Below are 131,158 nucleotides of genomic sequence, written 5' to 3' on the forward strand. Positions count from 1 at the left end.
ATTCCAAGTAAGTTGTTCATTCCTGCATTATTATAAAGGACCGAATATCAAGTTCAAGTACTTGGCTTGTATTACCAACAAAAGCAAACAAAATTTTAAAAACACATATAAGACTACCTATAATTTGAATCTTCGATTCAAATATTCTAAAAATAGTGTATATATATAAAATAATTGCTTTTGTTAGCAAACATTTATTTCCAAGGTAATCTAAATTTCATATCTTTGTAGAACTAAAAGCAAAGAAAAGCATTAATGAAAATCATGTAGATCATGAAAACGAATCAAATGATTTTCATGAGAATGAAATGTTGAGATTGGATCATCTTCCATCTAGCGACAGTGATTGCGAAGATGAGGCTTCAAAAGAGATGAAAGAGAAGAAAAATGACAACAATATTGATTCATATACAATGTCTGATTTTGACGAACAATTAGGATTTGTCGGAGACATTAATGGAAAGCGATAAAATATATTAAACTAATGTTTCAATACTTATTTAAAAATTAACACTGTTTTAAAAAAATCATAAGGATTCCTTAAATAATACTTATTCTCAAACAAAACTTTCTAAAATATTAAAATTATATATCAATAAGTTTATATTAAATATAAAATTTTAAATAAATATTACCGATATTATTTTCTCGTGTATTGGATGCATAATAAGATATTTCAAATATAATAAAATAATTCCAAACTTGTATTTATAGGCTAATTTTTATTTTTCAAACTTGCAAAATAATTATAATTGTAGTGGAAGGACTTTCAACTTTTCTAAAACGTTCATTTATTTTGATTATCCAATTGTACATTTCTAAAATGTATTATTATAAAACATAGCAATATTCTGTTATCCGATTAAGAACAATTGGGAACGATTGACGACGAAAAACTTATCAATCGATTTCAATCGTGTCACCACAATTAAGAAACACGATTCAAAACGATAAAAAAAATTTCTATTGTTTTCAATTGGTTTCAACCGATTATTTGTAGAAGGGTGGTACAACAAGAATATTAAGGAGCCAATATTGCAGAAAGTGGAGGAGTTTGCAGAGAAGGAATCACAATGGACATTACAGTCCATAATGAAATTAGAAATTAATATAAATAAGTACAATGCGATCCCAGTAAAAAAAATTCGATACACGGACCGCGGAGTTCGTATACGAGCTCGGTAGCTCGTATGAGAAATATGAGAAATCTCTCATACGAGCCTTTTCCGTAATGAGAAGTGTATAGATGCTTGTATACGAGGTGACTTTTAAAGCATTTTTATTAATGTAACACTATTTTAAAGTAAATGTAGATAATAGAAATGAATTATCTCATCTAAAACAAAACTAAATTCATAAGGGAAATGAAGTTTTAAGAAAAAAAGAATAATTTTGTTCAAAAAATTTATTCACATGAAAAAAGGTTAGAATTTGATAATTCCTTGTTACTCTTACTTACCGACATTAGATATTTCTCGGATGCAGTAAGCACGATTTTGTATTAGCGGTAGAATAAATAAGTTATTCTTCATTACTAATTAATAATATATTATTATTTATTTATTATATAAATGTTTTTATATAAAATAATTAAATTTAATACAAAATCGTGCTTACCGCATCCGAGAAATATCTAATGTCGGTAAGTAAGAGTAACAAGGAATTATCAAATTCTAACCTTTTTTCAGTGTGAATACATTCTTTTAACAAAATTATTCTTTTTTTCTTAAAACTTCATTTCCCTTATGAATTTAGCTTTGTTTTAGATGAGATAATTCATTTCTATTATCTACATTTACTTTAAAATAGTGTTACATTAATAAAAATGCTTTAAAAGTCACCTCGTATACAAGCATCTATACACTTCTCATTACGGAAAAGGCTCGTATGAGAGATTTCTCATATTTCTCACACAAGCTACCGAGCTCGTATACGAACTCCGCGGTCCGTGTATCGAATTTTTTTTACTGGGATACGTGTAGGTTCATACATTGATTTACCACGTCAAATAAAATCAAAAAAGGCTTGCATCAACGTTAAAAATTATGATCAAAAGTGTTTTAAATGGGCTGTGTTATCAACTCTTCACCAACAAGACAATCATCCAACAGATCTCTACAATTATTATCAATTTGAAAATGAATTAAACTTTGATGGAATAGATTTTCCTGTAAAACTAAAGGATATTTCGAAATTTGAAAAACAAAATAATGAAATCTCAATCAATTTATATGGACTACGATTAAAAGGCAAGAATTTTATTACTGTTCCATTGCACTTGACTGCTGAGAAAAAGGAGAAGCATGTCAATTTGTTAAGAGTTGAAAGTCATTATGAAGATGAGGGTTCTAGTGATAATGATGATGATAATAATCAAGTCATCTCACTAGATTATCACAACGTGTGGATCAGGAATTTGTCTCGTCTCGTACGTTCTCAAGTCTCTAAAAACAGAAGTAAAAAATACATTTGCGACCGATGTCTTCATTACTTTACTACAGAGGAAAAACTAACTAAACACGTAGACGAGTGTCAAAAATTAAATGAATGTAGAATTAACCTACCCAAACCCGGAAAGAATTTTATTCATTTTAAAAATCATGGAAATAAAGAAAAAGTTCCATTTGTAATCTACGCAGATTGTGAGTGCCTTTTAAAACCTGTTAGAGATGAAGAAACAACTACTAATACGGAAATTATTCAACGACATGAAATGTTGAGCATTGGATATTATATTAAATGCAGCTATGATGACTCACTTTCCAGTTATAATTCAAGTCCAGAAGGAGTGAATCCTGCCAAGTGGTTTGCCCAAGTGTTGCAGAAAATTGCTCAAAACGTTGACGCAATTATGAAAAATCCAATTCCAATGGATAGATTGAGAGCAGAGGAAATTGAGGAATTTTCAGTATCAACAACATGTCACATTTGTAATGGGCAAATTTCTTCACTTGACAAGAAAGTTCGAGATCATTCACATTTAACAGGTAAATATCGAGGCCCTGCACATGAAGCATGTAATTTAAATTATCAAGATTCACGAGTAATACCGGTTGTATTTCATAATTTAAGTGGGTATGATGCTCATTTTATAATTGAAGATATTTGCTTAGAATTTGAAGGCAGAATTGAACTATTACCGTTAAATAAAGAAAAATATATTTCATTTAGCAAGCATGTAAAAGGAACTGAAATTAAATTTCGATTTATTGACTCTTTCAAATTTATGGCATCATCTTTAGAAAAATTAGCATCATACCTTACAGAATATAAAACTGTCAAACAAGCTTTTTCTAACTTCACTCCCACATAGCACAATAGTATGAGGTAAGGTTATGTTGAGTACTAATCGTAAGGCTCATAAGGTTACACGATATTGCTGTGGTAGACCTGAGGTGAACTAAAAAACTTCCGCCATGTAGGTAAGGTTACATGTTAGGGTGTGGTGACTATATATGATAAGGCCATGGTATCCTTACACGTTAAGGTTGAGGTAACGTTACATGTTAATGTTGAGGTAACGTTACTTGTTAAGGTTGAGGTAACGTTACATGTTAAGGTTGAGGTAAGGTTACATGTCAAGGTTGAGGTAAGGTAATTATTAAGTTGTAAGATTGAGGTAAGGTTAAGGTAAGGTTGTGATAAGTTTACCAGTTATAGAAAATATTGAAAAAATAATTAATAAATAAATATTCAATTAAAATGTTAAGTTTGTTGCTCTTCTCTATTTTGGAAACCTGACATGAAGCAGAAAATTTTGAAAACAAATTTGGGGGACTGGGATTCGAACCCGGGATCGACGCGCATAAACCTATCATTCTAACTAACTGAGCTAAATAGAGAACTGGCAGAAGGAAAATTAATGTTGCCTTTAAGGTGAACCAAGAAGATGATTAACTCCTTAAAGGCAACATTAATTTTCCTTCTGCCAGTTCTCTACTTAGCTCAGTTAGTTAGAATGATAGGTTTATGCGCGTCGATCCCGGGTTCGAATCCTAGTCCTCCCAAATTTGTTTTCAAAATTTTCTTCTTCATGTCAGGTTTCCAAAATAGAGAAGAGCAACAAACTTAACATTTTAATTGAATATTTATTTATTAATTATTTTTTCAATATTTTTCATAACTGGTAAACTTATCACAACCTTACCTTAACCTTAACTCAACCTTACAACTTAATAATTACCTTACCTCAACCTTGACATGTAACCTTACATCAACTTTAACATGTAACGTTACCTCAACCATAACGTGTAACGTTACCTCAACCTTAACATGTAACCTTACCTCAACCTTAACATGTAACGTTACCTCAACCTTAACGTGTAAGGTTATCTCAACCTTAACGTGTAAGGTTACCATAGCCTTATCATATATACTTACCACACCCTAACATGTAACCTTACCTCCATGGCGGAAGTTTTTAGTTCACCTTAGGTCTACCACAGCAATATCGTGTAACCTTTTGTGCCTTACGATTAGTATTCAACATAACCTTACCTCATACTATTGTGCTATGTGGGCTTTAGAGGAAATAAATTTATTAACGCGTAAAGGAGTTTTACCTTACGAATATTTAGATAATCGAGTAAAGTTGAAAGAAACTAGATTACCAGATAAAGAAAAATTTTATAGTACATTAAATGATAGTGGGATTTCTGATGATGATTATTTACATGCTCAACGTGTATGGTCTACATTTAATTGTTCTAATCTCGGAGAATATGTAGATTTATACATGAAAACTGATGTCTTGTTATTAACGGATATCTTTGAAAATTTCAGAGATCAATGCCTACTCGCTTATAGACTTGATCCTGCTCACTACTATACAACACCAGGATTGACGTGGGACGCGATGTTAAAATTTACTAATGTGAGGTTAGAACTGCTTACAGACATTGATAAGCTAATGTTTTTTGAACGTGGTGTGCGAGGAGGTATTAGTCAATGTAGCAATCGTTATGCTTGTGCTAATAACCCTTTTATGGAAAATTTTAATGAGAATGAGGAAATCAAGTATATTATGTATTTTGATGCAAACAATTTGTATGGGTGGGGTATGGTTCAACCACTTCCTTATGGTGGATTTGAGTGGATTCCGGTTTCAGATGATTTCGATTTTAATATTCAAGATGATGAAGCTTTTAGCTACATTTTAGAAGTTGATTTAGATTATCCGCAAGATTTGCATGACAGTCACAGTGATTTACCATTTTGTTCTGAACACACAAATCCACCATCAGAATTAAAGCAAGCGAAACTTTTGACAACTTTGAATCATAAGCGGAAATATATTATTCATTGCAGGGTATTGAAACAGGTTATAGCTAATGGGTTAAAGTTAGTAAAAATTCATAGAATCATGAAATTCAATCAATCAACATGGCTTAAGTCATATATAGATTTCAATACTTTGATGAGAGCTAAGGCAAAAAACGAATTTGAAAAGAACCTTTTTAAACTCATGAATAATGCTGTATATGGAAAAACAATGGAAAATGTTCGGAAACATGTCGACGTTAAACTTGTAACTAAATGGAATGGACGCTATGGTGCTGAGGCTCTTATTTCCAAACCCAACTTTCACAGTCGGTCAATATTTAATGAAAATTTAGTAGCGATTGAACTTAGAAAAACAGAAATTTTAATGAACAAACCAATTTACATTGGCTTTTCGGTACTTGATTTGTCAAAGACGCTTATTTATGACTTTCATTATGATTATATGTTAAAAAAGTATGGTAAATCTTGCAAATTGATGTACACAGATACGGATAGCTTAATTTACGAATTAAAATGCGATAACATTTTTGCTGATATGAGGGAAGATATTCACAAATTTGATACGTCAGACTATCCAAAGGATAATATTTATAATATTCCGCAAGCCAACAATAAAATTCTTGGACTCATGAAAGATGAGTGTAGTGGAAAAATTATTACTGAATTTGTTGGCTTGCGGAGTAAAATGTATAGTATTCGTGTAAATGGTTAAGATTTTACGAAAAAAGCAAAAGGTGTAAAAGCATCAGTTGTGAAGAAAGATATAGAATTTGATGATTATATTGATTGTTTACATAACTATTCAATTCAAATGAGAACTCAACATGTTATCAGATCACGATTGCGCAAAGTTGAAACTGTTAAACAAATTAAGGTAGCTTTAAGTCCGATGGATAACAAGCGTTATTTGTTACCAGAAAGTAGCGACACTCTCGCTTGGGGACATTATAAAATAAAGAGAAATGATGAAGTATCCCACACAGCACATGATATTTCCTAAATATTTCCTGAATATTTCACTGAAAGATTGAAATATTTCAGTGCAAAGTTCTAGAAATATTTCTGCAAACAGGAAAATGTCCGCTTATGTGGGAATATTGACGCAAAAGTTGAGAAAATATTTCATTGAAATATTTTGGAAATATTCAACTGAAATGATGCGCACTGGTCAAACTCAGTTTCTATGGCCTGTAGAGCTGCGCAGTAGTTTTTGGCTTACTATATCCTATGGGTTTTAAAATATTTCAGAAAATTCCTATTGGTTTGAGGTGTTTAACAAATTTTTCCATTTTGTGAAATATTTTCACAATATTGCAGAATCTTTATGTGTAATATTGCAGGAATATTTCAATGAAATATTTTCTCAACTTTCGCGTCAATATTCCCACATAAGCGGACATTTTCCTGTTTGCAGAAATATTTTTAGAAGTTTACACTGAAATATTTCAATCTTTCAGTGTAATATTCAGGAAATATCATGTGCTGTGTGGGATGAATGTCAACGACTTGTCAATGTGTGTGTGTGTGTGTGTGTGTGTGTGTGTGTGTTCAAATGTAAATAATAATATTAAATAAACATATACTTGTAATATGTATCATTGGTTTTATTTATTTATTACCTTAAAAGTTTTACATTTATTTCATTAATTTAACATTGATGTATAATTAATTCATTGTTGATTAATTAATGATTCATTATTGATTCATTGTTGATTCATTAATGATTCATTATTGATTCATTGTTGATTCATTATTGATTCATTAATGATTCATTGTTGATTCATTATTGATTCATTAATGATTCATTAATGATTCATTATTGATTCATTATTGATTCATTATTGATTCATTAATGATTCATTAATGATTCATTGTTGATTCATTATTGATTCATTAATGATTCATTATTGATTCATTGTTGATTCATTAATGATTCATTATTGATTCATTATTGATTCATTAATGATTCATTGTTGATTCATTAATGATTCATTGTTGATTTGCTTTATCTATTTAACTATTATGAGAATTATCAAAGCCTAACCATTTTACAAATATTTTATTTCCACGAGTCTTTAAAACTTTTTCTACAAGATATATATCTGCATATTTTACTTTAGGGAGTTCCTCTTCATAGAATCCGCCACTGATTTGTTGGTCTTGGTAATCCTTGAGTTTGTAAGTGACAGGTGTAGTTGATGCAATTTTGTCAATGGTAAATATTTCAGTTGTCCAATTTGGAGTATAACCTTTTTCAAAGACGTTTTTGAATTTGCTGACTCGTACGTTATCACCAATTTTGAACTTTGGTCTTCGCTGCGGTATTTTCCTTAATTTTAAAAATCTTCCTTTTAAAGTAACAACATCTTCTGAAGTTACATCTTTCGGTTTCATTCCAATTGTTCGATGTTTGGAATCATTATAATTAGCAATCAGATTTGATAATATATCATACCACTTGTAATTGCCTCGTAAACTAAACTGCATCCACATTTTTCTCTTGAGTGTTCGATTAAATCGTTCAACAATGGACGCTTTCAGATTACTGTATGTTGAATAAAAATTAATTTTATATATTTTCATTAATGCTTTAAAAAAATCTTTTACTTACAATTTCTTTGATGTAGGCAAATGCTTTCGCTCCTGAGTTTATGTTCTCTGGCAATATTCTCAGGTCTGGTATGCGCGGTGCTTTCGAAATATACCTGCCAATTTCCTCCTATCGCAGTTCCTGAGGAATCTATAATATTTATGTTTTTATTAATTTTTAAAAATATTTACATCTAATTATTATTATAAAAAAAATTGTTAAAAAATAATAATACATTTTTTTTCATTTGTTTATTAAAATTTGTTAGACTATAAAAATAATTTTTAAAAAATATTACTTATTACTTTAAATTTAAAACATAATTTTTATTATTATTTTAATTTTAATAATTTATACTTTTTTCTTGTTTTAATATTTTCATTAAATATAACTAAATATTTTAAAAATAATTATTAAATACTTACTTCTCGAGCTCTCCTTTGAAATTCTTGTTGTAAAGTTGTTATTAACAACACATTAGCACCAAATGTAAATTTTGGTAATGGTAAATCCATTACCTCTCTGTATCCATTTCCCGATTATCTTGGATATTTTAAAACAGTGTGTGTCACAGTCGCAGCCCTACTAAAAATAAAATCAGAAATCGTCATGAATGGTCAGAATTTCTCAACATTCCTGAACAGTCTCACCACTTCTGACGTTTTCGAACGTTTCTCACCATTCCTAACCAAATACTTTCCAAGCTCCTCCCACTTTACTCCCACCATTTTCGAAGCTGTGACCATTTCTGAAATTCCTGACCATTTCTGAAATTCTTGACTATTTCTGAAATGTGTGAACACATAACCTATAAAAATTTTGGTACATCTTTCTAATTTTGGTAAAGTCTCATGAAAATTTATATATACATATAAAATCTTTCAAATTTATTTTTTACATTTCAGAATACATTATTCTATTATAAAAATTGTTCTTCTAACTTAACAAAAGTTCTCATTTTTCAAATTCATATAATTATTGAATTAATTATACAGCAAAAGTAGGTAAATAAATCAAAACATTCGGTCCATTCTTTTAACATTATTTAATATATTTATTTAATGTATATTTATAATATATTAATTTAATATATGTATATTTACTTGTAATTATTTAATATAGTTAATTAATAATAAATTTTGTTTCATAATATTAGGGGCCGTCCATAAACCACGTGGACACATTTGGGGGGGTGAATCAAAAGTCCACGTTTGTCCATGAAGGGGAGGGGGGGTGTTAAAGCAAATGTCAACGTGGACATATAATCAAAGATATTTCCAAAAAAGATATCTTAAGCTTAATCAGAATGATCATAAGTTTCAGTTAATCAATTTCCCTGACAATTTACTGATATTAAAATTAATTTCCCTGACAAAATTCTTTTTACAGGAAAATATGAATTTTTACGGAAAATGAGTAACATTTATGATTTTAATTATTTTTTAAAATGACAATTATAACCCTTCCTGAATTCAATTATTTTCTACAATTTCCACCCAGTAAAAAAAAGTATTGGAAGAGAGCGAATAGTATTGTCGGTGAGTTTCTGCCAATACGGTTTTCACGCGAAAACATATTGGCAGAAACTCACCGCCAATACTATTCGCTCTCTTCCAATACTTTTTTTTACTGGGCAATTAAACCTTCGTCTTTGAATCAATTAATTTAAATAATTTTCCGAAAGTTCTTCTAAAATTCTGTTATATTTTTAAATTATTTTTGAATTTGATTGATAAATTTTAATTAAAAATTTTTAACATGATTGTTTCCTCTAAAATGTTAAAAATAATTTTAAAATGTTATTTTTTTGTATATATTTGAATTTTTGAAAATATGTAATTGAGAATATTGAATTTTAAAAAATTAGAAGCTAATTTTCATTAATTTTCATTTTTAAATTTACCTTTAAAGATTTTTTATTCTACAAAAATTGTAACGAAAGACTTAAAATAAATTAATTATTTTCAATTAAATTTTACAAAATTTCAACTATTCAAAAAGATTTGTTTATACAGGGTGGCCATTTTTTTGTAAAAAAAAATTCACGGTCATTTCCCGGTCATAAATTATTTTTCCCGGTCATAAATAATAACTCTGAAAATAAATTATTCCATGAAAGATTGAAAGAATTTCCTGATTTTTAGACAAAACTTTGACTTTTTCCTAAAACCTAAAAATATTTTAGTTTACTCTAAAAACAATTTTGAACTTAAATAGATTTTTTGAAATAAATATTTAATTATTATCCATTATTTTTCCATATAGTAGGTATTCAAATTTAAAAAAAATTCAAATTTTAAATCCTTTAAATTTGAATAATTTTTAAGAATTGCTACTGTAACTTATTAACAATTATTTTCAAAATTTCAATTCAATTATATTCTAGAAATAACTAAAATATTTCTAAAATCCACTTGTTTACAAGACAATTTCATGAAATTTTGAATAATTTAAAAATTTTTCAATTAAATATTAGGTACATATTTAAAAACATAACTAATTTGAAAAAAATGTGAATAAAAATATTTTTAAAAACTGACTTATTCAGAATTTTTAATTAAAATCTTTTAAAATTCAACTTTTCTAAAACTTAAATTTGAAATTTTTTAAAATTCAATCTATAATAATTATTAATTTAACATTCTAAAATACAGAAAAGTTTGCTTATCAATAATTGCAAAAAAAACTAATTGATATTAATGCAAAATACGATTTTTTAAAAATTTATTTTCTAAAAAAAGAAATTTTATTTATTTTTATATACATTATTTATTATTCTAAAATTAATTTTTATAAATTTCGTATCACGTTTGTTCTAATTAGTTCAAATTTTTAATAATTCTTATTTGTTTTGTTATAATATTATTGCAAAAAAATTTTTAAATTGATTTATTTTTCACTATTCTATACGATGTGAAATTTTTTCTCATTGAAATTTTTTTGACAAGTTTAATTAAAATTATATTTTGTTTAATTATTGTTAGAAATAGAAAGAATTTAAAATTAAATTTAATATTTTCTTTTTCTAAATCTGTTACGTTGGACAGCAAAATTCATAATTTTCTTATAAATTCTAGAAATTGAATATTTTTATAGTACTTTTTATAAAATTCTCTGACAAAATATAAATAGATTTTATAGAAGATCGTTCAATCTTTTTTAATGAAATATAGTTAATACCTAAGTCTTGAAATAAATATTTTTATTTTTTCTCACAAAATAATGTGTGTCTTTAAAAAAAATCCAAAATCCCGGTCAAGTTCAAAATTCATTGTCATTTCCCGGTTTCCCGGTCCAGCGGCCACCCTGATTATAGTTATTTTTCACATTATAAAAATCAAAATAACTTGTACTTTTTTTTAACTAAAAATTGTGGTATTTTGTCGCAATTATTTTAAATGAGTCGAAAAAAGTCACAATTTTCTTAATTTCCCCGACAAAATTTTTTCCTGACATTTCCCTTACTTTACTGACATTCTTGCTTTGAAATATGTTCAAAAATAATCTTTTTTATTTTTTAACATACAGGAGTAAAAAAAACTTATTTTTTTAATTTGCAATATCCACGTGGACAATTGTATAGAGGGGAGGGGGTTTGACAAATGTCCACGACTGTCCACAACGGGGGGCGGGGGGGTCAAAAATTGGTGAAAAATTGTCCACGTGGTTTATGGACGGCCCCTTAGTAATTTACTATACCAGTCAGTACTTATTATGAGAAGTATTTGCATTATAATTGAAATACAGTTATATTTAAGTTATTATTAATCATTAATAGAATAATTTCTTACTATAATGATTATTAATAATTTAAATTTAAAATTTATAAAAATTTCAATATTGCATTAATAATTCATTATTATTATAAATTATAATGTTAAATTAAATTAATATTAAATACTAAATTCATTTTAAATGCAGATATAATAATAATGAATTGATAATCTGTATTCGTATTATAGTTTATGAAACATTCCAAATTGTAAAGTTAAGACTTAATTTATTACTGATTCAATTAATAATGTTAATTTTTATTAATTCACATAACCTATTATGACTAAATTGAAATATAATTAATTAATAAAAATTATTTAACAGTTTATTCTGATTTATTGATAATATTGGTAATTGAATTTTACTATTTTACAGTTGCTCTTTATATAGACAGTTGAATCCAGAAATATGTAAGTCGGTTCGGTAGTCGCAGTCGTTAGGGCAGTTAGTTTAGGCACTAGGTTAGGTCATGCGTCGGGGTTCGATCCCCGTAGGGTCCAAATTTTAATTTAATTCCGGGAATTAGTTTCAAGTTGTTCCGTATGTAAACAAACTGATATTAATTAATAAAATATATTTTTTAAAATTAATTTGTTGCAACTTTTTGCATATTGTTTAAGTAAATAAAACAGAAGTGGCTTAAAAATATGGTCAAAAATGAGATACAAATGGTCTCAAATAGTCACCAATTATGGGCGGGGTCAACAAAGAGGAGGGGATAGTAGCAAACTTGTGACCACTTTAAACTTCCTCCTGATCAGTTGTGATAGATTTCTGACGAGATCCATCCAGAATCGTAAGAAAACTGGATTAAAGTGGTCAGGCGGCCTGACCATTTGTCTGATCATTCCTGAGTTTATTTTTAGTAGGGACCCAGCAAACACGTTACGTAAGTGTTACATAACAAATAAAGCACCTTGTTATGTCTCACTGTGACAATATTGTTATGTAACAACTACATAATGAGATAGTAACAATATTATATAACACTGTTACTGAATGGTGATATAATAGTTACATAATTTTTTTAAATAACTATTATATAACTGTGTGATATATTCATTACATCACAGAGTGATAATTTTTGTCTTGTTAGATTGTTCTCTAATTGTTACATAACTGTTACGAAACTGTGTGACATAACAGATACATAATTTTGTTATAATTAATAAAGTAGGTTACATTATTATATCACACTGTGACAATATTATTATGTAACCATTATATAATGAGATAGTAACACTGTTATATAACACTGTTACTGGATGGTGATATAACAGTTACATAATTTTTTCAAATAACTATTATATAACTGTGTGATATATTCATTACATCACAGAGTAATAATTTTTGTCTTATTGCATCGTTCTCTAATTGTTACATAACTGATACGAAACTGTGTGACATAATAAATACATAATTTTGTTATAATTAATAAAGTAGGTCACATTATTATATCACACTGTGACAATATTATTATGTAACTATTATATAATGAAATATTAACACTGTTACTGGGACGTGATATAACAGTAACATAGTTTCATAACATACGTATTATACAACAATGTGATACATTCTTTTAAACTGCACTTAAATAAATAATAGGCAGAATGTGTTTTTTACATAGGCAATTTTTTCCTAAAAACAAAAGCAATACACGCAAAGCAATTGCTTATTCTTTTTAAAAAGAAATTTTTGCTTTCGTTCCTGAGGTTAAGGGGGGGTATAGTTAATTCGGTGAAAAAAACGCATGTTTTTTAGAATTTTTTTTAGCGATACGCAGAAAGTTAATTTATTTTATCACTTTGCATATAACATTGCAACATTTGAACAATATTTTTTTAAATTTTGATTTAAAAATATTAAAAATTGAGCGAGATAATGAGATTTTTCTTAGCCGCGTCAAAAAAAAATGATTTGCGGTGTACACTCTAACTCGCAACAGAATCATCCAAAACAAAAAAATCAAAATGCATTTGTTAAAGGAGATGTTTTTTGAGGTATTATCGGAAGGGATTTTTTTGTTTTTTTACTTTTCGATTTTCCGTAGCACTTGAAAGCCAAAAAGTCGATTTTCACTGTAAAAAATCGATTAATTTGTTATTGTAAAATTGGTAATTTTTTAATAAAAAAATAATGGCTTCCGATGTTACCTCAAAAAACATCTCCTTTAACAAATGCACTTTGATTTTTTTGTTTTGGATGATTCTGTTGCGAGTTAGAGTGAACACCGCAAATTTTTGGAGGCGCCTGAGGAAAATGTTAGAATCTTGCTCAGTTCTTAATATTTTTAAATTAAAATTTAGAAAAATATTGTTCAAATGTTGCAGTATTATATGCAAAGCGATAAAATAAATTAACTTTCTGCGTATCGCCAAAAAAAATTCTTAAAAACATGCGTTTTTTTCACCGAATTAACTATACCCCCCCCCCTTAACATAACAAGGCAAATTTTAATTTCAATATTTAGAGAATACTATATGAAATAATAAATTTATTTATTCCAATATTCACAACTTATCCAATGAAGAGATTAAACCTTATAAACAGAATTAATATTATATATATATATTCATTTTTACTATCGTGAATATAATGATAATGTATTTTTATAGTTTATTATTTAAAAATTAAAAAATTATATTTTACATTTTTATTAATTATATGTGACGCGATTTGAAGAAAGGGAACTTAGAAGCAAAAAATTGTAGGCTATGTTTGAAATTTTTTAAATGAAAATACAAAAAAGTAACAACCGTCAATATAAATAATTGACATTTTAAGTCTTTATTACAACTAAAATATTTAAAAACAAATTATTTAAATAGCAAACATGTTCTGTAACTGTTACGTAACATTTCTGTAGTAATAAGAGCTAAATTACGTAACTGTATGTAATTGTTATGTAACATAAAAGTAACAATGTTCTGTAACTGTCGTTACAAAATTGTTACGTAAAATTGTAGTCTCTCTGTTACGCAATAAAATTATGTAATTGTTACATAACTGTTATGTAACATGAAACACTATTTTATAATTATTGTTTCGAATAAATATTTTTTATTATACAGTGAGTTCTCGCGAGTCGTTCAATTCTCGAAAATTTTCAAGATCATAAAACTCACGAGTCGTTCAACGCATAAGCCACGCCTCCAAGGCGATTTCAGGGATGTGTGAAACATATTTATCGCCCCGAAAGACACAATATTCAATGACTTTGGTCCGTTTAAATTACACAGCACTGAGCACCGGCGCGCGCATGCTAGAAATTGAACGACTCGTGAATCGGACACTGATCAGCTGTTAAACGACTGGCGAGTTTGAACGACTCGTGAGTTGAACGACTCGCGAGAACTCACTGTAAATCTAGTTTAACTGTTTAAGTTTATTAATTTACAATAAATTATTATTAATAATTATTATCAGTATTATTTATTATAATTATTAATGTCCAAAACTTTTAAAGAAGTACGTAAAAGTAAAGTGGGGTGAAGAAGCCGACTTTTGGAACATTTTACGATATTTAATATATCACTCACTTTTAATTTTATTTAAAATTTTTTAACGTACTCTGAAAAGTTTGTCTATTAATAATTTAAAAAATATCTTAATTTTTTTTGTAAAAAGTTGTCAGAAATTAATAAAGAAAAATTTTTATTTGAACAAATTTATTTAAAATTAATTTAAAGTTTATAACTCTCAAATTTTATGTGAAGAAAAATAGAATTTTCAGAATAAAATAAAAATTTGTAATCCCGATTAGTATAATTGTAATCGTTTCTTTTGTTACTCACATGTGTGTGACATTGTTATGTAAATGCTACAAAATTGTTACTTATATGTGTGTAACATTGTTACGTAAATGTTACAGAATTGTTACTGAACACTGTGACTAATGTGTGGTAGATATTTTTATTAACACGTTAATCGTATATTACAAATAAAAAAATCACAAGTTTGTCTTTGTTACGTAATAGTTACATAACAGTAAGTAACAGAATATACGGCACTGCAGTTGATATAGTAGATTAGGAGAATTCTCATCCAGCCTTCAGTGGCCGTGCGGTTTAAATGCGTTGCGTCGGGTCGTCAAGGGCGGGGGGACGTGAGTTCGATCCCACATGCGAGTGGATATTTTTCATTCTAAGCGTTATGTAAAATAATAAAATTACTATTTAATCTGTATATAAGTGTTGTGAAATGTGAATAAAATAAACTTGTGAACATGTTTATAAATAATATTAAAGATCTGTAAAAAAATCAAGTTTAAAAAATGTACTAATTAATAAATCAGTTTTTTACTAAAATTATTTTTGGATATTACCATGTCAAATGGCATTTGTTATTATCTATTGAATAAAAATAATAACAATAATTTTCACGTAGGTCATAATAGTGATGTTACAATTATATAACAAGCTCATCAAATTATGTAACAGAATCTCATAATTGTGATATAATAATAAGTCACAACGTGATATAAGTGTGATATAACAATTATGTAACATATTTACATAACTGTGATATAATAATAAGTCACAACGTGATATAAGTGTGATATAACAATTATGTATCAAATTCTTCCAATTATGTAACATATTTACATAACTGTGATATAATAATTAAATATCACGCTGCAACATAATTCTTATATCACCCTTCTTGTAACAATTATGTAACTGTGACCCTCATGTTACGACATTTCGTGTCACATGTTCATATCATGTTATATCACGTGTGATATTCTGTGACATAACTGTTACATAACTGTTATGTAACAATGTTTGCTGGGGAGTCACTTTTGCTCTTTCCATTTTTTAATTTTAATACCCAGTAAGAAACGAAAAATTGAAAAGGATTGAAATAATTCAAACTCTGTATGGTGTAGTAGAAATTATCCAATACTTTTGAATGCCATTTCTGTCCAATACTTTCCTATACCATGATAGGACCACGTTTCGTCTAAAAATGAATGCTATTCAATTCTTTTTGTAATTTTTAACAAAGACAAAATTTTTTTCTGAATGCTTTCCAATCCCATCCGAAATTATTACAGCCTGTCATTATATCACTTTTCAATTTTTCATTGGAACCGCGTTTCTGCATGCATTCAAGCAATCTTCTGGATTTTTGTAATTTATAAGATACATACAGTGGCAGATTTTGTAAAAAGTGTTTGTGTTCAAAGAAAAACTTGCTGAAAAATTGATTGTTTACCAATTTAACGTCATTTAAACGAGTCAGGGCCGTTATTCTGTTAGACAATAAATCATAACCTAAAAATTTCAGAGACCTTTCAACACTTTTAACCCTCTTAACTGATAATTTAATAATTATTCCTTTTTAAAATATCAAATAAATTCATGAGTGCAGTTATTTGAAAGTAATTGAACATTCTATATGTCAACAATATTAGTATTATATTATTATACTACTGTTGCGGAATTCAGAAGCATAGGGCAGAAATGGTATTCAAAAGGATAGAATTTTGTTAGCTTTCTTACTGGGTATTCAAGAGGATTGATATCGTTACTATTTATATTGCTCTCACTGGATAGAAAAGTATTGGACAGAAATGGCATTCAAAAGAATAGAATCTTTTTAATACTTTTCAATTTTTCGTTTCTTACTGGGTAGTAACTCTAATTTTTTATAATAATTTTTAATTTTAACAATAAAAAAATAATTTTTTTAATAACAATTATAAATTTTTAATGCTAAATACAATAATATTTACGAGAATTTAAAGTTAAATAATTCTCCTATCAAAAAAGAAAAATACTATTCCAGTTGAAAATCGCTTTAATACTGATTTCATTCATTACATCTCTATCATGTTGACAGATTTGTTTATGTGTTCCTCGAATTTGAAATTTGATCAGGCGCCACATACTTGAAAATTTTAGAGGGTTTTGTCTATATATTTTTTAAAGGTACACGGAGAGAAATCTGCTGCTAATATTACTCGAAAGAGCACATTACTTAAATTGCTTAACGTTTCTCTTATATTTTTAGCATCGATTCATATACTTATTGTAAAAATACTTTCAATGCAATAAGCCTAAGAGACAGTAGCTAATTTTGCACGAAATCTTTATTATAAATACAAAGAGAACGTGCTATAAAAGTATTAGATTCTTCTTATAAGAATCGCTCGAACTCCGACTGATTTTCAGGCGGACTTTATACAACACAATCTTACCTGTGTATACGCACATATAACTCACACACACATATATTTCTCTCTCTCTCTATATTTGATATTTCTTTGTCCTGTAAAACATTATTATATATTATATGTAGTATTTAATACTTGTTGCTGTTATAAAATGATAATATTTATTTAATAGTAAGTATATTATTTAAAAATTATTGCATTTTTATTCGTGTTTGAATATATAAGCAACATGTGAAAATTGTTAGGTTATCCCTGCTTAAAAAATTTGATAGAATTTGATAGAAAAAAATGTCTATACTTTGCAATCCGTTTTCTGAATCCGCAGATTTGGTCATATTGAATAATATTCTATCAATTGTATTGGATAGAAAGCCTATCAAAATGAATACTTGTATTTGATTGGATTTGATAGAAAGAATTTTCTATACTTTACTATCCGTTTTTTGAATCCGCAAATGTGGGCATATTGAATACGATTCAATCAATTGTTTTGGAAAGAAAGTCTATCAAATTGAATACTTGTATTTGATTGGATTTGGAAGAGAGAAGTTTCTATACTTCCCAATCCGTGTTTGAATCCGCAAATGTGGGATTATTTAATAAGATTCAATCAATTATTTTGGAATAAAATTCTATCAAATTGAATACTTGTATTTGATTGGATTTGGAAGAGAGAAGTTTCTATACTTCCCAATCCGTGTTTGAATCCGCAAATTTGGGCATATTGAATACGATTCTATCAATTTCCGTGTAGAAATTTAACCATGGCCCAAATCGGGGCCAGATCTTTTGATCATTGTGTAGGCCATAACATGGCAATTTCTACACGGGTTGTATTGAATACAAAGTCTATTAAAATAAATACTTATTATTCATTTAATTCAATAGAAAGAAATTATTATGCCATTTAATCTTTTCAAAATTAGTAATTTGAAGTAATATCTAGAAAGTTTTATCCAATATTTTTATAACAAGTTTATCAAATTGAATATATTTATATACAAATATAAATTTGCTAGTCAAAAATTAATATATATATTTTTTAAAGTCCAGTTTGAATCTCTAATAGAATTTTTATTACAGAATATCAGAAATTTTATCACACTCAATAATTATGTTTGACTAAAAAATTTTTTTATACATACATATATTATAATGATTTTACAATTATGTTTAGGTACAATCAATAAGTTTATTTAAAATATTTATTATTTTTGTATTTATTTAAAAGCATCAACAATGTTATTTATTAACTTTCTTTAGTCCATTATAAAAAATTCAGTTTTTCCAATTTTAGTTGATTTCCTAGTAAAATTATAATATTAGCCTTAAAAATTAGTACAAAATATATTTGTAAATGTTTAATCGTGTCTCGTGTAAATTATAATGATTAATAAATAGATAATAATACTTGTGATTTACTCTAGATTGGCGAAGGGTAACCATTTTTATAATAAATGTTTTATAAAACTAACTGCATATTACAAAATATTGCTGTCCATATTTACAGGATCAATAAAAAGGGGATCGACGTTATTTTTAATTAATGTTAAATTCGTTTCTGCTGATCAAATCATTATCGTCAGCGACACTGAAGATCCCAGTAAGAAACGAAAAATTGAAAAGGATTGAAATAATTCAAACTCTGTATGGTGTAGTAGAAATTATCCAATACTTTTGAATGCCATTTCTGTCCAATACTTTTCTATACCATGATAGGACCACGTTTCGTCTAAAAATAAATGCTATTCAATTCTTTTTGTAATTTTTAACAAAGACAAACTTTTTTTCAGAATGCTTTCCAATCCCATCCGAAATTATTACAGCCTGTCATTATATCACTTTTCAATTTTTCATTGGAACCGCGTTTCTGCATTCTATATGTCAACAATATTAGTATTATATTATTATACTACTGTCGCGGAATTCAGAAGCATAGGGCAGAAATGGTATTCAAAAGGATAGAATTTTTTTAATGCTTCTTAATCTTTGCTTTCTTACTGGGTATTCAAGAGGATTGATATCGTTACTATTTATATTGCTCTCACTGTATAGAAAAGTATTGGACAGAAATGGCATTCAAAAGAATAGAATCTTTTTAATACTTTTCAATTTTTCGTTTCTTACTGGGATATCGCTGTTGTTATCTTCATTATCTTTATCACTGCCATTTTCAATGTTTCTGTCAGCTTCACTACTACTTTGATATTCATCGTCGCTGTCAATATAACTGTAATTATCATCTGTCTCAGTTATCTCGTTGGTTATCTCATCAGTTATCTCGCTGGTTATCTCATCAGTTATCACATCAGTTCCTATATCGGTATTAGTAACATTGTTTCCGTTTACTTCTTTTTCAGCTGTATCATTATCTGAAACACAATTTTCACATTTTTATATTTGAAACACATTTGATGTAAATATTAAATAAAATGTAAATGCATATACACATTACTCGATTTAATTTAATAATGAAAATAAGCAAAATATACACACCTGCAATATCAACAGATCCTTGGGTTTTGTTAATAGTTCGTTTTAATTCACTTATTTTATGTGAAATATATTTACTAACTTTCAATCTTTCCATTTCTGCTGCAGATGCATCTTTCTTTAATTCTATTGTCATCCAGTGAAACGTTATATCTAAAAATATTTTAATTTTAATACCTTGAAAATCAATCATTGGCAAATTTTTATAATGCTACATTTACTTTAATTCCCTTGTTATCAAGATGATTAAGTAAGCATCTTGGAATTTATTAGTACGAACCTCTAATAGCCATCAATTTAACTGGATCTAATTTCAAAATTTCCTGTTCTGCATTAGTGATCTTTTTACTTTTTGATCGGTTTGAAGTATTGCCAGTTATTGTGCTAACTAAAAGTGTGTTTGCTCCAAAGACAGCCAATGCCATTTCCTTAACAAATAGAGCTGGTGTTATCCGGGACTTCCCCTTGATTGCGTCATAGACCATTTTTTTTATCCACACGTTTCGACCAAGATGTATCTGTATAAATATATACACATAATTAAATTATTGTAAGTAAATAAAACAATTCAGATAAATTTGATTATTTTTACCTCATTCTCTTTAATGGAACCAATTCTGTCCGCGCATTCCTTTCCAGTCATATTTGCTGCTTCTACAACCTCAGACGTCAGTTCTTTTAGATTTGCTGTAAAATTTTTTTAATTAATAAAATTTGAAAAATTGAGTATAATTTTTAATAATAAAGTAATTATAATAGTTATATGTGGAGATATTCACAATTTAAATTTGAAAATTGTCCTATGACCGTTCTTTGCAGTTCCATATTTAATATAAGTAAATCATTTTTCTGATTAATCTCATCCAAGAAGGCTAGAGACAGGAGGTGAAACTTGGGTAGTGGGGATGAGTCAAGAGCCTTTCATTAACCAGGCGTTTTTCGTTTCGAAAAGTCGCCGGCGCGGTGCTTCTGCACATCACTCACACATTCAAATTCTTGTATACCATATATGTTTTACATATGTGTATGATATGATTTTAATTTGAGGTTAACTTTAAAGTGCAATCGAGACACAATGTGTGTCATAACGGATATATAGAAATAATGTAAGTGATTATTAAATTAAGTGTTATGCAAATAGTTAAAAATTCCGAAAACGTGCTGTGTGAAAAGTTGTAACAAGAAGAAATATAAACACATCACTATATGACTATTACTTTTTGTTAACTTTTAATGCACTTCATGCTACCCTATTGAAAATCCCCATATGGGAAACCACATGGGATCCTATGTCAAAAACCATGTAAAACCCTACTTCCATGAAGGAAACCACGTGGTTTACCATGTGGTTTCCCATGTCAAACCATATGGGAAATTGAGACAGGATTTTAGTTAGGAATAGACATGGGGAATTTGAACAGTTCATCTATGCATAAAACCATATCAAATCCCACATGTTTTTCCCAGTCAAATCCTAAACCGAATCCCATGTGAAAAACAGTATCATTTATTTATAATTATTTTCCCAAGTCAATCCCCAAGTGAAAAACAGTATCATTTATTTATAATGATTTTCCCATGTCAAATCCTAAACCAAATCCCATGTGAAAAACATTATCCGCCTTATTGAATATCCCTACATGGGAATCCACTTGGGATTTTACAAGGGATTTCACATAGGATTTTCAATAGGGATACAGTTTACACATTTTTTTGTTTTTAAAACTTTTTTTTTAATAACTAAAAGATGTTTGTAAAAATAAAGACTTATATTTCATATTGTATTTGTGTAGAATATATTTTCCCGTGTTTACGTGTTTAGATGCGCAGAAGTCCATGTGGTCTATTGCGGCGAAAACTTTTTTAAAAGTAAACGCCTGACCATACATCAGCTGAGCGACTCAGCATTGCCATACCCCCACTACCGAAGTTTTACCTCCTGTCTCTAGTCTTCTTGATCTCATCCTTTAGTTGTTGCTTTATTTTTTTTATTTCATTTTTACATTTTTTCAATTCTATCTCTTTTTCCTTCAATATACGTTTCAGTTTGTTTATATCATTATTTTGACATTCCTGCAAAAAATAGAGTCATATATTATAGTGTCATACATTACAGTGTTATATATATATATATATATATATATATATATATATATATATATATATATATATATATATAAGATGGTCGAATGAGTGTGAGCGAGATAGAGAACTCAAATTGAAATTTTTCTTGCTCACATCCATGCACCCTTCTAGCCCGCAGACAGGCATAGCTAAGCTGTGAAAATGAACCAAAAAAGATAATTTAATAGAACAATTTACTACTGAAATAAATGTATATTACCTTATTAGTTTTTTGAAAATTGTTGGCAGCTTCATGTGTTGAAGGAGTATCACGTCGAATATTATTTGAAAAATTCAAAGCGTTTTCTTTATCTGATTTGGGGCCGTCCATAAACCACGTGGACAATTTTTCACCAATTTTTTACCCCCCCGCCCCCCGTTGTGGACAGTCGTGGACATTTGTCAAACCCCCTCCCCTCTATACAATTGTCCACGTGGATATTGCAAATTAAAAAAATAAGTTTTTTTTACTCCTGTATGTTAAAAAATAAAAAAGATTATTTTTGAACATATTTCAAAGCAAGAATGTCAGTAAAGTAAGGGAAATGTCAGGAAAAAATTTTGTCGGGGAAATTAAGAAAATTGTGACTTTTTTCGACTCATTTAAAATAATTGCGACAAAATACTACAATTTTTAGTTAAAAAAAAGTACAAGTTATTTTGATTTTTATAATGTGAAAAATAACTATAATCAGGGTGGCCGCTGGACCGGGAAACCGGGAAATGACAATGAATTTTGAACTTGACCGGGATTTTGGATTTTTTTTAAAGACACACATTATTTTGTGAGAAAAAATAAAAATATTTATTTCAAGACTTAGGTATTAACTATATTTCATTAAAAAAGATTGAACGATCTTCTATAAAATCTATTTATATTTTGTCAGAGAATTTTATAAAAAGTACTATAAAAATATTCAATTTCTAGAATTTATAAGAAAATTATGAATTTTGCTGTCCAACGTAACAGATTTAGAAAAAGAAAATATTAAATTTAATTTTAAATTCTTTCTATTTCTAACAATAATTAAACAAAATATAATTTTAATTAAACTTGTCAAAAAAATTTCAATGAGAAAAAATTTCACATCGTATAGAATAGTGAAAAATAAATCAATTTAAAAATTTTTTTGCAATAATATTATAACAAAACAAATAAGAATTATTAAAAATTTGAACTAATTAGAACAAACGTGATACGAAATTTATAAAAATTAATTTTAGAATAATAAATAATGTATATAAAAATAAATAAAATTTCTTTTTTTAGAAAATAAATTTTTAAAAAATCGTATTTTGCATTAATATCAATTAGTTTTTTTTGCAATTATTGATAAGCAAACTTTTCTGTATTTTAGAATGTTAAATTAATAATTATTATAGATTGAATTTTAAAAAATTTCAAATTTAAGTTTTAGAAAAGTTGAATTTTAAAAGATTTTAATTAAAAATTCTGAATAAGTCAGTTTTTAAAAATATTTTTATTCACATTTTTTTCAAATTAGTTATGTTTTTAAATATGTACCTAATATTTAATTGAAAAATTTTTAAATTATTCAAAATTTCATGAAATTGTCTTGTAAACAAGTGGATTTTAGAAATATTTTAGTTATTTCTAGAATATAATTGAATTGAAATTTTGAAAATAATTGTTAATAAGTTACAGTAGCAATTCTTAAAAATTATTCAAATTTAAAGGATTTAAAATTTGAATTTTTTTAAATTTGAATACCTACTATATGACCGGGAAAAATAATTTATGACCGGGAAATGACCGTGAATTTTTTTTTACAAAAAAATGGCCACCCTGTATAAACAAATCTTTTTGAATAGTTGAAATTTTGTAAAATTTAATTGAAAATAATTAATTTATTTTAAGTCTTTCGTTACAATTTTTGTAGAATAAAAAATCTTTAAAGGTAAATTTAAAAATGAAAATTAATGAAAATTAGCTTCTAATTTTTTAAAATTCAATATTCTCAATTACATATTTTCAAAAATTCAAATATATACAAAAAAATAACATTTTAAAATTATTTTTAACATTTTAGAGGAAACAATCATTTTAAAAATTTTTAATTAAAATTTATCAATCAAATTCAAAAATAATTTAAAAATATAACAGAATTTTAGAAGAACTTTCGGAAAATTATTTAAATTAATTGATTCAAAGACGAAGGTTTAATTGCCCAGTAAAAAAAAGTATTGGAAGAGAGCGAATAGTATTGGCGGTGAGTTTCTGCCAATATGTTTTCGCGTGAAAACCGTATTGGCAGAAACTCACCGACAATACTATTCGCTCTCTTCCAATACTTTTTTTTACTGGGTGGAAATTGTAGAAAATAATTGAATTCAGGAAGGGTTATAATTGTCATTTTAAAAAATAATTAAAATCATAAATGTTACTCATTTTCCGTAAACATTCATATTTTCCTGTAAAAAGAATTTTGTCAGGGAAATTAATTTTAATATCAGTAAATTGTCAGGGAAATTGATTAACTGAAACTTATGATCATTCTGATTAAGCTTAAGATATCTTTTTTGGAAATATCTTTGATTATATGTCCACGTTGACATTTGCTTTAACACCCCCCCCTCCCCTTCATGGACAAACGTGGACTTTTGATTCACCCCCCCAAATGTGTCCACGTGGTTTATGGACGGCCCCTTAGTGTATGAAAAGCAAGTTTTCAAAAGCTGATAAATCCATTTTTCGAATAGAGATAAACATATCGACCTGTTACTGTTACTAGGATTTAAAAAAAATATTTATTAACCCCTTCAGTGTGTAGCTAAAATATAACAAAATGGTCCCAAAATGTGTAAGACCTTCTTGTGAATAAATTTTCATGACACACGGTATTCGGGGGTTTTCGTGGTCGCTGATTACGAATCTGACATTAGTTTTTTAAAATTCAAAATATCGGATCCAAAATAGCGTTCACGATTTAGAAAAAATCCTTGGATACGCTAAAAATTCGTTATTCGGGGGTTTTTGGGGCTGCTGATTACGAATCTGTTATTAGTTTTTTAAAGTTTAAATGGTAAAAATTTTTAAAAGAATTTGTTCACTTTTGAAATTTTTTAAAATTTTTGGCGACCATTTTGTATGAAAAATTATTTATTTTGAAAATATGACTTCAGAATCGTGATCAGCGACCCCAAAAACCCTCCAAGTAAGAATTTTTGCGAATATACGTTAAGATGTTTTCTTTTTTGGGCCATGACGTGTATACACGTCATCCACTGTTTGGGCCAGTTTTTTTCATGACGTGTATACACGTCATTCACAGTTAAGGGGTTAACAAAGAAACACTTTAACACTTAAACACTTTTCTACATAATAGAATAGACTAAATCTTTAATATAATTATAATAAACTTTAATTAGAAACAAAATGTTTTAAATATAAACAAAATATTTACAGAAATAAATTATTACAAATTTCCTATTTTAAAATTATAATTATTGTATAGTAGTAGAAAAGTGATTTGTTTAAATTTCTCAAAGTAAGAAAATATATTAATGCCATTAATGTACACCATTATAATTAAAATTTAAGTATATTTTAATGCTAGGTACTAATTAGTTTTTAATTATCTGTCTCTCTACCTTCTTCTTCAGGTCTAGTGCAAGAATAATGCGAAAAGTAATTCATTCGATGTTTGACTTTCGTGTCGACATAGCAGTAGTGTTTTTCATAATTTTGTAAAATATTTGTGCATTTCAAATATTGTGAAGTGATTAAAATTTGTGTGCAGAATATTTATATGTTTACACTGCCCAGTAAAAAAAGAAGTATTGAGTGGAGCGTTTAGGAATTGAGTGAAGCTCTGAGCCAATACGGATTCGAGTAAAAACCGTATTGGGACGTTTGACTCAATCTTTTTTTCATCCGCCGAATACTGTCTTATTTTAGCATTATAATTAAAATCACATGACCAGAGTACACATTATAAATTGAAAGCACAATTGTCCTGGAATGTAAAAATGCCGTCGGTAATGTAAATTTCTGTCGGTAACAGTAGATTTCTTTCAGTCCATTTCGTCCATTTAAACTTACCACTTCATTTATTCACATGGTAAATTCAGTCGCGCTTATCAAACTTTGCTTTTACCAATTTTTAACAAATATTCACTGCTTCTTATCGAAATCGGCATTTTTACATTCCAGGACAATTGTGCTTTCAATTTATAATGTGAACTCTGGTCTTATGATTATAATTTTAATACTAAAATAAGACCGTATTCGGCGGATGAAAAAAAGATTGAGTCAGACGTCCCAATACGGTTTTTACTCGAATCCGTATTGGCTCAGAGCTTCACTCAATTCCTAAACGCTCCACTCAATACTTCTTTTTTTACTGGGTGTAAAAAGAAGTGTGTTTTAATGCATTTAGCCTTCAAATTTTTATGCACTTTAAAGTGCATAAAACAGTAAAATACATTACATTTGTGACCAAAACGCATGAGGGTAATGCACTTCAAAGTGTGTTCAGATCTGGGACATCATTTATGCACTTGAAGTGCATTCCAGTAACACACTTCTTTTTACAGTGTAGTAAATATATAAAAGAAGATTAAATTTACACAAGAAAAGTGAAGTAAGTAAGTTCCGTTTTAGCGATATCTATATACATTTCAAAACTTTAAAAAAAAAAATTTACAATATCAAGTTTCTAATAAAACTGTGTTTAATGCAGTGTAGTAAGTGTAAGTAAATTTATGGATATACTTATCAACTATAAATGCAATAAATAAATACTTTTTTTTTTAATGACCTTATGTAAGAAATAATATTTCTACGCGCGGTTGCAAAGGAGTAAGAATTTCTGAAAGGAACTACTCAAAACCTTTTCTTTTAATTTTCTTTTTCGTCGTAATATGGTTAATTTAATAGTACTTTATATACCTAAGAAAATTTCGATTTGATGGATTCAGATTTTGGATGATATTTGAGATACGGACGCAAAAAGGATTTTGAAGAAGAACTAACTGAGCGCGCGGTTGCAAGGGATAATATCAGTCAGGTAGCAGTGAGCGCCTCTGGGCTACACACTGCTACCTGACTGGAACTATCCCTTTCGGTCACGCGCTCAGCGAGTTCTTTTTCCCATCCGCTCAATTGACATTATTTTCAGATAAAAATATTTAATTCAGTGCAAAAAGAAATTTCTTATTAATAAAAAATTAATAATTAATAGTGTTCTGGGCTATAATTCAAGTCGAAAAAATTACTATAATGTTCCCAAGTAGTACGTAACGTTACTGTAATATCACAGTAATGTTACTAACATTACATGTGACATTGTAATGTTACTAATATTACATGTATCATATCAATAACGTTACGTGCTACTTGGGATTCTTTAAATATTAGTGAAAAATATTCCGTTAAGAAGAAGAATGTCACGAAATCTTAAATTGTTTAAACTTAAGTATTTATAATGCGGTGAAGGGCGCTTCTCTGTCCCTTATTGATTACTGATTGGACTTAAACATTTTTAATATTGCATAATTCCAAATGAAAATTATTCTTCAGGAAAAGTTATTGGTACTGGTATAAATAATTTTGATAGATGAAGCAAATGCTTAAGTTTAAACAATTTAAGGGGAGGCAGTGGCGTAGGAACCGGGGGGCAAGGAGGGCAGTTGCCCCCCAGTTATATACATATTACATTGTTAAATATATCTCTATATATGTAGTTTGCCCCCCCCGGAAAATAATTCGTTCCTACGCGGCTGAGGGGAGGTTATTGTTCTCAATGGTGAAAAAAGCATGAAGTTGGGGAATTTTTTTTCATATACAGAACTATTTTTCGAATTGCGTTTTTTTTACTTAAATATAATTATATAAACTTTTTACATATTTATATTAAAAAAATTTTAAAATGGCGGCTGAAGTTTAACTTATAGAAGACTATGCGCGCCGTATTTTTTTTGCGCCGTACGTTCCACAGCCTCGCCAGGTTATAGGAATAATTTTTTATTCGGATAACCTGGCGAGGCAGTGGAACGTACGGCGCATAAAATATACGGCGCCGTATGTAGTTAAGCTACAGCCGCCATTTTTAATTTTTTTTTAATATAAATATGTAAAAAGTTTATATATATTTATGTACTATTCAAATAAAAAAACCGCAATTCCAAAAATATTTCCGTATATGAAAAAAAGAATTTTTTTAACTTCGTGCACTTTTCACCAATGAGAACGGTAATCTACCCGTAAGGCTTCGTGGCGTTTTTTTCTCAATGAATTATTTTGCACACTATATATTAATAATTTGTTTATTAATAAACAATTACTTTTTGTACTAAAATTAAACATTTTTATCTGAAATTAATATCAATTATTCTTCATTTCTAGACAAATAAAATGTGACTTAAAACATTAAAATCAATTAATAAGTTTTTGAGAATTTAAATTTTTAATGAAACACAAATACGTTCAAAATTTCCAATAGTTAATAACATTAACAAAATTTTGTTTCAAAATCCTTTGGTATTATTATTTCTGTACATAAAATACTGTTGAAATAGCCACATTACAATGTAAAAGAAAATTAAAAGGTTTTGGGTGGCTCCTTTCAGGAATACTGACTCAAGGGATATACTTGTCAGGTATAGCAGTGGAGGCCTCAGGGCCGGATTTATGTATAAGCAAAATAAGCAGTTGCTTAGGGCCCCGGCTTGCCGAGGGCCCCCAAATTTTTCCAAGATTATATTTTTTTTAAATTAAAAAAAATGTAATTTTTAAATTTTGCAGTGGTGCTAAAGAAAATGTAAAAAAATGTTCTTTAAATTTATTATATAAAAATTAAATTTCTCTCATAAAAGTAAAAGAATGTTTATAAATATATTATTTTATAACGAAATTGAAATACATATACAGTGCCGCTCAATAACTTTTGCCCACCCTACAGCGTAGCGTTTAACACTTTACAGAAAGTTTTATATATTGTTTATTATTAAAGATAAAAAGCTCAAAAAAGGTCTCTTTTTAAAGCTCTTTTCCTGAGCTTTAATACTGTATAAAACAAAAATTAAAAAAAATAATTTGTTAATATTTAAAAAAAGGTTATTGCAACATAAAATTTTTTATTTTTTTGGTTTTTTTAAAGCGATACAGTTATTTAGAAAATCATCGCATGTAAATCACACTTATATCATTTTAAAGCTAGTTTTCTCACCTTTAAAACGCATTTTTTAAAATTTATTTTTGATAATTTTTAAGAATAATATGATCATTTGTTTAAATAATTAGCCATTTTTTTCAATTGTTGATAACTCAAAAACGGTTCGTTTAAAAAAAATTTTTTAAGAACATAAATTGTTCATTTTTTTATGTAGAATCAGAAAAAAATATACAAAATTTTTTTAACATATTTTTTTAAAAAAAAAATTTTGAATTTCTTATATTTTTAAGTTTTAATCATAGAAATTTGCAACTTTTACTTACCACAACAAACAAATAAATTTATTGTCGTATTCATGTAATTATTTTCAATAATTTTAACTCAGTAATCACTCTTGTGGAAAAAGCCCCCATGAAGTCCACACGACGTGAGGGCCCCCGGCGGGGGCCGACGAGGGCTGATCCATGTGGGCAAATCCATGAGGGCCACGCCGAGGGCCCGCATGGATTGCCCACATCATTGACTTGCAAAAATTTCTAAGTCCAAACCTCAAATAATTTTTTATTACTTCAAAATTAATGTTTAGAATGATTATAAACAATGAAAAACACATATTTCACATAAAATTATTTACATTTTTTCGAAAATATTGAACTCACATGGGGGCAAATCCTTGAGGGCCCACACGAGGGGCCCTCATGGATCGCCCACATCATTGACTAGCAAAAATTTCTAAGTCCAAACAGCGAATATTTTTTTACAACAAAAAATTAATGTTTACACGGAAAAAATTAATTTAGTACATTTTACGAAACTAATTTTGGAATAGCGGATACGGAGAGGAGTTTAGTATAAGATAAAACAGAATCAATAGTAATATATGATGACTGCGTTTCTCGAAAACTCAAAAAAAATTCTATGGAATTCACAAATGATCGGTTGGACGTTCTAATTCAAGAGTTTTGTAAAATGTTTAGCCTGAAGCGCATGCGCCACGGAAAAAAATATTCACGGAGAAAAAAACGAATAAAGCAGAAAAAAGAATTTCTTAATGTACCAATGAGCTCTCAAGACCATTTTTTCTCGACTTCTATAGGAGATAGATGATTGGTTCGACACATGTGACTGCACTCTACAACGCAATGGTTCGCTTGGATTGGCTTATTTTATTCTGACACTAACTTAACGGAAATACGCATACATATAAACGAATTCTGACGCAACGCACATACAATATAACTCGCACTTGTAGATGAAAGAATTGAGTTTCTTTATATACTAACTGAGGAGATTAAAACTGCGCTTGTGAGAAATGTCAATATACTGAATATTAATTTTTTAAAAAATCATTTTTTTAAAAGTTATACAAAATATTTTTTGTTTTTAAAATAACATTTTTTAATTATAATTGGTTATAAAATCTCTATAAAATTTTTCAATTTTTAAAAAATAATTTTATTCTTAATTTTAAATTATAAATAAATTGCAAAAAATTTTCAAAATTAAATTCAAACTCAAAAAATTTAAATATTAAATTGTCTAAAATTTGAAGTAATAACAGTTAAAACTAATAAAAATTAGAATTAATTAAAATTTTGAGAAATTAATATATATGTGTATATATATATATATATATATATATATATATATATATATATATATATATATATATATATATATATATATATATATATATATATATATTTATTGTCATCGGTAAATATTATGATAAACTATGAAATTTATTGGAATGTAAATTAAAAAAAATTAATAATAATTAAAAGTTTGGATTACAAAATCACATAAAAAATGTTACGAATTTGGAACAATGAAACGTGAAATACGTAAAAGAAAACAATTATCCAAATGTTACCGGCAGGTAAAGCAGTTCTCTTTTTCCTTCCATATTATCTCTATATACAGCAGACAAGTTAATACCGACGCGACGAGACAAGCTTCAACATATCTATTTATAACGCGACTTTTGGTACACCCCGTATAGAATTTTACGAAACTCTGTGTTCGAGGATTCACGATAGACAGCGAAGTGAAAACTCAAACCACGCGTTTTTAGATTGCACGAAACATTTTTACCATTTTCTGATAAAATGTTCACCAGAAAATACGAAACATTTCTACATTCAAGCTTGTTTTATAAATTACAACACTGGTTGCAGTTTCTCGAAAATTGTTCTGCTTAAAGTAGTGAAAGTTTCTGGGTTTTTGAAAAACTTCGTCAAGGAATCTTAAATATCCGCTAGTGCGAAATTAGTTTCGTAAAATCTGCTGAACTTATTTTTTCCGTGTACAATCATTTTAAACAATGAAAAACGCATTTTTAACAAAAATTTGTTTACACTTTTTTGAAAATATCGAACTCACATGAGGGCAAATCCTTGAGGGCCCACGCGAGGGGCCCGCATGGATCACCCACATCATTGAATAGCAAAAATTTCTAAGTCCTAACAAAAAATATTTTTTTACATAACAAAAATTAGTTTATAATAATTATAAACAATCAAAAACACGTTTTTAACAGAAATGTTTTGACATTTTTTTGAAAATATTGAACTTACATAAGGGAAAATCCTTGAGGGCCCACACGAGGGGCCCGCATGGATCGCCCACATCATTTACCAGCAAAAATTTCTAAGTCCAAACAAAAAATTTTTTTTTACAACAAAAAATTAATGTTTATAATGATTTTAAACAATGAAAAACACGTTTGTAACAAATATTTAATGTTACTTTTTAAAAAATATAAAACTCACATGAGGGCAAATCCTTGAGGGACCACGCGAGGGGCCCGCATGGATCGTCCACATCATTTACCAGCAAAAATTTCTAAGTCCAAACAAAAAATATTTTTCTACATAACAAAAATTAATGTTTATAATGATTTTAAACAATAAAAAACACGTTTTTTTGTTATGGTGTATTAGTGTCAATAATGTTTTATTGAATCATCAAAAGCAAGTGTCAGCTAGTCACCTACTATAGAGAAATAAATTTCAAGTAGGTCCCTTAGCACAGTGGTAAAGTGTTTGTCTGATAGTCCGTAGGTCGTAGGTTCTGTACCCGCGTGCGTCAGAATTTTTTTTTTTTTTTGTCACGATTTAATTAAAAAAAGTAAAAATCGTTTAGTAACAATGTTATTTATTAATAATTGAACTTGTTTATTATTAATAAATAATTAATTTATTAACTTAATTTTGAAAAATAAAGTCGAGGGCAAACGCGAGGGCCACGCCGGGGGCCGACGAGGGCGCCCGCGTGGATCGCCCATGCGGGCGCCCTCATCGATCAGCATGTCGTTTCCATGAGGGGCCTCCCCTGGATCACCCACATGGGCCCCTCATGGATGTGGGCGATCCATGCGGGCCCCCGGCGTGGGCCAACACCACTTTTCCACACGGGCATTTAAATCACTTTTGATAATATAATTAAGTTTTTTGTTTGTAAACTGATCAAAAGTTTTTTAACTAATTGCTTAGTTGCAATTAATTACATAAATACGACAATAAATTTACTTGTTTGTTATGGTGAGTAAAAGTTGCGAACTTCAATGATTAATACTTAAAAATATAAAAAAGCAAAAAAATTATTTTTCAAAAAATATGTTAAAAATTTTTTTTTTTTAATGTTGTATATTTTTTTTTCTGATTCTACATGAAAAAATGAACAATTTATGCTTTGAAAAAATTTTTTTTAAACGAACAGTTTTTGAGTTATGAACAATTGAAAAACAAGTTGTTCATTTCATGACCATTTAGCTTCCTCAATATATAAAAATTGCGTTTTTGCAAACTTTTGAAAAACTATGTACAAAAGGGTTCGTCCAGAAGATTTGTTAAAAATAAAATTATATAAATCATTTATAAGTTGTTATATAAATATTTGGTGAAATTTACACTTTCATTTGCCAATTGCTTCTTTTTTATGATAGAATAATCATTTCAAAATATTAATATGTGACTGTCCACGAGAAAACACATACCCATCTTTAAAACGATATATTGTCGAAAGTAATTGATATTTTTAACTTTTGACTTTTGCATTTGAAAAAGCAACATAAAATCTGACGATTACCTTAAAAAACTCAAATTGATTTTTTGGACCTAAGCCGTGTTTTGTCGTGGACAGTCACATATTAATATGAAAAAAAAAATGAAAAAAATACAAAATTTGAATTTTTTGTGAAAAAGAAAAATATTTATTAATTTTATAAATTTTGATAAAATATTTACTTTGTATACATCAATCGATTCGTTTTCTTGTCAGAAATGTAATTTTGAGAATAATTCATGAAAATATTAACAAATAAAAAAATTATTTTAAAAAATACAAAAAAAATTTTTTCTGAATTTTAGAAAAATTGTATAAAAAAATTTTTTGTAGATATTTTTGAAATTTTTTGTGTCAGATTTTAGGTATTAATGACTGCGATAAACCTGCAAAATGTCAGGACAATCCATCAAAATTTGACTGAGATAATTTGTACACAATTTTTGTGCCATACACACACACACATACATCTGGACATTTGTTCATAATTGAATATACATATGTTCTAGATTTATATGCAATGATTTTCTAAACAACTGTATCGCTTTAAAACAACCAAAAAAAATTGAAAAATTTTATGTTGCAATAATATTTTTTAAACATTAACAAATTAATTTTTTAAATTTTGTTTTATACAGTGTTAAAGCTTAGGAAAAGAGCTTTAAAAAGAGACCTTTTTGAGCTTTTTATCTATAATAATAAACAAAATACAAAACTTTTTGTAAAGTGTTTAATCGCTGTAGGGTGGGCAAAAGTTATTGAGCACTGTATATATTAAACACTTATTTAAGTTGTCACATTTTTTATCTCAAATTTTATAAGGGCTTAGTGCTGAGGGCCCCTTTTTTGGTAATTCCTGCCTAATGCTTAGGGCCCCCGAAGGTGTAAATCCGGCCCTGGGAGGCCTCTGGTCCGTGCACTTTTACCTGCGACTGATAGGGTCGTTCCAGAATGAGCCAAAACGCAACGAAGACGCGACGCGTCTCCATTTGATTAGCATTGGGACGCGTCGCGTCTTCGTTGCGTTTTAGCTCATTCTGGAACGACCCATATTCTCCCCTTGCGACCACATATAAAGCGACAAGATTCATTTTTTGTCATCCGATTTTAAACTTAAAACAAGCTTTTTATAAGAAAAAGTAAATCGAATTTATAGCATCTATCTAAATCTGAATTTGTTAAAAATATCTAATTATAAGTAAAATCGTGGTTGACTTTTTGCTTCATCAATTAGTGAAAAAAATAACTTATTAATAGATAATTACTAATTTTTAGTTAATAAATAACTACAAAAATAATAAAATTTCACTAATTGAATTAGTTATAAAAAAACCTCAGTTATTTTAACATAACCTACAAAAGAATTTAATTAATAAATAATTAATATTATTTATTTTATAAGTAAAATACTACTATTTGAACTGATTTTTTACTATCAAATTAGTTATTTTCACTAATTTTTTTGGTGGTGACTATAAGAAAACGATTTGTTTGATTCAAATAAATCTTATTTAAATCAAACTTAAAATATCTTTGCTATTCAGTCAAGCATATTTAAATTTAATTGAAACCTAATTTTGTGTTAATTTAAATAAATAATATATATTTAATTCAAACATAATTTATGGTTGATTTTAAATTATTTATAATCCAGCGATTTGAAAGCTATTTCCAAGCTCTATAACTTTCAATAATAACTTTCTCTACAACTTTTCAATCTTTTATATTGTTATTACGTCACACTTTCATTAATATTCTATTTTTTATTTTAGTAATGACTGACGAAAACGGAAAATTAAATAAACGTAAAAGATACAAGCAGTATTTGGAACCAAATTACAATCCACATGAAGTCAGTGCACAAACACATGTTAGATGGAGTCAGAGATCATTAAGTACACCCCTGCTGTTACATGGTAATTATCTTAATTTAATAATTTATTGTTTAAATAAGGTGATATTGCAAAAATACTGTCGAACTATTTTGTTATCATGTTTGAGATGATTTGAGAAGAATGAATTTGAGAAGATGGTGGATCTCAAATATAAAGTAAAGTATTTCATATTGTTTTTCAAATAGGGCCCTCTACTTCAAATGAACCTGATGAAATGGATATTACCAGTTTAGAAGAAGAAGAAATTATTTTATCAGATAACGAAACAGTTGAATTTCTTACATCTCAAGACTGTACTTTCAAAAATCTACAACAAGAAGACATGGACACCTGCAATATAGAAAAAATTGACGAGGAAGAAACCAACAGACAATTTAATCGATCAATGTCTATTGATTCCAATGACTTTTTTTTCTCCGATAATGAGTCAATCAATTTGGAAAGTTCTGATATTGACAACGACGATGTATCTGATAATGAACAATCTACTGAATGTAATGAAGAAACAGATATTGGCTTCTCCAAACTTTTTAATTATGGAAAAGAAATTATGTTTCCAAATGCTGCGCTTTGTGTTTCTGATGTGCTTTTTATGATATTAGGATTCTGTTTGCGTTTTTCTCTTTCTGACACAGCTCGAATAACTTTAATTGAATTTGTAAAAGTCTTAGCTGTGCCCGAGTTCAAAGACTGGCGATTCTCAAAATACATGTTTTCTCAATTATGTGATGCTCCTGATGATGTTACTAAGTACAATTTTTATTGTACAACTTGTGCTGTTTGTTTATTACCATCCACTTCGAAGAAAAAATTTAAAAATACATCATCTACGTGTAAGAAGTGCGGTCAAAACTTTAAGTTAAGCATGTCATCAACAAATTATTTTATCTCAGTTGATTTAGAATATCAGTTAAAGTTATTGTTGAAGAATAAAGATGTCAAAAGATCATTAATAAAATATAGTAAAAAAATTCGAGAAAATGTTAATGATAGCTTAAACTTAATACGCGATGTATACGATGGTCAATTGTATAAGAAAGTTATAAATTTTTTCAATAAGAACAGTAATTCTTCGTTTACAATAACGTTATCTTTTAATACTGATGGTGCTCCGATTTTTCACAGCTCTAAGAAATCCTTTTGGCCCATACAATGCTTCATTAATGAACTTCCTCCTAAACTTCGATACAAATATCCCCTTCTTTGTGCCCTGAGCATAGATAATCGAGAACCTTTACCAACCCAAATGCAATATTTCATGCACAAATTTGTAGATCAATCACTGCATTTAATGAATGAAGGCTTTCATTGCACAGATTTGAATGACCAAGATATGATAATAAAAGTTGTTCCTTTACTATGCTGTGTGGACTCTGTTGCTCGAGCAGTGATTCAAAATCGAGTTCAATTCAATGGATATTGTAGTTGCAGTTGGTGTTATGCACAAGGTATACATAAAGAAAATTGTGTACGGTATCCAATTTTGAAAGAAGATGATGATGATGATATTAGAACTGTTGAGAGTCATAATACAGACGTACGAAAAGCTATGAAGTCAGGAAATTGGATTAATGGAGTAAAAGGGGAAAGCAGTTTAATGACGTTAATACTATTTAATATGGTGTGGGGATTTCCCTGTGAATATATGCACGGAGTTTTAATTGGTGTAGTTAAACAGCTGTTTCAAATATGGACTGACTGTAATTCTTCGTGGCACTTTACTAAAGACCAAAGAAAAAAAATTAACGATATAATTTCTAAAATTACACCATCTCATGAAATTCATCGATTACCTAGATCTTTTTTAGATAAAGCTAAATGGAAGGCTTCTGAATGGCAGTCGTGGTTGTTATTCTATAGTCTTCCATGTTTGGAATGCATTTTGCCTGATATTAATTCACAAATTGATAAGAAAACCAGTATAAATATTATTTAACACACTTCATTGTTGGTGAGATCCATTTTCATTCTTCTTAAAAAGTCAATATCTTCTATAGAGTTGCAGCAATGTGAATATGATATTTTAAAATTTGTTGGTGAATTTGAATTATTATATGGGGTTGGTAATATGACATTTAATGTACACATTTTAATTCATCCAGTACAATCAGTTAGAATGTCAGGACCCCTATGGGCAACATCGGCATTTCCATACGAAAATGGTATCTTTTATTTAAAAAGGCAGGTTACTGGCCCAAAGGGAATTTACGATCAAATTGCTCGCCGAATGCTGCAGAGGAATTCATTTAAAATTTTATGGAAGCAGACAATACAAACTGAATCTGCAGCTAACTTTTGTGACTCGCTTTTCTCTATTAAACAATATGTACAAACAACGAAAAGAGGAACCGCTGACAAAGATGTATTACTCTTAGGACCTAGTTCAAATGGACGTTTTTACGCAAAATGTATTTACAAAGGTACAATATATTGTGGAAGTGAATATACTAGAACCAAAAAAACAAATGATACAGTTATTCAGTTAAAAAATAATTCAATTGTAAAAATAGTCAAATTTATTTACGATTCAGAAACATCTATTCTCGTCGAAGCTAAAAAAATGTGTATTGATGCGGAGCGAAGAGTTTTATTCGATGTTCCACACTTAATGTGTGCAAAATTAACTGAAGAACTTATTATTATACCAATTCATGAAATCAAAGAAAAGTTAATATTAATAGAAATAGAAGATAAAATTTACGTTAGTTGTATTCCATTTCTTGTTAATATTTCATAAAATTTTTTAAATAATTATGTAATTTTACAATTTGACGTATAACATACTTCAAATAATATTAATAGTTTCAGTAAAAAATATATGATTGTTTTTTTTATAAACCTTTTACACCATTTTCAAACAATGCAGCTACGTAGCTTATGAACGAAACTAAACGCTGGATGTATTGGAAGGTGTTGTATACAATTCTTTTCATAAGAAACTCATAAAATTTTATAATTGATAAATTAAAAAAAAAATTTTAAATTAAAAAAAAATTAAATAATTAAATTATTATTATTATTATTATTATTATTATTATCTTATAGATAACCAAGAAACCAGCATGATATACATGGATAAGGTTTATTATTTTTATATTATATTTTATACCATACTTCTCAAACCATCACAATCATATACACAAATATTTCTACCTAATAATCTGTTTAAAAACTTGCTAAATATACTCAACGATGAATCATTGTTGTTTTCTTCCTCCTTACTCACTTTGTGTCTTTCTCCTTGTGACCTCTGGATCACAGGGTTTTTATTCTGTCATGTCTCCTCTCTTGTTTTATGTCATTAACATTGTTATCGCATTTAGTTCGTTTCCCATCCTTAACACCTATACAGAGCCCCTTCCGTGAGCATTTTACAAGTCAATAGGCGGAGCCTGTTTCAAGAGTTACCTACGATAGATGGTTTAGTTTTGCCTCTGAGCTTGGACTGATACGGACGTCTACGATTTCGCTCCTGAGTTGAGAGAGTGCCTGCTACTTCCACAAGGGAGTCACCTCATGGCTGCCAAGGATTCCGGACGTCTACGATTTCGATCCTGAGTTGAGAGAGTGCCTGCTACTTCCAAAAGGGAGTCACCTCATGGCTGCCAAGGATTCCGGACGTCTACGATTTCGATCCTGAGTTGAGAGAGTGCCTGCTACTTCCAAAAGGGAGTCACCTCATGGCTGCCAAGGATTCTGGAAATGGGAACGTCACAAATTACTGAGAATTATCAGCCAACATTCTTTTCCAACTACTTGGTGAGCTCGTTCCAATTTTGATAACTGTTCCTTTGTTTTAATTAGTTAGACCTTTTCTGTTCACTTGTTTATGATCATGCAGCTCCATTATGAGATCAGTTCGACTGCATGATCATTGTTATTTCTTTTCTTGAACACTTGTTTCCATCGCACCCGACCTCTGAGATCCCCCTCTGGTTTCATTTCGATCTCAGATCCGTCGGTCTTGCCTAAAATTATCGACTATTGATGTTCGTTATTGTATCACTATTCAACATGTTTACTATTTCAAATAAAAGAGATTTTATTATAACTCGTTCTCAATTAATTATTTGGCTCTAACCCTTTCCTTCCTTTTAACATAATCCCAATATTCTTTTTGAATCAGTTAAAGACATCATCTTTCCAACTAACAAAAAACATCTATATAAATATAAATGGTATATTAGAATTTAGAAGGTTATTAATAAATTTGTTTAAAGAAATAAAAACACAGTGCACAAATGAATGCTCAAATGATCACATTACAGAACAAAAAAAAAGTAAAGAATTTAAATTACAAAAAAACTTTAATAGAAATTGAAAACCTTTTTGATAACATCAATAATACCGATGAAAATTAACAAAATTTTCAAGAAATTATTTTTAAAAAAAACTATTTGAATCCAATGTCATTTTGGATACAAAAAGATATAAACATTTTTTCCGATAGAATTCTCTAATGAAATTATTAGCATAATTCGCATTAATGGAACAATAAAAAATTATACAAATTAATTTTATGATTTTCCAAGTCAATTTAAAAAGAATTATGAATCATTCGTAAAATTATAGATAAAAGAATTAAGAAAACCTATATATCAATATATTTACTATACACAAACTCTAATAAACATCATAACACATTCTAACAATTACCAATGGCATCCTACATTACTAAAATCTATACAACAAGAAAATCTTAAAAATTGCATTCAAACCTACTAAAAATCCCTGTATAAGATCTTGTACAAGAAAATGCACACGTTCAGCAGCTGAACTTGTACAAGTTCTGGTTAGAAAATGTACAATTTCTTGTACCAGGATTTGGAACAAGTTCTTGTATTAGAACTTGTACAAGAAAATGTACGACTACTTGTACAAGAAAATAAACTTGCACATGAACCCGTACAAGATTTTGTACAAGATCTTGTACAAGATCTTGTACAAGTTCTTGTGCCAGTACTTGTACATTTTCTCTAAACATTATTTTTAAGTTGTAAAAATTAAAAACATTAAAGGCTGCGCAGTAGTTTTTATAAGCTTTTAGAGCTGCGCAATAGTTTTTGGCTTGCCTAAAGTGGAGAGTCTTAATGCTTATAAGTTATTAAAATGCCAATTTAAAAAAAAAATTATTTATTAATTTACTTGATCCAATTTTCTAAAAAAAAATTATTTATAAATATACTTGTGCAAGAACATGAACGTGTTCATGTACAAATACTTGTACTTGAACTTGTACAAAATCTTGTACATTTTCTTGTACAAGTTTATTTTCTTGTACAAGTTCTAATACAAGAACTTGTTCCAAATCCTGGTACAAGAAATTGTACATGTTCTTACCAGAACTTGTACAAGTTCAGCTGCTGAACGTGTGCATTTTCTTGTACAAGATCTTATACAGGGATTTTTAGTAGGGAAAACAACTTTACATTATCAAATTTACTTAAAAATTCAATAATTACAGAATTTATTTTTAAAAAACAAATTATATTTTTCATTTACAATACCTATTATCTCAAAACATCAATATAATATATACAAATTATATTCAATTCTTTCATTTTCTAAATTCAATAAAAACTAGTATATCTACATATATAAAATATAGAACTCAATACCTTGTTATCAATACAAACAATTAAACATATTTTTATATAAGCAACTTAGTCAAGTCAAATAAAATTGTCTTTTAGTTGCATATGCAAATTTTAAATATTATAAAGAGTCAAATATTGTATAAGTACAAGTAAAAAAGAAAAAAAATTTTTTTAGTAAATAACAGAAAAAGCATGAACTAAAATAAAAAAATCTAAATCTAATCTAAATCTTTAAACAATTGCCACTTGTTCTGTTGAACAAGACAAAAATTACATTAAAATTAACATTGAGAAATTACAAAACAAAAAAAAATTAGCGAAAATAAATTGTCATTTTCGCCAATTGTTATTTTTGCAAAGAATTATTATTGCAAATTTACATTTTTACAAATATTTATTTTAGTTTACTGTTATTTTGCAAATTTGTTATTTTTGCAAACTTGCATTCTTCGCAATTGAAAGTTTTACAAATTGTTAGATATACTTTTGCTAATTGTTATTTTTTGCGAAACTGCTTTGTTGTGTATCATTATTTCTGCTAATTGTTGTTTTGCTAATTTTATTTTTGCGAATTTGCATTTCTCGAATTGATATTTTTATGAATTTGTTACTGTTGCTATTTGTAATTTTGTGAATTTTGAAATTTTATGAAAATTAGTAGTTCACAACAAAACAATAAAACACTTTTAACCGTTTTTTTGAAATTTTAAATTTTTGTTATATTTTTTGCATTAACAAAATATTACAAAATTTAAAAAAAATTAATAACTCAAAAGCCGTTTACAATAAATTAATGAAACTTACACTATTTACACAACATTTTTTACACTCTTTTAATAGAAAATATTTGCATGATTGTAAATTTAAAAATTCATTATTTTTAATAACAATTTTATAAACAATTTTAATTATTTATGTGTTCGACCGCTCCTGTTGCAATGAAACTCATAGGAAGTATACTCAGTAGTCTCTTCTTGAAACCCCCCAAAAAAATTTTGGTATTCATAAAAGTTTTAACATTTTAGAAAATCAATGAAATTTTTTTAACACAGTTGAGCTGGTCTGGCATAGTCATTTTGGGAATTTTAATTTTTACGAATTTTCAGTTTTTTATTTCGCTTAATGTTATTATTTTTTGCAAAAAATTACAAAGCGGTCAAATGACATTTGAGAAAAAATGTATTAAATATTTAATTAAAATTTTTTACATAATAGCATATATTTGCAAATCTCTATAAATATTTTAATTTCTGCTTGTATTTTTATAGGTACTTACAAAAATTATAATATTTTACATAAACTTACGTTTTTCAAAGTTGCAGTTTATATAGACAGGTCGAAAAATATTTCTCACGTCGATTCGGTAGCCGCGGTCGTTAAGCGTTTAGATAGATAGGTCATACGTACGGGGTTCGATTCCCATAGGGTTCAAGTTTTAATTTAATTCTTCCAGTTTAATTAAAATGTTTGTATGTTTGGAGCGTGCTAAGAATATAAAGTTATTAATGGTCATAAGAATTTTTTATTATTTTTTCCACAAATATTTTTTTTCAAAACTATCTGTTCAATTTTAACCACCTTGGATTTCCAATTGTGAATCGATATCCAAGTTGAAACAAGTTCATGTTGTACAATGTAACCTATTTGGAATTTCCGGTTGACTGTAATGTTCAAACTGAGACCAGTTCATTTTGAACTTGACATTCTAAATTCAAACCAGCTGAAAATACTTATCTACTGGTTTGAAATTGGAACTTACGTGACAATAACCAACTTAAAGCAAGTAGGCTCCTGATTCTACCTGGTTCTACTGGTTCTTTAATATAGGGAAAGCCTATGTCCATCTCTTATTTTCATCAATTTTATCTTATTTCATAAAATACACATATATTTGTTCAACTAAAGTAATTTCTTGTTATTTACTACCCCGTCCCTATTTTAATTAATTTTAAAATAAAATCGGGAAACATTAGGGAAATTATAATAATTAGGATCGTAACAACCCTATTAATTTACCTAATCTTTTAAAATTAGTTTTAAGAAAATTTCATGAATCTTTTGTTATCAATCAAAAATAGATTTTCTTAATTCAAACTTGAAAAATTATTATCTTTACACAATATTTAGTTTATTTATTACCGTGCGCACTTAATTAAATAATATTAAATGTAAATATTTATAAATCATTTAGTACTATATTTTTAGTAAATTCTTTATATTATTATTTAAAATAAAAATAATTAACATTAAGTTATCAATTATAATAAATAAATATTAATATTTTTATTTATTTATTTAATTATTAATTGTTACACTCATACATATAAAGAGAGATAAATTTAGAAAACAAATTTTTTTATAAATATTTAAAAAATTATTATAGATAATTAAATTGTGCAATAAATATTCCTGAAACTGCATCATATTGAATAAATATTCATTATCAATAATATTTAAATAATATATTATTAATAAAAATAAATATCATTTAAAATCAGAAAATATACGGCACTGGCACTGATATAGTAGATTAGGAGAGTTCTCATCCAGCCATCAGTGGCCGTGCGGTTTAAATGCGTTGCGTTATAGACTTCCGGTATGCGTCAGGGCGGGGGACCTGAGTTCGATCCCACATGCGAGCGGATATTTTTCATTTTAAGCGTTATATAAAATAATAAAATTATTATTTAATCTGTATAAATTATAAGTGTTGTGAATAAAAACTTGTGAACATGTTTGTAAATAATATTAAAAATCTGTTAAAAAAAAGGAACCAAATTAACAAAAATTATCTTTTTCTACAAAAATTTTTTTTTTAAATTACTATTTTAAATAACATTTATATTGTGAGTAATTCATTATTGATATGAAAATAATATAGTTATTAAAATAATAACTTATTGTTATTAAATATATAAATACACATATATGCATAGAAATAATATCAATAATATTTATTATTATAATTATTAATAATTCATATATTTATATTATATTGAATGAACGCGAGAGACACGCGTAAATTTGGGAACAGTGAAAGCAGTCTTGTTCTCATATGAGGACGTATCTGTGTGGTCCAGTGATAGCACGAGGTGCGAATTATTTCGCACGCATGCTAGCACTGTGTCTGGCACCGTGCGCGCACTTTGCTATCTGGGGATATTCGTGCTAAAAATAATCTTTTGAATAGAAGAAAAAGTTCTTCTGACTACAATACGTTGCAAATTAAACTTTTGTCAAAATCTATTCACACAAATATTAGAAAACACTATCGACAATTTAAATCTAAGGTTGAAAAAAATGTATTTTTACCCATTAGACGGGTGGTCCAGGCAAAATTCGAGTACTCCCAATTTTCAAGTCGCTCTGTAGGCGCAAAATTTAGTATTAAGTATAGAAATAGAAAATATTGTATGAGAGAAAAATTGTAAAGAGACACTTGTATAACCAAGTTATGTAGGCTAAAGACAGGTATATAAACAAATAAATAACTATAAATATTCTGATAAATAAATAAATTTCCTCACTTCGTCACGTCACAAAGTTTACATGCTTGGCGCCATTTTTTCTACAGAACGTCACAAAAAATTATTTCTACCCCCTATCCCTCTCTAAGGCGTGACGTAGTTTATGAACGGCTCCTTAGTACTATTGTTAAATATTCATTTAAATATGTTTTAATTTTTAGGATCGTTGAAATCAAATTGTTGAACTATTGAACTTTAAATAGTGTCTACTTTAATAGGTTAGTAGTGACACGGTAATGACTGGTTTTTTTGTACAATTCGTTTTTCTATAAAAAATATTTTTTAAATATTAAAATCATATAATTTTATAACTTCTTCAACTGTTATTTATTGCTAATAGATCAGATTTTATGTTAAAAATTTTAAATAGCATTATAATTGGGTTAAAATTCTTTTACTGCAAGTAAATAAATCTTGTAAAATTGGACAAATTTGTCGACAAAAGAATTTTACTGTTTATTAATATGAAAGACGTATTGTAAATTGTATTATACACAAAAAATAATCACATACATGTATGTGTAATTCATGTTAAAGAAAATGCTGAGTTCCAATTTGAAGATTTTTAATTAAAAATTATTGATTAAAACTTGATATTTTAATGAAGAGACATACCACGGTACTGACGTTTTAGAGGTTATAATGAAATATAATATGTAATATAATACCTATGTACATTCATATACTTTTGGATTTAAATTGCTGTCATATAATTGGCTGGATGCTATAATGTGTTACGCGCCATTCACTTAACATGGCGCGTAAAACATTATAGCATCCAGCTTCTCAATTATACTTTTAAAACTTACTTATATCCGGTTCAATATTTTTTTATTTTAAATGCAATTTCGTCAGGGCACGGTGACTAAATGGGACCATTTATCTGCGAAGTCTGAAGCTGTAAGGTAGTTCCGTAGGTGGATGAAAGGTTCAAAACCCAGGGGATCAAGAAGTTTTTTTAGTCGGTATTCGTGACTGCCTAAAGCAGGCATCTAAGGTTTATTTTTATCCTTGCATTTTGTGCGTTAAGTCCGACATACGCCAGCGCAAGTGGGAACTTCCTGGGCATGCGGTAAAAGCATTTTTTGCTCTTATCTCCCGTGAATTAAAAAAAATGTTTTAATTTTAACAGAAATTCATACAATAGATAGATAATTTAATCTTAAAACATGATTATGGCGTGTATAAATTTGTTAAAATTATGTCAAATAATAAAATTTTAATTAAAAGAGACATGTTCAATGTAAAAGCGGAAATAACCAAGACGACCGCGAAATTGGACGATGTGCTAATTTTAAAGAAATAAACAAAATCAATAATTTAATGTGATTGATTTTTCCAATCTGTTTTAAGATTTTTTACTTAAAAAATATGTTACAAAATTCGTATTTTTTGTCTTTTAGAAAAACTTTGTCAAAATTTTGAATGATTTTCTAGACACTAAAAGTAATTAAAATTTCTTAAAACAATCATTCAAACTTTTTACAAACGTTAAAGTGTAGAAATGTTACGCAACATCTGCAGCTAGTTATATTTTACAAATCGGCAAAAAAATCAGACGCATTAGTTGCTTTGCTACTCGGAAGATTGTGTTTTATTTGTCGTTGTTTTCCTCCTTTTAATTTCAAAGAAATATCTAAGTCTTCAAAATATTCAACATTCCAAAATTTTACATCACTGTCATAAGATGAAGAAGCAATTAACGTTCCGTCATTGTTAATGTCAAGTCTTTCAACAGGAAAATTGTGTTGCCCGACAACTCCTAGGTGCCGATTTGGAAAAAGACTTGTTGCTCTGAAAATATCAAATTATACTGAAATTAAAAAAGAACCAGTAATAATTTTTTATTTGTATTATTGTTATAGAAATTTACCTTAGACGTCCATCTTCGCCTCCTGTAATGGCCACATTTTCTGTTATGGGAATCATACAATTGATGGCATTTTTTGTTAAGCTTGGAACTTCGTCCGAATGAAGGCCAAATTCGTTCCAGTTAAAAAGATACAACTTTCCTTTACTTGTAGCGCTCAAAATTTTTGTTTCGCATTTAAAAAGGCCAAGGCACGTCAATTCTTCGTCATATTCTTCTGTCTGTAAAATTTATATTTATATATATTTGGAACCAATACCTACTCACAAATATAACTCAATTAAGATGTCCAGATGTGTATGTGAGTATGTCACCAAATATTGTGTACAACTTATCTCAGACATGTTTTGACGGATTGTCCTGAAATTTTGTAGGCTTATTGCAGCCATAAATACCTCAAATCTGACACAAGAATTTCCAAATATATCCACAAAATTTTTTTTACAATATTTTTTAAATTTAAAAAAAAATTTTTTTGTATTTTTTGAAATAACTTTATTCTATATAGAAATTTAAGGCGTACTTGCGTTTGCAAAGGCAAAAAATAGGCCCCACTTTAATGTTTTTTTCACAGTCATTTTATTTAAAATATTAAAGACGATTATTGCACCTAAAAGTACATTATAAAAACTAAAAAAAGAAAATTTTTTTTCTATTTTTAACCGTTATTTACGATTTGTAGAGGGCCCCAAACATTGCGATCTCAAATTTGTAAGAGTTTGCGGTGCCCCGCATAGAGCCTCTCCTGACTGTCTAAAATCAAAAAAACAAAATTTGTTCTTTAGTATACATTAATACCTAGTGGACGTATATGATGAAATCAAGAAAAAGTAAAAAAAAACGAAAATGCGGTACTTTTAAAGTCAATTTTTAAGAAATCAAGATTTTGATCTTTTGAATTTTTGACTTTAAAAGTACCGCATTTTCGTTTTTTTACTTTTTTTTAATTTCATCATATACGTCCACAATTAATGTATACTGGGTGATTCTCCCGAAATACTCCTTTTTGTGAGTTACAAACAGAAAAGAAAAAAAATTATTATTTATGGATTAATGCAGTCAATTATATTGAGCTTTCAAAAATCTACCACCTCTATAGCATGATCATGCTAACTTTTAGCTTTTAAAGTATATATTTTAAATTAAAATTTACAAAAAAATTAAGAGGTTAAAATTTGGCGCCGGCGTTTTTTATTATATATATTTTTCTATTTACAAAAAATTATTTAAAAATTATAATTTATTAATATTATCTATAAATTTTATAGATTTTGAAATACTTACAGTTATCAAAAATCTCTTTAAACAATTGTCAAAAATTATTTTTCATACATTTTAGGTTCACTTTTCACTGGCAGTTTGTAAACAACCGACAATCATATCAATTTTTAATTTTTATTCAAAAAAGTGAGAGGAATGACGGGTGAGAGGAATGACGATTTCAACATTTTTTAATTTTATTTAATTGACAAATAATTTTCCTCCAGCTTAGAATGCCCTATCATGTTTATAAAGGATAACTTTATGTGAAAAAAATTTGCGATCAATTTATATATATTAATATTGTTTTTATTAGGGGTGAGAGGAATGACGCTTTAGGTTGTGAATCTCTGCTTATTTCTCAATTTTAATTTTTTTAACGCAAAATAATGACATTTTTTAAAAAGTAACTTAAGAAATTAATATTAGAGATGTTAATTTAAATATTGATCACAATAATTAATCAATATCTCTACCCACAGCAAAAATATTGGATAATATTCAACGAGTGAGAGGAATGACGCGGTACTACATGACAAATTTCATTTTCTATATTTAAAAAAACTACACGACATATTTTATTTATATTTTTGAAAATTATTCTTAAATATCATAACTTTTAGAAAAAATTAATAAAGTACCAATTTTCATGTTTTAAATAATTGTTTTACCTATTGAAAAAATGAAAAGCACTTAGATGACAGGTTAGAAAATCGATTTTGAGGTGGTAAAATATTTTAAAAATGTATTAAACAATAAAATTTTACAACTTTTTCTTGCAGAACATTTAGAAAAAGTGATAAAATAGGGAAATATGACTTGGTATTTTCCCAAATGATTATAATTATTTAGAAAATCTTGATTACATGCAAAATGAGGTTTTTTGGAGAATCACCCATACTAAAGAATAAATTTTGTTTTTTTGATTTTAGACAGTCAGGAGAGTCTTTATGCGGGGCACCGCAAACTCTTACAAATTTGAGATCGACAATTTTTGGGGCACTTTACGAACCGTAAATAACGGTTAAAAAACGAAACAATTTTTTCTTTTTTTAGTTTTTATAATGTACTTTAAGGTGCAATAATCGTTTTTAATATTTTAAATAAAATGACTGTGAAAAAAACATTAAAGTGGGGCCTATTTTTTGCCTTCGCAAACGCAAGTACGCCTTAAATTAACTCTTGTCAAAATTATATTCCTGACACGAAAACAAATCGATTGATAATATATATAAACTATAAAATACACATTTTACCAATATTTATATTTTTAATAACTATTTGTATATTGAACTAAAAATTAAAATATTGAATTTTTAGAAACTTATCTCAACTCTTCAAAATAATCTTTTTACCATAAAAAATGAAGCAATTGGAACATAAAAAGATTATATGTGACGCGTCGCGAAAAAAAGCACCTAAGAAGCAAAAAATCGATTTTCGGATTATGATTGTTTGAGATAAATTAAAGATTACTTTTTAATTATCTGAACTCAAAATTAATTTTTATCAAATACTTATCTGAAATACTTTCGTAATAATGATTTACAAAACAGAAATTCGTGCTAAGAGTTGATTTTCTCTTTCCTTTTTTCCTCCTCCTGTAAAATTTTCGATATGCTTCTTAGGTGCTTTTCTTCGCGACGCGTCACATATTTTAGCAAATATTCGTAAAACCATTTAAATGAGGAAGCTAAATTATCATGAAAAGAACAACCCAGCAAATGCGTTCTATAAGTTAGTATATTCCATAACAGTGAGGTCACAGCGTTATAGAACATCTGTTCCTAACTTGTTACATATCTGTTACATAACCTGATTGCAGATTGTAACAGAGTTCTAGAATACAGTCGTTACAAGTTAGTTCTACTATTAGAATATGATTTAAAAAAAAATTTCGGCCTACCCTATTGAACACTCAAAAAATAATAGGCAAAATGTGCTTTTTACATATTAGGCAATTTTTGCCAAAGTACAAAAGCAATACACGCAAAGCAATTGTTTCCTTTTAAAAAAAGCAATTTTTGCATTAGTTAATAAAGTAATAAATTCTTGTCAATTACCAAGTAAATTGTTTGCATATATCAAATCGAAATTTATAACACAGGTTTACAAATTAATAACTTTTTTTTGTCAATCGAATAAAACATTTTTTTTCGAATAGTAGGTGTTTTTTGAGTAAGAAAATCATAGTTTTAATTTTTTCCCCTCGTGCAGTTTTTCTGTAGCTTCAAGTTTTGCATTTTCGAGGTTAAACGTCACTTAAACTTACCTGTAGGAAAATTAGCTTATCAAAATATAATAAATGAGGTATCATTGGAAAGGTTATTAAATTACCTTTCGATCCATAGGTCACAGAATAAAATTCAATGAAAATTGAGAAAGTTGCAGTCGATTAAAGATCAAATTGCATGCCAATTTTGATGATTTTTTGACACTTAAGTAACTTCTACTATTTTTTCTACACCCAGAGAAAAAAGTTATTTATTTTAACTAAAAGTGTATATTTAAGAAAAATTTATTTGTTGCAAATAAATATTTTATTTAAAATAAATAAACTAATATTTATTTCAAATAAATGCACTAATTAATCTAAAATAAAGAAATATATTTGCAATTTATGAAATAGTATATTTGTAGCTTTTAACAGTTTAACGCGTACAATTATAAGAGGTTTATTCATCATGAATAGTTAACAAATTTAATTGATTTAAGTACAGAATTTTTCTTTTTAAGTGAAAATTTTAATTAGTACAAAGTAACAGATTTGTATGTGATTTCATTTACATTTTAGTGTCTTATTTGAGATTTTGTGAGAAAAATGTGACAGTAGACTTTTACATATGAAGTGAAAAAGTAAAGTAAAATGACTAACAATAAAAAAACCTGACTTTATTTAACAAATATTCTTATAAAAATAAACATTTATTTTAATGAATATTAAAAGTTCCATTAGTGATTGTGATTGTTAAATTTATTTGAAGGTTATAAATGAATTTTAATATTTTAGAATGCTTACAGGATTTATTAAAATGAAAAGTGTTTTTTATTTGCTCTAAATATAAAATATATTTAAAGAAAATATAAAATTTTTTTCATTTAAATAAAAATGGATATTTAAACGAAATATATTAATTCAAATAAAAAATATTATTTGAGCTAAATAAAAGTTTAGTTGGTTCTGTGACAAATATCCTTTTTTATTTGTTTGAAATGAATTTTATTTAATTCAAATAAATCATTTCTCTAGGTGTACATTAAACAGGAAAAAATGTTTTGATTTTAATTTTTTTATTGATAGACTAATGATTACAAAAATTTTAAGCCCTTGTGGACCTTGATTGGATTAAAAATGACAATTATAATTGGTTGCCCGGATTTCCAATTATAATTAAGGGAAAAAGGTGGGAAAGGAGAAGAGAAACAAAGAAATAATATAAAATACTATTTATTTGACTTACTTAAGTTTCCGTAGAGTTTGGTCACAATTTAACACTCGACAGAAAAGGAGGCGAACAGAACAGATTGACACAGAAATACCGACACTGATATGCGCAACGAGTCTAGGCAACAAGTGTCGCGTCTGTCCGCGAATTTGGCGATTGACACCCTCGAGGCCCTTCGGCCTTTTCCGGGTTCAATCGCCCGATTCGCAGCAGACGCGGGAGAATTCGTAACGCCACGTTACACAATTCTACACTAAATTTAGTGAACGAAACTTCTTTCTTCATTTTTAGTATCCCATAAACATTTGCAGCAAAAATTTAAGTAATAAAATTTATTTAAGCCCTAAAGTGACTAACATCACTAATCCAGGGTTTCTGATGTCGTAGATTTTAAATCCAATGTTAGTTTTCTAAATTTCAAAATGGCGGATCTAATATGGCGGACAAGTTTTTAAAAATCGATGAAATTCGTCTTAAATTCGTTACTCGGGGGTTTTCGGAGTCGTTGATTACGAATCGGATGTCAGGTTTCAAAAATTCAAAATTGTGGATCCAATAGGTGCGAATTCGATGGATTTTTATAAAACTCGTTCACCATTATGAATCTACCATTTTGAATTTTCGAAATCCGACATCGGATTCAAAATCAGCGACTCCGAAAACCCCCGAGTAACGAATTTAAGACGAATTTCATCGATTTTTAAAAATTTGTCCGCCATATTGAATCCGCCATTTTGAAATTTGAAAAACTATCATTCGATTTAAAATCTACGACATCATAAACCCTTGATTAGTGATGTTAGTCACTTTAGGGCTTAAATAAATTTTATTACTTGAATTTTTGCTGCAAATGTTTATAGGATACTAAAAATGAGGAAAGTAGTTTCGTTCACTAAATTTAGTGTAGAATTGTCATTTTAAACCCAATCGAGCTCCACAAGGGCTTAAAATTTTTGTAATCATATAGTCTATCAATAAAAAAATTAAAATCAAAACATTTTTTCTTGTTTAATGTAGAAAAAAATAGTAGAAGTTACTTAAGTGTCAAAAAATCATCAAAATTGGCATGAAATTTAATCTTTAATCGACTGTAACTTTCTCAATTTTCATTGAATTTTATTCTGTGACCTATGGATCGAAAGGTAATTTAATAACCTTTCCAATGATACCTCATTTATTATATTTTGATAAGCTTATTTTTCTACAGGTAAGTTTAAGTGACGTTTAACCTCTTAAATGCAAAATTTGAAGCTACAGAAAAACTGCACGAGGGGAAAAAATTAAAACTATAATTTTCGTACTCAAAAAGCACCTACTATTAAAAAAAAAAATGTTTTCTTCGATTGACATTTTCACTGTAAACCAGTGTAATTAATTAAAATAATGGATACCAAAGTAAGAAATTTACTACTGAAATGGAATTGAGGAAATTTTGTTGAAATATATAAAGGTACTAATTTCATTTTTTAATAAAATTGTTTACGCATAAAACTAGACCATTTTGGTTATAAAGTTCACACGTGTGTTCCACATGCACAACTGTTATTGAAATTGATAAAGTAGTTCAATTGAGGGGCTGGATGCTATAATGTGTTACGCGCCATTCACTTAACATGGCGCGTAATACATTATAGCTTCCAGCCCCTCAATTATTTTCTTTATTTAATTAAAGTAAAATATTATTAATGTAATAACAAAAAAAAGTAAAAATGTTTCAGTGTTAAGACCACATAATAAGAAATATAATTTACCTGTACATGAAGTTTTTTTGCAGGAATGTTTAAAGTTGTAAGGCATCCGTCTCCACTTGCACAAACCAAATATTTTTCATCTCTATTTGTTACCATTGAACTTACATACTCTTTCATTTCTTTTAAGGAAAAAATTGGTTTCGTTGTATGTTGTCTAAGATCCCAAACTGAAAAAAATAAGAAAATTTATTCATGTTCCTATCCTCAGTAAAGAAAGATCGATTAGATGGCATATATTTACGTCCACATGAAAACAATGCCGGCTTTAGGGTAGTGCGCGCCTGTGCGGTCGCACAGGGCGCTGCGCTGTAGGGGGCGCTTTTGAGAAAATATTTTTTAAAATATTTTTTATTTACTGCACTGAGAAAACTGGAGTGTCAAATTCGGAGGATCAAAAAGTGTATGTTTCCTTTGCTTATGAAGAGAGTTAAGGATTGTCACAGCTGTGGTGAGGGGCAAGGGGATTGTTCCCATTACTCCCATGTAAAATCTTGCATGTTTGCAACCTCAAAAAATAATTTCAGTTTCATAATTTTAATCAAAAATCCTATATATTTATTTTATTTAAAAAAAAAAACATTCAAAAAAGATGTAAAAATTAATGATAAAATTTTTTCAAGACTAAAATATTAAAAAATGTATTTAATTAATTTTTTGAAAAAGTGCTAAAAACCATTACACAACATAGTCGACATATGGTTGGTACGACTGGAATATAGTATATTGTCAGAGGTTAACCTCAAATTTTTTAGTGTTGAGAACACGAAAATTACAATAAACAAATGTAAAATATAATTATGATGCAAAAGAAACATGAAAGTTATTAACTTATGTTTAAGGAATATTATTAATTTCAAATGTACAGATCAAATTTGTATTTTTTTGAGGTTGTGTGTTGTTGCGATGTTGCCACATTTTCATGTGTTTTTGTGTTTGATACTTAGGGTAGAACCCAGTAAACGAAAACTAATTGAAATGAATTAAAAAGAATTCACAAAGAGCTTTCGTGAATCCCGCTTTGTGACAAATACGAATTGGAGCCATGATGCAATTTTCCTGAATTCGTGAAACTGTATTGAACTTCCGAACCTTCTATCCGTACCAATTCACTGGACAAGTTTTGAGCCTTTAATTTTTTTCAATTCGTTAGCACAAATTCAATGCATTCCTTGGCCATTTCTTTCGAATGCGAATTCGTTTGGACAAATTGGTACATATTGAATTAAATTCAATTGAATATACAAAGAGCTTGAGTGAATCCCGCTTTGTGACAAATACGAATTGGAGCCTACCAAAAATGTTAATTCGTTTCAATTCATTTGAATTAGTTTTTTTTTACTGGGAAGTACCGTTTGTGGCCACTGTACCGTTTGTGGCCATTTTTATAAAATTTTTATTTAATTATTTACTACAATTAATATTTCTTATTATAATAATATAGTACTACAGGATTTTAAGTATTTCTTTAAGTAAAATACTTAAATAAACTATAATATAAATAATTACGAGAAGTATTAACTAGTGACCAAAACTGGTGTTAAAGTGGCCAAAACTGGTGCTTCTACCCTATACAATTATTACTGTTCTGAAAACTAAAACTTTAATAATTATTTATTCATTAAATCTGTGGTAAACTTTTTCTAAAATCTTCCAGTTTAAACTTTTTGACATTGTCTATCCATATACAAAACCACAGATTTTTCTCTCATTTCCTTCACACTTTTTTTCTAATATTTATCTGAGCTCCCATAAGAGCCTATGTTAAATTGCAAATTTATTTTATTTTTTTAAGAAAAAACTACGTGGTAAAAAATTATGAAAAAAATCATATGTTTCTAAAATAATATAAAGATTAAACTGTCAAATTTTTATAATTTTCTCTCATTTCCTTATATTGCCGGTGACAATCCTTAAATAGTCCTTCTAAAATAAATTTTGAATTGGTAATGGAAATCTACTTGTATATTCTCTCCCATTATATCTGAGGGTTAAAAGTTGCGCGGAAAATGTGTACGATCTAATGCGCGCGAAATTATTTTTCTGACATTTTATGTATTTAATTTAGGGGTTAGGTTGCCATATTTATTCATTTCGCGCCGGATAAGGAAGGGATTTCTCAAGATGGTTAATTTGTCCCTCTGTTATAAACTCATTTTACCTCCAAGAGAAATGGCACGAATATCTGTCAATGGTGTATTTGAACATTTAGATTGTTATCCAATAGCTAACTCTCAAATATGAACGATTTGTCCCTCCAAATGTTTAGTCCAATACTCCAGTTTTCTCAGTGTGAGGACTAATTATAATGTGGCAAGGGGAAGCACTTTGCGTAAAGCGTTAAATAGATTTTCATGAGAGTGGAAAGCATAGCCATGTAGATATGGGCGAATCTCTGGAACTTTTAACCTTTATGTCCCTCACATTATTTTCACTTAAACAGCCTAAATATAAAAACTAATTATTTTTTAATACTTACATGTTTTTAAAAATAAAATAAGGATTGCGATTTAACCATTGATATAAATTATTTTGTTTATTTTTTCTATGTTTTTCTTTATTAAAGTTCACAATAACATGATTTTGCAAGTGTCACTTTCACTTTTTCTAAAAGTATTTTAACTGTTTAAATAAGATTTTTTTGGAAAACACGTTTTTTACTGTTATAAACTATTTAAAAATATCTTAAGAATTCCATAAACAAACTTAAAAAAAATAAAAAGTAAAAATTATAAAAGATATAATCTTGTAAATAGTGTCCCTCAGTTTTTGTGTCCCTGGTCAAATAATTAATTTCTCCAAAGTTTCTTATTTAACCCTTTGAGGGGCACATTATTATTCATATGGACGGATTTTCTTTACATCTCATGTCTTAATATTTTTGGGGTCGCTGATTCCGAATTTGAAGTAAGTTTTTAAAAATTCAAAATGGCGGATCCAATATGGCGGACATTTTTTAAAAATTGTTTAGTTTTACCTGAAACTTGTCACTCTTGAGTTTTAGGGATCGCTGATGATGAATCTGATATTAGTTCTTAAAAATTAAAAATGGCGGATCTAATATGACGGATGACTTTTTACGAAATTGATCCAATTGACCTAAAAGTTGGTTCTCGGGTGAACCGCGGCCACTGATTACAAATTCGGTGATAGTTTTTTAAAATTCAAAATGGCGTTTGCAATATGGTTGATGAGATTTTCAAAATTTATTCAGATTTGCTTGCTACTTACTCCAAGAGTTAATGCCTTTTAGAATTCTAAGATCAATTGGATAATTGTAAAAACTGAGTTGCTGACTAATTAGAAATTTTGGTCTAAAATTAGCAGGAGTTTTATAATAAACATATTCCAGTTTATTAATTTTAAAAATTTCTCCGCTAATTATTAATCCACATTCTAAAATTAAAAATAGACTAAAGATTGGTAATCAGGGACTGCAACAACACCGAGTAACAAGTTTTGTGACAATCAAATAAATTTTTCCATTTGTCATCGGTCATATTGGATCTGCAATTTCGAATATTTAAAAACTAACATTAGATTCGTCATCAACGATCCCAAAAACCCCCGAGTGACAAGTTTCAGGTAAAACTAGACAATTTAAAAAAATCTTCCGCCATATTAGATCCGCCATTTTGAATTTTTAAAAGCTAACATCAGATTCGTCATCAGCGATCCCTGAAACCCAGAGTGACAAGTTTCAGGTAAAACTAAACAATTTTTAAAAAATCGTCTGCCATATTGGATCCGCCATTTTGATATTTAAAAGCTGATGTTATATTCGTAATCAGCGACCCCAAGAACCCCCAAGTAACAATTTTTAGTCGATTTTAAAATGTTTAAAAAGTTCGTGATTTTTAACAATAATTTATGAATTTTTTTAAACAATAGGAATTTTTTAACATGATCTAGGTTACATATTTTTAAAGACCTATTCTTCCTGAAGAGAACGCACTAAATTTGACTAAAAAATATTCATCTTCGTCAAAGATATTGTGGTTTTTGTAGGTAGGACGTATACGTCCCACCGCCCCTCAAAGGGTTAATTTGCTCCAAAATTGGGGCACATATAACTTTAGATGTATTTAAAACTGTCCATATGTTTTTACTTATTCTAATTCTTATTTAATTATTTTTTTACGTCGATATTTAAATTGTCGCTTGTCAAATCAATCGTTTTCTAATCAATCTGAAGTTTCGCATTTATTTGTTCCATGTTATTTATCGCGAAGATGTGGGAAGAATAAAACTTGTGAATTAATGAATATGAATATATAAAGAGTGCATTTAACATATTTTTCTTTTTTTTAATGATTGGTTATTGTTTTTTTATATAAAATTGACGAAGTGAATAAAAAGAAACACTCGTTTCGCGTCGCGTCGGCCATTTATTTTGACAGGTTCCACGCCTGCGTTCCCTCATTGTGAAAATTTCGAAGTAGGGGACTGAGTCCTGTTTTTTCAATATTGACTCCCAGTTTTTCAAACTCCATTTTTCTCAGTGTAAATAGTCGAATTGTTTTTCAATATAATTTTTAATATGTCGAAAATTTTTTTGACATACATTTTGTTTTTCCGAATGATTATTTGTCATAATTATTAATCCTCCGAATTGCCATTTGACATAATTTTAAAACCTTCGAAATATTATGTTACATAAATTTTATTTGTCGAAATTTTATTTTGTCATAATATTTATTTACTCGAATTATCAAGTGACATAAAGCGCATTTACTCAAATTCTCATGTGACATAACCTTCAAATCTTCGAAATGTCATATTTAAGAAATTTCATTTCTCGAAATTTTATTGATCATAATGTTCATTTACTCAAATTATCAAGTGACATAAACCCATTTACTCGAATTCCCATGAGACTTAACCTTTAAATCTACGAAATGTCATATTTCAGAAATTTTAATTTATAGAAATTTTATTTGTCATAATTTTCATTTATTCGAATAACCATTTAACATAAAATTTATTTGTCAGAAATTCCATTTGACATAATTTTCAAGCATCCGAATTACTTCTTAACCTATAATGCAAGTCACAGAAATTTCATTTGTCCTAAAATAACAATAGAAATAAGAAAAATATTTGAAAATTTCATTGTTATTTTAGGACAAATGAAATTTCTGTGACTTGCATTATAGGTTAAGAAGTAATTCGGATGCTTGAAAATTATGTCAAATGGAATTTCTGACAAATAAATTTTATGTTATTCGAATAAATGAAAATTATGACAAATAAAATTTCTATAAATTAAAATTTCTGAAATATGACATTTCGTAGATTTAAAGGTTATGTCTTATGAGAATTCGAGTAAATGCGTTTTATGTCACTTGATAATTCGAGTAAATGAACATTATGACAAATAACATATCGAGAAATGAAATTTCTTAAATACAGTAGAGACTCCATTATCCGGACCCCTATTATCCGGATATTCGATTATCCGGACAAATTTAAAATCAAAAAAATTTCTTTTTAATATAAAGTTTATAAGGTCTCAAGCCGTTAACTTCTATTTTAAATTTCTCCCCGCCAACAAACACGAAATGTTGCATTTTAAAGTGTTTTAATTATTTTAAGAAAATGTTTATGTAAATATTTCTAACTACCCTACTAAAAATAAAATCAGGAATAGTCAGACAAATGGTCAGGCCGCCTGACCACTTTAATCCAGTTTTCTTACGATTCTGGATGGATCTCGTCAGAAATTTATCACAACTGATCAGGAGGAAGTTTAAAGTGGTCACAAGTTTGCTACTATCCCCTTCTCTTTGTTGACCCCGCCCATAATTGGTGACTATTTGAGACCATTTGTATCTCATTTTTGACCATATTTTTAAGCCACTTCTGTTTTATTTATTTAAACAATATGCAAAAAGTTGCAACAAATTAATTTAAAAAAATATATTTTATTAATTAATATCAGTTTGTTTACATACGGAACAACTTGAAACTAATTCCCGGAATTAAATTAAAATTTGGACCCTACGGGGATCGAACCCCGACGCATGACCTAACCTAGTGCCTAAACTAACTGCCCTAACGACTGCGACTACCGAACCGACTTACATATTTCTGGATTCAACTGTCTATATAAAGAGCAACTGTAAAATAGTAAAATTCAATTACCAATATTATCAATAAATCAGAATAAACTGTTAAATAATTTTTATTAATTAATTATATTTCAATTTAGTCATAATAGGTTATGTGAATTAATAAAAATTAACATTATTAATTGAATCAATAATAAATTAAGTCTTAACTTTACAATTTGGAATGTTTCATAAACTATAATACGAATACAGATTATCAATTCATTATTATTATATCTGCATTTAAAATGAATTTACCCACATAGCACAATAGTATGAGGTAAGGTTATGTTGAGTACTAATCGTAAGGCACATAAGGTTACACAATATTGCTGCGGTAGACCTGAGGTGAACTAAAAACTTCCGCCATGGAGGTAAGGTTACATGTTAGGGTGTGGTGAGTATATATGATAAGGCCATGGTAACCTTACACGTTAAGGTTAAGGTAACCTTACACGTTAAGGTTGATGTAACCTTACACGTTAAGGTTGAGGTAACGTTACATGTTAAGGTTGAGGTAAGGTTACATGTCAAGGTTGAGGTAAGGTAATTATTAAGTTGTAAGGTTGAGGTAAGGTTAAGGTAAGGTTGTGATAAATTTACCAGTTATGGAAAATATTGAAAAAATAATTAATAAATAAATATTCAATTAAAAAGTTAGTTTGTTGCTCCTCTCTATTTTGGAAACCTGACATGAAGCAGAAAATTTTGAAAACAAATTTGGGGGGACTGGGATTTGAACCCGGGATCGACGCGCATAAACCTATCATTCTAACTAACTGAGCTAAGTAGAGAACTGGTAGAAGGAAAATTAATATTGCCTTTAAGGAGTTAATCATCTTCTTGGTTCACCTTAAAGGCAACATTAATTTTCCTTCTGCCAGTTCTCTACTTAGCTCAGTTAGTTAGAATGATAGGTTTATGCGCGTCGATCCCGGGTTCGAATCCCAGTCCCCCCAAATTTGTTTTCAAAATTTTCTGCTTCATGTCAGGTTTCCAAAATAGAGAAGAGCAACAAACTAACTTTTTAATTGAATATTTATTTATTAATTATTTTTTTAATATTTTCCATAACTGGTAAATTTATCACAACCTTACCTTAACCTTACCTCAACCTTACAACTTAATAATTACCTTACCTCAACCTTGACATGTAACCTTACCTCAACCTTAACATGTAACGTTACCTCAACCTTAACGTGTAAGGTTACATCAACCTTAACGTGTAAGGTTACCTTAACCTTAACGTGTAAGGTTACCATGGCCTTATCATATATACTCACCACACCCTAACATGTAACCTTACCTCCATGGCGGAAGTTTTTAGTTCACCTCAGGTCTACCGCAGCAATATTGTGTAACCTTATGTGCCTTACGATTAGTACTCAACATAACCTTACCTCATACTATGGTGCTATGTGGGTAGTATTTAATATTAATTTAATTTAACATTATAATTTATAATAATAATGAATTATTAATGCAATATTGAAATTTTTATAAATTTTAAATTTAAATTATTAATAATCATTATAGTAATAAATTATTCTATTAATCATTAATAATAATTTAAATATAACTGTATTTCAATTATAATGCAAATACTTCTCATAATAAGTACTGACTGGTATAGTAAATTACTAATATTATGAAACAAAATTTATTATTAATTAACTATATTAAATAATTACAAGTAAATATACATATATTAAATTAATATATTATAAATATACATTAAATAAATATATTAAATAATGTTAAAAGAATGGTCCGAATGTTTTGATTTATTTACCTACTTTTGCTGTATAATTAATTCAATAATTATACCAATTTGAAAAATGAGAACTTTTGTTAAGTTACAAGAACAATTTTTATAATAGAATAATGTATTCTGAAATGTAAAAAATAAATTTGAAAGATTTTATATGTATATATAAATTTTCATGAGACTTTACCAAAATTAGAAAGATGTACCAAAATTTTTATAGGTTATGTGTTCACACATTTCAGAAATAGTCAAGAATTTCAGAAATGGTCACAGCTTCGAAAATGGTGGGAGTAAAGTGGGAGGAGCTTGGAAAGTATTTGGTTAGGAATGGTGAGAAACGTTCGAAAATGTCAGAAGTGGTGAAACTGTTCAGGAATGTTCAGAAATTCTGACCATTCATGACGATTCCTGATTTTATTTTTAGTAGGGTAAATATTTATTAATGTTGACTTTAAAAGTTTTAGTTTGTTTCAGTCTTATTTTAATACATATGCAAATAAATACAAAAAATTATGAATAAAAAATTTGTTTTATTCGTACTTTACTCGATTATCCGGATTTTCGATTATCCGGACAAGTGACTGCATCCATTAGTCCGGATAATGGAGTCTCTACTGTATGACATTTCGAAGATTTGAAGGTTATGTCACATGAGAATTCGAGTAAATGCGCTTTATATCACTTGATAATTCGAGTAAATGAATATTATGACAAATAAAATTTCGACAAATGAAATTTATGTAACATAATATTTCGAAGGTTTAAAAATTATGTCAAATGGCAATTCGGAGGATTAATAATTATGACAAATAGTCATTCGGAAAAACAAAATGTATGTCAAAAAAATTTTCGACATATTAAAAATTATATTGAAAAACAATTCGACTATTTAAATAATAAAATAAAAAATAAATCGATAAATTAAAAATTATATTGAATGAAATTTCGAAAACTGAAAATTATGCAAAATGAAGTTTTGATGATATGAATTACGATGTTTTGAACATTAGGAAATTGAAATTTGGGGAATAATCATGCGCCCCATTTTTTTGGTATATTTGAAATCCTTGATGCTCAAAACGAATAATTATGTGTGAAATTTAAAGTTCTGAGCAATGTACAGACAGAATTCTGATTTTATATATATAGATAGAATAGATAGATTATCAAAATAATAGGGTAATGTCACATTGAGTGGACCACCTGAGTTTTTAAGTTATCTGACAGCGGAAACGTTAAATAAATAAAACGAATAGCAGCACCACACCTAGAAACAGTAAGAATTTATGTTCCGCGATAATCATACACGTTATTATTTGATGTAACGCATTTTTAAGAACACAAACCAAAAAAGAAGTCGCTCTTACAATGAGTAAAGTGATTCGGAAGTGTAAAAGTAGTGTAAAATTTAAGTTTTAAAAGGTAACTTATTTTTTTCCTACTACTTTGGACATTGAAATTGATTGTCTTAGTTTAATTAAGTGATAATTTTGACTCAAAAAAAAATTTTGGTGTCTGCCATAAAAAGTTGCATGTCACCATGAGTGGACTACTGTTTATAACCATGACTGGACTGCCTGTTTTTTATATTTTTAATGTCAGTTTACCATTTTTATGGAAATAAATTGACAATAAATTGGTTTGAAATTGTTTTATGGTCTTTATTAATTTTTTTGTGATTTTGATGTGATATGTACCAAAATTATTGAAAATGGTTTCACTTGTAAACATTGCGACACAAACATGGTCTGAAGCTGCATAAGCATAAATTTTGTTTCAATATATCAGAAATATTAAATACATTAAAGAATTTAGAATAACTGTTACAATTTTTTAAGAGTGGTCCACTCAAGGTTACACTTTTTTCATTCCTTAAAAATGAGCTATTTTTTTAAAGTCAATTGTTTTTCCCAAATAAAAAAAAATCAATGCTATTATGGTATAAACACTTATCTAGGAATCTAAACTAAAGCTTGGAATAGAAACCTCCGATTAATTTGCTGTCATAAAGAATTTTTTAGAAAAAAAGCTTAGGCGGTCCACTCAAGGTGACATTACCCTAAATATTATTTTCGAGACATATCGTTATAATTATTGCTGCATTTATAATCGGACTTTCTTATGGTTGAAGAAATAATTAGGTGAATTATATTTCTCTACCAAGGTGAAAATATTATTAGGCATTGACGGAATAATGATTAGATTTAACATACTTAAATTTTGGTTTCGATGTTCTGTGAGATCAATTTTTAGTTCTCCAATCGTACTTGTTTGTGATTTTCGTTGTTGAGTTATTAAACTGTCATTTTACAAACAAATTGTTTTAATAGTTGACTGTCGTTACTTTTTGTAAAAGTGTTTACCATAATATAATTACAAAATCATTTAAATAGATCAAAATTAACATTTTCGTCATAATATTTAATTTTGAAAACTGTCTTTCATTATTAGCTGAATCAGTAACACTTAGGCTTATTATTTAAGCTGACTAAACTCTTACCGGTAATACGTCTTTGTTTTCATAACGTTTAAAATTTTTTTTTTATTATAATTTTTTAATGAGCGACAGTCGTCATAGACTGATGGAAGTCTTATAAAAAGTAAAGTTTTGACATTCGTAAAAATATTGTTTTTGTCCTACCTGCACGAAAATTATGTCATTTCGGGCACTTAAAGTGGGCGCAAAGTAACTGATTCTCGCCCGGGGTCGGGGAAAAGGGCGTAAAAGTTCTTTTACGCCCGCTGACGTCACACAAGCGGGCGCAAAAGTACTTTTACGCCCGCTTCGCTCGTGCCCTCAATGCCATACTTTTCATGCAGTTAGGACAAAAAATTATGTTCGCAACATGGGCGGAAAGGTGATTACGACTTTGGCGAGATTTCGGAACCTCAGGGACATTTTCGCACCCTCGGCTTCGCCTCTGGGGCGAAAACACATGAAATAACTTGATCCTCTTTAAGTGATAGCAAAAGATCAACTACGGTGAAGAAGTTATCAAAATACACGTGATGATTTCCACCAGTAAGCTGAGGTGTAAGATCCTTCACTACTCGTGCACCTAACTGCTTCTCCATTGTATCTGCTGTCCCCGTGTATACCTGGAATTCACACACGAATCTAAATTCGTGTGCTCTTGTCCAGGATTTATAGCCTGTTTAGCAGTGCAATACTGCTTCATGCTATTAGGACATTTAAATTTGATCATCATTTCATCAATAGCTTGATGTTTTCCTGGTTCCTAACATTCTTTGAATGTTTGTCCAAGTTTATCAAGAACAGACCTTAATTTATACAATTTGTCGTAACGTTCTTGTTTACTTTTCTTTTGCCTTGCATAAAGATTCGTTTGCTCTACAATTGTATTTATAAGGCTGTCTGGAAAGGGGAAAAAATTCCAAAGGCGTTTTAACACTTGTGAGAATGTTTGGTCCAAAATCTTGTGTGAAAGGAACGTCTCGCCTTGGCAAACCATTTCCACCCCAATTACCATTGTCTAAAACTTCTTCATCTTCTTCTTCCTCTACATCTTCATCGCCGTTAGTTCTGGGTAACGCTAAGAACGAGTAAAAACATCCTCCATTGCGAATTTTTTTAAAAATGATCTCAGAATCGTAATCAGCGACCTAAAAAACCTCCGAGTACCGAGTTTTAGTCCAATTGAACGACTTTCTATTTCTTATATCCGCCATGTTGGATTCACCATTTTAAATTTTTTAACATGACTTTCAGATTCGTAATCATCAACCCCAAAAACTACTGAATACCGAGTTTTAATCCAATTAAACGACTTTTTATTTTATATGTTCGCCATAATAGATCCGCCATTTTGAATTTCTTTTAAATGATGTCAATTTCGTAATCAGAGACCCCAAAATCCCCTGAGTATCGAGTTTCAATCCAATTGAACGACTATTTATTTTGTATGTCCGCCATATTAGATCCGCCATTTTGAATTTTTTCAAAATGACCTCAGATTCGTAATCAGCGACCCAAAAAAACCCCCGAGTACCGAGTTTCGTCAAATTTAAATGAATAGAAAAATGTGTGCATCTAATGGATAAATATTTTATTGAATAATTGAATGTTTCTTAAAACTGAAACAAAACCAGAATTTTATTAAAATTATAAAGAATTGCATTTTTCGAGAAATTTATATCAATTAATATTTAAAATTTTAACTGAAAGTCATTTCTAAATCAATTTTTATTAGGAAATTCAACGAGAATTCAATTATTTAAATATATAAATAAATAATTTATTCAATATAATTTAATGTTTCTTAAAATTGTACTAAAAATAATTGAAATTCTGCGATGAGTTTTATTTATTTTAAAAGGAAAATAATTGAATTCCTAAAAAAGAATTTTATTATTTATAAAAATAATTGAATTATTGCGAAGAAATGTATAAAAAATTTGTAAATAATTGAATTTCAGTAAAACTTTTACTATTATTATGAAAATAATTAAATGTTTGCGCGGAATTTTGTTAAAATTTTTTTTAATTAATTATTTTAAAAAATTTTTACCAAAATTCCACGCAAACATTTAATTAAATGTGTTTATTTACCATCCCTGCAATAGACAGGGTTCGAGACTCCCAAAGGGGATCCCACATACCGACAATGCAGATCAAAAATGGTTAAAAATCTGCAACGACCGTTTCTTGGAAAATATAAGATATTATTACCTATAAATTTGGAAAACTCATTTTTTATCATGATTACACAGGATGAGTATTTTATTTGTTGTAATTATTAAAAAAAATATATTGTTAGAAAATTAAATATGGTCAGTTTCCAAGAGCCCAAACTGCAACGACCTTTTCTTGAAAACAACAAAACAAAATAATTTTTCCATTTAGCAAACTTAATTTTAATAAAAAATACTCATAATAAGATTCATTACATATGAAAACAACAATAAAAAACTTTAATTTATGTAAACTGTTTTGTATAGCAATTTACAACAAGAAGAACACATGTGACAGCTTTTAGTAGTTCATAGAACCAAGAGATGGCGCCAAAGGTTCCAAAACTGACAAATTTTGATTATTTTTAGCTTTAAATTAACAACAATAAAATATAATGTTTTCTTTTTGAGTAAAAATTCATTAGTGATGAAAGACACACAATGAGAGACATTTATTTTGTTCAAATTGTTAAAGAAAAGTTAATGCTAGTAAATTAAATATCAAGTGCTACCGAACAGCTGTCACATATACACTTTACAAAAAATAAAGTTTTTATTTATTCCTGAATGGCAAATGAGTCTCATCCTCCGTATTTTCCTACAAAATTAAATTTCCTAAATGGAAAAATTATTTTGTTTCGTTGTTTTCGAGAAATGGTCGTTGCAGTTTGAGCTAGTAGTCAAAGATGTGTTACAGGGAAACTGCCCATATTTAACTTTCTAACAATAATTTTTTTCTAATAATTACAACAAATAAAATACTCATCCTGTGTATTCATGATAAAAAATGAGTTTTCCAAATTTATAGGTAATAATATTTTATATTTTCCAAGAAACGGTCGTTGCAGATTTTTAATCATTTTAAATCTGCAATGTCGATAAGTGGGATCCCCTTTAAACTCCATCTTCATTCATATCCTTCTTCATTTCTCTCCATTCACCCGATCATTCATTCCAACCTCAAACACTCGTCCATTACATTCTTTCACGCACCATTTTACCCCACCCACCCACACGCATTCCCTACCCATTCTTACTTCCCTTCCATTCCTTCTTTCGATCCATGCCTTCTCTCCCAGTAACCATCTTATTCTTCTTTCCCTCCACGTTCTATCCTCATCTATTATCTCAACACATCCTTTCAACCTCATAACCTCCTCTTTCTCCTCCTCACTTCCCAGTTCTACTAACCACATCCTCGGAATCCCATTCGCATCCATACTCATCGCTTTCATCTGCCTAATATTAATTTTCACTCCTATCCTTTCAGCCAGTCTCCCCACCTCTCTTCTTCCTTCACTTAAACCTGCATTCATACCCCTAATCACTATATTTCTTTTTCTTTTATCCTTTTCCATCCATTCCACTCTTCTTTCCAGCTCATTCACCTTTCGTTCATAATATACCCTTTTACTCCCGTCACTACTCATTTTTACCCCCTTTTTTAACATAACCTCCATTTTTTTATCCTCTTCCTTCTTCTCTAATATGAATTTTTCCAATTTATCCATTCTTTCTTTCATACCTTCCTACTCACTTTTCCTGCATCCTTTCTATTTCCTCACCTAATTCATCCATCTCTTTACCCCTCCCATCACCTGCTTCACACACCGTTACAAAATTCTTCCTCACTCTCACAAAACGCTCTTCCATTACCTCATTCGACATTTCCACTAGCTCCATCAAGTCCATACAGTTTTCACACGTCATCACCTTTCCATTCTTCCTTATTCCTCTTTTAAATATTCGCGCCTTTTTCTAACAATCTCGCACACTACTTGAATCAAATTCAGCCATTCCATACATCTACCTTATTATTCAATATTTACCACTGTCTCTCTCTCTCTTTTCTCTCACTTCAAGCAACCTAACCTCACAATATCTACTTCTCTTTTTTTACCTTTTTTATCAATCACACTTACCCACTTGTAAACATACTCTTTTTACTTTCACCACCCTATTGAAAATCCCCATATGGGAAACCACATGGGAAACCACATGGGATCCTATGTCAAAAACCATGTAAAACCCTACTTCCATGAAGGAAACCACGTGGTTTACCATGTGGTTTCCCATGTCAAACCATATGGGAAATTGAGACAGGATTTTAGTTAGGAATAAACATGGGAAATTTGAACAGTTCATCTATGCATAAAACCATATCAAATCCCACATGTTTTTCCCAGTCAAATCCTAAACCGAATCCCATGTGAAAAACAGTATCATTTATTTATAATTATTTTCCCAAGTCAATCCCCAAGTGAAAAACAGTATCATTTATTTATAATGATTTTCCCATGTCAAATCCTAAACCAAATCCCATGTGAAAAACATTATCCGCCTTATTGAATATCCCTACATGGGAATCCACTTGGAATTTTACAAGGGATTTCACATAGGATTTTATATGGGAATTGACATAGGATTTCATGAAAGATTTCACCTAGGATTTAATGAGATATCACATAGTATTTTATTAAAGATCCAATGAAGAAATTTTCAAAGGATTAAAAATTATTTAATAAAAAATTAAATAATAAATAGTATTAGTGTTACAAGTCATCAAAAAAGTAAAAAAACGATCATTTGAAACACGTCCTCTCTGCTACAGGTTCTCAGCTTTTATATACTTCCAGAATCGTCTCAACAGCGAGAGAAGTAACTTTCGCCACCTAGCGGTGAAAGTATAGGAGCGACAGTAATCTTTAACATTACTAAGGAAACCATGTGGAATACCACGTAGGATTCCATGTGGTTTCCTACGTGGGGATTTACATGGGATTTTACTTAGGAATTCATTTGGGAATTTATTTCTACTTAAATTCCTAAGTAAAATCCCATGTAAATCCCCACGTAGGAAACCACATGGAATCCTACGTGGTATTCCACATGGTTTCCTTAGTAATGTTAAAGATTACTGTCGCTCCTATACTTTCACCGCTAGGTGGCGAAAGTGACTTCTCTCGCTGTTGAGACGATTCTGGAAGTATATAAAAGCTGAGAACCTGTAGCAGAGAGGACGCGTGTTTCAAATGATCGTTTTTTTACTTTTTTGATGACTTGTAACACTAATACTATTTATTATTTAATTTTTTATTAAATAATTTTTAATCCTTTGAAAATTTCTTCATTGGATCTTTAATAAAATACTATGTGATATCTCATTAAATCCTAGGTGAAATCTTGCATGAAATCCTATGTCAATTCCCATATAAAATCCTATGTGAAATCCCTTGCAAAATTCCAAGTGGATTCCCATGTAGGGATATTCAATAAGGCGGATAATGTTTTTCACATGGGATTTGGTTTAGGATTTGACATGGGAAAATCATTATAAATAAATGATACTGTTTTTCACTTGGGGATTGACTTGGGAAAATAATTATAAATAAATGATACTGTTTTTCACATGGGATTCGGTTTAGGATTTGACATGGGAAAAACATGTGGGATTTGATATGGTTGTATGCATAGATGAACTGTTCAAATTTCCCATGTCTATTCCTAACTAAAATCCTGTCTCAATTTCCTATATGGTTATATTGGAAACCACGCAAACATATAATTATTCTTTTGGAAAATTTTATTAAAATGATAATTAAATTTTGGAGCAGAATTTTATTATTTATAAAAATAATTTAAATTTTGACCTGAATTTTTAAAAAAATTTAATACCCTACTAAAAATAAAATCAGGAATAGTCAGACAAATGGTCAGACCGCCCAGTGAGAAATTTCTCACCGGTCCAATATCGGTCCAATATTGGGAGCCAAGAGACCGATCATCGGTCCAATAAAGGCTCCCAATATTGGACCAATATGGGCTGATGCTTGGGATGTAACGGCATCGCCAATCATCGGTTGTCAATATTGGTCCAATATTGGCCGAATATTGGCAACCAAGAGAAAAAAATTTTTTTAAATAAATTTTTTTTAATTAAATAATAATAATAAAAAATTAATGTTTATAATTTTTGTTTAATATATTTATTTGTTTAATTATTTATTTTTAATAATTCATGTAAATAATAAATAATTTATTATTTATAAATTATAATTATTTAAAAATGCAGCAGCTATTAGAAAATAGCATTCTGCAAAAAAATTCTATCATTGAAAAATCAATGATAGGCGAGAGAAATCCGCGTCTTTAAATAGATTCGCAGATGATAGACAAGAGATATCCGCGTCATTAAACGGATTCGCAGATATACTCTGGTCTCGCGACGAATCTCTCGATACTTATATACACTGGAGTCGCCGTGTCAGTTGCGAGAACGGTTACAGCGTCCCTCTTGCGGCAGAGATAAGAATTGTCACGTAAACTGCGGGTATAATAAGGCGGTCGGTAAAGCGATTTAGCAGTTTACGTGACAATTCTTATCTCTGCCGAAAGAGGGACGCTGTAACCGTTCTCGCAACTGACACGGCGACTCCAGTGTATATAAGTATCAAGAGATTCGTCGCGAGACCAGAGTATATCTGCGAATCCGTTTAATGACGCGGATATCTCTTGTCTATCATCTGCGAATCTATTTAAAGACGCGGATTTCTCTCGCCTATCATTGATTTTTCAATGATAGAATTTTTTTGCAAAATGCTATTTCGATTATTTCCTAATAGTTGCTGCATTTTTAAATAATTATAATTTATAAATAATAAATTATTTATTATTTACATGAATTATTAAAAATAAATAATTAAACAAATAAATATATTAAACAAAAATTATAAACATTAATTTTTTATTATTATTATTTAATTAAAAAAAATTTATTTAAAAAAATTTTTTTCTCTTGGTTGCCAATATTCGGCCAATATTGGACCAATATTGACAACCGATGATTGGCGATGCCGTTACATCCCAAGCATCAGCCCATATTGGTCCAATATTGGGAGTCAATCGGCGCCCAGCACGGCAACCAATATTGGACCGATATTGGACCGATTAAAGTCTATTGGCAATTTCTCACTGGGCGCCTGACCACTTTAATCCAGTTTTCTTACGATTCTGGATGGATCTCGTCAGAAATCTATCACAACTGATCAGGAGGAAGTTTAAAGTGGTCACAAGTTTGTTACTATCCCCTCCTCTTTGTTGACCCCGCCCATAATTGGTGACTATTTGAGACCATTTGTATCTCATTTTTGATCATATTTATAAGCCACTTCTGTTTTATTTACTTAAACAATATGCAAAAAGTTGCAACAAATTAATTTTAAAAAATATATTTTATTAATTAATATCAGTTTGTTTACATACGGAACAACTTGAAACTAATTCCCGGAATTAAATTAAAATTTGGACCCTACGGGGATCGAACCCCGACGCATGACCTAACCTAGTGCCTAAACTAACTGCCCTAACGACTGCGACTACCGAACCGACTTACATATTTCTGGATTCAACTGTCTATATAAAGAGCAACTGTAAAATAGTAAAATTCAATTACCAATATTATCAATAAATCAGAATAAACTGTTAAATAATTTTTATTAATTAATTATATTTCAATTTAGTCATAATAGGTTATGTGAATTAATAAAAATTAACATTATTAATTGAATCAGTAATAAATTAAGTCTTAACTTTACAATTTGGAATGTTTCATAAACTATAATACGAATACAGATTATCAATTCATTATTATTATATCTGCATTTAAAATGAATTTAGTATTTAATATTAATTTAATTTAACATTATAATTTATAATAATAATGAATTATTAATGCAATATTGAAATTTTTATAAATTTTAAATTTAAATTATTAATAATCATTATAGTAAGAAATTATTCTATTAATGATTAATAATAACTTAAATATAACTGTATTTCAATTATAATGCAAATACTTCTCATAATAAGTACTGACTGGTATAGTAAATTACTAATATTATGAAACAAAATTTATTATTAATTAACTATATTAAATAATTACAAGTAAATATACATATATTAAATTAATATATTATAAATATACATTAAATAAATATATTAAATAATGTTAAAAGAATGGTCCGAATGTTTTGATTTATTTACCTACTTTTGCTGTATAATTAATTCAATAATTATATGAATTTGAAAAATGAGAACTTTTGTTAAGTTAGAAGAACAATTTTTATAATAGAATAATGTATTCTGAAATGTAAAAAATAAATTTGAAAGATTTTATATGTATATATAAATTTTCATGACACTTTACCAAAATTAGAAAGATGTACCAAAATTTTTATAGGTTATGTGTTCACACATTTCAGAAATAGTCAAGAATTTCAGAAATGGTCACAGCTTCGAAAATGGTGGGAGTAAAGTGGGAGGAGCTTGGAAAGTTTTTGGTTAGGAATGGTGAGAAACGTTCGAAAACGTCAGAAGTGGTGAGACTGTTCAGGAATGTTCAGAAATTCTGACCATTCATGACGATTCTTGATTTTATTTTTAGTAGGGTATAATTAAACTTTTGCGACAAATTTGATTACTTTTGAAAATAATTAAATTTATGATAGAATTTTTAAATTTTCTAAAAACAAAAAAATAAAATAAAAAAAAATTTAATTATTTTAGTGTTTTTAAGGGGATATTCCAGTTCAAAACAGGAAAAAACAAGGCTTTTTTAGTATATATTAGGTATGAAAATAAAAATGACATTTATTAATAAAATATCTTTTCAAGTATCGTATTAGATTTTTAAAATTCAAAATAGCGGATCCAATATGGCGACCAAAAAGTTTAAAAATTGTTTAGATTCTTTTGAAACTCAATATTTGGAGGTTTTTGGGGTCGCTTAATCTGAGTCCAATGTCAGCGTTTGAAAATTACAAATGGTGGATCCAACATCCAAAAAAAATTTTAAATGATCTAAATTCGCTTAAAACTCATTAAACGGCTTTTTTGGGGTCGCATTTAAAAAAATCATACGTAATTATATTTTGAGAAAAACGCAGTTATGTTTAAGTATGATTTTTTCAGATTTATTGTTAAATGTTTTTTATAAGAGCTTACCAAATTTTAATTTGCTATCCTAGGTCAATAAAATAAGTTATTATTGAATATTTCTACTGAAGCAAGCTCTTCGGAAATAGCTAGGTTTAATTTTATTGTACTGACCTGAGAACATCGGTTAACGAAAGGGAATGAATGCTATCTGAAAATGTGCCTGGTTTTTCCCAGTCCCTTCAATATTAGTTTATTGCGGATTAAGGTAATTTGTCCTTACCTTGACTATCTCTCACCTACATGAAACTAACTGTAATTGAATGTGTGTCTAGGTAGGAGCAATGAGCAAACCTTCTTTTTTCGCCTTTTTCAGTTGTCTATGAACCTTCAACAAGAGGACTGCGTTCCTTTTAATTTTGTAGTCATTTACTATTTAAAAATAAATATATACATTTTGTGAAATAAAATAAACTGTTTGAAATCATTTGATTTTCCACAGTTATAAACTTCCTCATAAGTCTCTTCATGTTAGTCGCGAGCCTTTTTATTGTCAAAAACCATATAAAATTGAGGCCTTGGATCCAATAACTCGCCCGACGCTCGGAGGAACGCGCAACTGCCAGTCAGTGAGCAGTGAGCGCCTCTGGGCCACTCACTGCTACCCGACTGGTATTAGCGCGTTCCTTCGAGCGTCGGGCGAGTTATTGGATTCAAGGCCTCAATTGACTAATTCAATGCATTTGTCCAAAAACATGCACTGATATCTCGCGAACCGAACAAGATTTTTTTAACTTTTTGGTCTTAAATTAAAGATGAGACTTAAAGGATGACACCTATATAAGTTTTAAATTTTGTCTGAAATTTTTAAAAAACCTGTCCAAATTTAAAAAATTGTCAAAAAAACATTCATTTAAAATTTTTTTTTTGAATTTGTCGATTGTTAAAATTTTTGTGTAATTTTCTAAAATTTTAAATTGTATATAATTTAACATAGAATATTATAAGCTGTAAAACGGTAGATTTGTTAAGTTTCTGACATTACTTTTTACAGGAATATCATAATTTAAAGATTGGTATGTTTTTGAGCTATGCGCGTGGAGCCATACCGATGGTAGTGTGATGTATCATAATTTTTGATAGGATTTAAATTTCGTCATAAAATTTTAAACCTGTATTCTAGAAATATTAAGAATTTAAAAAAACAACAAAAAATTTATCTTCTCATGAGTAGTCCCCCTTAATGGTCTTTATTGTTGAAATATTTATTAATCAAAGCAGTTTTACTTGATTAATTATTACAGTTCTATGAGGTGTTAATAAATGTTAATTTTAATTGTAAGTGATGTCATTATTTTTTATAATCTTCTCTGTCTATTTCCTTTTTTAAAAAAATTAATTCTTTCAAATACGGACATTCGGATTCAGATTCAGCGATCCCAAAAGCTCCGAGTAATGAGTATCAAGCGAATCTAAACCATGTTTAAACTTTCTGTTCACCATATTGGATCCGCCATGTCTAATTTTGAAAAACTGACATTGGATTCAGATTCAGCGACCCCGAAAATCCCCAAATATTGAGTTTCACGCTGATTTAAACAATTTTTAAAATTTTTTGGTCACCATATTGGATCGGCCATTTTGAAATTTTTAAATCTAACATGAAATTCAGATTCTGCGATCCAAAATACTATAGTACACTCATGAAAATTGAAATTAAATTTGATTTGGTACATTTTTTTAAGGTGTTTGTATACACAATTCACGATGGAAATACTAAAAATTACTTTTTTCCAAAATCCCCCGATGGATTATTTTAATTTTTGTTGCAAAATACTCCGGGAGGTCTCCAGTGTTGGAATCCACAAAAAAATCCCATTTCGCAAGACTTTTTTTTAAAAGTTGGTTCAAGCCCACCGTGTGGCGAAGAATAAGTTAGTATGTATAACTTTTGTTTTACTTCGAATTTTGCAATAAAATTTTTGGACAGTATTCTTGACACTATAAGAAATTCAAAAATCAAAAAATCGATTTTTTTGACATTTTGAACTGGAATGTCCCCTTAACTAAAATTCACATTTAAATTTATTTTTTATTCATTTATTTTTATTCATACCGTAAACAGGGGCTATTAGGAACAAAATTCTGTTTTCGGGTTGAGTTAATGCTATCGGCGCCGTTTATCGATAAATTGTGTTACTTGCTTTTGAAAAATTGTTGCTTCGGTAACTGGCAATATTTTTTAATGCAATAATTGTGACAATTAATTATTTTGTGAACAGTAGTAGCTTGTAAGTGACTTAATGTGTTTTAGTGAAGTTTCAAATGTGGAAAACATTTAATTGCCGAAGTAAGTTGTTTCATTTTTAACCTTCGCGCTACCAAAGATTTTTGTATATGCGGACTACCGGCTGGCCACACGGTGTGGTCAAACGCTATTTTACTTTTATGTTCCCAAAACGATTAAAATTTATCAAACTTTTTGTATATAATTATGTGTTAATACAAATTAACTGAAAAATTTTGTTCAGTGAGTTAAAATGTCGATTCGATTGATTACAAAAGTCGAGCAGATATACAACATTATGTATACTTGGCCACACCGTGTGGCCAGCCGGTAGCGCGAAGTTTAACTTCTCAAAGTGTTTGTTTTTTATCAAAGGGATTTCTTATGGGAAACTTTATTGAGTTCACTAAGTAATAAATATGTTTATTTTGTATTTACAGTAAAATTTATGAGACAAAAACCAAAATTCACAAACGGCGTGGATATAAGGAACACAATTCTTTCTTCCGAATTGTTAAAGTGTGTTGTCAAAACGTAAGTTTTTCGTAATTTCTTTTGTTTTTTATCACTTAATTTGGTTTTTATTGTTCATAGATGGTTCGAAATTGTAAAAGAGTGTTGGGACCGACAAGTCGCAAAAAACGACTAGTGATTCCATCATCGACCTCTACTATGATACCAGCAACGTTTAAAACACACATTCGCTCTTTTAGTTTTGTTTTTACATTTGTTTTAAATTGTGTGTGTACTTTCGAGCAATAAAAAATAACTTCTTTAACTTTAAATACGTTTTCCAATGGTTTTTACCGCCTTGTTCCTAATAGCCCCATTTTGTAATTTCGAAAAATGCGTCTTTTTCGTCTTTTTTGTATAAAATTTCAGCATTGATCAAGACAATTATTCAACCCTTCAATGTGCTCGCCAAGATCAAGAAAAGGATCAAAAAATTAAGGCAATATTTCAAAAAACAAAAAAGTTACAAGCCTTTAATGTTGAAATCTGTCCCTAATAGCCCCAGTTTACGGTATCTAATAATTAATTGAATTCGATTAAATTTGTATTAAAAATAGGTATAGATAATTGCAATTTTGCGTTGAGTTTTTTTTATTTCTCAAAAATCCAAATTCTTTAAAATTTCTAATTTTAATTGAAAATTGAAATTTTATAAAATTTCATATTAAAACTTTTTAAAGTTTATCTATTTATGATACTTTAAGGTATGGGAGACAAGGACAATTTGTCTCAGTCAAACACGTGTTCTTTGTGCAAATAAGTAGTGAAAGGCGCGGTTTCTTGCAAAATATGTGCTTCTCCATATCACCCTAAGTGTGCAACCCGTACTAGAGTTCTTCCCAGTGGTGGTTATGCTAAGTGTTGCCGTCCTAAGTCACCCACCACGATGTTACAATCTGACTCGAGCACCTCTAGTCAAATGCAATCAGCCTCTGCTTCTACAGCTTTGACAAATGAAAGTGTTGAACGGATAATTAATAGTGCAATTAATGGCCTTCAAATTGGTCTTAATAAAGAACTAATTACATTGTCCACAAGCATAAACAATTTATCAACCAAGGTTGATGCTGCTACTATCAAGGTGGATGAAGTAATACTGCCGTCCAGAGGAAAAAGATACATAAGCGACATTTTTGAAAAAATTGACTTTTTGGTATCATTGGATTCATAAAAAAAAGCTGCATTTAACTGTGTAAAAAAGAATTAAAAAATTTAATTATTTATTGCAAAAAAAGATTGTTTAAAAATGACAAAAATGGAAAAAGTGACGAAATACAGAGTTAAAATATACATAAAACACTTTGTGGGTTCATATTTCGGTAAACGACGCTGCATACGTCACCAACTTACAGGACAAAATGATACACAAAGTCGCTTATGTATCTTTTTCTTTTGGACGGCAGTATATTAAGCAACAAGGGTATAAAGGCAGCCATTTGTTTACGGACCTTGTGCATAGCTCATTTTTTCACATTCTAAAGTAAATTCAGCTTATAAATTCCAACTTTCGCAAAATAACGGTCACCTTAATACAGAGGAATTCCCTTCGAGTGGGCTCGTTTCAGCAAATTATTCCTGCATATAAACGATGGACTAGTTGTAACGGATCGGTTATATTATATTATTATACTCGCATGGTCAAGCAGATAAAGAGCCGATCAGAGTCTTCCTACAAAAGGAAATCCTCATCTTTCGGCGGTTGTAACCGATCACCCCGGAAGAAGTTAAAGTGGCTACGCATCTCGAGCTTCTACGTTCTCAAGTTCGACAAGGAATCAGCTTCTCATCCTCAAAATTACGGAACACTAATGACTCGCGAAGTCGAAGCGGAGTCATTTAAAAAAATTAAAAATGAAAAGTGAGGAAAATTCCCGCATGTCAAGGTATTAAATAATATTAAAATAAAAATAATTTATTCTTTTATTATGCCTTATTACTAATAAATAATATTAATGTAATAATTATTATTAATGCATTATTTTAACATTTTTGATATTTAATTTCTAAGGTACGTACCATTACATTCCAAAAATCATTTGCAGATTTCAAACATTTTTGTCTATTATCTGTCTATCAAAATATTAAATTTATAATTTTAAAAAACCTGGTTGAAATTCATTAGTATTTAAAAAATAAACAAATTAAGATATTAAAATAATTTCAATTACTATTTACTTTTTATTAAGACTATTACGCACACATGCGTAGTAGTTCCCTATCAAAATCACGCATGCGTAGTAGTGCCCTATAAAAATCTCGCATGCACAGTAGTGTTCTATCAATGTCACGCGTGCGCCGTAGTTCCCAATAGGCCTAAGCACAACTGCTTTGCGAACCAATTGTGTGTTGTTCTTATCAATATGAGATTTCTACCGGATATACGTGATGTAAAGCCAGTATAAGAGCCAATAAAACTTAATACTACTAGTTACTTAATGAGACTTCTACTATAATAATATATTGATTAAGTAGTTACCGAAAGGTTAATAAAACTGAAGAAAATTTAAAGATGCAGTAAGAAAAGTTTCATGTCAGTCATAGGCAAGTATGGGATTAGCATAAGTTCGTCTCCCTTGATCTTATAGAGTATGACTCGTATTATGCTTTTCCTACGTATACAGCCCTGTAAAAAAAAGTATTGGGAGGTACGGGATTCCGTATTGCGAGTGCCAACCTGCCAATACGGAATTCGCGAAATACTGTTCTGTAAGAAAGAAAGAATTCCGCGAAAAAACTTCAACTAAGCAGCATAAATATATAACTTTGACTATATTGAAATTGACATAACGATCGATAATATTTCCTTCCAAATACGGGGATTAAACATTTCGAAGTAACACACCAAACAAAAGCATCATTTACGTTGCTGAATTTTGGCCAAAATGCTCCAATAACGCTAATCAATTAAAACATTTTTATAATACACATGAATAATAGTAATGATACATTGTAAAACGTAGTATAAATTTCAAAATTTAATTTATGAAAAAAGAAAATAATATTTTAAATGATAAAGTTTAACAGAGAAAAGTATTAACTTCAAAAAAATGACAAGAAAGAAAGAAAAATTTACAATATTGTTAAGTTATTGGTAAATTGAAAAAAATATTACTCAAAAGAATAAGAATAATATCGAAAAGGATAATCCAGGAAAAATCTCCAGCGGCTCCTTGTAAACTTATTGTTGAGTAGGAATTTAGCGACAGAATCGTCCTACATAGATATCGTCCTACATATATTGCTGTAAGTTTGTGGTGTGGATTACACGTATAGTTTGTAAGGATAGGATTGTATACTTGTGGTAAACTTAAGGTAAACTTTAATATTTTAATAGACAGATAATAGACAGAAATGTTTGAAATCTGCAAATGATTTTTGGAATGTAATGGTACGTACCTTAGAAATTAAATATCAAAAATGTTAAAATAATGCATTAATAATAATTATTACATTAATATTATTTATTAGTAATAAGGCATAATAAAAGAATAAATTATTTTTATTTTAATATTATTTAATACCTTGACATGCGGGAATTTTCCTCACTTTTCATTTTTAATTTTTTTAAATGACTCCGCTTCGACTTCGCGAGTCATTAGTGTTCCGTAATTTTGAGGATGAGAAGCTGATTCCTTGTCGAACTTGAGAACGTAGAAGCTCGAGATGCGTAGCCACTTTAACTTCTTCCAGGGTGATCGGTTACAACCGCCGAAAGATGAGGATTTCCTTTTGTAGGAAGACTCTGATCGGCTCTTTATCTGCTTGACCATGCGAGTATAATAATATAATATAACCGATCCGTTACAACTAGTCCATCGTTTATATGCAGGAATAATTTGCTGAAACGAGCCCACTCGAAGGGAATTCCTCTGTATTAAGGTGACCGTTATTTTGCAAAAGTTGGAATTTATTAGGTCGCCAGGCTGAATTTGCTTTAGAATGTGAAAAAAATGAGCTATGCACAAGGACAGCCTAATCGATCACGGCTTAATAGCCGTGCCACCGAAGGGTTAAAGTTTAAATGGGGTTTAACATATGATTAGTGCACTTTTTTACATTTTGTATGATAACTACTTTTTGTTAATCTTTTGCCTTGGCGACATATATATTTATGGTTTTGGATGTGCTGAACACGAATTCGTCGTCAAAAATAAGTTTTGACAGTTTACAGCTGTCAATCTTTTTAAAACGACCGTTTTTGTGGTAGTTCAGACAGTTATTGTGTTTAATTTAGTAAATTAAACAAAATTTACTCATAAAAGTATTTTAAGAACACTAAGGTCAAACTAAATAGCAATATGTAATATTGGCAGTCGACAGCTGTTAATTAAACTGTCAAGCTTTTAAAAACGAGTTTTTGACAGTTTTTACATTAAATTATTCATATAACAATATTTTCAGAGCACTGAGGTAAACTTAAATAGAATTATATTTTTTAACCATAAAAATTTAATTTTTAAGTAAGGACCTTTTTTTCCTTAAAATTGTATATTTATTAAATGTTTCTGTGTATATCAATTTACAATAGTTTTTTTACTAGGGTGCTTTCATTACAATCAGTAATAAACTTTGTTATATCCTTCAACGACTTGAATAATAAATTTCTTCTGTTCTTCATCGTAGCTCAAGGTATTTTGATTCCAAAAGTTTGACAGATTAATTTATAGCTGTCAACTGTCAATATTATATATTGCTATTTAGTTTGATCTTAGTGTTCTTAAAATACTTTTACATAAGTAAATTTTGTTTAATTTACTAAATTAAATTTACTAAATTGACACCTTTTTTGATAACTAAAATCTGTCAAAACTTATTTTTGACATCCGGATTCGTGTTCAGCACATCCAAAACCATAAATATATGTGTCGCCAAGGCAAAAAAATAATAAAAAATAGTTATTATACAAAATGTAAAAAAGTGCATTAATCCTATGTTAAACCTCATTTTAAACTTTAACCCTTCGGTGTCACGGGTTAATATCTATCCTGCTGCCCCTCCGATCAGCCGACGAGGACGACCGAGGAAAAAGATCGTGGCCACTCCAGAGGATCCGGTTAGTGTCCCTCCGATTTACCGAAGAGGTAGACCACGAAAAACCCCATTGAACCAGACGGTCAACACTACAATAGCACCGCTCCCTCCTACCCCGCACCCACCCCATCAGTCTAGCGATCCGCCGACAAGGAAGACTTAGGAAAATTCCACTGTAATGATATCGAGGGAAGACCTCCTCATCACGCCTGGTTGAGTAGAGGCGACCGAGGTGAATAGTCCTAGTTCGTCGAGGGAAGCCCTCCTCACCGCTCCATGTTGAGTAGAGGCGACCGAGGTGAATGGTCCAAGGTTGATCAAGTCGGAAACATGATTTAACATAAGGGAATTTTCCTCACTTTTGATTTTTCCTCGATCCGGAAAAAGGAGCGACCTTACGGTATTTTCACCGTAGGTAGCGCCTGTTTCCGGACACTTACCGGTAAAGCGATTCAATTCGTATAATTTACTTTAAGAAAATTGATGTGTGGTGCGCTTACATATAAGTGGCAAACCCATCTTGTATTTCGAGAACTATATTATCAGACCACTTATTGCAAGGAGAGATCGATTGTGGTTTGAATTAAGATATAAAAGCTAACTTGAAATTCACACCAGTCTGATTAATTTTGTCCTATACCTATTTCCTATCTTCCATGCTACGAGCCTCTACCAGCAGACAGGAGGAGAAGGAAGAAGGAAAGCTATTCTTCAGCCCCAGAGTCCCCCAACCCCTACCGTGTCCCTGACAAACCTCTCACTCTCCTATCTACGGTGTCAGCTCATCGACCATGACAAAATTCTACGGGCTAAAGCCTACGCTGCAACATTGACGGCACAATGAAAATCCGAGGGTGTTCTCCGGTGTTCTCCACTAGCTATAGCCCAGTATACATCTATGAAGACTCTCATCCTTTTATGGGATTCACAGTCTTTTATCTGTAAATTTAATTTGACGAGACTTTTCCATACCCTTAAGAAGGAAATTCGCCCATGTTAACCTATAATTTTTTATAGTAATTTAATCTCGGCTTAATTGACGTTCAAAATGCCACTTTTAAATTCGTTAATTTTTTAACGTTACGTTCTTTAGCCTAAACGCAAATTATATAATAAAATAATTTTGAGAGATTAAGATTTATATCTTACGTTTTACGACTCCTTCGTCATCTCCAGTAGCAAATGTGTTATCATTTATAATTGTAAGAGAGTAAATTGGAAACCTAAACATAAGCAATTATATAAAATGTACATCAGTCATTATTAGAAATAATAAAGTATGGAATCGTTAACATATAATGTCAATATATAGAATAACAATAAATACGTCATGTTTCGTGTAAAAAAAGTAAATTTACTCATGAGCTTCTTCATATAGTCTGGTAAGTTTTCCACTTTCGATATCCATTAACATAATTGATTTATCTTTAGCAGCAGAAAAAAGTGTTTGGCCATCGTTACTGAATTCTACATCACGACAAGATTTCAAATGCACCTCCATTGTTGAAACGAGCTCAGTTTTTTCATCATTGTATTTATAACTAAAAATGTGTAATTATTTACATTATTCTTAAATAATCCTAATGTTAATTAATATTTAATTAGTAATAATAATATTTATTTAATAAGAGCTTCTAAACAAACTTGCGTACTTAGAATTATGATATCATTTTCATGTATACAGCAAGTTTACTAAAAACTTACGAGATAATAAGATAGATAAAATATGAGCGACTTAAGGGGACATTCCAGTTCAAAACAGGAAAAAATAAGGCTTTTTTAGTATACATTATTAAAATAACTATGATATTTATTTATAAAATTTCTTTTACATGTGATAAATAATTTATTTAAGAATATTCAAAAAACAATTTTTATTTTTACTTCAAAATGGCGGCGATATACGCCATTTTCAAAAATGTCCATTTCTTATGGTAAGATTAATTCAAAACTTTTTAAAACAGATAAGACCAAAAAGGAAGTGACATTCTTTTCGTTAGATATTTCTTTAGGTGTGGAAACTCAAAAAAGTGGAATTTTCTTCTCCTCCTTTTTTAGAGTACTTTTCCCCCAAAACATGAAAAAACACATGTTTTTATTCAGAATTTCTCTTATAAATAAAAAGGGAGTTAGAAAATTTCCAGTTTTTGAGGTTCCATTTATAGACATGATGACGATGAATCAAATGCCGTTTGATTTTTTAAAATCGCTTCATAAGAACTCGAGATATCACTCTTACCAGATCATGTTTACTTGGGGGTTTTTGGGGTCGCTGATTAGGAATCTGTTAGTTTTTAAAAATTCAAAATGGCGGATCTAATATGGTGGATGATTTTTACAAAATTGATCCAATTGACCTAAAAGTTGGTTCGTTCTCGGGTGAACCCCAGTCACTGATTACAAATTCAATGATAGTTTTTTGAAATTCAAAATGGCGTTTGCAATATGGTTGATGAGAGTTTTCAAAATTTATTCAGATTTGCTTGATACTTACTTTTAAGAGTTAATGCTTTTTAGAAATATAAGTTCAATTGGATAATTGTAAAAACTGATTTGCTAATTAATTAGAAACTTTTGTTGTAAAATTAGCAGGAGTTTTATAATAAACATTTTCCAGTTTATTAATTTTAAAAATTTCTCCGCTAATTATTAATCCACAATCTAAATTTAAAAATAAACTAAAGATTGGTAATCAGGGACTACAACAACCTCCGAATAACAAGTTTCGTGACAATCAAATAAATTTTTACATTTGTCATCTGTCATATTGGATCCGCAATTTCAAATTTTTAAAAACGAACATCAGATTCGTCATCAGTAAACCCTGAAACCCCCGAATGATAAATTTCAGATAAAAATAAACAAGTTTTAAAAAATCGTCCACCATATTGGATCCGCCATTTTGAATTTTTAAAAACTAACATCAGAATCGTCATCAGCGATCCCTAAAACCCCCAAGTGATAAGTTTCATGTAAAACTAACTAATTTTTAAAAAATCATCTGCCATATTGGATCCGCCATTTTGAAATTTTAAAAACTGATGTCATATTCGTAGGTGGGACTTATATTCTCATAGGCGTGAAAGTGTTAAATAATTCCTGACATTTTGGATCCGCCATTTTGAATTTTTTAAATCTTAGTTTAGATTTGAAGTAAGAACTTCAAACTACGTATAAGGGACGTGTATTATACTTTGATACACAGGATATTATTGTTTAGAATGTGTAATTGACAAAATTAAATTTTTGAAAAGTTCAATTTATAAACAAATAAATTTTAAAAAAGTAGAGTGTTAAAAATAGTTAATAATAATATTTATTGTTGTTTTAGGGATGTAAAAGAAGTAAAAAAAAATTTTCAGAGCATCATTACTCGTCGTTTAATAATAGTCAAATTAGTTCATAAAGAAATTGATACGGTTAGAAAGCTGATTAAATTTTGCGTAAAATAAGCCGTCTTTGAAGTCATTCTGTCTCCCTGTGAAGTTTAGATTTTTTTGCTCCTCAGATTTTGATTTTAAAAGTCAATTACTCTCTCCCTGTAAAGTTTGGATTTTTTTGCTCTTCAGAATTTGATTTTAAAAGTCAATTACTGTCTCCCTGTAAAGTTTAGATTTTTTTGCTTTTCAGATTTTGATTTTAAAAGTCAATTACTGTCTCCCTGCAAAGTTTAGATTTTTTTTGCTCTTCAGATTTTGATTTTAACAGTCAATTACTGTCTCCCTGCAAAGTTTAGATTTTTTTGCTCTTCAGATTTTGATTTTAACAATCAATTGCTGTCTCCCTGTAAAGTTTGAATTTTTTTGCTCTTCAGATTTTGATTTTAACAGTCAATTACTGTCTCTCTGCAAAGTTTAGATTTTTTTGCTCCACAGATTTTTATTTTAAAAGTCAATTACTGTATCCCTACAAAGTTTAGATTTTTTTGCTCTTCAGATTTTGATTTTAACAGTCAATTACTGTCTCCCTGTAAAGTTTGGATTTTTTTGCTCTTCAGATTTTGATTTTAACAGTCAATTACTGTCTCCCTGCAAAGTTTAGATTTTTTGCTCCACAGATTTTTATTTTAAAAGTCAATTACTGTATCCCTAAAAAGTTTAGATTTTTTTGCTCTTCAGATTTTGATTTTAACAGTCAATTACTGTCTCCCTGTAAAGTTTGAATTTTTTTGCTCTTCAGATTTTGATTTTAACAGTCAATTACTGTCTCCCTGCAAAGTTTGGATTTTTTTGCTCTTCAGAATTTGATTTTAAAAGTCAATTACTGTCTCCCTGTAAAGTTTAGATTTTTTTGCTTTTCAGATTTTGATTTTAACAGTCAATTACTGTCTCCCTGCAAAGTTTGGATTTTTTTGCTCTTCAGACTTTGATTTTAAAAGTAAATTACTGTCTCCCTGTAAAGTTTGAATTTTTTTGCTCTTCAGATTTTGATTTTAACAGTCAATTACTGTCTCCCTGCAAAGTTTGGATTTTTTTGCTCTTCAGATTTTGATTTTAAAAGTAAATTACTGTCTCTCTACAAAGTTTGAAATTTTTTGCTCCTCAGATTTTTATTTTAAAAGTCAATTACTGTCTCCCTGTAAAGTTTGGATTTTTTTGCTCTTTAGATTTTACTTTTAAAATTCAAAAACTATCTCCGTTTGAAGTTTGGATTTTTTTTCTCTTAAAATTTTTGTTTAAAAATTAAATTATTGACTCTTTGTACAGTATACAATTTTTTGCTTATCGAATTGTTGTTATTAATACAGCAGTAACAAATAGCGCGCTTACGCGCGCGGCTGTCGTCTCCCAAATTTTCTAAATAAAATTATCAGTTAAAAAAATAATAGAACGTAGAAATTTGGGCTTCAAATTTTTTTATGAAAATAAAATATAAATTTGAATATTTAATTTGAATATTATTATAATTATAATATTTATATTTTCTAACATAGAGTATACTGAAAAAATTATATTTTTAGAATTCATAAGAAAATTCTGAATTTTAGCCTTTTTTGTGTCACTGATAAACTAGAAATTTACCATGAATTTAATACAAAACCCTTAATTTTTTTAATTTGTGACAAAAATTTCTTTTGAAATAACTTAAATCTTGAACAACTGTCATAAAATAAATAAATGATTTAATAAATAACTTTACTTACATTTTTTTAAAATTAATTGAATTTTAAAAGAATTGCGTTTACAATTTTCATAAATAAATGAACTTTAAACTGTTTTTTTTTAAATTATATAAAAATTTCTGTTGAATGAATTTAATTAGAAATTTTAATTAACTTAGATTTTTGAAAAATTTTAATTTAAAATATTCCAAAATTAGTTAAAGTTTTTAGTGTTGCATTTATTTAATTATAAATAAGGCATAATATTTTTAATTAAATAGTATACTATAACCAAATTTAAGTACTTAGCATTTTTTTTATTTCCTTTTATTATAGTATTATTATTTTAAAAGCAAATATTTTAAACAAATGTAAAATATTTTTTTTATAAAAAAGAATTCACAACTATTTACTGCTATAATTATTAACATTCCAAAGTATAATACAATAAGCAAATAACATTAAACTATCTACGGCGACAAACAAATTTTATAAAGTATAGGGTTAGTTACTGCGGCATTCCAGCCAAGATATCTTTTGCATATAAAATAGTATATTGTGCAACAAGTACAGAAAGAAGCTGTTTTCCGACGAGTGCAAAGTTTGCTGTCCCGAGAGAAGCAAAAAAATCTAAATTTTACAGGGGGACCAAATATGTCTTGTTAAACAATATTTTGAGTAGCAAAAAATTCTAAACATTACAGGAAGAGAGAATATGCCTTGTTAAACAATATTTTGACTAGCAAAAAAATCTAAATTTTACAGGGGAACCAAATATGTCTTGTTAAACAATATTTTGAAGAGCAAAAAAATCTAAACTAAACTGAAAGATAGAATATGTCTTGTTAAACAATATTTTGACTAGCAAAAAAATCTAAATTTTACAGGGGGACCAAATATGTCTTGTTAAACAATATTGTGACTAGCAAGTAAATCTAAACTTTACAGGAAGAGAGAATACACTGGGGTCAAAAAGTTTCAGTACATTTGTACTGATTACTGTTAAATGCTCGCTTCACTTAAAATTCAAATATTTCTGTAAAAATGGATGTAAGAGCTATCAAAGTAGGATCATTTTATTTTATTTTATTTTGCATTTGAAAGCAAATAAAGAGCAAAAAAATATGGTATAGTTAAATTTTTGAAAAAATTATGTTTTGGTGTAAACCGCGCTGAGTTGACCCCAAGCTAGCGCGGTTCTTTTATCTCGGAAACCCTTGGAGCAAAAAAATCATTCTCAACGGCTAAAAATAGCAAAAAAATAAGGCAGTGTTGATTTTTGAATTTTCGAAAGTGGCGCCGCTGAGTGGTCTCACCTTTTTAAAAAGTTAATTGTAAAAAAATCCCACTGTCTACTAAAATCGCACGTGGAATTTCCCATATATGGGAAATTCCACGTGCGATTTTAGAAAAAAAAATGAAAAAAAAAATTGAAAAAAATTGTTGAAAATTCCGACGTCGTAAACTACGTTGTACATGACGCCGTAAACGACATCGTATCGACGTCATATATCACGTAGTATACGACGTCGGAAACGAAAGCGGAAATTGGGATAGTGAATGACGTAGTATACGACTTCATAAACTACGTAGTAAACGGCGTAGCAAACGACGTCGTTTACGGTGTGGCGAAAATGATTATTTTAATATTATTTAATAAATACGTGAAAAAAGCAGTTATTATATAGAATAAAAATTATTTTAATTAAAATAAAATCATACATCATTTCAAAAAGGTCGAATTCCTAATTGACAATAAATAAGACGTTGTTTTCATATTCAAATTATTTTTTATTAATATAATATAAAATATCTTTTTTAACATTATGTAACTCATAACAATTTTAAAAAATCTAACATAAGTGAGATAATAAATACAATTACTTAAAATATGGAGTGTAACAATTATTTCACTTAAACATTTAAAGCACTTTTCAGATAAGTGCGCACTAATGTCGTTTTTAACTTAATACAAATTTAAAAGTTATTGTAAAATATAACCTATGTCATGTAAATAACAAAGATCTAGTAATAAGTAAAAATATCTGAAGTGAGATGAATTTAAATTAAGATAATAAATAAAATCACTCATATTTATAAAAGGATAATAATTTAACTTACAAAGTTTTGAGCATTGCTTACAGCATTACGTACCAACGGTCGTTTTTAACTTATTACAAATTCAAAAGTTTTTAAAAATTTTAGAAAAAGTCAGGTAAAGTAATAAAATTCTTGTAAGTAATAATTTTTGAACTAAAATCAATTTCCATTTTAAAAATTTGGAACATTTCTCAGAAAAATGCACTAACAGACTTTTAGTAATTAATAATGGTATAGATTTGGCACAGCGCAAATATACTAAGTACCATTTCACCCATATGAAAACAAACTTTGGAAATGTCCATGGTTTGTACTACTGATTGTTCCCTAGAGATTTCAACAATCTTTTTCAACATGCTACATGCTTCATCATAAGCGTTTGTTGTAGTTAATTGTTCAATAACAGTGAATTCTAATTGATTTACTGAATAACTATTTATTTGAATCAAATACAAATTATTCAAATCAAATAAATGGAGTATTTTAAACTAATAAATAATTATTTCAATCAATTATAAAAATTATTCAACTCAAATAAATATTTACTAGACCTAAGTATTTTGTTTTATCGTATCAAATAAATAGTTATTTGTATCAAATACAAATTATTCAAATCAAATAAATGTAATATTTCAAGCTAGTAAATAATTATTTGAATCAATTATAAAAATTATTTCATTCTATATTTAATACAAAATTTTTTTTTTAAATATTTAGTATTTTTTTAAATTTATTAATATATTATTATATTATATTTATATATTATATTATATATATTAACTGATTGTTTAACAGACTTTTAACATTATTTACAAACATGTTCACACAGATTTTATTCACAACACAACACACAATTTTATTATTTTATATAACGCTTAAAAGGCTTAAAATGAAAAATATTCGCTCGCATGTGGGATCGAACTCACCGTCCCCCCACCCCTAACGCATACCGAAAGTCTTAAACGCACGTATTTAAACCGCTCGGCCACAGAAGGCTGGAAGGCATCACGCCTAATCTACTATATCAATACCAGTGCCGTATATTCTGTATCCAAATAACACATTTTTATTTGTCGAAATATTTTTTATTTGTCTTCATAAAATAGGGTATTAGTATTAACTAATTCATTATTCGTATATTAAATAATTTAGTTAATTAGAATCGATAAAATAAATTTACCTATTGGGTTAAATATTTTTTATTTATATTTAATAAATGAAATATTTAAGTGAAATAAATAAATGAACAGTTTCAAGTAATTCATTATTTTCGTTTCAAATAATTATTTAATTGATTGAAATATTTTTTTATTTGTCTTGATAAAATAGTGTATTAGCTTTGAATAACGAATTATTCGGATTGAATAATTAAGTTTATAATAATGAATAAAATAAATTTATTGTGTCAAATAATTTTTATTTGCATCAAATATACGAAGTATTTGAGTGAAATAAATAAAAGAATACTGCCGTCCAGTTTAAAAAAGGCACTATCTACATATTTTACGAAAAATGAGTTCTTTATACCGTTGGATTCGTAATGAAAAGACGAATCTAATAGTCGTGTTCGTAATTGAAAATTATAATTAAATATTAGAAGATAATTAGCTGTTAATTAAACTATCTACAGAGATTTTCGAGAAATATTTTTTAAAGTATCACTATCTGCAGAAGGAGACGACCTATCTACAAAATTTTCAGGATTTTCAACCCACTTGACCCCTGAAATCCTGATTCACGAGCATGTACATAGGTTAATCAGTAAACTGATTTCAAAAGTCACAAAAGTAGAGAACTATGTACATAGTGACGTTTTTCGTACATATTTTTCTCGAACTTTGGTTAACTTTCCGCGAGAGAGAGCACTATCTACAAGTTTAATTATGCAAATAAAATAAAAATAATAAAATAATTTGCAAATAAAGCTTTTATTTTGTATTAACACATATATTTAATGCAAATTAAAAAACAATTTTAATTATTTTTTTTGTAAAGTTAACATTTAATTTAATAAAACTTTAATGCAGAACATAATAATCAAATAAAATAAAGTTGTAAAGTTAAATAAAATTTATGTATTGAAAGGCTGATAGTAAAAATGGTTTAAAATAATAACGGGAGCAAAAGTGGAATAAGTGACTTAGAAGCAAAAACAGATTAAAATGATTGTGTAATTTCTTGATAAATTAATTATAATAATTACAAAATATGAATTCAAATAAAATAAGTTTTTTTATTGTTGACAATATTTTTTAAGCATTAATATAATTAATTTATCAAGAAATTACATAATCATTTTAACCCGTTTTTTCTCTCAAGTCACTTATTCTACTTTTGCTCCCATTATTATTTATTATAAACCATTTTTACTATCAGCCCCTCTATTATTCGTGATTTTTCGTTCGGTATTTTCAAAATTAAAAAATATAATATAATAATAAATAAAATAAAATATAAAATAATAATGAAAATATAACAGAAATAAAGGATTGTGTTAGAAAATAATGTAGATAGTGACGCTTTAAACAGGAAAGTGGACGGACAAAGCAATTTTAAACCACGGTGGTCTTCAAGCACTTTTAGGTTTACCTAAAATGAGTCAAAATTGTGCTAACGCAGTTTTATTTGGAATCGTCCCAAGATTCCAAATTTTCATTTCCGAAAATCGTAGCTGATTCTTTTTTCGAAAAAAACATATATAGAGTAATGTCACCTTGAGTGGACCGCCTACGCTTTTTTCTAAAAAATTCTTTGTGAAAGCAAATTAATCGGAGGTTTCTATTCCAAGCTTTAGTTTAAATCCCTAGATAAGTGTTTATACCATAATAGCTTTGATTTTTTTATTGGAAAAAACAATTGACTTTTTAAAAAAGCTAATTTTTAAGGAATGAAAAAAGTGTAACCTTGAGTTGACCACTCCTAAAAAATTGTAAAAGTTATTCTAAATTCTTTAATGTATTTAATATTTCTGATATATTGAAACAAAATTTATGCTTATGCAGCTTCAGACCATGTATGTGTCGCAATGTTTACAAGTGAAACCATTTTTAATAATTTTGTCACATATCACATCAATATCACAAAAAAATTAATAAAGAACATAAATCATAGTTTCAAACTAATTTATTGTCAATTTATATCTAAAAAATGTGACATTAAAAATGGAAAAAACAGGCAGTCCACTCATGGTTATAAACAGTGGTCCACTCATTGGTGACAAACAACTTTTTATGGCAGCCATCACAATTTTTTTAGTCAAAATTATCACTAAATTAAACTAAGACAATCAATTTCAATGTCCAAAGTAGTAGGAAAAAAATAAGTTACCTTTTAAAACTTAAATTTTACACTACTTTTACACTTCCAAATCACTTTACTCATTGAAAGAGCGACTTCTTTTTTGGTTTGTGTTCTCAAAAATGCGTTATATCAAACGGTAACGTATATGATTATTGCGGAACTTAATTTCTTACGGTTTCTAGGTGCGGTGCTGCTATTCGCACTATTTATTTCACGTTTCCGCTGACAGATAACTTAAAAGCTCAGGCGGTCCACGCCTAGTTTCCGACGTCGTAAACTACGTTGTACATGACGCCGTAAACGACATCGTATCGACGTCATATATCACGTAGTATACGACGTCGGAAACGAAAGCGGAAATTGGGATAGTGAATGACGTAGTATACGACTTCGTAAACTACGTAGTAAACGGCGTAGCAAACGACGTCGTTTACGGTGTGGCGAAAATGATTATTCTAATATTATTTAATAAATACGTGAAAAAAGCAGTTATTATATAGAATAAAAATTATTTTAATTAAAATAAAATCATACATCATTTCTAAAAGGTCAAATTCCTAATTGACAATAAATAAGACGTTGTTTTCATATTCAAATTATTTTTCATTAATATAATATAAAATATCTTTTTTAACATTATGTAACTCATGAAAATCCTTTAGAAGAACAAGTATAACAAGTTAATAAATATACACTGAAAAAAAATTTATTTAATTCAAATAATTCAAATTATTTGAAAAATATTTATTTGATTCAAATACTTTTTAGTTGGATCAAAAAAATATTTATTTGATTAAAATAACTTGAATTATTTGAATCACACTTATTTGAACCAAATAAATCGTATTTGATTCAATTAAATAATTAATTAAATTGAATAAATGAATTTGTGTAATACAAATAATGAGTTACTTGAAACTATTCTGCCGTCTTTTTTAAAAAAGACACTATCTACATTTTAGCTCAATCGGAGATATTGAAGGAAACGCGTTTGCATCTAGATCTCTTAATAAAATTAAAAATTTTGTAAACAAACTTATGTTCTTCACTAATTCGGACACGCTCTTTTTATTGGTGCAAAAAAAATTATTAATTTTAATTTATTAATAAAACTGTAGATAGTGCACATTTTTTATCCGAAAATTATGGAGATTACATGAAAAGTGCACTATGTGGTAGATAGTATACCTACGTTTCACGGTGCTCTTCAAGCACTTTTAGGTTTACCTAAAATGAGTCAAAATTGTGCTAACGCAGTTTTATCTGGAATCGTCCCAAGATTCCAAATTTTCATTTCCGAAAATCGTAGCTGATTCTTTTTAAAAAAAACATATATAGAGTAATGTCACCTTGAGTGGGCCGCCTACGCTTTTTTTCTAAAAAATTCTTTATGAAAGCAAATTAATCGGAGGTTTCTATTTCAAGCTTTAGTTTAAATCCCTAAATAAGTGTTTATGCCATAATAGCTTTGATTTTTTTTTATTGGAAAAAACAATTGACTTTTAAAAAAAGCTAATTTTTAAGGAATGAAAAAAGTGTAACCTTGAGTGGACCACTCCTAAAAAATTGTAAAAGTTATTCTAAATTCTTTAATGTATTTAATATTTCTGATATATTGAAACAAAATTTATGCTTATGCAGCTTCAGACCATGTATGTGTCGCAATGTTTACAAGTGAAACCATTTTTAATAATTTTGTCACATATCACAAAAAAATTAATAAAGAACATAAATCATAGTTTCAAACTAATTTATTGTCAATTTATATCTGAAAAATGTTAAACTGAAATTAAAAATGGAAAAAACAGGCAGTCCACTCATGGTGACAAACAACTTTTTATGGCAGACACCAAAATTTTTTTTTAGTCAAAATTATCACTTAATTAAACTAAGACAATCAATTTCAATGTCCAAAGTAGTAGGAAAAAAATAAGTTACCTTTTAAAACTTAAATTTTACACTACTTTTACACTTCCAAATCACTTTACTCATTGAAAGAGCGACTTCTTTTTTGGTTTGTGTTCTCAAAAATGCGTTATATCAAACGGTAACGTATATGATTATTGCGGAACTTAATTTCTTACGGTTTCTAGGTGCGGTGCTGCTATTCGCACTATTTATTTCACGTTTCCGCTGTCAGATAACTTAAAAGCTCAGGCGGTCCACTCAAGGTGACATTATCCCTATGGGAAATTCCACGTGAGATTTTAGTCGACAGTGGGATTTTTTTACAATTAACTTTTTAAAACTGTCTACAGCGTAGACCCTTTAATTTAAAACAAAGAACACAAATAGATTAACATTTATACGCTGCAGACAGTTCTAAAAAGTTAATTGTAAAAATATCCCATGTGATGCTTGCAAGTGATTTTTGAAAATGTTTTAAAACTCATTTAACACATCAGGCCCATTTCAGGACTTTTGGAAACTCTCCTCTATATTATAAGGTATAAATAAATTAAAAAAAAAATTTTTAAATCCGGCCCAAAGTTAAAAACAATTAATTTGTTTATAAAAAAATTTTTGTTTACATTTCTTAAAACTCGAAAGAAAACTAAAACTTTCATTCTTTGACAACTTTTTCCTAAACTCAATATTTTCGGAATTATAAGCTACTGAATATAGGTCTACAATTACAAGTCAAAAATTTCGAAAATTCATAACTCGAAAATTTGTACAATTAAACAAAATTAAAAAAATACGTATCTGTTTTTTTCGATACAGAATAGAAAAAAAATATTTTTTGGCCGATTTTAAGATGTGGACTTAAATATCACGTGGAATTTCCCATATATATGTTTTTTTTCGAAAAAAGAATCAGCTACGATTTTCGGGAATGAAAATTTGGAATCTTGGGACGATTACAGATAAAACTGCGTTAGCACAATTTTGACTCATTTTAGGTAAACCTAAAAGTGCTTGAAGACCACCGTGTGTAAAACGGTTGCAAAAGCCCAATTTTTTTTTGACAAAATCTTAACCCTGTCATAAATAATACTACGAACTTCTCCAAAATCAACTCAGAACAAAGCTTAGAATTTTTTTCACATAGGCTATACAGTGCATGCCAGATTTTTATTTATGACAGGGTTAAAATTTTGTCGAAAAAAATTGTGTTTTCGCAATCGTTTTACACTTGTTCTCAAGAAAAAAAAACTGTCCAAATAAATGTTGAAAAATGTAATTAATAGAAGAATTTCGTTTTTCTTAATGAGCTAAGATAATAAAAAGATTAATTATTTACAACTTCCATTTTGATTTATTTCAATTAGACTATTAGAACCAGAGATAACATTGTCTCCTATTATTGTTAATAAATACAATAATAATTAAGATTTTTTAATAATTATAAAGCAAATTCGTTTAGACAGATTCAGTTAATAAATAGTTCTTTTTTCGAATTTTTTGAATAATCGCTTCCGTGTAAAATCTTGTACCAAAGTCGACCATTTTTGAAAATGTCGAAAAATGGGGTACACTGTGATGTAATTCTGCACCTGTACGGTGCAAAAATTTTTTTCCAATATTGGCCTTTCGTATACAAACATATAAGATTCCACGCTTTCCAAAAATATTTCTCATTTTTTTCAAATAATTTTTTAACAGAGATATTTCAAGTCAAATTCGAACATTTTTCAGGGGCCTATCATTTTCTCGCGGATAGTATAGGTAGTTTTTGAGGATGAGGATAGTTTTTGGAAAATTCTTCTTAATGCTATGTTAGAGCACTAAATTAATTCTCAATTCCGGTGAAAGAGATTTTTAAAAATTCTTACTTTTTAGTGTAAGGAACTTATAGCTATATACGTCAAGCCGGTAGTACCATACGTTTTCTTAAATAGTTTAACTGCTTTAAATTTTTATATATGGTACTAAATTAGCATTAAATTAGTTCTAAATTCCTGTGAAAAAGTTTTTTAAAAATTCTTTTTTTTAGGGTTTGGTACTTGGAGCTATACGTCAAGCATATGTAGTACCATACGTTTCCTTAAGAAGTTTAACAGCTCTTAATTTTTATACACGGAAAAAAAAGTACGTGAATTTTTCATTGACTCGGTACTTGACTTTTGGATACGACACAAAATACTAAAAACAGTCTAGTACTTTTGCATGAGAGTTTCAAAAGCAGTCAATGAAAATTTCTAGTACCTTGCTTGAGAATTTCATTGACTTTCAAAAAAACTGTAAAATAAAAAAAATAATTTCCACTTGTTCACAGCGTTTTTCTGAAATTCACTCATTCATTCACATATTTGGATAATTAATCACACAAACAAAGAACAATTATTGTATCACTTTTCGACGTTCGTCAACACTTATGAACTAACCTATAACACACACATATATTCGCGTATAACTTAAATATAAACACACACTTAACACTTAAAAGTACGTATCGAATTGTTCTTATATACCACATGGTGAAATTTTTCACGACTTCTGAGACATACTATTTCACTGAAAACTGAGACTTACATAACATTCTGTTTTGTGAGAAACACAAAACAAAAAATATTTTTTTGAAAGTCAATTCTTGAAGACAAATATATATTAACACTATTTGTTTTTCATAAAATAATAGTATATTCACATCTGAGATTAACACAAACGGAAACAGACGATCAGCTGGCATTTACCTTGGGTAGAAACGCACAACGCACACTGCGCATGCTCTACAGAATTTTCAAGCGCAGTCAACTAATCTTTCACGTACTTTATAAAACTGAATAAATGACTTTTCGTTAAAATTTAAAAAACACTGTTGCCCATACTAGTACTAAAATAACTCTAGGACTTTTCTATATTTTCTAATAAAAAGTATATGATACAGCCTTGTACTTTGTGTTCTATCCAAAAGTCAAGCACTTTCAAGGAAGGATTCACGTACTTTTTTTTTCCGTGTATATGGTACTAAATTAGCACTTAATTAGTTCTAAATTGTTGTGAAGAAAGAATTTTAAAAAATGCCTTTTTATTTCCTTTGTCTACTTTTTTAGGTTAGGGGTATTTTTTAGAAAATTCTTTTTAATGCTCTGTTAAAGCACTAAATTAGCTCTAAATTCCTTTGAAAAAAGTTTTGAAAAAATATACATTTTTATGTTTGCTAGGTAGTTTTTGAGGTTAAGGGTAAAGGGTTAAGGGTTAAGGGTTAAGGGTTTAATTTTTGTAAAATACTCCTTTTAATTCTATGTGAGAGCACTAAATTAGTTCTAAATTTCTATGAAAAAAATTTTGAAAAAATATTTTTTTTTCGTTAGGTAGTTTTTGAGATTAAGGGTAGTTTTTGGGAAATTCTTTTTAATGCTATGTTAGAGCACTAAATTAGTTCTAAAATCCTATGAAAAGAATTTTGGAAATATGTGCCATTTTAATTTCTAAAGATAGTTTTTGAGGTAAAAGGTAGTTTTTGTGAATTACTTTTAATTTCTATTCTTGAGCACAAAATTATCTCTAAATTGCTCTGAAAAAATTTTTAAGAAATAATTATGTCTTCATTTTCTTGTAGTTTTTGAGGTAAAAGGTAGTTTTGTTGAAAATTTTTCTTGTGCATTGTTTGAGCACTAAATTAACTCAGGTTAAAATTAGTTTTTGGAAAATATCTTTCAGTACTAAGTTTGAGAACTTTATTAGCTTTAAAATTCTATCGAAAAATTTTTTTTAAAATTTGTTTCTTAATTTTTATTAGGTAGTTTTTGAGGTTAAGGGTAGTTTTTTTTAAAATACTGCTTTTCATTCTATGTGAGAGCACTAAATTAATTCTAAATTTCTATGAAAAAAATTTTGAAAAAATATTTTTTTTTCGTTAGGTAGTTTTTGAGATTAAGGGTAGTTTTTGGAAAATTCTTTTTAATGCTATATTAGAGCACTAAATTAGTTCTAAATTCCTGTGGAAAAGTTTTTTGAAAATTGTTATTTTTTAGGGTATGGTACTTGTAGCTATACGTCAAGCTGGCAGTACCATACGTTTTTTTAAAAAGTTTAGCAGCTCTAAATTTTTAAATATGGTACTAAATTAGCACTAAATTAGTTCTAAATTCTGGTATAGAAGAAAATTTTTTTTGTAAAAGTGGTACTTGTAGGTTGACCTACCTGTAATTTTTGCTTAAAGTGGAATTTGTGATAGGGGAGACTGGGGCGAAAAGTTAAATTGTGAAAACAGTTAAAATTCATTATGTATGTTTCGAACGGAAATAGTTAGAGCATTGCAATTTTAATTATAGAAGGGTGTTATCACCCTAAATAAATGTCCGGAGTTATGTGACATTCTGCTAATTTTTGTGGTGTTCATATTTAAATTTTTTTTCATCCTACTTTTGAAAATTTTTTCGTAAGAGAAAATATCAACTTTTAAGTTTTTTTTTGCATTTATTCGCACCGCGATTTTTTTACTTCATTATTTGGGTCCCCTGAAGAGATACCTAAATGTATTTGCTAAATAATATCTTTAGTCAGATTTTTTATATTTGTTTTTAATGCCAAAAACGCACCCTGGGGCGAAAAATTAAATGTATTTTTACATGTTATTAAAAAAATTTTTTTTTTCGTTTTTTGGGTTTATTTGTTTAAAAATTATTCATTTGACATTAGGCAAGTACTCTATCAAAAAACAAGACCGTTAGAGATGTGCAAAAAGCTCGAATTTCCGAGCCGAGCCAAGCCGAGCCCAAGCCGGCTCGATGTCAATAAACCTTCAATTTCAAAGTGTATTTCAATTTGCTAATTATAATATATGCGAAAATTATATGATTTTTCTCTAGAACTCGAATTTACTTAACCCTTTAAGGACCCGTGTTGCTTTCAGGCAACATGAACATTTTTTTATTAACTAGTGCATAAATTTCTTAATTTTCAAAACTGAATATTAAAATAATAATCTTCACATAGTCTGAAAAATTTTGTATGACAGACACTGGTCTTCAAATAAAAAACTTTAATAACTTTCCCTGAAAAGTTTGCTTAAAAATCAAAAATCGCGATTTTTTAAGAAAAAATTTGGGTTAAGAGCTCGAAAAAATTCGAGTACTCGAATGCACTCGCGTACTCGAAACGTTCGAGTACTTGAAAAAAATCAAGTGCTCAAAATTATTCGAACTTTGCACAGCTCGGCTCGAGCTCGAACTGATTAGGCTCGGCTTGGCTCGGCTCGAAAAATGAAAAGCTCGAAAAAGCTCGATCGAGCCTCGAGCTTCGAGCTTTTTGCACACCCCTAAAGACCGTTCACGTAAAATAAACAAAATTTTTTTTTTGAAATTTTATTTTTTTAACTTTATAATTGTTCTAAAGCTTTTGTTAAAAAACTCAGATCTTTTATTAACTAAATTACTTGTTTACGTATACTTTACACATCTACTACTTAACACCTATCAGAAAATAGTTTTAGTAGGCTAAAAATAGAATTTAACATTTTGCCCCAGTCATTTAACTTTTCGCCCCAGCATGGGGCGAAAAGTTAAAAAAAAACAAAATTTTCAAAAAAGGACAAAACATGTATTTTATGCGAAAATATCATAAACTTTTATATTGAAAGTTCAATATTTCAATCATTCAAATGATATAAATTAACTTGGATTTAGATAATAATTTCCTAGATTTTTACCGATCTGAGAAAAGTAAGTGGGTTTACCCCAGCCCACTTGGCTTGGTATTTTTCCGGCACGTGAGACAATCTGAGCGGGAGGTTTGACGTCGAGGTATAATGATGTGCACCGTCGATTATTGTCCGGTACACACCATTAGAACTCGACTGTCGATAAACCGGTTGTACTCAGGAGAGGTTTTCTACAGTTTCCCTCTTCTCTGGCGAGAAAACCCATTGACGGGTGGTCCAGGCGTAATGCGAGTACTAATAAAGTCGGCTGTAGACGCCAATTAGGTTAATATATAGAAAATTTCTAAGTAGAATGGTTATGCTTAATCCAAAAAAAGTATTTCTCGGGGACTCTTGTCGAAGTGCGTAAGGCCAATAGGGCAGGAGTATAAACAATAAAAAAAAACTAAATACGGTTGGAAAGCTGATTAAATATTGCGTAAAATAAGCCGTCTTTGATGTCATTTCGTTGACTATTTTTTAAGTTGTAGAGTGAGAAATAAATGAAAAGAACCGGACAAGTGCGAGTAGAACTCGTACTAAAACCGAGGGTTCCGTACCCGTACTGAATTTTTCTTGAAGTCTAAATATAAAAATATATACGAATATAAATCTGCAGTCCACTACCCTAGTAGAAATTTGTCATAGTATCTTTAAGGGCACTGGACAGTTCCACTGGAAAATTTCGAGGCACTTTACAGTTAAACTGGCTAAAAACTATAAAGTGATGTCACGCTAATTTCTTCAAGTTATTGTCCAGTCAAATTTTACAGTTTCTGATCATCAGTCCTGTAGAAAAACTATACAAAATAATTCACTTTGAAAATATAACGTTAAATTTTTTTGTCAACAAATTAAATAAATTAAAATTTTACGAAACTATATTTTTACTGTTGGTGTAGGTAATTCAGTAAAGTAATTCAGTTCAAACGAAAAATATCTAGCGGTAACGGGGAGCGAACTCGGGTCACACTGGGACGAAATACCTAAACGCACGCTTACGCATCACGGCCGTTCTAGTCGATGGACGATTCCGGAACAATAAGAATCATACTCTACCGGCAGGTAAAGCAGTTCCCTTTTTCATCTTTTGTAGCTCAACTGGCGAATTACTGGACAGCTACTGCATAACACTCTAAAGTTAAACTTATTGATTATTACTGTATAGAAGTTCTGTCTGTCCAGTTATTTTCATGGTACTGTCTAGGCGTTCCGTAAAATTATGTTTCAAAGTTTGTCGTGGCGTTAGCGCTACCGTCAGTCCAGCAACTGAACAGTGTTATGTAGACATTTTCCATAAATACAGTGTATACACTGATATAAATAATTCGCCGGTATAACTAGAATTATGTCTATTTTTTCCGTAAGGAATTAGTAATAAATTGTTACTGGCTACTGTCATTAATTATAGACAGTTCTGTCTATAATTAATTCTATGCAGTAATAATCAAGTTCAACTTTATATTTTCTTTAACAGTGTTATGCAGTAGCTGTCTAGTAATTCGCCAGTTAAGCTAGATTAAACTTCCATGACTAAAACTGTACAGTAACTTGAATAAATCTAGTCATGACACGACAAATTTCTACTAGGGTAGGTCAAGAATTACACGGAGAAACTTTTAATACCACTAATTCTTAAAACTGGTGAGACATTTTAGTATGTTAGGTTAGATTCAAGGGAAAAACGACATAAGTTATAGAAATTGCTATTGAGACTATCAAAAACACTCATTCAGTATATATTTTACAGTTCTTCATAAGGAAACTAACGAAAATTAGTATGTTGTTTTAGAAAGAAAATAATAATTTTTGCAAAGTTGGGAAAGCCATGAATTAAAAAGAAACACAACAAATTAATTGTCTATAGATACTCATAGAGACGATAGTGATACTTGGATCTGATGGTAGATGGCATTAGTGTATGTCACTGTAACTGTAGGTAAATATATTTAACACGACGCACACACGCACACGCAAGTAAAGAGTAAAGACACGACGATTGGTCACGGAAACCGAAAGATCGCACGATTCGTTAGAAGTACACAGCTGAATCGTCCTTATATATTAAACGAGTGGAAAAATATGTGCCTTCGAGAGAGAGCATTTTTTAAAATAACTTACTAATCAAATTATGTAAATAAGTAAAAGTCGTGAAAAAAATTATGTTATATTGAGGAACAGTTCTTGAATTTAATTTGGCATGAGGAGACATTCACGTTTATTAATAAAAGGTTTTTTTCTTTCATACACGTGTGAATTTCATCTTCGAAAACATTAGGGTTAGTTCGCGACGTCAGGTGATGGACTCGGTGATGCTCGGGCGAAATCGGTTAAGTCCGCCCGCAGTCCTTCCAAAATTGGTATGTTACGTTAGAATGTCTGTTATATATTCTATCTATATGTGGAAAAAAGGTTAGAATTACCGTATTATTTCACAAACAAAAACTAGCATTTTATTCTTTTCTAAAGAAAAATAAGACTATTTCTAATGCAGATAGTAATTTTTGTACACCGAAGGTTGCTTAATATATAACGAACTTATCATATTTTCGTATTAATGTTGAAATTATTAGCACAACGCACGAAAAATCCTCACATTCTAACGTACTTTTAGAATAAAGATAACCAAATATATTCAATATTAGAAGAAAAAGTTTCTCCGTGTATGAGCGCCGGGGGGGTATAGTATATTGTGCATCTAGGGAGGAAAATAGAAGATTTCCACGAGTGTGGATTTTGCAGTTCGAGGCGTAGCGAGCACACGAGCCGAAGGCGAGTGCTGCGAGCGAAGACGAGAACTGTAAACACACTCGTAGAAATCATTTTTCTCCCGTGGTGCACATACTATTTTTTCTAACACACGTGAACGGAAAGTACAACCACTTCATAAAAAATTTTAACGACAATAGTGTTTTCAACCGAAAATTTATTATAATAATAGTATAATTTTTTAAAACGATTAATTATTAAAAATTAACAATTTTAACAATAACAATAAACAACAATTTAACAATTTAAACAAATTAAAAAACAAACAAAAACAACAATTTAACAATTTTAACAATTTAACAATTTTCAATAAAACATATATTTAGTCGTAAATAAAGATACATTTTATCTTTACATTGTTATTAAAATATATTACATGTGATTTTGGACGACAGGGAGGTAAAGTACTTTTCTCTCCCCGCTATGACGTCAAGGGGAGGTAAAGTATACTTTTCTCTCCCCGTTATGACGTCAGAGGAAGGTAAAGTAACATTCCCTCCCTCTCGTCGGAAAAGACATACTTTCCACCCTCTACACAGGTAAGAAATGATGTACTTTCCGTGCGTGTGTTAGAAAAAAATCTTTTTTTTACACTGAGAAAAATAGAGTTTGAAAAACTGAGAGTCAATATTGAAAAAACTGGACTCAGTCCAGTAAAAGTACATTAATTCATTTCCATCAAGCATCTTAGGGTGTTGCGTATAGTGTATAGAGGGCCTTAGTTCCAAATGTCACTGTAAAGAGCATTGAAACACAGGCGAAGATTATAAGGTGCGCTGCAGTGTGCATAGTAGAGAAACTGGACTCTTCTTCGAAATTTTCACAATGAGGGAACGCAGGCGCGGAACCTGTCAAAATAAATGGCCGACGCGACGCGAAACGAGTGTTTCCTTTTATTCACTTCGTCAATTTTATATAAAAAAAACAATAACCAATCATTAAAAAAAAAGAAATATATGTTAAATGCACTCTTTATATATTCATATTCATTAATTCACAAGTTTTATTCTTCCCACATCTTCATACTTACAATTAACAACTAAATGCATCGGCAAATCTTACAATCATACGGGATTGAACACCTACCTAACCATACAACTAAATATACGCATAATTATAAATCGCACGCTTTTACATTAAGCCTCTCGGCTACGCAATCGATGGGGGAAATTTCCTTTTTAAGAAACATCCCTTACCAATGAAATAAATTAGATCATGCGTGGACTTTACTTTGTAATTAATGTAAGTATGGATGTCAACAATATTCATAATATTGAATAAATAATAGGGACGCATGATTATTCCCCAAATGTCATTTTTCCGAAATGTCATTTTACCGAACTGCACTTTTGCGAATAGTCATTTTTGCGAATAGTCATTTTTGCGAAAAGACAATTTTGCGAAATGTCACTTTTGCGAATTGTCTTTTTTGCGAATGGCCATTTTTACGAATTGTCAATTTTCCGAAAAGTCATTTTTGCGAATCGACATTTTTAGATTTGTCAATTTTTCGAAAACTCATTTTCGCGAATTGTCATTTTTACGAAAAGACATTTTTGTGAAATGGCATTTTTGCGAAAAGTCATTTTTACGAATTGCCATTTTTGCGAATTGTCATTTTTAAGAAATGTCATTTTTGCGAATTGTCACTTTTGCGAATCGACATTTTTACGAATCGCTATTTTTACGAATTGTCATTTTTGCGAATAGTCATTTTTGCGAAAAGTCATTTTTACGAATTGTCATTTTTGCGAATTGTCATTTTTACGAAAAATACAATAGTGAATTTATAGACCTACAAGTTTTCTATTGTATTTTTCGCAAAAATGACAATTCGCAAAAATGACTTTTCGGAAATTTGACAATTCGTAAAAATGACGATTCGCAAAAATGACTTTTCGGATAATTGACAATTCGTAAAAATGGCAATTCGCAAAAATGACAATTCGCAAAAATAACAATTCGCAAAAATGACAATTCGTAAAAATAACTTTTCGCAAAAATGACTTTTCAGAAAAATGGCTTTTCGCAAAAATGACATTTCACAAAAATGTCTTTTCGTAAAAATGACAATTCGCAAAAATGACTTTTCGGAAAATTGACAATTCGTAAAAATGGCGATTCGCAAAAATGACTTTTCGGAAAATTGACAATTCGTAAAAATGGCGATTCGCAAAAATGACAATTCGCAAAAAAAGCTTTTCGAAAAAATGTTAATTCGCAAAAGTGACATTTCGCAAAATTGGCTTTTCGCAAAAATGAGTATTCGCAAAAGTGCAGTTCGGTAAAATAACATTTCGGAAAAATGACATTTGGGGAATAATCATGCGCCCCTAAATAATATTGTCAACTAGTTTAAATTTGATACGGTTATTAGAATTTAATAATGAATAAATAAAAAACATTAATTTTTTCTTAATTACCTTGAAACCTTTTTTAAGTTTGACAGTCCTCATGGTAAATTTGATTATTCTTTTTTTTCGTGTACAAAATAGTGAATTGACCTTGAATGAAATGTATAATTAATTATTCTCACAGCAATATTTAATAATTTAATGAACTTAACTGCACTGCATAATAGTTGAGAGTAGTAAGAGTAAGTGAAACGGTAAGATAAGTGAACGACCATTAGTGTGAGAGAGAGAGAGAGAATAACTTGTGGTTTTCGAGTAGGTATCTACTTTATGTGCACGGCGTTCCTTTTTCGAAAGAACTGGACTGAGTACTATTTGTTCAATATTCGCTTCTATTATTGACTTGTGTTTTGTACACTGCCGCGTTCTTTTAACAATTACATGAGAAAGTAATTTCTCATTCCAATTTTTTTTACTCTTATTCCCTCTTAGACTATATAAACAGTCTTGTTTAAGCTGATGAATGGGATAACTTGTGTTGAGTCCCAAACTGTTCAGCTATGAAACTTCTAATACTATAGTGTGTACCTGTCACATATTATTCTATAAAGGAGTACTACACTGACTGCATAAACCATTTTTCCATTTTTCTCCGTGTACTAAATTGTAAAAAATTTCTAGTTTTTCTATAACCGTTTTAATAGGGTTTCTACTGGATACGGAACCCTAAAAACTATCAAATTTTCTCATTTTTTTCTCTTGACTTCAACTTTTTCAAAAATCTAGAAAAAATTAGATAAAATTTTTTAAAAACACAGAAATTTCCCACAGGTCTCCTCAGAGGTGGGCAGGTTATTCTAAAATGTAACGCTACAAACTTGGTGAGAGTTGTTCAAAATGACTTCCATATTCCAAATTTTCAAACCGATAAATCGTACCTGATCCTCTTTTCGAATTATCTCTTTTACATATAGTCGGAAACTTAAAAACTGTATTATCTTAATGTGGAAGCTTTGATTCAGAAGACTACTGATTTTTCGTTATTAAAAATTTTTTAGTCAAAGATTTTATAGATAATTATGTTCAGGATTTTGAGAAAAGTTGGGGTGGGGGAGAGTGGGTCAAAACGGGGTGCTTAAGGTTTAAAGCGCAAAAAAACGAAAATTATCGAATATATATTTTATTATTTTATTTAATAACCATCTTTGGGAATCAGTCTTTCGTAATAAAGGCGTAGAAAGGCCATCTGTTTCTTAAAAAAGCATAAAATTAATAATATGGAAAAAATTGCAAATCTCCCCATCTTGCCCCAGCGGCAGGCAAGATGAGGTACCCTAAGGAGTAAGATGGGGTACTAAAAAAGCAACTTATTTCTGTCGACAAATTTTACAAGTAAAGGTTGCATCTTCATCTTCGTCATCAACACCAGCACAACTGCACTTTACCATCGCTAATTAATAATTTAACCTGACAAACTTTTTTCTCTTTGGTCACTCTTATTTTATTCAGTCAGGCCTTGATTTAAATAGTTTTCTTTACTTCCCTTATTTCTCTTTTCTTTTGCTTAATTTGTGAACCCCGTCTTGCCCCACTCTCCCCTACCCCATCTTGCCCGCACCTACGAAATTGAATAAAACGATTAATTACTACAATGTACGATTCAACAAAGAAAAAAGACATATGCTTCCCTTCTTCTGTAACCCTTGCCAGTTATAAAAAATGTTATATAGTTCATTAACTGTTATTATTAAATAATAAACGCCTCCTAAAAAATGTGAAAAAATGACAAGAAAATCGGCGAAAACAGTTTTTTTAGTAAAACAGATAAAAGTTTTGTTCTCATGGCTTTTAGGTTTTGTAAACAAGAAACTATCGTCTCGGTGCAGTATTATGTAAAATGTAATCGCGATTGGTTAATTCGTTTGTTAAATAGGGCCGGTACCCCGTTTTGACCCACTCTCCCTTATAAGTCCCAAAAATCACTTTTTAGCAGTTTCTGAAAATTTCTATCGGGTAAATCCGACGTGGTACAGACTTGATATAGGAGTCAAATTGAAGCTTGAGCCCCCTACTTTACGAAGATATTGCGATATTGCTAACGAAATAATTAGCTATCAAAAGTGATTTTTTTAACAGTTGGCAAGCATAAAAATGGACTCACACTCCGTAAATACAACTGTTTTAAAAAATGATTGGATTGGTTTAGAATTTGTTACTCAGGGGTTTCAGGGTCGCTGATTACGAATATGATGTCAAAATAAAAAAATCTGTGGACAGATTCCTAATCAGCGACCCCGAAACCCCTCGAGTAACGAGGACAACTGTTGAAAAATCAATTTTGACAGTTAATTTAGTTTGTTGTTGGCAATATCGCTATATCTTCGTAAAGTAGAGGGTTCAAGCTTTAATTTAACTCATATGACAAGTCTCTGCACGTCGGATTTACCCAGTAGAAATTTTCAAAAACTACTAAAAAGTGATTTTTGGGTATTTTACCCCCAATTTTCTCAAAATCCTGACGTGATGGGAGGTTTTTGTTAAATGTTAATTCGGATTTAGCGCACCAAAAGCTACGGTAAATGACTTCTCGATCTTAGACAACGGAAATTTTTATTTTTTGCAGGCTTCTGAAATTATATATATATATTCATATATAGCACTTTAACATGTGACAGACGTGTCCAAATTCCAAAAATCAAAAAGTTTCTTGAAGAAGAGACAATTCGGAACCATAATTATCTATAAAATCTTTGTCTAAACAATTTTTAGTAACGAAAAATCAGCAGTCTTTTGAATCAAAGCTTCCACATTAAGATAATAACTCTTTTAAGTTTCCGACTATCTGTATAAGAGATAATTCGAAAGGAGGATCAGGTACGATTTATCGGTTTGAAAATTTGGAATCTGGAAGTCATTTGGAACAACTCCCCATCAAGTTTGTAGCGTTACATTTTAGAATAACCGGTCTACTTCTAAGGAGACCTGTGTTCCGTTAGAATTTCATCTTTAAAATAAGTCTTCGAAAATTAAAAAAAGGTTAATCCGTCTTCGATATATCATTAAAAGTTTGAAGCCGTGTTGCAGCCGATTGGTGCATTGAAATTCAACTGTGACGAATCGATTCTGTCTTCGCGCGGCTGCGAATGAGAGTGAAAGCAGGGACGAATTCATGTGGAAGACCGATGAACTTTCGAATCTCTTTATATTCTTCGTGAAACATCATTATTTATTATTCCCCAGCATAAATCTGTCTCTTTTTTCTCTCCCAATCGCAGCCGCGTGAAGCTAGAATCGAGTCGCCACAGTTGAATTTCAATGCACGATCAGTCGCAACATGGCTTCACACTTTTAATGATAAATCGAAGACGGATTAACATTTTTAAGGCCTATTTTAAAGCTCAAATTCTAGCAAAGAATTTTTAAGGCAGTTAGCTGCCATAAAAAGTCTTTTTACGGCAGTTGTGCAGAACTGCCTTATGGCAGTTTACTGAGATTGAAATTTATATTGAGATTGAGAGATTGGGATTGAAAGATTGAGAGATTGAATTATTGAATGATTGAATTATTGAGAGATTGTGTGATTGAGAGATAGAGAATGGGATTGAAAGATTGAATGATTGAGAGACTGAGATTGAGAGATTAAGATTGGGACTGAATGATTGAATAATTGAATGATTGAATGATAGAAAGATTAAATGATTGAATGATTAAAAGATTGAATGATTAAATGATTGAAAGATTGAATAATTGAAAGATTGAAAAATTAAATGAAGGATTGAGATTGAGAGGTTCACTTTTTCATATCAATGGCGAAAAAAATAGCGTATGCGGCTCGCACGTTGCAATTTTTAGGTTCGGATGCTTTCAATACTCGCTGTCTGTGCGACTTCGGCTCGATTTCGGCTTGACTCCGACTCGCTTCCGTTTCACCTTCGTCTCACCTGCGTCGCACTAACGACAACTCATATTGAAAACGACATCCTCACCTAAAAAGTATTGCTTTACGTGCTTTCCACATAATATACTATTTGAGCGAACTTTATCTTCTGTTTACTAATAGTTGTTAGTACAAAAATTGTTTACTGCTCTCAAACTATTGCTAAAACAATTCCTATTAATATCTGCGTCATCAAATTGAATTTAATTCACAATTCAAATAAAGTAACCAAAGCCGATAATCAGCAGGAGATGTAAAATTATTTTTTGAGCAAACTTTATCTTCTGTTTACTAACAACTGTTAGTCAAATATTTTTTTAAAGATCTCAAACTATTGCTAGAACAATTCCAATTAATATCTGGGCCATCAAAATTAATTTAATTTACAATTCAAAAAAAGTAACCACAGCCGATAATCATCAGAAGATGAAAAATTATTTTTTGAGCGAACTTTATCTTCTGTTTACTAACAGTTGTTAGTACAAAAATGGTTTACTGGTCCCAAACTATTGCTAGAACAATTCCAATTAATATCTGGGTCACCAAAATTAATTTAATTAACAATTGAGAGCGTGGAACGGATAACTGCCTGCAACGCATGGTCGAAAGGGACTATCCAGTCAGACAATAGTGTGCGCCTCTAGGCCTCTCACTAATGTCTGAATGGTATAGTCCCTTTCGACCATGCATTGCAGGCAGTTATCCGTTCCACGCCCTCAATTCATAAAAAGTAGCTACAGGCGATAATCAGCAAGAGATGAAAAATTATTTTTTGAGCGAACTATATGTTTGGTTTACTAAAAGTTGTTAGTACTGAAATTGTTTACTGATCCCAAACTATTTCTAGAACAATTCTAATTAATATCTAGGCCATCAAAATTAATTTAATTCACAATTCAAAAAAGTAACCACAGCCGATAATCAGCAGATGATAAAAAAATTTTTTTTTGAGCGTACTATATTATTTGGTATAACTTTAATTAATCAATTATTTTAAGAAATCTATAGGGGAGGGATATGCACGTTGAGACGGTCCGCACGTTAAGACACTAAGATACTATAACCTGTGTAACTGATAATACCAAAAAGTTTATTGGGATTTTGACGTATCATTAATACCAAATTTTTTAATCAATAGAAGCGCGAAAACTCCTGTTTTTTCGGTAGAACTAGAGCAAACCAATTTTTTAGTTTAAAAAAGTGTTTTTCAGGATTTCTGTTAAGTGTATTTAGTTTATTCTTTAATAGCAGAAAAAAGTGCGGATAACATTTACATATCAATTTTGGTTCTACTTTAATGTTCCGACGAAAATTTAGACATACTTTAACATCTACAAATAATTTCAAAGCTTTAAAAAAATAACGGCGAGGTCTGCACGTTGAGACACACTGTGGTACGCAGGTTAAAACGCTCACGATGCGAAAATAGTACTGCCATTAAAATTGGTTATGAATCCACAATTTTTAAGCGTTTTACATGTTCCTCACCTGTAAAAATTGCGAATATAAAGATTTCGACTAATTATTTTTGTGCAAAATAAAATTTTATTTTTTGATTATCTTCTTTAAGTTAATTTTTAATGTTTTATTTTTTTTTCTTTGCGCTAAAACCATCAAAACAAGTAAATAAACAACAAACAATTAGAATCTGACGTAATTATTCATTTTGTTTCAATTTAAAATAAATTACTATAGGTGTCTCAACGTGCGTACCACTTTTTTTGGGGTCAAAAATAACATGTTTAAAAAATCATCTACAAATTTTTCATTTTTGTCCAAAAAAATAACTTTCTTCGGCAATGTTGTAGCCCTGGACAATACTTTTAAAAAAACATTTTAAATCTTTCGCTAAATTTTGTTTGTTAAAAATTAAAACTGAAAAACAAAACCCGACTCAACGTGCGTTCCTCTCCCCTAATTTTACTTTTTAATTTTTTTTTTATTGTTTATACTCCTGCCCTATTGGCCTTACGCACTTCGACAAGAGTCCCCGAGAAATACTTTTTTTTGGATTAAGCATAACCATTCTACTTATGAAATTTTTTCTATATATTAACCTAATTTTGCGTCTACAGCCGACTTTATTAGGAGTACTCGCATTCGCCTGGACCACCCGTCAATGGGTTTTCTCGCCAGAGAAGAGGGAAACTGTAGAAAACCTCTCCTGAGTACAACCGGTTTATCGACAGTCGAGTTCTAATGGTGTGTACCGGACAATAATCGACGGTGCACATCATTATACCTCGACGTCAAACCTCCCGCTCAGATATTTTTTTTTTCATTTTAATGGACTAAAAAGGCACCCCAAATTGCAAGTCGGTTCATTGAGGTTTGTTCGAGTTATCGTCGAGACGGGATTTTCTACAGACGGACGGACAGACCGACGGACAGATCGACAGACAGACACTTCTCTAAAAACCATTTTTTTGGAATCAGGGGGTCATGAAACGTGAAGATTTATCAAAATTAGAAATTTCTCAAAATCGCACAAATCCAAGACTTTCTCATTTTTGATGAGAATGTAAATAACAAATATTACGAAAAAATTAAAAAACAGCAAAATTTTCGGATATTTTGAGTTCTTTTTTGTTCCTAATTTTGTATACTTTTCAATTTTGCAGGAAATAAATTTATAATTTTGTTAAAATTAATTCATTTTTACTTTGATATTAAATACAACTCTTAAGCTTTAAGTTACACTTGGTCTTTTATTTATATGACTCTCGAAATAAATTTTTTAAAATACTGGGGTATAAAAATATATAAAAAATATAAAATATATACTGGGGTTAAACCGTAGGGAGGTTAACTAAAAGTGAGTTTTAATTTTATTAAATTTAGTAGACATTAATTATTATCAATTTTTTATTAAAAATAAAATTGTATAAATTAACTAAAAAATGTAGTCAACTTTTCTATTAAACATCAACAAACTTCTAATAAAAAAAATATAATTTATTTGAATGTATTTGATCAAGAATTTGGTTTTTATTGTTTTAAAAATATGTAATGTCCAAATAAAAAATTCCGTGAATCTCGGTACTTTTGCTCGAATAACGATAATATCGTTCGAAAAACAAAAGACATCGTTTTTTTACATGGTATAAAAACAAATATCGATCGTTTTTTATATCGTGTCGATCGAATGCATCACTACCTTTTTCTAAAGAATTACTCATATCCCAGTAAACAAAAACTAATTGAAATAAATTAAAAAGAATTCACAAAGAGTTTCAGTGAATCCCGCTTTGTGACAAATACGAATTGGAGCTATGTTGCAATTTTCCTGAATTCGTCAAACTGTATTGAACTTCCAAACCTTTTATTTATACTAATTCAATGGACAAGTTTTGGGTCCTTTAATTTTTTTTAATTCGTCAGCATGAATTCAATGCATGCCTTGGTCATTTCTTACGAATGCGAATTCGTTTGCACAATTTCAGGCAAATTGAATCGAATTCAATCGAATATACAAAGAGCTTGAATGAATCCCGCTTTCTACCAAAAATCTTAATTAATTTCAATCCGTTTGAATTCGTTTTTTTTACTGGGATGTACATAGGTAGATAGATATAGATATCAGATACTTACAGAAGAATGTCTCCTGTGACCATAGCGAAAACGATCAAGTCACGTTTTGGATGAAAACAAATATCCATTACTGCATCTTCCAATATTAGAGAAGGAGGGTGATTGCTATGATTTTTTTTTGATCTAATGATTGCCTTTACAACTTCATCATTTTCTTCATCTTCATTTAATGCTATAAAAAATTAATCAATTAAATTAATACTTACAAGATTAAATTTTAAAAAATGTAAGTAATAGTACAACCTGTATTATCTGAATCATCAGAATTATATTCATTCCTACTTAATATATCAATATTTTCGCTACTACTACTTAAATTTGCATCAGTATTATTTTCCTCATTCAAACTGGATTCACTTTCCATGGTACCTGTAAGTAAATTTAATGATTTAGTTATTTTTGATCACTACTTAATTGAATCTAATTTAAGACAAAGACAATAGTTGACACATCCAGATATGGGTAGTTCTACAAAAGAGGGAATATAGATTAGATTAGATTAATTTATTTCCCAATGGACAAAAAATCATCATTGTTTTAAAAACGTTTTTAGAACGTTTCATGTCTGCAAAATAATGTTCCAAAAACGTTCCATTTCTTTTAAAACGTTTTAGAAACATATAACGTTTTTGGAACGTTATTTAGCAGACATGAAACGTTCTAAAAACGTTTTTGGAACGTTTTTAAAACAATGATGGTTTTTTGCCCACTGGGTTGTTATAATTCACAAAGTGAACATATAAGAGAGTATGTTTTTGCCTTATAATGGATAGCAAAAATTAATACAAAATAATAAGTACATAATTAATTATAAATAAATAAACAACATACAAATACATTTGAGGTCCAGCTTCAAGTCCCAAACAACATTTCTTTCGCTCTAATGCTTCCCAGTCAAAAAAGTTCTATAGAATGATTCTATAGAATGACTCTATAGAGCATTCTATAGAGTATTCTATAGAGCATTCTATAGAGCATTCTATAGAGCATTCTATAGAGCATTCTATAAAGTATTCTATAGAGCATTCTATAGAGTATTCTATAGAGCATTCTATAGAGTATTCTGTAGAATATTTTGTAGAATTTATCTAAAAATATTTTTTTAAATTTCTACACAGATTGTATAAAATATTTCTAGTCAAATTCTATAGAATTCGTGAAGATATTTACAAAAAAATTTTTTTTTTATAAATTCTATAATACATTCTATAGAATGCTCTATAGAATATTTTATAGAATTCTCTATAGAATGCTCTATAGAGTCATTCTATAGAATGACTCTATAGAACTTTTTTGACTGGGTTAACATTTTAATTATAATTTTAATGTAAACCTTACACGGAAAAAAATTTCATGACGCGAACGAGCAATTTTAGGAATATAATTAAAATCAGATTAAAATAAAGAACGACATAACCAACGTTGTGAATTAAGCTTCACTACATTAGCCGAATGTTTAGCCTTCTTCTTCTTCTTTCCTTGTTAGTTGCCTATTGCAGAGCATACATACATATCTGTGTGTGATCACATATAATTATAGTGTTAAACGTTAAGCAGCGTTCATATGTAATGAACCAGAGCGTTAATAAAAAAACTCATAAGATATATAATTGCATACTAAGGTAAATAAAATTTAAACCAAAATAGTAAAAAGAAAAAACAAAAAAAACATCAAAACCAAAAAAAAACGAGGGGAAACAAAATAAAATATGCATAGCATAGTCAATTCCACAATAAACGCCACCGTAGGCCCAGGCTACTCAGTTCGCCCGGGGGGAAGATTAACAAAATGCAAAAAAGAACCATACCAGCATAGTAGGAAAAAACAGGAAAAAAACCAAAAATCAACCAAAACAACTCAATAAAAAGAAAAGGAAAAAAACAACCAAAAAAAGCACCACCTCGAAAGGGTAAAAACTCTCCGGATTCTCGATCCCCAACCTATAAACCAAAAAACTCCTGTCTGTTTGGAGACAGAATAGGACACACGGTGGTCTTCAAGCACTTTAAGGTTTACCTAAAATGAGTCAAAATTGTGCTAACGCAGTTTTATCTGGAATCGTCCCAAGATTCCAAATTCTCATTTCCGAAAATCGTAGCTGATTCTTTTTAAAAAAAAACATATATAGAGTAATGTCACTTTGAGTGGACCGCCTACGCTTTTTTTCTAAAAAATTCTTTATGAAAGCAAATTAATCAGAGGTTTCTATTCCAAGCTTTAGTTTAGATCCCTAGATAAGTGTTTATACCATAATAGCTTTGATTTTTTGTATTGGAAAAAACAATTGACTTTTTAAAAAAGCTAATTTTTAAGAAAAAAAGTCTAACCTTGAGTGGACCACTCCTAAAAAATTGTAAAAGTTATTCTAAATTCTTTAATGTATTTAATATTTCTGATATATTGAAACAAAATTTATGCTTATGCAGCTTCAGACCATGTATGTGTCGCAATGTTTACAAGTGAAACCATTTTTAATAATTTTGTCACATATCACAAAAAAATTAATAAAGAACATAAATCATAGTTTCAAACTAATTTATTGTCAATTTATATCTAAAAAATGTTAAACTGAAATTAAAAATGGAAAAAACAGGCAGTCCACTCATGGTGACAAACAACTTTTTAAGGCAGACACCAGAATTTTTTTTTTAATCAAAATTATCACTTAATTAAACTAAGACAATCAATTTCAATGTCCAAAGTAGTAGGAAAAAAATAAGTTACCTTTTAAAACTTAAATTTTACACTACTTTTACACTTCCAAATCACTTTACTCATTGAAAGAGCGACTTCTTTTTTGGTTTGTGTTCTCAAAAATGCGTTATATCAAACGGTAACGTATACGATTATTGCGGAACTTAATTTCTTACGGTTTCTAGGTGCGGTGCTGCTATTCGCACTATTTATTTCACGTTTCCGCTGTCAGATAACTTAAAAGCTCAGGCGGTCCACTCAAGGTGACATTATCCCTATGGGAAATTCTACGTGAGATTTTAGTCGACAGTGGGATTTTTTTACAATTAACTTTTTAAAACTGTCTACAGCGTAGACCCTTTAATTTAAAACAAAGAACACAAATAGATTAACATTTATACGCTGCAGACAGTTCTAAAAAGTTAATTGTAAAAATATCCCATGTGATGCTTGCAAGTGATTTTTGAAAATGTTTTAAAACTCATTTAACACATCAGGCCCATTTCGGGACTTTTTGGAAACTCTCCTCTATATTATAAGGTATAAAAAATTTTTAAAAAAATTTTTAAATCCGGCCCAAAGTTAATAACAATTAATTTGTTTATAAAAAAATTTTTGTTTACATTTCTTAAAACTCGAAAGAAAACTAAAACTTTCATTTTTTTAAAACTTTTTCCTAAACTCAATATTTTCGGAATTATAAGCTACTGAATATTGGTCTACAATTACAAGTTAAAAATTTCGAAAATTCATAACTCGAAAATTTGGACGGTATACCGACAAAAAGTCCAAACCAAAATGTCCACACCAAAAATGGACTTTTTGTCCTGTAATCAATTTGGACAATTAAACAAAAATAAAAAAATACGAATCTAATTTGTTTCGATACAGAATATAAAAAAAATATTTTTTGGACGATTTTAAGAGGTGGACTTAAATCTCACGTGGAATTGCCCATATATATGTTTTTTTTCGAAAAAAGAATCAGCTACGATTTTCGGAAATGAAAATTTGGAATCTTGGGACGATTACAGATAAAACTGCGTTAGCACAATTTTGACTCATTTTAGGTAAACCTAAAAGTGCTTGAAGACCACCGTGAGTAGTTTATAATTCCGAAAATATTGAGTTTAGGAAAAAGTTGTCAAAAAATGAAAATTTTAGTTTTCTTTCGAGTTTTAAGAAATGTAAACAAAAATTTTTTTTATAAACAAATTAATTGTTTTTAACTTTGGGCCGGATTTTAAAAAATTTTTTTTAAATTTATTTATACCTTATAATATAGAGGAGAGTTTCCAAAAAGTCCCGAAATGGGCCTGATGTGTTAAATGAGTTTTAAAACATTTTCAAAAATCACTTGCAAGCATCACATGGGATATTTTTACAATTAACTTTTTAGAACTGTCTGCAGCGTATAAATTTTAATCTATTTGTGTTTTTTGTTTTAAGTTAAAGGGTTTACGCTGTAGCAGTTTTAAAAATTTAATTGTAAAAAAATCCCACTGTCGACTAAAATCTTACGTGGAATTTCCCATAGGGTAATGTCACCTTTAGTGGACCGCCTGAGCTTTTAAGTTATCTGACAGCGGAAACGTGAAATAAATAGTGCAAATAGCAGCACCGCACCTAGAAACCGTAAGAAATTAGGTTCCGCGATAATCATATACGTTACTGTTTGATGTAACGCATTTTTAAGAACACAAACCAAAAAAGAAGTCGCTCTTTCAATGAGTAAAGTGATTTGGAAGTGTAAAAGTAGTGTAAAATTTAAGTTTTAAAAGGTAATTTATTTTTTTCCTACTACTTTGGACATTGAAATTGATTGTCTTAGTTTAATTTAGTGATAATTTTGACTCAAAAAAAATTGTGGTGGCTGCCATAAAAAGTTGTTTGTCACCATGAGTGGACCACTGTTTATAACCATGAGTGGACTGCCTGTTTTTTCCATTTTTAATGTCAGTTTAACATTTTTACATTCTCATCATATGAGAAAGTATTAGTTTTGGTCGAAAATTGACTTTCGCTAATTTCATGAAATCTCGACGTTTTGGGGTCCCCTGAGTCCGAAAAACATGGTCTAAAAAAAGTGTCTGTCCGTATGTCTGTCTTCGTGTCTGTCTGTAGACACAATGGTGTCCCTACAATAACTCTTGAAAATCTTATTGCATCAACTTGCAACTTTGCATGCACAAAGTTAGTGTTAAAATACAGATCGAGTTCGTTAGCCAGCAATTTTCGTCGAAAACTACGCAAACTACAGTAGTTTCAAAATTTTGAAAATTCAATTTTTTCAATTTTCATTATTTTTAACTTTATATTACTTTAGATTAGACAAATACAAACAACTTTCCTCTACAACATTTTTTCATAGAAAGTCAAATTTCGGAGTTATAGGCTCTTAAATAGCAAAAAAATACTAAAAAATCCGAAAATAACGATAAAAATCAAAATTTCTCAAAGGAAAAAAATTATAACATTAATTTCCACATATTCTCACCCCATTGTACTTAAAAAACACTTACATTATCAAAAACTAGTAATTTCCGGAAAAACCACCGTATATATATATTTTTTATCATTTTTTTAACAAAAAATCCATATTCCGACTTAATTATCTCCAAAACTATTGCCTCTGGGAGCTTGCTACCATAGACTTTTTTTCTCGTCTTCCCATCAGCTACAACTTTGCTGTTGACAACTTTTCACTAAACTTAAAACTTTTCGACTTATTTGCAGAAAAACTAATTTTTTATTACATTCTCATCATATGAGAAAGTATTAGTTTTGGTCGAAAATTGACTTTCGCTAATTTCATGAAATCTCGACGTTTTGGGGTCCCCTGAGTCCGAAAAACATGGTCTAAAAAAAGTGTCTGTCCGTATGTCTGTCTTCGTGTCTGTCTGTAGACACAATGGTGTCCCTACGATAACTCTTGAAAAACTTATTGCATCAACTTGCAACTTTGCATGCACAAAGTTAGTGTTAAAATACAGATCGAGTTCGTTAGCCAGCAATTTTCGTCGAAAACTACGCAAACTACAGTAGTTTCAAAATTTTGAAAATTCAATTTTTTCAATTTTCATTATTTTTAACTTTATATTACTTTAGATTAGACAAATACAAACAACTTTCCTCTACAACATTTTTTCATAGAAAGTCAAATTTCGGAGTTATAGGCTCTTAAATAGCAAAAAAATACTAAAAAATCCGAAAATAACGATAAAAATCAAAATTTCTCAAAGGAAAAAAATTATAACATTAATTTCCACATATTCTCACCCCATTGTACTTAAAAAACACTTACATTATTAAAAAACTAGTAATTTCCGGAAAAACCACCGTATATATATATTTTTTATCATTTTTTTAACAAAAAATCCATATTCCGACTCAATTATCTCTAAAACTATTGCCTCTGGGAGCTTGCTACCATAGACTTTTTTTCTCGTCTTCCCATCAGCTACAACTTTGCTGTTGACAACTTTTCACTAAACTTAAAACTTTTCGACTTATTTGCAGAAAACTAATTTTTTATTACATTCTCATCATATGAGAAAGTATTAGTTTTGGTCGAAAATTGACTTTCGCTAATTTCATGAAATCTCGACGTTTTGGGGTCCCCTGAGTCCGAAAAACATGGTCTAAAAAAAGTGTCTGTCCGTATGTCTGTCTTCGTGTCTGTCTGTAGACACAATGGTGTCCCTACGATAACTCTTGAAAAACTTATTGCATCAACTTGCAACTTTGCATGCACAAAGTTAGTGTTAAAATACAGATCGAGTTCGTTAGCCAGCAATTTTCGTCGAAAACTACGCAAACTACAGTAGTTTCAAAATTTTGAAAATTCAATTTTTTCAATTTTCATTATTTTTAACTTTATATTACTTTAGATTAGACAAATACAAACAACTTTCCTCTACAACATTTTTTCATAGAAAGTCAAATTTCGGAGTTATAGGCTCTTAAATAGCAAAAAAATACTAAAAAATCCGAAAATAACGATAAAAATCAAAATTTCTCAAAGGAAAAAAATTATAACATTAATTTCCACATATTCTCACCCCATTGTACTTAAAAAACACTTACATTATTAAAAAACTAGTAATTTCCGGAAAAACCACCGTATATATATATTTTTTATCATTTTTTTAACAAAAAATCCATATTCCGACTCAATTATCTCTAAAACTATTGCCTCTGGGAGCTTGCTACCATAGACTTTTTTTCTCGTCTTCCCATCAGCTACAACTTTGCTGTTGACAACTTTTCACTAAACTTAAAACTTTTCGACTTATTTGCAGAAAACTAATTTTTTATTACATTCTCATCATATGAGAAAGTATTAGTTTTGGTCGAAAATTGACTTTCGCTAATTTCATGAAATCTCGACGTTTTGGGGTCCCCTGAGTCCGAAAAACATGGTCTAAAAAAAGTGTCTGTCCGTATGTCTGTCTTCGTGTCTGTCTGTAGACACAATGGTGTCCCTACGATAACTCTTGAAAAACTTATTGCATCAACTTGCAACTTTGCATGCACAAAGTTAGTGTTAAAATACAGATCGAGTTCGTTAGCCAGCAATTTTCGTCGAAAACTACGCAAACTACAGTAGTTTCAAAATTTTGAAAATTCAATTTTTTCAATTTTCATTATTTTTAACTTTATATTACTTTAGATTAGACAAATACAAACAACTTTCCTCTACAACATTTTTTCATAGAAAGTCAAATTTCGGAGTTATAGGCTCTTAAATAGCAAAAAAATACTAAAAAATCCGAAAATAACGATAAAAATCAAAATTTCTCAAAGGAAAAAAATTATAACATTAATTTCCACATATTCTCACCCCATTGTACTTAAAAAACACTTACATTATTAAAAAACTAGTAATTTCCGGAAAAACCACCGTATATATATATTTTTTATCATTTTTTTAACAAAAAATCCATATTCCGACTCAATTATCTCTAAAACTATTGCCTCTGGGAGCTTGCTACCATAGACTTTTTTTCTCGTCTTCCCATCAGCTACAACTTTGCTGTTGACAACTTTTCACTAAACTTAAAACTTTTCGACTTATTTGCAGAAAACTAATTTTTTATTACATTCTCATCATATGAGAAAGTATTAGTTTTGGTCGAAAATTGACTTTCGCTAATTTCATGAAATCTCGACGTTTTGGGGTCCCCTGAGTCCGAAAAACATGGTCTAAAAAAAGTGTCTGTCCGTATGTCTGTCTTCGTGTCTGTCTGTAGACACAATGGTGTCCCTACGATAACTCTTGAAAAACTTATTGCATCAACTTGCAACTTTGCATGCACAAAGTTAGTGTTAAAATACAGATCGAGTTCGTTAGCCAGCAATTTTCGTCGAAAACTACGCAAACTACAGTAGTTTCAAAATTTTGAAAATTCAATTTTTTCAATTTTCATTATTTTTAACTTTATATTACTTTAGATTAGACAAATACAAACAACTTTCCTCTACAACATTTTTTCATAGAAAGTCAAATTTCGGAGTTATAGGCTCTTAAATAGCAAAAAAATACTAAAAAATCCGAAAATAACGATAAAAATCAAAATTTCTCAAAGGAAAAAAATTATAACATTAATTTCCACATATTCTCACCCCATTGTACTTAAAAAACACTTACATTATTAAAAAACTAGTAATTTCCGGAAAAACCACCGTATATATATATTTTTTATCATTTTTTTAACAAAAAATCCATATTCCGACTCAATTATCTCTAAAACTATTGCCTCTGGGAGCTTGCTACCATAGACTTTTTTTCTCGTCTTCCCATCAGCTACAACTTTGCTGTTGACAACTTTTCACTAAACTTAAAACTTTTCGACTTATTTGCAGAAAACTAATTTTTTATTACATTCTCATCATATGAGAAAGTATTAGTTTTGGTCGAAAATTGACTTTCGCTAATTTCATGAAATCTCGACGTTTTGGGGTCCCCTGAGTCCGAAAAACATGGTCTAAAAAAAGTGTCTGTCCGTATGTCTGTCTTCGTGTCTGTCTGTAGACACAATGGTGTCCCTACGATAACTCTTGAAAAACTTATTGCATCAACTTGCAACTTTGCATGCACAAAGTTAGTGTTAAAATACAGATCGAGTTCGTTAGCCAGCAATTTTCGTCGAAAACTACGCAAACTACAGTAGTTTCAAAATTTTGAAAATTCAATTTTTTCAATTTTCATTATTTTTAACTTTATATTACTTTAGATTAGACAAATACAAACAACTTTCCTCTACAACATTTTTTCATAGAAAGTCAAATTTCGGAGTTATAGGCTCTTAAATAGCAAAAAAATACTAAAAAATCCGAAAATAACGATAAAAATCAAAATTTCTCAAAGGAAAAAAATTATAACATTAATTTCCACATATTCTCACCCCATTGTACTTAAAAAACACTTACATTATTAAAAAACTAGTAATTTCCGGAAAAACCACCGTATATATATATTTTTTATCATTTTTTTAACAAAAAATCCATATTCCGACTTAATTATCTCTAAAACTATTGCCTCTGGGAGCTTGCTACCATAGACTTTTTTTCTCGTCTTCCCATCAGCTACAACTTTGCTGTTGACAACTTTTCACTAAACTTAAAACTTTTCGACTTATTTGCAGAAAACTAATTTTTTATTACATTCTCATCATATGAGAAAGTATTAGTTTTGGTCGAAAATTGACTTTCGCTAATTTCATGAAATCTCGACGTTTTGGGGTCCCCTGAGTCCGAAAAACATGGTCTAAAAAAAGTGTCTGTCCGTATGTCTGTCTTCGTGTCTGTCTGTAGACACAATGGTGTCCCTACGATAACTCTTGAAAAACTTATTGCATCAACTTGCAACTTTGCATGCACAAAGTTAGTGTTAAAATACAGATCGAGTTCGTTAGCCAGCAATTTTCGTCGAAAACTACGCAAACTACAGTAGTTTCAAAATTTTGAAAATTCAATTTTTTCAATTTTCATTATTTTTAACTTTATATTACTTTAGATTAGACAAATACAAACAACTTTCCTCTACAACATTTTTTCATAGAAAGTCAAATTTCGGAGTTATAGGCTCTTAAATAGCAAAAAAATACTAAAAAATCCGAAAATAACGATAAAAATCAAAATTTCTCAAAGGAAAAAAATTATAACATTAATTTCCACATATTCTCACCCCATTGTACTTAAAAAACACTTACATTATTAAAAAACTAGTAATTTCCGGAAAAACCACCGTATATATATATTTTTTATCATTTTTTTAACAAAAAATCCATATTCCGACTCAATTATCTCTAAAACTATTGCCTCTGGGAGCTTGCTACCATAGACTTTTTTTCTCGTCTTCCCATCAGCTACAACTTTGCTGTTGACAACTTTTCACTAAACTTAAAACTTTTCGACTTATTTGCAGAAAACTAATTTTTTATTACATTCTCATCATATGAGAAAGTATTAGTTTTGGTCGAAAATTGACTTTCGCTAATTTCATGAAATCTCGACGTTTTGGGGTCCCCTGAGTCCGAAAAACATGGTCTAAAAAAAGTGTCTGTCCGTATGTCTGTCTTCGTGTCTGTCTGTAGACACAATGGTGTCCCTACGATAACTCTTGAAAAACTTATTGCATCAACTTGCAACTTTGCATGCACAAAGTTAGTGTTAAAATACAGATCGAGTTCGTTAGCCAGCAATTTTCGTCGAAAACTACGCAAACTACAGTAGTTTCAAAATTTTGAAAATTCAATTTTTTCAATTTTCATTATTTTTAACTTTATATTACTTTAGATTAGACAAATACAAACAACTTTCCTCTACAACATTTTTTCATAGAAAGTCAAATTTCGGAGTTATAGGCTCTTAAATAGCAAAAAAATACTAAAAAATCCGAAAATAACGATAAAAATCAAAATTTCTCAAAGGAAAAAAATTATAACATTAATTTCCACATATTCTCACCCCATTGTACTTAAAAAACACTTACATTATTAAAAAACTAGTAATTTCCGGAAAAACCACCGTATATATATATTTTTTATCATTTTTTTAACAAAAAATCCATATTCCGACTCAATTATCTCTAAAACTATTGCCTCTGGGAGCTTGCTACCATAGACTTTTTTTCTCGTCTTCCCATCAGCTACAACTTTGCTGTTGACAACTTTTCACTAAACTTAAAACTTTTCGACTTATTTGCAGAAAACTAATTTTTTATTACATTCTCATCATATGAGAAAGTATTAGTTTTGGTCGAAAATTGACTTTCGCTAATTTCATGAAATCTCGACGTTTTGGGGTCCCCTGAGTCCGAAAAACATGGTCTAAAAAAAGTGTCTGTCCGTATGTCTGTCTTCGTGTCTGTCTGTAGACACAATGGTGTCCCTACGATAACTCTTGAAAAACTTATTGCATCAACTTGCAACTTTGCATGCACAAAGTTAGTGTTAAAATACAGATCGAGTTCGTTAGCCAGCAATTTTCGTCGAAAACTACGCAAACTACAGTAGTTTCAAAATTTTGAAAATTCAATTTTTTCAATTTTCATTATTTTTAACTTTATATTACTTTAGATTAGACAAATACAAACAACTTTCCTCTACAACATTTTTTCATAGAAAGTCAAATTTCGGAGTTATAGGCTCTTAAATAGCAAAAAAATACTAAAAAATCCGAAAATAACGATAAAAATCAAAATTTCTCAAAGGAAAAAAATTATAACATTAATTTCCACATATTCTCACCCCATTGTACTTAAAAAACACTTACATTATTAAAAAACTAGTAATTTCCGGAAAAACCACCGTATATATATATTTTTTATCATTTTTTTAACAAAAAATCCATATTCCGACTCAATTATCTCTAAAACTATTGCCTCTGGGAGCTTGCTACCATAGACTTTTTTTCTCGTCTTCCCATCAGCTACAACTTTGCTGTTGACAACTTTTCACTAAACTTAAAACTTTTCGACTTATTTGCAGAAAAACTAATTTTTTATTACATTCTCATCATATGAGAAAGTATTAGTTTTGGTCGAAAATTGACTTTCGCTAATTTCATGAAATCTCGACGTTTTGGGGTCCCCTGAGTCCGAAAAACATGGTCTAAAAAAAGTGTCTGTCCGTATGTCTGTCTTCGTGTCTGTCTGTAGACACAATGGTGTCCCTACGATAACTCTTGAAAAACTTATTGCATCAACTTGCAACTTTGCATGCACAAAGTTAGTGTTAAAATACAGATCGAGTTCGTTAGCCAGCAATTTTCGTCGAAAACTACGCAAACTACAGTAGTTTCAAAATTTTGAAAATTCAATTTTTTCAATTTTCATTATTTTTAACTTTATATTACTTTAGATTAGACAAATACAAACAACTTTCCTCTACAACATTTTTTCATAGAAAGTCAAATTTCGGAGTTATAGGCTCTTAAATAGCAAAAAAATACTAAAAAATCCGAAAATAACGATAAAAATCAAAATTTCTCAAAGGAAAAAAATTATAACATTAATTTCCACATATTCTCACCCCATTGTACTTAAAAAACACTTACATTATTAAAAAACTAGTAATTTCCGGAAAAACCACCGTATATATATATTTTTTATCATTTTTTTAACAAAAAATCCATATTCCGACTCAATTATCTCTAAAACTATTGCCTCTGGGAGCTTGCTACCATAGACTTTTTTTCTCGTCTTCCCATCAGCTACAACTTTGCTGTTGACAACTTTTCACTAAACTTAAAACTTTTCGACTTATTTGCAGAAAACTAATTTTTTATTACATTCTCATCATATGAGAAAGTATTAGTTTTGGTCGAAAATTGACTTTCGCTAATTTCATGAAATCTCGACGTTTTGGGGTCCCCTGAGTCCGAAAAACATGGTCTAAAAAAAGTGTCTGTCCGTATGTCTGTCTTCGTGTCTGTCTGTAGACACAATGGTGTCCCTACGATAACTCTTGAAAAACTTATTGCATCAACTTGCAACTTTGCATGCACAAAGTTAGTGTTAAAATACAGATCGAGTTCGTTAGCCAGCAATTTTCGTCGAAAACTACGCAAACTACAGTAGTTTCAAAATTTTGAAAATTCAATTTTTTCAATTTTCATTATTTTTAACTTTATATTACTTTAGATTAGACAAATACAAACAACTTTCCTCTACAACATTTTTTCATAGAAAGTCAAATTTCGGAGTTATAGGCTCTTAAATAGCAAAAAAATACTAAAAAATCCGAAAATAACGATAAAAATCAAAATTTCTCAAAGGAAAAAAATTATAACATTAATTTCCACATATTCTCACCCCATTGTACTTAAAAAACACTTACATTATTAAAAAACTAGTAATTTCCGGAAAAACCACCGTATATATATATTTTTTATCATTTTTTTAACAAAAAATCCATATTCCGACTCAATTATCTCTAAAACTATTGCCTCTGGGAGCTTGCTACCATAGACTTTTTTTCTCGTCTTCCCATCAGCTACAACTTTGCTGTTGACAACTTTTCACTAAACTTAAAACTTTTCGACTTATTTGCAGAAAACTAATTTTTTATTACATTCTCATCATATGAGAAAGTATTAGTTTTGGTCGAAAATTGACTTTCGCTAATTTCATGAAATCTCGACGTTTTGGGGTCCCCTGAGTCCGAAAAACATGGTCTAAAAAAAGTGTCTGTCCGTATGTCTGTCTTCGTGTCTGTCTGTAGACACAATGGTGTCCCTACGATAACTCTTGAAAAACTTATTGCATCAACTTGCAACTTTGCATGCACAAAGTTAGTGTTAAAATACAGATCGAGTTCGTTAGCCAGCAATTTTCGTCGAAAACTACGCAAACTACAGTAGTTTCAAAATTTTGAAAATTCAATTTTTTCAATTTTCATTATTTTTAACTTTATATTACTTTAGATTAGACAAATACAAACAACTTTCCTCTACAACATTTTTTCATAGAAAGTCAAATTTCGGAGTTATAGGCTCTTAAATAGCAAAAAAATACTAAAAAATCCGAAAATAACGATAAAAATCAAAATTTCTCAAAGGAAAAAAATTATAACATTAATTTCCACATATTCTCACCCCATTGTACTTAAAAAACACTTACATTATTAAAAAACTAGTAATTTCCGGAAAAACCACCGTATATATATATTTTTTATCATTTTTTTAACAAAAAATCCATATTCCGACTCAATTATCTCTAAAACTATTGCCTCTGGGAGCTTGCTACCATAGACTTTTTTTCTCGTCTTCCCATCAGCTACAACTTTGCTGTTGACAACTTTTCACTAAACTTAAAACTTTTCGACTTATTTGCAGAAAACTAATTTTTTATTACATTCTCATCATATGAGAAAGTATTAGTTTTGGTCGAAAATTGACTTTCGCTAATTTCATGAAATCTCGACGTTTTGGGGTCCCCTGAGTCCGAAAAACATGGTCTAAAAAAAGTGTCTGTCCGTATGTCTGTCTTCGTGTCTGTCTGTAGACACAATGGTGTCCCTACGATAACTCTTGAAAAACTTATTGCATCAACTTGCAACTTTGCATGCACAAAGTTAGTGTTAAAATACAGATCGAGTTCGTTAGCCAGCAATTTTCGTCGAAAACTACGCAAACTACAGTAGTTTCAAAATTTTGAAAATTCAATTTTTTCAATTTTCATTATTTTTAACTTTATATTACTTTAGATTAGACAAATACAAACAACTTTCCTCTACAACATTTTTTCATAGAAAGTCAAATTTCGGAGTTATAGGCTCTTAAATAGCAAAAAAATACTAAAAAATCCGAAAATAACGATAAAAATCAAAATTTCTCAAAGGAAAAAAATTATAACATTAATTTCCACATATTCTCACCCCATTGTACTTAAAAAACACTTACATTATTAAAAAACTAGTAATTTCCGGAAAAACCACCGTATATATATATTTTTTATCATTTTTTTAACAAAAAATCCATATTCCGACTCAATTATCTCTAAAACTATTGCCTCTGGGAGCTTGCTACCATAGACTTTTTTTCTCGTCTTCCCATCAGCTACAACTTTGCTGTTGACAACTTTTCACTAAACTTAAAACTTTTCGACTTATTTGCAGAAAACTAATTTTTTATTACATTCTCATCATATGAGAAAGTATTAGTTTTGGTCGAAAATTGACTTTCGCTAATTTCATGAAATCTCGACGTTTTGGGGTCCCCTGAGTCCGAAAAACATGGTCTAAAAAAAGTGTCTGTCCGTATGTCTGTCTTCGTGTCTGTCTGTAGACACAATGGTGTCCCTACGATAACTCTTGAAAAACTTATTGCATCAACTTGCAACTTTGCATGCACAAAGTTAGTGTTAAAATACAGATCGAGTTCGTTAGCCAGCAATTTTCGTCGAAAACTACGCAAACTACAGTAGTTTCAAAATTTTGAAAATTCAATTTTTTCAATTTTCATTATTTTTAACTTTATATTACTTTAGATTAGACAAATACAAACAACTTTCCTCTACAACATTTTTTCATAGAAAGTCAAATTTCGGAGTTATAGGCTCTTAAATAGCAAAAAAATACTAAAAAATCCGAAAATAACGATAAAAATCAAAATTTCTCAAAGGAAAAAAATTATAACATTAATTTCCACATATTCTCACCCCATTGTACTTAAAAAACACTTACATTATTAAAAAACTAGTAATTTCCGGAAAAACCACCGTATATATATATTTTTTATCATTTTTTTAACAAAAAATCCATATTCCGACTCAATTATCTCTAAAACTATTGCCTCTGGGAGCTTGCTACCATAGACTTTTTTTCTCGTCTTCCCATCAGCTACAACTTTGCTGTTGACAACTTTTCACTAAACTTAAAACTTTTCGACTTATTTGCAGAAAACTAATTTTTTATTACATTCTCATCATATGAGAAAGTATTAGTTTTGGTCGAAAATTGACTTTCGCTAATTTCATGAAATCTCGACGTTTTGGGGTCCCCTGAGTCCGAAAAACATGGTCTAAAAAAAGTGTCTGTCCGTATGTCTGTCTTCGTGTCTGTCTGTAGACACAATGGTGTCCCTACGATAACTCTTGAAAAACTTATTGCATCAACTTGCAACTTTGCATGCACAAAGTTAGTGTTAAAATACAGATCGAGTTCGTTAGCCAGCAATTTTCGTCGAAAACTACGCAAACTACAGTAGTTTCAAAATTTTGAAAATTCAATTTTTTCAATTTTCATTATTTTTAACTTTATATTACTTTAGATTAGACAAATACAAACAACTTTCCTCTACAACATTTTTTCATAGAAAGTCAAATTTCGGAGTTATAGGCTCTTAAATAGCAAAAAAATACTAAAAAATCCGAAAATAACGATAAAAATCAAAATTTCTCAAAGGAAAAAAATTATAACATTAATTTCCACATATTCTCACCCCATTGTACTTAAAAAACACTTACATTATTAAAAAACTAGTAATTTCCGGAAAAACCACCGTATATATATATTTTTTATCATTTTTTTAACAAAAAAATCCATATTCCGACTCAATTATCTCTAAAACTATTGCCTCTGGGAGCTTGCTACCATAGACTTTTTTTCTCGTCTTCCCATCAGCTACAACTTTGCTGTTGACAACTTTTCACTAAACTTAAAACTTTTCGACTTATTTGCAGAAAACTAATTTTTTATTACATTCTCATCATATGAGAAAGTATTAGTTTTGGTCGAAAATTGACTTTCGCTAATTTCATGAAATCTCGACGTTTTGGGGTCCCCTGAGTCCGAAAAACATGGTCTAAAAAAAGTGTCTGTCCGTATGTCTGTCTTCGTGTCTGTCTGTAGACACAATGGTGTCCCTACGATAACTCTTGAAAAACTTATTGCATCAACTTGCAACTTTGCATGCACAAAGTTAGTGTTAAAATACAGATCGAGTTCGTTAGCCAGCAATTTTCGTCGAAAACTACGCAAACTACAGTAGTTTCAAAATTTTGAAAATTCAATTTTTTCAATTTTCATTATTTTTAACTTTATATTACTTTAGATTAGACAAATACAAACAACTTTCCTCTACAACATTTTTTCATAGAAAGTCAAATTTCGGAGTTATAGGCTCTTAAATAGCAAAAAAATACTAAAAAATCCGAAAATAACGATAAAAATCAAAATTTCTCAAAGGAAAAAAATTATAACATTAATTTCCACATATTCTCACCCCATTGTACTTAAAAAACACTTACATTATTAAAAAACTAGTAATTTCCGGAAAAACCACCGTATATATATATTTTTTATCATTTTTTTAACAAAAAATCCATATTCCGACTCAATTATCTCTAAAACTATTGCCTCTGGGAGCTTGCTACCATAGACTTTTTTTCTCGTCTTCCCATCAGCTACAACTTTGCTGTTGACAACTTTTCACTAAACTTAAAACTTTTCGACTTATTTGCAGAAAACTAATTTTTTATTACATTCTCATCATATGAGAAAGTATTAGTTTTGGTCGAAAATTGACTTTCGCTAATTTCATGAAATCTCGACGTTTTGGGGTCCCCTGAGTCCGAAAAACATGGTCTAAAAAAAGTGTCTGTCCGTATGTCTGTCTTCGTGTCTGTCTGTAGACACAATGGTGTCCCTACGATAACTCTTGAAAAACTTATTGCATCAACTTGCAACTTTGCATGCACAAAGTTAGTGTTAAAATACAGATCGAGTTCGTTAGCCAGCAATTTTCGTCGAAAACTACGCAAACTACAGTAGTTTCAAAATTTTGAAAATTCAATTTTTTCAATTTTCATTATTTTTAACTTTATATTACTTTAGATTAGACAAATACAAACAACTTTCCTCTACAACATTTTTTCATAGAAAGTCAAATTTCGGAGTTATAGGCTCTTAAATAGCAAAAAAATACTAAAAAATCCGAAAATAACGATAAAAATCAAAATTTCTCAAAGGAAAAAAATTATAACATTAATTTCCACATATTCTCACCCCATTGTACTTAAAAAACACTTACATTATTAAAAAACTAGTAATTTCCGGAAAAACCACCGTATATATATATTTTTTATCATTTTTTTAACAAAAAATCCATATTCCGACTCAATTATCTCTAAAACTATTGCCTCTGGGAGCTTGCTACCATAGACTTTTTTTCTCGTCTTCCCATCAGCTACAACTTTGCTGTTGACAACTTTTCACTAAACTTAAAACTTTTCGACTTATTTGCAGAAAAACTAATTTTTTATTACATTCTCATCATATGAGAAAGTATTAGTTTTGGTCGAAAATTGACTTTCGCTAATTTCATGAAATCTCGACGTTTTGGGGTCCCCTGAGTCCGAAAAACATGGTCTAAAAAAAGTGTCTGTCCGTATGTCTGTCTTCGTGTCTGTCTGTAGACACAATGGTGTCCCTACGATAACTCTTGAAAAACTTATTGCATCAACTTGCAACTTTGCATGCACAAAGTTAGTGTTAAAATACAGATCGAGTTCGTTAGCCAGCAATTTTCGTCGAAAACTACGCAAACTACAGTAGTTTCAAAATTTTGAAAATTCAATTTTTTCAATTTTCATTATTTTTAACTTTATATTACTTTAGATTAGACAAATACAAACAACTTTCCTCTACAACATTTTTTCATAGAAAGTCAAATTTCGGAGTTATAGGCTCTTAAATAGCAAAAAAATACTAAAAAATCCGAAAATAACGATAAAAATCAAAATTTCTCAAAGGAAAAAAATTATAACATTAATTTCCACATATTCTCACCCCATTGTACTTAAAAAACACTTACATTAATCAAAAACTAGTAATTTCCGGAAAAACCACCGTATATATATATTTTTTATCATTTTTTTAACAAAAAATCCATATTCCGACTTAATTATCTCCAAAACTATTGCCTCTGGGAGCTTGCTACCATAGACTTTTTTCTCGTCTTCCCATCAGCTACAACTTTGCTGTTGACAACTTTTCACTAAACTTAAAACTTTTCGACTTATTTGCAAAAAACTAATTTTTTATTACATTCTCATCATATGAGAAAGTATTAGTTTTGGTCGAAAATTGACTTTCGCTAATTTCATGAAATCTCGACGTTTTGGGGTCCCCTGAGTCCGAAAAACATGGTCTAAAAAAAGTGTCTGTCCGTATGTCTGTCTTCGTGTCTGTCTGTAGACACAATGGTGTCCCTACGATAACTCTTGAAAAACTTATTGCATCAACTTGCAACTTTGCATGCACAAAGTTAGTGTTAAAATACAGATCGAGTTCGTTAGCCAGCAATTTTCGTCGAAAACTACGCAAACTACAGTAGTTTCAAAATTTTGAAAATTCAATTTTTTCAATTTTCATTATTTTTAACTTTATATTACTTTAGATTAGACAAATACAAACAACTTTCCTCTACAACATTTTTTCATAGAAAGTCAAATTTCGGAGTTATAGGCTCTTAAATAGCAAAAAAAATACTAAAAAATCCGAAAATAACGATAAAAATCAAAATTTCTCAAAGGAAAAAAATTATAACATTAATTTCCACATATTCTCACCCCATTGTACTTAAAAAACACTTACATTATTAAAAAACTAGTAATTTCCGGAAAAACCACCGTATATATATATTTTTTATCATTTTTTTAACAAAAAAATCCATATTCCGACTCAATTATCTCTAAAACTATTGCCTCTGGGAGCTTGCTACCATAGACTTTTTTTCTCGTCTTCCCATCAGCTACAACTTTGCTGTTGACAACTTTTCACTAAACTTAAAACTTTTCGACTTATTTGCAGAAAAACTAATTTTTTATTACATTCTCATCATATGAGAAAGTATTAGTTTTGGTCGAAAATTGACTTTCGCTAATTTCATGAAATCTCGACGTTTTGGGGTCCCCTGAGTCCGAAAAACATGGTCTAAAAAAAGTGTCTGTCCGTATGTCTGTCTTCGTGTCTGTCTGTAGACACAATGGTGTCCCTACGATAACTCTTGAAAAACTTATTGCATCAACTTGCAACTTTGCATGCACAAAGTTAGTGTTAAAATACAGATCGAGTTCGTTAGCCAGCAATTTTCGTCGAAAACTACGCAAACTACAGTAGTTTCAAATTTTGAAAATTCAATTTTTTCAATTTTCATTATTTTTAACTTTATATTACTTTAGATTAGACAAATACAAACAACTTTCCCTCACAACATTTTTTCATAGAAGTCAAATTTCGGAGTTATAGCTCTTAAATAGCAAAAAAATACTAAAAAAATCCGAAAATAACGAAAAATATAAAATCAAAATTCTCTCAAAGGAACAAAATTTCAATTAAAACCAAAAAAAAAATATATCATTAATATACTCTCACCCCCCCGCACCCCCCCCCC

At 29.3% G+C, this 131,158-nt stretch overlaps 5 protein-coding genes across 6 annotated transcripts; 3 read left to right on the forward strand and 2 right to left on the reverse strand.

The window, feature by feature from the left end:
- Positions 1–1,982: 1,982 nt before the first annotated feature.
- LOC122500979 lies at positions 1,983–6,263 on the forward strand (the record flags this gene model as incomplete). The annotated part of the gene is made up of 2 exons (XM_043610168.1): positions 1,983–2,987; positions 4,783–6,263. Coding segments are annotated over 2 exons (1,067 nt in total), but the record flags the coding sequence as incomplete, so codon positions are not given.
- On the forward strand, positions 5,060–5,995 carry LOC122500974. Its single transcript, XM_043610163.1, has one exon. The coding sequence runs from the start codon at positions 5,060–5,062 to the stop codon at positions 5,993–5,995; it is 936 nt and encodes a 311-aa protein (XP_043466098.1).
- Positions 6,264–19,833: 13,570 nt separating the features above from the next.
- Positions 19,834–21,380, reverse strand: LOC122500976. Its single transcript, XM_043610165.1, has 5 exons — positions 21,101–21,380; positions 20,914–21,008; positions 20,602–20,839; positions 20,325–20,474; positions 19,834–20,200 (listed from the first exon to the last, which is right to left on the reverse strand). Exons 1-5 carry the CDS (start codon positions 21,144–21,146, stop codon positions 19,908–19,910), a joined length of 822 nt encoding a protein of 273 aa, XP_043466100.1. The 5' UTR covers positions 21,147–21,380; the 3' UTR covers positions 19,834–19,907.
- A 5,443-nt stretch (positions 21,381–26,823) lies between these two features.
- Positions 26,824–38,494, forward strand: LOC122500978. 2 transcript variants are annotated; one of them, XM_043610167.1, is made up of 2 exons: positions 26,824–27,049; positions 35,419–38,494. In XM_043610167.1, exon 2 carries the CDS (start codon positions 35,756–35,758, stop codon positions 37,475–37,477), a length of 1,722 nt encoding a protein of 573 aa, XP_043466102.1. In that variant the 5' UTR covers positions 26,824–27,049; positions 35,419–35,755; the 3' UTR covers positions 37,478–38,494. The 2 variants fall into 2 exon arrangements, with proteins under 2 accessions (XP_043466102.1, XP_043466101.1); XM_043610166.1 differs by lacking the exon at positions 26,824–27,049 and having other exon boundaries at positions 35,318–35,562; positions 35,727–38,494.
- Positions 38,495–45,804: 7,310 nt separating this feature from the next.
- On the reverse strand, positions 45,805–111,451 carry LOC122500975 (WD repeat-containing protein 55 homolog). The gene is made up of 7 exons (XM_043610164.1): positions 111,307–111,451; positions 111,064–111,235; positions 81,682–81,864; positions 81,473–81,546; positions 52,993–53,159; positions 46,539–46,756; positions 45,805–46,459 (listed from the first exon to the last, which is right to left on the reverse strand). Exons 1-7 carry the CDS (start codon positions 111,425–111,427, stop codon positions 46,201–46,203), a joined length of 1,194 nt encoding a protein of 397 aa, XP_043466099.1. The 5' UTR covers positions 111,428–111,451; the 3' UTR covers positions 45,805–46,200.
- Between the last annotated feature and the right edge of the window lie 19,707 nt (positions 111,452–131,158).

This window comes from Leptopilina heterotoma, unplaced genomic scaffold, assembly GCF_015476425.1.
Source record: "Leptopilina heterotoma isolate Lh14 unplaced genomic scaffold, ASM1547642v1 Lhet_1922, whole genome shotgun sequence".
NCBI lineage: Eukaryota > Metazoa > Arthropoda > Insecta > Hymenoptera > Figitidae > Leptopilina > Leptopilina heterotoma.

Excerpts from the sequence above, each read along its gene's own strand:
- LOC122500976 (XM_043610165.1), bottom strand. The coding sequence starts at position 21,146 with ATGGAACTGCAAAGAACGGTCATAGGACAATTTTCAAATTTAAATT. Across the intron at positions 21,009-21,100 it reads ACAATTTTCAAATTTAAATT|CAAATCTAAAAGAACTGACG; the intron begins GTGAATATCTCC and ends AAAATTTTACAG. Across the intron at positions 20,840-20,913 it reads GTTCCATTAAAGAGAATGAG|ATACATCTTGGTCGAAACGT; the intron begins GTAAAAATAATC and ends ATATTTATACAG.
- LOC122500978 (XM_043610166.1), top strand. The coding sequence starts at position 35,421 with ATGACTGACGAAAACGGAAAATTAAATAAACGTAAAAGATACAAGCAG. Across the intron at positions 35,563-35,726 it reads TACACCCCTGCTGTTACATG|GGCCCTCTACTTCAAATGAA; the intron begins GTAATTATCTTA and ends TTTTTCAAATAG.
- LOC122500975 (XM_043610164.1), bottom strand. The coding sequence starts at position 111,427 with ATGGAAAGTGAATCCAGTTTGAATGAGGAAAATAATACTGATGCAAAT. Across the intron at positions 81,865-111,063 it reads GTCACAGGAGACATTCTTCT|TTATAAATACAATGATGAAA; the intron begins GTAAGTATCTGA and ends ACACATTTTTAG. Across the intron at positions 46,460-46,538 it reads GGCGAAGATGGACGTCTAAG|AGCAACAAGTCTTTTTCCAA; the intron begins GTAAATTTCTAT and ends TGATATTTTCAG.
- LOC122500974 (XM_043610163.1), top strand. The coding sequence starts at position 5,060 with ATGGTTCAACCACTTCCTTATGGTGGATTTGAGTGGATTCCGGTTTCA.